At 46.2% G+C, this 128418-nt stretch overlaps 2 protein-coding genes across 2 annotated transcripts; both read right to left on the bottom strand.

Annotated features, from left to right (window-relative positions):
• Positions 1-41713: 41713 nt before the first annotated feature.
• LOC137540935 (piggyBac transposable element-derived protein 4-like) lies at positions 41714-43495 on the bottom strand. Its single transcript, XM_068262112.1, has one exon. The coding sequence runs from the start codon at positions 43493-43495 to the stop codon at positions 41714-41716; it is 1782 nt and encodes a 593-aa protein (XP_068118213.1).
• A 29654-nt stretch (positions 43496-73149) lies between these two features.
• NHERF1 (NHERF family PDZ scaffold protein 1) lies at positions 73150-125577 on the bottom strand. The gene is made up of 7 exons (XM_068262396.1): positions 125255-125577; positions 117526-117561; positions 82009-82170; positions 81697-81850; positions 74623-74663; positions 74412-74516; positions 73150-73747 (listed from the first exon to the last, which is right to left on the bottom strand). The coding sequence occupies exons 1-7, from the start codon at positions 125531-125533 to the stop codon at positions 73574-73576; spliced, it is 951 nt and encodes a 316-aa protein (XP_068118497.1). The 5' UTR covers positions 125534-125577; the 3' UTR covers positions 73150-73573.
• Positions 125578-128418: the final 2841 nt, after the last annotated feature.

The following is a 128418-nucleotide window of genomic DNA, read 5'->3' as shown; positions in this document are numbered from 1 at the left end:
GAATCGAAGTCAGGGGCAGGCCGAGCCGTACACAGAGATCAGATGGCAGTAGTACAGAAGGGTTAGGCAGATACGTAGTCAAGAGGCAGGCAAAGGTCGGTACACAATACAATATACAATATTACAATAATACAATACTAACTGACTAGAGTACATATATATCGCGCTGATGCGCAATATATGAAATGTATCTCTCAAACTCTCACTAGCTAAGGGCCAAGAACCGGCGAACTGCTTAGTATCACGGCCAACGAGCAAGTGAATACTCTGGCCTTAAGTACCCAGGAGGCAGAGCAAAAGCCCAGCCCCCAGAATTGACTGCAGCTCCTGCAAAAAGCTGACATCACAGCTGACACCCCCCATCAGACACGCCTCCTCAGCCTATAGAGGCAGCTCTGAGCTGCGCGCGTCCTGCCAGAAACGTGTATGTATATATATAAGTTCCACTGCACTCTCCTTAATATCCTAAAATAGAAAGAAACACAATCCACATAGCGTGATCCAGTTTCCACAGAGCACTCCTAGTCACAATCACCACTGTGAACAATGTATCCTCTAGTGTGTATCCTCCACCAACATAAAAGGGGCTCACCGGATGTCAGCCACCTCGCTTTTCAGGTGGGTCTCAAACTCAGCACTGTGTATCACCAGGGCCTTCAGTGACTCACAACCTCCAATTCAGTAGAACAACGCATTTATTCTCCATAAAAAACTTTAAAAACAAAAATAATAAAATCCTCATTGCGCAGCAAGTCAGTACAATCAGTATCCACAACTGCGCTTCTCGCGCTGATTGCCTACTTACAGACTAAAAGAAGAAAGAAGCATATCTGGGCGGTATTGCTTAGGTCCGTTGCGCGCCTGTATGCGGCTTCCCGGCGGCGTCCCGCTGTACAAGGGTCCCCGTTAATACTAGGCTCCCACCCGAGCTACTCCAGCGCTCCCGCCGTGGACTTCCGTGCGTGATGACGTCACGCGCACTGGCTCCGCCCTACGCGTTTCGTCCTCCAATCAGACTCATCAGGGGCTAGCGTTGCCAGTGCGCAGCCCGAATTTGTATTTCCCTGTGGATCCACCCCCTTTTGCCATGTGACCCAACGTCACTGGCTTCCCCGTGGTGTCTTGATCACTCTCATTATTGCATCATTGTATCAGTGTATCATTGCAGCAAGACAGAACAAATGGATTTAGCTAGTGCACAATTTGAATTTCAATTTTCGCCACTAGATGGCAGCACGGGTAGGAGTTAGCACTGATTTGAATAGGGTTAAATGAATATTTTAATTTTAATTTGAATAAGGCTATATTTTAAATAGGGGATTTTTTAGGTAGAAGGAAGATGTATAGGAAGGGATAGTTCTGAATGAGACCAATTTATGCTACGCTGTTATGTAAAAGCTATCTTGGCGTGTTTAATAATGAGAGTGATCAAGACACCACGAGGAAGCCAGTGACGTTGGGTCACATGGCAAAAGGGGGTGGATCCACAGGGAAATACAAATTCGGGCTGCGCACTGGCAACGCTAGCCCCTGATGAGTCTGATTGGAGGACGAAACACGTAGGGCGGAGCCAGTGCGCGTGACGTCATCACGCACGGAAGTCCACGGCGGGAGCGCTGGAGTAGCTCGGGTGGGAGCCTAGTATTAACGGGGACCCTTGTACAGCGGGACGCCGCCGGGAAGCTGCATACAGGCGCGCAACGGACCTCAGCAATACCGCCCAGATATGCTTCTTTCTTCTTTTAGTCTGTAAGTAGGCAATCAGCGCGAGAAGCGCAGTTGTGGATACTGATTGTACTGACTTGCTGCGCAATGAGGATTTTATTATTTTTGTTTTTAAAGTTTTTTATGGAGAATAAATGCATTGTTCTACTGAATTGGAGGTTGTGAGTCACTGAAGGCCCTGGTGATACACAGTGCTGAGTTTGAGACCCACCTGAAAAGCGAGGTGGCTGACATCCGGTGAGCCCCTTTTATGTTGGTGGAGGATACACACTAGAGGATACATTGTTCACAGTGGTGATTGTGACTAGGAGTGCTCTTTGGAAACTGGATCACGCTATGGATTGTGTTTCTTTCTATTTTAGGATATTAAGGAGAGCGCAGTGGAACTTATATATATACATTCATCACACTGAGGATACCCCCACAGCGAACTCCTGTTCAGTGCTTGAACCATACAGACATTGGTATTTATGTGCCCTTCTGAATGAGAGCGGCGCAGCCAGTCATATTACATAGGTCCTGCCAGAAACAATACGCCGACCCACATCTACAGGGGAGCCGAGGATGCCATCATGCTGATTCACATCTACAGGGGAGCCGGGGGTTCGATAGACCAAAGAGGAAGAGGAAGCTTCCTCCAGCTGCTCCACACTATCAGAACAGCCTCCAGAGACCACACCAGATACGTTTGTTACAGAGAGGTAGTCTTTTGTAGTCTTTTCATTTCATTGATATTGCATTGTGTTGATGCTGAGGCTTGTAGTTCCTCAGCCACCAGAGATGATAATGATTTAGTATTTATATAGCGCTTACATTTTCCGCATCGCTGCACAGAGTATATTGTCTTGTCTCTTAACTGTCCCTCAGAGGGGCTCACAATTTAGTCCCTACCATAGTCATATGTCTTTATATGTATCACGTAGTGTATGTATCGTAATCCAGGGCCAATTTAGGGGGAAGCCAATTAACTTATTATTATTTATATAGCTCCAACATCTTCTGCAGCGCTGTACAGAGTATATTGTCTTGTCCCTAACTGTCCCTCAGAGGGGCTCACAATCTAATCCCTACCATAGTCATATGTCTAGTGTGGTGTATGTATTGTGGTCTAGGGCCAATTTTGGGGAAAGCCAATTAACCTATCTGTATGTTTTGGGGATTGGGAGGAAACCGGAGTTCCCGGAGGAAACCCACACAGACACAGGGAGAACATACAATCTCCTTGCAGATGTTGACCTTGCCGGAATTCAAACCAGGGATCCAGCGCTGCAAGGCAAGAGTGATCTACTGCTTGTAGCAGAGCAATAGAGCTGAGTCACCTGTGAGTCACTGGGTGGCAGCGGTGTCCCTGCATGCAGCACACTAGCAGGTGTCAGCTACTGACAGTCACGATAGCACAGTGACGTCAGGAGCCGGAATCACGCGTCTTGGATGTATTAAATGATCAATTTTAATCTTGTGTTGAGCTAAGGCGAGCCTCTTATGGAGCACCGCACAACCGTTCCAGCTGCTTTGCTGAGTCTCTAGGTAAGAAGAGAAAAAAAGATTTTTTTTCTACCTGTGTATGTGAAAGTGAATGGAAATAAACAGATTTTTGTTACAAAATGACCACAAACATAGATCTGTGCTGCACAAGTATTTTACTGATTTATTCATTATATAGCTCCAACGTCTTCCACGGCGCTGTACAGAGTACAAAATGGACAGTCCAGCAATACAAGTACAGCAAATTCCCTAGTATCTGCTGCAAGCGGGGATTGCCCGATATGTGTGTCTGCCGGTTGCTTGAGCACCCCAGTATAGGTAGCCAAGGTGTCACCCAATATAGGTAGCCAGCCCAGTATAGGTAGCAAAGGGTGTCCCCTCCTGAATAGGGCGTTGGTGTCAAAGGGGGTATGTTGCTTCCTGCTGCCTCCCCAACACTCACAGGGCCAGATTTAGCAACACATTACCCACAGTTTTTTCTTTCTAAACTGTTCTAACCAGCAGGAGGAACAGTTCTGCATGAGATTAAGAACATTCCTAAATGCTACTTAACCTCCCTGGCGGTTAATTTTTTTTTTCCTGATTGAAAAAATCCTTTTTTTTAAAAAAAAAAAATTTTGTTTCATGTAAAGCTACCAGAGTGGTAGCTACATGAAACACCACTAGAGGGCGCATGTGGCCCTCTAGTCCGATCGTCGCCGGCATCTATAGCAAACAGGGGAATGCGTATATAACGCGTTCCCCTGTTTGGCTTCTCCTGTCGCCATGGCGACGATCGGGATGACGTCATGGACGTCAGCCGACGTCCTGACGTCAGGCACACCCAATCCAGCTAATAGCGCTGCCCGGAACTCATTGATCCGGGCAGCGCAGGGCTCTGGCGGGGGGGGCCCTCTTCAGCTGCTGCGTGCGGCCGATCGCCGCAGAGCGGCGGCGATCAAGCTGTGCGCGCGGCTAGCAAAGTGCTGGCTGCGCGCACAGCAATTTACAGCTTGAAAATCGCCCCACCAGGGGCTGAGATCTCCCCCTGCGCGGCATAGCCCGAGCTCAGCTTGGGCTTACCGCCAGGGAGGTTAATAGCGGCAGTCTAGCATGAATTTCTAGAGCTGCACTACAGTTAAGAAAAGTGCAAATCAATTCCTAAACTGCTGCAGATTAAGAAGTGCTTCATAGCAGTTCTCCAGATAGTGCAGCAGTGTAGGCTAGATGTGATTTGTGAAGGGCTCCTCCCCCCTCACAGAGGCCTAGTGCACACCAAAAACCGCTAGCAGATCCGCAAAATGCTAGCAGATTTTGAAACGCTTTTTCTTATTTTTCTGCAGCGTTTCAGCTAGCGTTTTGCGGTTTTGTGTAGCGGTTTTGGTATAGTAGATTTCATGTATTGTTACAGTAAAGCTGTTACTGAACAGCTACTGTAACAAAAAACGCCTGGCAAACCGCTCCGAAGTGCCGTTTTTCAGAGCGGTTTGCTGTTTTCCTATACTTAACATTGAGGCAGAAACGCATCCGCAATCCAAAATCTGCAGCAGCCCGGGAGTATGCGTTTCTGCAAAACGCCTCCCGCTCTGGTGTGCACCAGCCCATTGAAATACATTACCCTAGCGGATCCGCACCCGCAAGCAGATCGCAAACAGCAGCGGAAACGCTCCGGTGTGCACTAGGCCTCAGAGCTTGCTGACAGCAGATGTGTTCCTTACCTCAGTAACAGTAATTTCCCTCACACACTGCACTGTCTGAGAAACCTTCCTAACTCCTATTCCTAAGAGTTTAAGAAGGAATCTGCACTATTTAGTGATTTCTTAGGCTGTCTGAGACCGTTCTGCATGGATTTTTAAAAACCTAATATTTTGTCTCAGACACTCTTAATAAATGTCCCCCACAGACTTGCAGATCAGCGGCAATATGAAGAGAGGAGAGCAGTGCACAGTTACCATGTGGCACACTCATACCTCATAGTTACATAGCTACATAGTTATTTGGGTTGAAAAAAGACATACGTCCATTGAGTTCAACCAGAGAACAAAGTACAACACCAGCCTGCTCCCTCACACATTCCTGTTGATCCAACTTTTTGAGATGAGAAAGAGGGACACTTAAGTTAAACCCCTGATCACGCCCACATCACACCCCTAGTCACGCTAACTGTAAAGATTTCATAAGAAAAATATGTGGTTTTATAATTTAAGCCACATGGTCCTTTCTATCCTGGTTCATTTTCCTTCGTATTAACATTTGAAAATTAGTAATATATCAATTTAAAGGAGGGGGATAAAGTTTACAGTCAAACATTATTTAGTAGAGAAATATATATATTTACATAGAAAGAAGGACAAAATCCTGAAAGAGGGACAAATAAGGAGGAAAGGGGGGCAGAGGGTCAGGGCTCCCAAAGAGGAACTGTCCCTCCAAATGAGGGACAGTTGGGAGCTATGCACACTTCATGCAGGAAAAAGGGCCAGGACGAGGCAGAGACGAGATAGGCTCCAGCCTCAGGGCGCAGTGTAGGAGGGGGCGCACAACTCACTCAGCTATAATTCCCATATTGTGTTTAAAGCAAAGAGAAATAAGTAAAGGAGATACATGGCAGTGACTGCAAGCCAGATAACTAGAGATTAAGGTGTTACGGGCCCTGGGGCACCTCTTAGTCTAATAGCAATCTGTGTGTGACAGCTGGGGTGGGAGGGATGGAGGGGCGCACTTTGGTGTCTCAGTCTTGGCTGCTGGAGGACCTTGTCTCGGCTTTGGCAGGAAATTAGCAATTACCTCACTTCTTCATCTGCAGTGTACTCTGTAGTCAGTGCATTGCTCCCCCCTCTGTTCACATTGCCGCTGATATGAGGTCTGTGTGTGAGTGATGGGGAGGCAGCGGAGGCCATACACGTTACAGACAGGGCAGACTGGCAGCATGGGAGGTGGCTTGGTTCGTCTGGGCAAAGAAGCACCCCTTGACAGGTGCCCCCCAGGTTAGGTAGTGACAGGGACCCCCAGTTTAGGTAGTGACAGGAGCCCCCCAGGTTAGGTAGTGACAGGGACCCCCAGTTTAGGTAGTGACAGGGACCACCCAGGTTAGGAAGTGACAGGGACCCCAGGTTAGGAAGTGACAGGAGCCCCCCAGGTTAGGAAGTGACAGGAGCCCCCCAGGTTAGATAGTGACAGGGACTCCTAGTTAGGTAGTGACAGGCGCCCCCCCAGGTTAGGAAGTGACAGGTGCCCCCCAGGTTAGGTAGTGACAGGGACCCCAGGTTAGGAAGTGACAGGTACCCCCAGTTAGGTAGTGACAGAGACCCCAAGTCTAGTTAGGTAGTGACAGGGACCCCCAGGTTATTGATTTACAAAGCGCTAACATATTCCGTGGCGCTGTACAAAGTAAGAAACAAACATGGGGTACATAATAATACAGACAATGGTATACACCAATATACAAGATACATAATTAGTGACAAAATTCAAAAAACGATACAAAATACAGAATACAAAATATAGAATTGGTAATGACAGTGATAAAAGTAACATGATGAGTAAAATGTATAATGGTTAGGAAGTGACAGGGACCCCCAGGTTAGGATGTGACAGGGACCCCCAGGTTAGGAAGTGACAGGGACCCCCAGTTAGGTAGTGACAGGGACCCCCAGGTTAGGTAGTGACAGTTGCCCCCCAGGTTAGGGAAGTGACAGGGACAGGTAGGGACAGGGACTCCCAGTTAGGTAGTGACAGGGACCCCAAGTCCAGTTAGGTAGTGACACTGGGACCCCCAGGTTAGGAAGTGACAGGGACCCCCAGTTAGGTAGTGGCAGGTGCCCCCCAGGTTAGGTAGTGATAGGCGCCCCCCAGGTTAGGTAGTGACAGGTGCCCCCCAGGTTAGGTAGTGACAGGTGCCCCCCAGGTTAGGTAGAGACAAGCGCCCCCCAGGTTAGGTAGTGACAGGGACCCCAAGTCCAGTTAGGCAGTGATAGGCACCCCCCAGGTTAGGAAGTGACAGGGACCCCCAGTTTAGGTAGTGCCAGGGACCCCTAGTTTAGGTAGTGACCCGGTATCGGAGCTGCGGAAAGACTGAGGACGGCGGCGTGGGAGCTATCCGTGTTTATGGGGCTTGAGGAAGCCCCAGGTATGTATAAAACGTTTTATTTACAACAGCACATTTACACTTTAAGTAATGTGGGGGGTCATTTAAAAATCCAGCACTAGCACTGGTTGTAAAATGCCCTAGGTACGCCATTACATTCTTGTCTCCACTGGATGCAGTCCTGGCACAAAATGAAAACTATCAGTGCTGATAACTCTCTATTTTATTTACAACAGCTCTGGTTTCCTTTAAAAGGGTTCTGTGGAGGGTAAAAAAAAAAAAAAAAAACTTACCATTACCTGGGGCTTCTATTGGCCCCCTGTGGCTGTCATGTCCAGCGCCGCCCTCCTACGATTCTCTGTTCCCCGCCACGGGTCCCAGTCTTATTATTTGTCTAACCAGAGAGCGGCTGCGCGGCCGTGGCTGAGCACGTGCTCACTCCCGCTCGCGTCTCGGGGAGATTACTGTGCAGGCGCAGTAGGAGAAAGCCTCGTACTGCGCCTGTGCAGTAAGCTCCCAGGAGACGCAAGCGGGAGGGAGCATTATTCATCTAGTTAGACGAATAATTAGACCGGGACCGGCGGCAGGGAACGGAGAATATTAGGAGGATGGCGCGGTACATGACAGCTGCAGAGGACTGATAGAAGCCCCAGGTAAGTATCAGTTCTTTTATTTTTATAGCCTTTACAGAACCCCTTTAATATTAAGACAAGACACGCATCCCCCTTACATTACTTTACAATGCGCAGGACTCATGTGGCGGCCATGTACAACTAATGCGGGCGGCGAAATTATAAGTCAGGAGGCCATCAGCACTGCCCAACTCGGATCATGGGCAGCTGCACAGGAGGACTCTGGTGTGCCACTCCCTGCCATGGTGATACCAAGAGTGCCCCGCTCCTGCCGCCACACCTTTAGTTCGTCACTGAATGTAATTCATATTTTACATGTTTTATTCAATTTCAGGATAAAGTTTCCTCAACAGAGTCGTAGGTGTCAATAAAGCTGCGGCTGAATTTTTACATCTTCCCCTTGCCATAAAAGTGCTTTCATAGCTGTCTAGAGATGTTTGCCCTTGATTTGTATTGTGCTTATTCCTGTCATCTAGACAGGAAGCTACAGGAGTCTTCTTCAATAAGGACAAAAAAGGGACACCAAGAAAAAAAACCCTTTCCCAATCCGTCCAAAACAAAAGGAAAGTTTCTGTTTCATTTGTAATTTCACATCAGCTGAGCATTCATATTAAAGCCCAGACCCAGAATTAGCTTCACTTTTGCATTGTAAAGAAGGGAGTGGAACCTCTTTTCAGTTTTTATTGTGGCCCGAGTCCCCTCAATAGGAGGATTTCCCTAACTACCTGTTCAGACAGGAAGTAGGTAATTCTCTCAGGGACAGAGACAGCAACATTTAACTTTTTTTTTTTCCTTCAGTAGACCTGTAAGGAAAAAAATCTCCCCTATTGAAAAAGTGCCCTAGGGGGTACCTACCTCGGGATGGGTAAGCCTCTGAATCTTAACCTCCTGGGCGTAATGCTGCAGGGCACTGATCAGGCCCTGGTGGACTGATTTGAATAATTTTTTTTGAAACACGGAGCTAGCACTTTGCTAGCTGCGTGTTTCTCCGATCACCGCCGCTCGCCGCCGATGCGCCGCTACCCGCCGTGTAACAGCCCCCCCCCCCCCCGAGACCCCATGCACAGCCTGGCCAATCAGCGCTGAGGGGTGGATCGGGACTCCCTGAGGGGGGAATCATGTAGCTAGCGCTAGGCTAGCTACATGATAAAAAAAAAATTAGGTTAAAAAAAACACCCGTGGCCGTGCGGTCGCGGGGATTCAGAACGCCAGGGAGGTTAATGAGGCTTCCCTCGTCCTCCTTAGCACCCTTGATCCAATGCTGGGACCCCCCAAAACAGGGTCACGCAGGCACAGTAGCAGCTTCCCGATCAGAAATAGCAAAGCCCGATCGGGTCCGCTTTACTGCGCAGCAGACCTGATTGGGCTCAGCTATTTCCGCCAGAGCCTTAGGAAAGCCGCTACTGCACCTGCGTGCACTGACTTGTCAGCTTACTTTTTGGAGGTCCCATCACTGGATCGGGGGTGCTAAGGTGGAACGCTTCTGGACAGGGGCGTAACTAGAAATCAATCACGGGGCCCCCCTGCGAAACTTTGGATGGGCCCCCCTCCTGCCTTTTTTCCATGCCCAGACCTTTCAAGTATCACTACAGGACACAGCACTTGGAGAGGGGTAGAAAGGCTGGGGGTAGAAAACAGGCTGTACACAAGAGCCTGCTGGACAATGAATAGGGACTGTCTACAAATATTTGTCTGCAAAACTTTGTATGATTCCTTATCAGTGGCTGAGCAGATGCAGTCATTAGAACAACTGTGCAAAGAGCAGAACATGTTTTCTCTCCTTGCCATTAGTTGTCAGTCTCACAGAACAGGGGGCCCTGTGGCTTCTGGATGCAGGGTCTATTGTTACCCCCTGCTTCTGGATCCTAATGAGGCTTCTCCCTCCTGATTTTTTCCACTGCAGGTACTCTTTAAGATTGACAAAATGTTTATGTTTCTTTACCCCATATTTCCTATCCCCCAACCAGCAGGCTTCATATTAAAGCTATGGTGATCCAGAGAGAGGAAGTGAGGAAAATTGTCCCAGGTGGAGACACAGACAGCAATAGAAACCCCAAAGGAGTCTCAACCCCATTGCAGATTATTCAAGATTAAAATATTTTTCTACTGAAGTTGGTCAATCTATAAAATGATCAAAAAAATAATTATTATTGATTTATAAGCACCAGCATTTCCGGTTGTGTTGTACGGAGGAAAAACCAACATAAAGACACAGACAATGGTGTACATAAAATTAAAGACTTTGGTAAACAATATAGAAATGGTAGAGAATATATACCATAATAAGTGATCCTGACAGTTGTATAGTAATTAACAAAAATGTACAAAAACTTATGAGACACACACACACAAAAAAAAAAAAAAAATCGAGAACACTGCCCTTGCAAGCTTACAATCTAATGGAATAAGGAAGAAACAAGAGGTAGAGTTAAATATAGAATTCCAGAGAATGGGTGCAGCTCTTTAGGTTTGCAGCCATGCATGAGAGTGTAGCGGACACAAAGCAAGCAGAGGTGTAAACTACAGGGAAGTAAGGGCCATGGGCAGTGTGGGGGCAGGGAAGTTTCTAGGCTAAATTACACCCAGGGCGAGGGTGCAAAAATTGCGCCCCCTTCCCCCCCCACCCCAGTGGACTAGCGAACCCTTTTACTCTTTAGGGACAGTCACACAGCCACAGGTCACAAGTAGATCTGGCTACCTATTAGTGACCAGCCGCTCATCCAGGAGGAAGCAGGGACCAGGAAAACACACAAAGAGAGCCTGGAAAGCCGACTCCTCCATGGGCGCCGGTACTGACAGCCTGCAGTACCGCTACAGGACATCAGGTGTCATCGTGATGACTTGATGTCGGACGCAGGCAGCCCAGGAGAAATCAAGGTAGGTGACTGCGCTGGTAATCTTCTTTCTTCGTCCATTTGGCTGCACCGCTCATCACAAGCTCCCTAGCAGTCATGTCCTTTTGTCTGCACCCCCCTTCTACTTGCCAGTCTGCGGCCAGGACGGTCGAACTGCCCAAGAAACGGCCCTGTGAGGAGGTGTAGCTTAGTAATTGGGGGTGCTGAAGTGTTACCTTTTTTTGTGCAAAATGACACGTCTACAGCTAAGAATTCACATCACCAGAAGCATCTGAGAACAGGGCAGATGTGGCCACACGTGCTGGGGTTGATTCTTGGCAGATGAGCCTCATGACCTTGAGGGTCAACACAGGGAAAGGTGATGTGAATATAGCCATGAAAAATCAAATTCTTGCTGGAAGGCCCCATGGTAGTTATAGGCAGCAGGGGCAAACCCAGGATTTTCAGGGGGGGGGGTTTCCTGAAAGGTCTCCCTCAGTCACGCACAATACAGTATAATAATATGGTAGGACATCATGCTGGGTACACATAATGCAATTACCCGTCCAACTAACATGATCTGACAATTATTTCCTAAATGTCCAATTTGCTCCCAATCGACAACGGGATTGATCAGGAGCAGTTTGGATACAGATAATAATGAGGACAGCCGACATTGGTAATAAAGGGGAAAGTGAAGCATTCACACAGCAGGGGAACAGGGCTTTGCTTATACCTGACTCTGTTAAGTTTCCCAGAGCTGCTCCATGCTCTATACACACACTGCTGCTCCATGCTCTGTAAACATGCTGCTGCTCCATGCTCTGTAAACATGCTGCTGCTCCATGCTCTGTAAACATGCTGCTGCTCCATGCTCTGTAAACATGCTGCTGCTCCATGCTCTGTAAACATGCTGCTGCTCCATGCTCTGTAAACATGCTGCTGCTCCATGCTCTGTAAACACGCTGCTGCTCCATGCTCTGTAAACATGCTGCTGCTCCATGCTCTGTACACACACTGCTGCTCCATGCTCTGTACACACGCTGCTGCTCCATGCTCTGTGCACACACTGATGCTTCATGCTCTGTGCACACGCTGCTGCTTCATGCTCTGTGCACATGCTGCTGCTCCATGCTCTGTACCCACGCTGCTGCTCCATGCTCTGTACACACGCTGCTGCTCCATGCTCTGTACACACTCTGCTGCTCCACTGCACCAGCACTGGTCTGAGGGGGGGGATTCTGGGCAGCTGTAATCCCCCCCCCCTGCGTTTGCCTATGGGCAGGACAGCATCTTCTGTAATATGTCCTACTGCCTGCTGGTCGCGCTACAAATGAAGGATTAACAGGGAAATGTAGGCTTTGGAAATTACAGAGTAGACTGTAAGGCCTTGTTCACATTATAAATAGCCAGCGCTATTGCAAGCCCTGGCGATTTGTGGGGTGATTTTGAAAGTACTTTTATAAGCGCTTTCAGAGGGATTTGGGTTTAGAAAAGCGCTTTTCTAAGCGCTTTTGCTGGAGCGATTGTTTTTTCACATCCTGACTTCAGTCAGGAAGTGAACTCTTTAACCTGGAAATGAATAAATACAATGTATTTATTTATTCAAGCGCTTTGCGATTTCCCTATACCTTCCATTAAACCAAAATGATCAGAAAATGGTACATGTAGCGCGTTTATGATTTTAATAAAATCGATACGCTCACATATGCACACTAGTCTGTCATAAGATATCATTGCACACGCGCTTTTAGGCTCCCTGCACACTGCGAATCCGATTCGCGATTCCGATACTGATTTGCGATTCTGATTTTTCCTGAATTCTATCAACAGAAAAGATGCAGCATGCAGTAACGATTAAAAATCGGACATTCTAATCGCATGTAAAAAAACGATTAAAAATCGGAATCGCATGAAGTGTGCAGGGGGCCTTAGAGCAATTTCTAAAATCACCAGCGCTTAAAAAAACGAATCGCTCATAGTGTGAACAAGCCCTAAAGGTGCCTATACATCTAGAGATTTTGTGGTCTGTTCAATAATTTTATCAAATGAAATGAAAATTGGTGCTGCAACATTGCCGCTCGATTGATGATTCCATTGATTTTAAAATTGGTTTGGACATGCATTGATCGGACATGCTGGAAAATCTTGGTTAGATGTGGTTGATCAGTTGCGCGGTGGTAACAGCATGGGATATCGCAACGAGGTGTCCCTACAAGTGTAAAATATCCCCCTGATACCCGTGTGCAGTGTAATTTGAGGGGGCGATGTGACAGTAGTAATTTATGTAAAAAGTTTGCTTCAGGTAACCTTTGACAATGACATCACACAAAGTATGGCCAGCATCGGACTTCAGGGGCTGATTCAGACCATCAGCATCCACCTATTACTGAAAGTGGACCGGAACTCTTGCACAGGACAGAAGGAAACCATAGAGAAATGCATCATGTGTGTATTTAGAGAGTTTAGCTTGTCTCCCTCATCTGTTACTAATCACAAGTGTAACTTAATCTCTCAGCTGTGTTCTAAACACAGAATGTTAACCCTATGTTTGCTTCCATGAAGCAGGAAGTAGACACACTGCAGACTTATTACAGGATTTGAATAAGCTGTAACAAAAATGTTTTTCTTGAAATGTTATTATGCTGTTGCTTATCTTTTAGAGCAGAGAGGAAGTTCTGAGTTCAGGCTGGGAATCCTACCCTCTAGATATGTGACCAGCGGAGGCGTACTAAGGGAAGTTGTAGCACTCCACCCTGGACACAGAGGGTAAAATTCCAGCGATTAAGGAGTGCTGTTATCTCCAGATGACTCAATGTTTGATCGTAGGACGTCAGCTGTGTGTGCGGCCAATCAGTCGCTTGGTAACTGCCGGTGGATTTGGAGCTTTGCAGCTTTGTATACTAACAGGTGGATATAAGAGCGCTGAAAACAAAAGCCCAGCTGCACCGGCTGGCAGAAAGCGAGCGCTGCCCTGGCTGAAACCAAGGCAGGGAGGCATGGCGGTAGCTGGCACCGCGCTGCTCATAATTCCTGAGTCACCATTGTTTGCTGACAGGTCAAGTATTTGCTCTTAGCAGCAACAGTTACCCGTGTGAGCTAATCCTGTAGAAAAGGCCCAGTTTAACCCCTCCCAGAGCTGGAGAAAAAGAGATTTAATTACATTGCTTAACAGTGACGACGGTAGCGAGAAGCAACACACGCAGGGGCGTAGCAATAGGGGTTGCAGAGGTAGCGACCGCATCGGGGCCCTTGGGCCAGAGGGGCCCCGAAGGACCCTGTCTCAACTACAGAATTAGCTCTCTATTGATCCTGTGCTCATAATTATTACTTTTATAGATACTTTGAATAGTGGTAATCATTAACAGCCTGTTCCCCATCCCCTTTTTGCACCTCTGACACTGTAGTTGCCTTTGGCAGGTTTTGGTGCGTCGTATCAATTGTTATGTATAGAGTGCTTGGGGGGGCCCCATTGTAAAACGTGCATCAGGGCCCACAGCTCCTTAGCTACGCCACTGAACACACGCTGTTGCAGCTAAACCCTAGTCGTGTAACAAAAGTACAACAAAATACCTATGAAGGATAAGGGGCACACTTCTTTTAAGTTTGTGTGAATTTTGCATTTATTACCTATCCAATGTATTTCAATAGCATTGCAAGGCTACAGTTTTTTATACTTTTTTCCCCCCTGTATTATGTACAGTTCTGCATTATGTCCAGTGGTGTAGCAATAGGAGGTGCAGAGGTAGTGACCACATCGGGGCCCTTGGGCTAGAGAGGCCCCATGGGACCCACTCTCAACCACAGTATTAGCTCTCTATTGGTCCTGTGCTGATAATATTCACTTCTATAGATGCTTTGAATAGTAGTAATCATTAACAAACTGTTCCCCATCCCCTTCTTGCACCTCTGACACTGTGGTTGTCCTCTATTGGTTTTGATGAACCGTATCAATTGTTATGTATAGCATGCTTGGGGGCAGTGGTGCTCATCCAATATTCGGGTATCTGAACTACCCAGATAATCCAAACTTTTGATTGGACTCCAGATAGTTCTGGAAATCCGAATAGCACTATCCGAGGTAATTCGGATTTCTACTTGAAATCCGAAATCTTGGTAGGATATTTCAGTCTGGTATCCGAGCAGAAGGTTTTTAGTGCAAAATTCAGGAGAGAGGGAGAGGGAGAGAGAGAGAGAGAGAGAGAGATTTTGTGAGCATTTTAAAGGCCACTTATTATTAATTTGTATTATTATTATTGATTTATAAAGCGCCAACATATTCCGTGGCGCTGTACAAAGTAAGAAACAAACATGGGTTACATAATAATACAGACAAAGGTGTACACCAAAATACAAGTTACATAATTAGTGACAAAATACAAAAAATGATACAGCATACAAAATACAGAAGTGGTAATGACAGTGATAAAAGTAACATGATGAATAAAATGTATAATGATTTCCAAGACACAAAAGGGGAAGAGAGCCCTGCCCTTGCGAGCTTACAATCTGAAGGGAATGGGGGGAAACAAGAGGAGGGGTAGTACACGATAAAGTATATAAAGGCAGAGTTTTTTAGGATACCTAGTAGGAGTGCAATTTGGTCTTAGGACAAAGGGAAGTGGCCTAGGGTAGCGAATATGCTTGTCGGAACAAATGAGTTTTTAGAGAGCGTTTAGAAGTAACAAAGGTTGGCGAGTGACGGATGTGTTGTGGGAGGGGATTCCAGAGGAGGGGTGAAGCGCATGCAAAATCTTGTAAGCGTGAATGTGAGGAGGTGATTCTAGAGGAGGACAACAGAAGATCATGTACAGATCTGAGATTGTGGTTGGGTTGAATCCAGAAACTAGTGAGGATATGTACCGGGGAGAGAGATTGTGGAGAGCTTTGTAGGTTAGGGTTAGGAGTTTGAACTGGATCCTCTGGTTAATTGGCAGCCAGTGAAGAGCTTGACAGAGAGGGTCAGCCACTTTTGGTTTTCTATCCGGATATCTGAATCCGATAGGATATTGGGTTCGGATATCCGATTCTACTCGGATACCTAAAAGTTTGGATTCGGATGCGGATATCTGGGTATTCGGATCCAAATCAATTCGGATTTTAAAAAGGGGTATCAGAGCATCCCTGCTTGGGGGCCCCCAATGCAAAACTTGCACCGGGGCCCATAGCTCCTTAGCTACGCCACTGATCATGCCTGAAGAAGAAAGGGGGTAATTGCCCCAGGGCCCTGACCACTCCGAGGCCCCCCCCCACCCTCGGACTCCCCAGGTGGCCTCCCTCACTGCTCCACGTGGCCCTACATGTATTCGCATGTTATCTATTTTTCTAATAAAAAATTGATTTAACGGATTCTGAACTTTATTCCCATCCTTTAAATTTATATATTTCTCATTTTCAAATGTTAAAATGAAGAAAAAATAATGATGATAGAGAGGACCACTGTGGTCTGAATGATAAAACAACAGTTTTTGCTTCTGAATTCTTTGTGATATGCATGAAGAGGGGCGTGAGGTTTGAGGTGTGGGGGGTAGGTTGGTAGGGGATGCCAGTATACTACAGGGGTACAGGGGGTGAGCACACATCTGGCTACTACACAGGGGCGGATGGCATATCTAACTAAACTGGGGGAGGGGAGCACATCAGGCTACCATACTGAAGGGAAGGAGGGGGGAGCACATCTGGCTATTAAACGGGGGGGGGGGGGAATCAGAAGCACATCTGACTACTGTACTGGGGAGAGGAAGGTTTCAGGTGCAAGGCCGAAAACCGAAATGGCCCACGCCGATAATGAATGGACTCTATCGGGGGGGGGGGGGGGGGGGGGGGTGTCTGGTTACTTATGCCTCATTGTAGCTATAACCAGTCCTGCTCTCATGTCAGGTGATTTCTGGAAAAGGGGGGGGGGGGGGGGGAGCATCAAGAGAATATAATTAATGCGCCTGGCATGCGGCTTTCAGTCCTGGTGCAGCACCAAGCGGTTTTTTAAGCGTTTCGCAAAACCGCTTCCGTCTGTGAAAACGCTTGGCTAATGTATCTCTATGGGATGGTGCACAACCAGCATTTTAAAGGTTTTTAGCAAACCGCAAACGTGGCTCCTGCAGCATTTTTTGCTGTTTGCAGAGGCGTTTCTCCTGCAGCATGTTTGCGATTTGCAGAAGCGTTTCTGCCTCTATGCAGGGCCGGGACAAGGTCTATCACCAACAGAGGCTGAGCTGCCCATGTGCGCCCCCCCCTTCATCGGCCACATCTCAGATCTCAGTTATTGTTCCTCTTTACCGGCTGGTGTATATAGTGAGCTGCTCCACAGGACTGCCTACAGTAATCATCACAGTACTGGAGATCACTTGAAGTCTGTTTTTGCTATGAGTTTGAGGTATCCAGGTATAGGTGCCCCCTGTATAGAGAGCCAGGTACAGGTATAGGGGCCCCCAGTATCATTCCAGGTATAGATTTCCCCAATATAGGAAGCCAGGTATAAGTGCCCCCAGATTTCATTCAGATACTTTATATTCTCCTACATCTTCAAAACATACTGGTACCAAAACATACAAGTCAACTGGTCTCACCCAAACAATCCTATAGTGAAAATATTAGTATATGACTATGGCAGGGATTAGATTGTGAGCTCCTCTGAGGACAGTCAGAGACATGACTATGTACTCTGTACAGTGCTGCAGGAGATGTCAGTGCTATATAAATACATAATAATAATATGGTAGGACATTAGACTATGACTATGGGAGGATTAGAGTGTGAGCTCCTCTGAGAACAGTCAGTGACATGACTATGTACTCTGTAATGTGCTGCAGGAGTTGTCAGTGCTATATAAATACATAATAATAATATGGTAGGACATTAGACTATAACTATGGTAGGATTAGATTGTGAGCTCCTCTGAGGACAGTCAGTGACATGACTATGTACTCTGTACAGTGCTACAGAAGATGTCAGTGCTATATAAATACATAATAATAATATGGTAGGACATTAGACTATAACTATGGTAGGATTAGATTGTGAGCTCCTCTGAGGACAGTCAGTGACATGAATATGTACTCTGTAAAGTGCTGCAGAAGATGTCAGTGCTATATAAATACATAATAATAATATGGTAGGACATTAGACTATAACTATGGTAGGATTAGATTGTGAGCTCCTCTGAGGACAGTCAGTGACATGACTATGTACTCTGTACAGTGCTACAGAAGATGTCAGTGCTATATAAATACATAATAATAATATGGTAGGACATTAGACTATAACTATGGTAGGATTAGATTGTGAGCTCCTCTGAGGACAGTCAGTGACATGAATATGTACTCTGTAAAGTGCTGCAGAAGATGTCAGTGCTATATAAATACATAATAATAATATGGTAGGACATTAGACTATAACTATGGTAGGATTAGATTGTGAGCTCCTCTGAGGACAGTCAGTGACATGACTATGTACTCTGTAATGTGCTGCAGAAGATGGCAGTGCTATATAGATACATAATAATAATATGGTAGGACATTAGACTATGACAGGGATTAGATTGTGAGCTCCTCTGAGGACAGTCAGTGACATGACTATGTACTCTGTAATGTGCTGCAGAAGATGGCAGTGCTATATATATACATAATAATAATATGGTAGAAGATTAGATTATGACTTTGGCAGAGAATAGAAAGTGAGCTCATCAGAGGGCAGTCAGTGACATGACTATGTACTCTGTAATGTGCTGCAGAAGATGGCAGTGCTATATAGATACATAATAATAATATGGTAGGACATTAGACTATGACTATAGTAAGATTAGAGTGTGAGCTCCTCTGAGGACAGTAAGTGACATGACTATGTACTCTGTAATGTGCTGCAGGAGATGCCAGTGCTATATAGATACATAATAATAATATGGTAGGACATTAGACTATGACAGGGATTAGATTGTGAGCTCCTCTGAGGACAGTCAGTGACATGACTATGTACTCTGTAATGTGCTGCAGAAGATGGCAGTGCTATATAGATACATAATAATAATATGGTAGAAGATTAGATTATGACTTTGGCAGAGAATAGAAAGTGAGCTCCTCTGAGGACAGTCAGTGACATGACTATGTACTCTGTAATGTGCTGCAGAAGATGGCAGTGCTATATAGATACATAATAATAATATGGTAGAAGATTAGATTATGACTTTGGCAGAGAATAGAAAGTGAGCTCATCAGAGGGCAGTCAGTGACATGACTATGTACTCTGTAAAGTGGTGCGAGTGATGGATGCGACAAAAAACCTGGTGCTGTTCCCCCAAATGTATAAATGTGCCCCAATGTGTGCATTTATACATTACCTGTCCTGTGTTGTTTATACCACACGGTGCCCATCCGTCTTCAGCTTCTTCCTGTTCCATTTGTGGCTCACATGCCACCAGCATATAGTGTGTGACGGATGTGTGTTGTCACGTGTGCTAAATGCCAGCGGCAAGTGAAGCGCAAATGGAGGAGCTGAAGACGTATGGGCACAGCACGGTGGGCAACACAGGACAGGTTATGTATAAATACACACTGGGGGCACTCCCCTCCCTTAGCTGTGTCTTGCAGGACAGTGGGAAAAAAAACTTTTTTTTCCTTAACTGTCTGAGGATTGGAATGTCTTTGAAAGCGCCCTATCTTGACCTGATGACCTGCCGCTCAGAGGCTCCCGCCTCTCCGGCCTCTGTGTTGTCCCGGCCCTGCCTCTATGTAAAGTATAGGAAAAGCTCAAACTGCTCTGGAAAACGCTAGATCAGAACGGTTTCCAGGCAGTTTTGTTACAGAAGCTGTTCAGTAACAGCTTTACTGTAACAATATATGAAATCTGCTACACAAAAACGCTCCAGAAAACGCTAGGCATGTTTAGAAAATCTCTCTAAACAGGCCTAGAATCGCTCTGAAATCTGCTTCAAAAACACCTCTAGCGTTTTTCGGATCTGCTAGAGGTTTTTGGTGTGCACTGGGCCTCAGTCCATAAAAGATTCAGTCATCTGTACTGGAGAAAACAATTATGCTGTTCAAAGTGCACCCTTTACAACCCCAATTGTGACATGTTTTTATAAGCAGACTTGGCATACAGAGAAGCATTGATTTACTAAGACGGGAGGGCCTGAGTCATCCAGCAATCCTGAAATCCAATGTTTGTTGGGTTTTTTAAAAACACTTTCAGTTGCTCCTCAGAGGGAGTAGATACAGGTGTCCACAGGGTCGGACCTCGACACTAAGGGCCCACCAGGAAAGCTTTAGCCTGCACAACCCCCCACCTCAGATCCCCTCTCCTTCTCTCCCCCCCCCCATTTTCGGCTCACATACGCATGTACTCTCGAAATTTTGCAATATATGTATATACATAATTTGGTAGGGCATTCGATTATGGTAGGGAATAGATTGTGAGCACTTCTGAGGACAGTCCCCAACAGGGAGATGTCCATTGTCCACATGGATGGTGGTGGGATTTTTCCTTTTTCTTTTTTTTTCTTCTTTTCTTTCTCTTTTTGTGCCCACTGTTCTTGTCCACCCTCTTAAAGTAACTAAAACTGAGACTGGGGGCTGGGGAGGGACCCCTGCTTTAGAAAATGGAAGCTTAATACCGCAAAAGGTATTACAACACATCAAAGGGAGCAGGGGCATAACTAGAAATCACTGGGCCCCCCTGCAAAACTTTGGATGTGGCCCCTTCCCACCAAGGGGGCTGGGCGCTGTACACAAGAGCCTGATGCACACTAAATAGGGACTGTCTACAAATCTTTGTCTGCAAAACTTTGTATGATTCCTTATCAGTCGCTGACCAGATGCAGTCATTAGAACAGTTGTGCAGAGAGCAGAAAGCTTCTCTCATTGCCCATGGTTCTCAGTCTCTCAGAATTAGAGTTGGGCCGAACCTCCGATTTTAGGTTCGCGAACCGGGTTCGCGAACTTCCGCGAAAGGTTCGGTTCACGTTAAAGTTCGCGAACCGCAATAGACTTCAATGGGAATGCGAACTTTGAAAAAAAATAATAATTATGCTGGCCACAAAAGTGATGGAAAAGATGTTTCAAGGGGTCTAACACCTGGAGGGGGGCATGGCGGAGTGGGATACACGCCAAAAGTCCCCAGGAAAAATCTGGATTTGACGCAAAGCAGCGTTTTAAGGGCAGAAATCACATTGAATGCTAAATGACAGGCCTAAAGTGCTTTAAAACATCTTGCATGTGTATACATCAATCAGGTAGTGTAATTAAGGTACTGCTTCACACTGACACAACAAACTCACCGTGTAACGCACCGCAAACAGCTGTTTGTGTAGTGACGGCCGTGCTGGACTGGTGCGCACCATGGCGAGAGTGCATGTTTTGGTGGCTTTACAGCCCATATGATCGCCTGGCTGATGTAGCTGAATGACAGAACAGTGACTGTCCAGCTGATCAAATTTGGTCTGACCACAATGAAGCAACGACCTTATTATCTTTTGTGTGCCCCCCGAGACATTCATCTATGCGCCGGTCATTGCTTCATTGTGATACGCAAGCCCCTTCACCACGGCAAGGTAATGATCACGAAGGGGAATGGGCGCATGTACATGCCTTTTCTTTTGTTGTTGCAGCTGCCCGCAGTGCAGCCAGAAAAATTAGGCAGTCATGTACACGCACCAGAAAAATTATTACAGCGGCCGCTGCTAGCAGCGGCCTAAAAAATTCAGCAATCCGCCTGGAGTCCCGGACCCTGTTGGTGGTGGTGGAGAAGGTAGTCAAGCGGCCTGCAGGCAGACATGCTGTGTGGAGGGACTGGGAGCGACTTAGTTTTCTTGGGGCAGCCAGTCACACGGCGTGCAAGCAGAGATGCTGTGTGTGCGGGGACTGACTTAGTCTTGGGGCGGGCAGCAGCCCTCCGGGATCCATGCCAAATTCATTTTGATAAAGGTGAGGTACTTAACACTTTTGTGACTTAGGCGACTTCTCTTCTCTGTGACAATGCCTCCAGCTGCGCTGCAGGTCCTTTCTGACAGGATGCTTGCGGCAGGGCAGGAGAGAAGTTGGATGGCAAATTGGGACAGCTCTGGCCACAGGTCAAGCCTGCGCACCCAGTAGTTCAAGGGTTCCTCATCGCTGTTCACAGCAGTGTCTACATCCACACTTAAGGCCAGGTAGTCGGCTACCTGCCGTTCCAGGCGTTGGTGGAGGGCGGATCCGGAAGGGCTACGGCGAGGCGTTGGACTAAAGAACGTCCGCATGTCCGACATCACCATGAGATCGCTGGAGCGTCCTGTCTTTGACTGCGTGGACACGGGAGGAGGATTAGTGGCAGTGGTACCTTGCTGGCGTTGTGCTGTCACATCACCCTTAAAGGCATTGTAAAGCATAGTTGACAGCTGGTTCTGCATGTGCTGCATCCTTTCCACCTTCCGGTGAGTTGGTAACAGGTCCGCCACTTTATGCCTGTACCGAGGGTCTAGTAGTGTGGCCACCCAGTACAGCTCATTCCCCTTGAGGTTTTTTATACGGGGGTCCCTCAACAGGCAGGACAGCATAAAAGACGACATCTGCACAAAGTCGGATCCAGTACCCTCCATCTCCTCTTGCTCTTCCTCAGTGACGTCAGGTAAGTCAACCTCCTCCCCCCAGCCGCGAACAATACCACGGGAAGGTTGAGCAGCACAAGCCCCCTGCGACGCCTGCTGCGGTTGTTCTCCTGCCGCTGTCCCCTCCTCCTCCTCCTCCCCCAAAGAAACACCTTGCTCATCATCCTCTGAGTCTGACTCGTCTTCTGCACACGACTTCTCTTCTTCCTCCTCCTCCCCCCTCTGTGCTGCCGCAGGTGTTGAGGAAACAGCTGGGTCTGATGAAAATTGGTCCCATGCCTGTTCCTGCCGTAACGGTTCCTGGTCACGCTCATTCACAGCTTCATCCGCCACTCTACGCACAGCACGCTCCAAGAAGTAAGCGTAGGGAATTAAGTCGCTGATGGTGCCCTCACTGCGGCTCACCAGGTTGGTCACCTCCTCAAACGGCCGCATGAGCCTGCATGCATTTTTCATCAGTGTCCAGTTGTCGGGCCAGAACATCCCCTGTTTCATTCTACTGTAGTTGTAGAGGTAGTGGGTCACGGCTTTCTTCTGTTCTAGCAGGCGGGAGAACATGAGCAGGGTCGAGTTCCAGCGAGTCGGGCTATCGCAAATGAGGCGTCTCACCGGCATGTTGTTTTTGCGCTGAATTTCCGCAAAGCGTGCCATGGCTGTGTAAGACCGCCTCAAATGCCCACAGAACTTCCTGGCCTGCTTCAGGACATCCGCTAAGCCAGGGTACTTTGCCACAAATCTTTGAACCACTAGATTCATGACATGTGCCATGCAGGGTATGTGTGTCAGCTTCCCCATATGCAAAGCGGAAAGCAGATTGCTGCCGTTGTCGCACACCACGTTGCCTATCTCCAGGTGATGCGGGGTCAGCCACTCATCCACCTGTTTCTTAAGAGCAGCCAGGAGAGCTGCTCCAGTGTGACTCTCCGCTTTGAGACAAGACATGTCTAAGATGGCGTGACACCGTCTTACCTGGCATGCAGCATAGGCCCTGCGGAGCTGGGGCTGTGTAGCTGGAGAGGAGAACTGCCACTCAGCCAAGGAGGAGGAGGACAGCGAAGAGCATGTAGCAGGAGGAGAGGAGGTGGCAGGAGGCCTGCCTGCAAGCCGTGGAGGTGTCACAATTTGGTCCGCTGCGCCCTGCTTGCCATCGTTCACCACCAGGTTGACCCAATGGGCTGTGTACGTAATGTAGCGGCCCTGCCCGTGCTTGGCAGACCAGGCATCCGTGGTCAGGTGTACCCTTGACCCAACGCTCTTCGCAAGAGATGACACCACTTGCCTCTCAACTTCACGGTGCAGTTGGGGTATGGCCTTTCTCGAAAAATAAGTGCGGCCTGGCATCTTCCACTGCGGTGTTCCGATGGCCACAAATTTACGGAAGGCCTCAGAGTCCACCAGCCGGTATGGTAACAGCTGCCGAGCTAACAGTTCCGCCACGCCAGCTGTCAGACGCCGGGCAAGGGGGTGACTGGCCGAAATTGGCTTCTTCCGCTCAAACATTTCCTTCACGGACACCTGACTGCTGCTGTGGGCAGAGGAGCAGGAAGCGCTCAAGGGCAGAGGCGGAGTGGAGGAGGGTGCCTGTGAAGGTGGAAGGGAGAAAGCGGCAGAAGCAGATAATGCACCTGATGGAGGAGGAAGAGGAGAAGGAGGGTGGCTTTGCTTTTGTGTGCTGCTGCTGCTTTTGCTCAGGTGGCCATCCCATTGCTGTTTGTGCCTTTTCTCCAGGTGCCTTCGTAAGGCACTTGTCCCTACGTGAGTGTTGTCCTTTCCACGGCTCAATTTTTGTTGGCAGAGCGAACAGATGGCTTTGGTCCGATCTGAGGCACACACATTAAAGAATTTCCACACCGCTGAGCCACCCTGGGATGTGGGCACTATGGGGACCTCAGCAGCTGATGCTGAAGGGCAAGTTGGCTGGCTGTACATAGGTGGCGATACATGGTGCCGGACTCTGCCACCAGCTGTTTCTGACGAAGAGCTGCCCCAGCTTCTTTCAGCAACTTCTCTCCTCCTACTAGTCTCTGACCCCCCCTCTGAACTGTCCCCCTCTTCATCTCCTCTATTGGGAACATACAGAGGATCCCTATCATCGTCATCATCGTAATCATCCTGCCCAGCTTCGCTTGACTCAGAAAAATCCAAACATGCACCATCAGTAGGTCCTTCATCCTCCTTACACGTTACATCCATAGTGTTGCCGCGTAACGCAGACATATGAGCTGGTGAAAATTCATCTGGCTGTAACAACAATGGCTGTGCATCAGTGATTTCACCACTAAATAATTCTTGCGAAGTGTCAAATGCAGCGGAAGTGGTGCTAGTAGTAGCGCTGGTGGCTGAGCAAGATGAGGTGTTCTGTGTCGCTAAATACTCAACCACGTCCTGACAATCTTGGGAGGTGATGGGACATGCCTTCTTCCGAGCACTGTACTGTGGGCCAGGTCCACATGAAATTACATTTACACGACCTCGCGCAGACCTGCCTTCCTCTGGCTCTGGCACTACCTCTTTTTCTACCTGTTTTGTCCATATCGGGTATGCACGGAGTGGTATATCACACTGCGTGCACTCACGTAGGTAGGTGGGTTCACTTAACTGCACAGGTATGCGCACTGATGCGGTGGGTTCACTGAACAGAACAGGTATGCAGTGGCAGGTTCAATGAACAGTACAGGTATACAGTGGCGGGTTCACTGAACACAACAGGTATGCAGTGGCGGGTTCACTGAACAGGTATACAGTGGCGGGTTCACTGAACAGAACAGGTATACAGTGGCGGGTTCACTGAACAGTACAGGTATACAGTGGCGGGTTCACTGAACAGGTATGCAGTGGCGGGTTCACTGAACAGTACAGGTATACAGTGGCAGGTTCACTGAACAGAACAGGTATGCAGTGGCGGGTTCACTGAACAGTACAGGTATACAGTGGCGGGTTCACTGAACAGGTATGCAGTGGCGGGTTCACTGAACAGTACAGGTATACAGTGGCGGGTTCACTGAACACAACAGGTATGCAGTGGCGGGTTCACTGAACAGGTATGCAGTGGCGGGTTCACTAAACAGGTATACAGTGGCGGGTCCACTGAACAGAACAGGTATGCAGTGGCGGGTTCACTGAACACAACAGGTATGCAGTGGTGGGTTCACTGAACAGGTATGCAGTGGTGGGTTCACAGAACAGGTATGCAGTGGCGGGTTCACTGAACAGTACAGGTATACAGTGGCGGGTTCACTGAACAAGTATGCAGTGGCGGGTTCACTGAACAGTACAGGTATACAGTGGCGGGTTCACTGAACAGGTATGCAGTGGCGGGTTCACTGAACAGGTATGCAGTGGTGGGTTCACAGAACAGGTATGCAGTGGTGGGTTCACAGAACAGGTATGCAGTGGTGGGTTCACAGCACAGGTATGCAGTGGTGGGTTCACAGAACAGGTATGCAGTGGTGGGTTCACTGAACAGGTATGCAGTGGTGGGTTCACTGAACAGGTATGCAGTGGTGGGTTCACTGAACAGGTATGCAGGGGTGGGTTCACAGCACAGGTATGCAGTGGTGGGTTCACGGAACAGGTATGCAGTGGTGGGTTCACAGCACAGGTATGCAGTGGTGGGTTCACAGCACAGGTATGCAGTGGTGGGTTCACAGCACAGGTATGCAGTGGTGGGTTCACAGCACAGGTATGCAGTGGTGGGTTCACAGCACAGGTATGCAGTGGTGGGTTCACAGCACAGGTATGCAGTGGTGGGTTCACAGAACAGGTATGCAGCCAGACAGGAACAAGTTAAGCCTAACTAATCTTTCCCTGAGAGACAGTCTGCAGCAGCTCGCCCTACTCTCACTAACGCAGGCAGCACACGAGTGACCGTAATGGCCGCCGCTGCCTGCCTTATATAAGGGGGGGAGTGGCTCCAGGGGCTAGTGTAGCCTAATTGGCTACACTGGGCCTGCTGACTGTGATGTAGAGGGTCAAAGTTGACCCTCAAGGTGCATTATGGGGCGAACCGAACTTCCGCAAAGGTTCGCCAGTGGGACGCGAACGCGAACCACCGAAGTTCGCGTGGAACCGTTCGCCGGCGAACCGTTCGGCCCATCTCTACTCAGAATGGGGCCCCCTGTGGTTTCTGGGCCCCCTGCAGCTGCATCCCTTGCAGGGTCTATTGTTACACCCCCTGAAGGGGAGATATCCAATGGAGTTTTTCCTTTTTGAGGGAGAGGGTGAACGGGCCAGGGGAGGTAGAGGGAGGGGAGCGTGGACCAGGACTCCAAGAGGGGAATGTTGCAAGGGGGAAGAAGAAATGTATGAGGGTGATTGTGAGGGGGGCGGGGGGGTGGAAGAGGGAGATTGGAGGGTAAGTCCAGAATTTGGAAGCTATAATATAGGCATAATATAGATAAAGAGTATGGATCTTAACCACTTCACCCCCCCAGTGCTAAATTTCTCCGACCCTCTGCGCACCGCTTCACCCCCAGGGACGGAGAAAGGCGCACTTGGTTTTGTACAGCAGAAGGAAATGGCAGCGCTTCCAAACAGACGCTGCACCTGAACATGCTTCACTTTTTTATATGTTTCACTGCTAGATTAGTGGTTAGTTTCTCTCCTATGGGGCACGTCACCGCCGTTGGAGAGTCTATTAGGGATAATTTGTGCACAACTTATGCTGAAGCTAACGCCCCCCTTTACTGTACCTGTTTTGAATGCAAGGTGTGTAACCTGCCCGTTATTTGAGCTCTGCATACCTGTGCAGGTAGTCAATTCAGGTGCAGCGTCTGTTTGGAAGCGCTGCCATTTCCTTCTGCTGTACAAAACTTAAGTATACTTCAGGCTAGCTGCCTCCAGGGGTGTCAGCTTGCATTCAAATTTTAGAATTTAGATTAGTGTTAGCACATAATTTGCATCTGATTTGTATTCAAGGTGTGTATTTAGCCCCAAGGGGCTGGGCATATCTCTGGAGCTTTCACTTCACTTGCAGCCTGTGAGCGCTGCCCATTGCTTGCTGTCTTCCGCACTTGTTTGTTTACTGGCTGGGAGTGGGCGGGGAACTCGCGCGCACACTCCAGCCAGCCCGCACAGCAGGTGACTAATTGGACGTTAGGAACAAGCGTTCCTAAATCCAATTAGCCTCGCCGATTGCGAGTAGAATGAAGACAGCTTCAAACAGAAGCCGTCTTCATTCAAAACAATGTAAGGTAAACAAACGCGCACGCACACACCCCGGCTCTGCAGTACAATGATTGGTTATGGGGACTCTCCAGTCCCCAATAACCAATCATAGTACATCAATATTGGAATGGAAGCAGCGCTGAAAGGTAAAAATCGCGCTGGTGTTTCAGGGGTAAAACCCCTCAGTTGTGAAATGGTTATTTAAAGTCCTGTTGCTAAACATCAGGGGGCTCAACACACCAGAAAAAAAGATCAGCTATTTTGAGAATTGAGACTATGCCATAGAGAAGGGGCTGGAATTGTATGCCTGCAGGAAATGCATTTTAAAGACCCTAGGGCCCTAAGAATGTTTGATAAGTACTATAAAACAGTATATAAGAGTGGCCTGCAGGCATTCAAAATCAAGGGAACGGCAATTTTACTGGCGAAAGATATTCCATTTGTATTGGGGGAGGCGTATGCGGATCCACAGGGTCGGTTCAATCTAATAAAAGGACAATTATATAACAGAGCGATAACAGTGGGGTCGTATTATGCGCCAAACGCGGGCCAGGCAAAAACAGAGCAATTTTTTAAAAAAGTTGAAGCGTTCACAGAGGGAAGCGTTATTATTGGTTCAGATTTAAATATAGCTCTGGACCCGCAGATAGACACCTCTGCCGGTAAATCGGCCATAACTAGTGGCATACAGAGGAAAAGTAAAGGACTGTTGCATGGATAGCAACTGGTCGATGTTTGGCGGGTATGCAATCCCACTGTTTGAGACTATACTTTTATTCTCAGTTGCACAATAGATATTATAGAATAGAATGGCCTCAATTCACTAAGATCATGCTGGAGATAATAAGGCAAGAGAAAACTTACCTCCACACAGTGAGAGAGTTATCTCTTCATTCCTTATGTTACCTCCTCTGTAGTTAATTTACCTCCTCTGTAGTTAATTTACCTCCTCTGTAGTTATTTTCACACGCAGCTAATTAATAGCCTGTCTTTAACTCTGGAGTTATTTTAAGGATTGGAGAGTTAACTTAAAGACAGAAGAGTTAACTTTAGGTTTGCCTGAGGTAAAATGTTTCCTGAATACTACATGCCTCATCACCATGGTGATAGCTCTAGAAACGTTATTAAAGACAGGAGATAAGCTTAGTGAATTGAGGCTATTATGTCTTTGTTTCACATGATTTGCTCTCTATTGCAAGGTCTCCAAACATTGGCCTTATGACATTGTCGGACCACGCACAGATATCGGTAGAATTGAAATGGGGGGGGGGGGGGGGAGTTAAGGGACCTATGGTGAGGCGTTTAAATGATGCATTACTAAGGAATGAAGAAGTGGTTCAAAGGGTACGAGGAGAGTTGGAAAGTTATTTCCTTCTTAACTCCAGGAGCGAGTCCTCAGATATGACAGCCTGGGAGGCCCATAAATGTTTTATAAGGGGGATTCTGATACAGGAGGGAGCCAGGAGAACTAGAGAGAGATAGAGATAAAGAATGTATTGGATAATATATCAAAATTAGAACAACAACATAAAAAAGATAAAGAGGAGAAGATTCTGGAGGAATTGACTAAAGAAAGGGAACATCTGAAAAACCTCCTTTTGAAAGACCTCTTGCGCGATGGAGGTATGTGTTCAGCCTCCTGCCCGCTGCTACTAACGATTGCAGGAGGGGGTGGGCTGAGAGGTGAGCTCAAGAGTTTTCTCCCCGTATGTTGGAGTCTTTTATATCAGTACTGCACAAGGAGGGAAAAGACCCCACACAATGTCAGAGTTATAGGCCAATTGCCTTGTTAAATGTGGATGTTAAATTATATGCAAAGGTACTGGCTAATAGACTACCCCCCATGATTAATAAACTTATACATCCAGATCAGGTGGGGTTTGGTAGGGGCCGGGAAGCTAGGGATAATACTATACGAACCATTAACCTGGCTCAATGGATGACTGCCCACTCCAACCCTGTCATGTTTTTATCTACAGACGCCGGCCGAGAAGGCTTTTGACAGGGTGGAGTGGGCCTTCATCGAGGGGGTGCTGAAGTACTACATAGGCATAAAGGAGAATATAGGAAATAAGATCATGGCATTATACTCGGGACCGAATGTGAGGGTAAGGGCAAATGGTGTTTTATCTGATACGTTCTGTATAAAGAACGGGAAGCGACAGGGTTGCCCCATGTCCCCAATTATTTTGCATTGTCACTTGAACCCTTCTTGTGTAGGGTATGGCGGGACTCCAACATAGGGGGCAATGAAGTAAGGGGAAAAGTGCATAAAGTGGCGGCATACGCCGATGATATGTTGTTTTATCTTGTGGAGCCACATATATCTCTCCCAAACTTGATGCGGGAATTCTATAGCTTCAGCTCGGTATCGAATTTAAAAATCAATTTCGATAAAAGCAAGGCAATAGTGTAACGATCGGTGTAACACAGAGAGGGTCTGATTACCGGTGAACTGCAGTATCACTGAGAATACAGAATATACCCGATTATTGGTGATCTGCAGTATCACCGATAATCAGATATATCTACTAACCTCTGGACACCTGAGATAACAAATGCGTGATTGGGTGTAACAGTAACACAATGGACTGTACCTAAGGAGTAGGTACAGAGGCAGTAAGGAATACTGCACAGAAGAATGCTCCTTCCGTAAGCCTAGACTCTCCCGGGGGAGGAGCTAAGCAGAATGAGGGAAGGACAGAGTGTGAGTGACACCAATGAGCGGGTGTCACTAACAGATCTGGGAACTGCCTCTAACAGTAAGGCTAGTTCTCGAGGTCAGCCAAGCCAGGTCGTCAACACACAGACAGATAAAGTACAGAATCAGAAAGCAGATACGGAATCCAATAACAGGCAGGGTCAGGCAACGGAGAATCAGAATAACGAGGTACAGAATCAGGAGGCAGGTACAGAGTCCAGGAACAAGCAGAGATTGGCAACAGGAAATCAGAAATAGCAAGGTACAAGATCAGAGTTCAGAGGAATAGTCAGGCAGGCAGAAGGTCATAACAAATAATACAATTCAATATTCCTAATGCTAAGGTGTGAACTCCTTGATGTCAACACCTTTGGAAACTATGCTAGAACACAGAAACAGACAAGGCCTGAGTGCTACCACTTAGTGATCGCAACGACAGACAACCAGAGAATGACCAGCACCCAGTATATATACTATAGCGCTCTCCAGCGCCACCCTAAGTGCTGGACCAATGAAAAGTGGTGGAGATGTCAGCTGACCAGCTTGGTCAGCTGACCTTCTTCTGGCTGTCATATAAACTCTGCCTCTCAGCGCGCGCGCGTCATTCTGAACCTGTGTGGACTATCAGTCCCAGCCACACCAGTCAAGTTTTGCAATGTTTCTGCTGGCCTGCACGCGGGGTGAGACGCACCGCTATCAGCACATGTGGTGACCTCCCCGCGCCTGGTCAGACCGTCAGTAGCAGGCCTGTGCGCGCAAACCCCTGCGTCAGACGCGGCGGTTTTACCGCGTTCCGCTATGCCAGCCGCGGAAACAGCCGCCTCATCCTGCGTCCATGCGGCGGCTTTTCCGTGTTTCTTCACAAATAGCTTGGGGAATGGATAATGGTCAGAAGAGCCTGCTGAAGGAAAATCTCTCATTTAAATGGCCGGACAGAGCGCTGAAGTACCTGGGGGTAAAGATGATGTTCAATATAAAGGAAATGGTATTGTACAATTATTATCTGATGTTGGAGCAGGTAAAAAAGGACCTAGAGTCCTGGGTGTCAGGAACCGGCCCGCGGCACGCCTGCGTATACGGTTCCCGACTGCGGGTTTGCAGGGCCGGCCCGCTCATGAGGCGGGGTGAAACTTTTGCCTCAGGCGGCAAAATTCCAGGGGCGGCACCCGCCCGTCCGTGGGTGCGGGGAGCCGGCCGCCGAGCTGGAGGGGTAGCTGGCAGGACGGGGGTATTGGGCCTAGCGGCGGGGAGGGGGGTCGGACCCCCCCCTCCCTCGCCTGGGTCCCCCGTGCTCCGCTCCCCTCCAGCCTTAAATACAAGCAGCCGATATGTGTAAGAGGAATACTGCAGATCACCAATAATCGGGTATATTCTGTATTCTCAGTGATATTCTCAGTGATACTGCAGTTCACCGGTAATCAGACCCTCTCTGTGTTACACCGATCGTTACACTATTGCCTTGCTTTTATCGAAATTGATTTTTAAATTCGATACCGAGCTGAAGCTATAGAATTCCCGCATCAAGTTTGGGAGAGATATATGTGGCTCCACAAGATAAAACAACATATCATCGGCGTATGCCGCCACTTTATGCACTTTTCCCCTTACTTCATTGCCCCGTATGTTGGAGTCCCGCCATACCCTACACAAGAAGGGTTCAAGTGACAATGCACTTGAACCCGCTAGGCCCAATACCCCCGTCGTGCCAGCTACCCCTCCAGCTCGGCGGCCCCCCAGAGCGCGCCCCCCACCGGGGGAAATTTTTTTTTTGTCTCAGGCGGCAAATAGTCTAGGGCCGGCCCTGCGGGTTTGACCTGATCAAGCGGGGAACAGCCTTATTTACGCTAAAACAAGGCTGGGACCCCTCAAACACTTCCCACTGCCACCACTAGCCGTTGCTAGACACGTTCACTCAGCTGTCGAGTGCTCCACACGCACTCCGCGTTTTCGTATTTGGGTCAGCTTTGCACTTAGGCCGAATACGAGAAAGCCACGCACACACACACACAGTTGCAATCTTACGCTGTAATGAAGCAAAACCACTAACGGTCGTTCCGAACGATACTGTTAGACTTCCCACTCGGCTGTCGAGCGCAGAAGTGCCTCATACACACAATGCAATTACAATTTCATACGGTAGTGTTGCTCAAGCGTACAATTAGGCATGAACTTATACACGGTTACACTTCAGTCTCTTCTAGGCTATGAGTGTTAGTTTAGCACAGCAGAAGTCAAGCTTATTAAATAACGATTTAATATTCCATAAAAACGTGGAACAATGCAGAACTTAATATATACAAAAGATTACAAAAAGACAAAGTAAAAGTGTTACAAGATAAAAGTTACAAAAATAAGAGGTTACAAAGATACACACATGGATATTTGCGTAAAAATAAAAATGGGGATTAAAAACGTTACCAACTTGAAGGTCTCAACGTTGTCGGCAGGAGCATGCCGCTTGTTCGACCAGAAGTCGAGATCATCTCTAGCTATGCGCTATCTCCAAGAGAGGATTCTTACTAGGTATCTGCCTCTGCTTTTTATACTCTGAGCTACGCCTGGAGGCTGCAACTTCCTTGGGGAGGGGAGGAACTAGGTTTTAATTAAATCTCAGACATATTCCATTTCCAGGTAAAAGTCTATACATCAAAGATTGTGAAGTGAGGCTTTCAACTCCAGGTGAAAACTTGATTATGGCTTTTTCCTGTCTCCGTTTTTTTTAAAGTCTGCAGAGATTCCAACCCCCTTCCAATAGATGTAATTTACAGGGTATCGTTTGCACCTCCACTAATAATTTAATTTCCAGTAGCCTGTCATGTACATTTCCAACATTCCTGTGTTAGTCTCCAGACTCTGGTCCTCTTGCTTTGTGTATTGAGACAATGGGCTGTCTCCTGGGTTCAAAAAGCCAGGCAGATAATCCCATTAGCACTCTCAGAGGAACTGCATACAGAAACTCAAAAGCACCTCATATGGTCAAGACAATCACCCATTTCCTTGCCCCAAGCAACTCAAGGTAACAGCTCCCTTCTGGCAGACCTACACGGAACACAGGCAGAAAAATGAAAGAATATGTTCCTTTATTCCTAACATCATCAGCACCCCAATATATCACCACACTGGGATCAACCAAAATTCTCATGGTTCGGTAGACTCGCCATAATTAAAATGAATATTCTTCCATGGCTACTGTATTTGTTCCAGGCCCTACCTATACCGGTACCATATTTTTTCTGGCATGTTGTATTAGTAGGTTTATAAGTAGGGGCCAAAAGACGAGAATAAAACACAGATTGTAATCAGCGGACAGGGAGAGGGGAAGTTTGGCGGTACCAAATTTCAAGTATCACTATGAAGCTGCGATACTGATTAAAATACTAGATTGGCATAGGCATGCATAAGAAAAGAGATGGGTATCCTTAGAGGAAGATATGGCGAGTTGCCCCTTGACAAAATTGTTATGGACCTCGGAAAAAAGCAAAAAGAAGGTAAAGGGGTAGAAGTGATAAAATATACGGTAGGGACCTTTGAAAAGTGCAGGAAAAGAGGAGATATCTCCCTGGCCAACGCCCCTCATGCCAATAAACAGAAATTTCCCTCCGGGTAAACATCCAAGTAGTTATCCTAACTGGAGGGGAGGGAGGGAGGGAACTAATAGCCCAAGATTTGGTGGTAGATGGAGAATGGGTCCCCTTGCAGGAGTTGGAGGGAAAGGGTGAGAGAGGAACATTATATAATTTATAAGTTATATTCAATTTAAATCCTTTCTGAAAAGCTGTGGTACTAAAGAGGCCCTAAGCAGAAAAAATACCCCATTTGAAGAGATGTGTAGGGGGAAGAGCCAACAGAGAGGGATTGTAACGATTGGTGTAGCAACACAGACGTCTGATTATGTGTGATCTGCAGAATCACCGATAATACAGACGCTATACCTGATTATGTGGTGATCTGCAGAATCACCAATAATGCAAATATAGCTAGCAGAATAGCAAGGTGTATAGTGCGTGGTGCAACGGTAACTGAATAGTTTAACTAGACCTCACCAGAGGAGCTGGTGGGTACTATTAGTACATAGTAATAGAATAGTAGACTAGATCTCACCAGAGGAGCTGGTGAGTACTAGCAAAGAGCACCTCACCAGTGACAGGGTTCACTGGTGAGTAGAATGGTCAGACAGGCTAGGATCAGTAACAGGCGGGCAGGTACAGTACAAAATCGACAGGCAAGAGAGTAGTGAGATATCAGGCAGAGTTCAGCAACAGAGTCAGATGGGCAGAAGTACAGAATCGATAAGCAAGAGCAGCGTCAGAGGATAGCCAGTCATACACAGAATATCAAATATACAATAATACAATAATCCTAGTCTTGTGTGAAATCCCTGGTTTCCTCCCGGATCAAAGCACACCGGATACTATCTAAGGTCTGAGCGCTAACACATCAGTATTCGCAACAGCAGACAGATTGCGAGTGAAACTATGCAAAAAATGTGTCAGCACACCGGTTCTGAATAAGTTCACGCTCTTTTATTGAGCCATGCGTTACCAAAATGTATAAGCCGACAATTGTTTCGGGGGCCACACAGGGTCCCCCTTCCTCAAGGCGTATAGTTACTATACTATACTATACTATAGTAACTATACGCCTTGAGGAAGGGGGACCCTGTGTGGCCCCCGAAACAATTGTCGGCTTATACCTTTTGGTAACGCATGGCTCAATAAAAGAGCGTGAACTTATTCAGAACCGGTGTGCTGACACATTTTTTGCATAGTTTCACTTGAGACATAGCCTATGTCTCAGTGTCAAGCACCCGACTATATTTTTGACGGTGTGCCCTCCACAACTCTTTTTCTCTTGCAAGATTGCGAGTGAAGACTGAAGGCTTTTGAAGCAGAGGAGACCCCATGGCCGCGCCCACCACCAATCAGCCAATCCTGAGCGCCGTGAGTCTCCTCTGATGTCAGCCGACCAGCCGGTCAGCTGACGCGCCTCCTCCCTGCATAAAGGTTCTGTCTCCGCGCGCGCCCGCGCGATACAGCAACCCTATGAGCAATGGACAACCCCGTCCTCGGCGTACTAGACGCCAGAGGAACGGGCGAAGTCCCAGAGCAGGGAAGCGAGGCGGCTGCGGAGACACCCTGTGTGCCCGCAGCTGCTGCTTCTGTGGATGTTACAGGGATCCTCTCAAAGGTATATGCTTTACTGAATGAGAGAGAAGACCCTGCTGCCTCAATCCAGGCCGGTTGGGAAAGGGACCTGGGAAGAGCATTTACAGTGGAACAGTGAAAGAAAATAACCAAGTTGGCAAGTAAGTTACCTATATCCACAAGGGAGCAGGAAGCAGGATATAAGATATTTGCGAGGTGGTATTTTTCGCCTGAGAGGCTGAGCAGGATGTTCCTCCCAGGTGCTTCAGCGCTGTGCTGGAGGTGTGGAGAGGGAAAGGGAGATATTTTGCATATTTTCTGGGGTGTACAGAATTACAGGTATTTTGGGAGGCTGTTTAAAAATATATTTTTCAAATAACAGGGAAGGAACCCCCGGAGGACCCTGCTTTTTTCCTACTGCATTGCAATGAGTGGCCATTGAAGAAATATGAGAGGTCTCTGATGAGATTTCTGGTTAATGCAGCCGGGGCCCTCATAGCAAAACACTGGAGATCGACTCAGAGCCCAACGGTGTGGGAGTGGTTTGTTGTAATAGAGGGGGTTTGGAAGATGGAGGAACTAACTAGTTTTATACATGGAGATATAGAGGGACATGAGGAGAGATGGAAGCAATGGTATGAATTTAAAACCTTAGACGAATATGGGAAAATGAGGAGGAAGTCGGAATAGATGGGAGCTCCCTGAAGCAGCAAGTGACAGGAGATACTGTATATAGCAAAGGAGAGTAAAAACAAAGATGAAATGGGCTGACCCAAGGGGGGGGAGGGGGGAGGGAATGGAAGTTGGATGAAGGGCGTTGAGAGGTGTGTGTAGGGGGGAGTATGGAAATCTTGGATGAGGGAAAGTTCACGAAATAGATATAAAGAGATTACACATGGTATAAGGTGTAATAGTAGAGAACAGTACACTGAAGAAGTATTATAGGGACAGGAGGGAGTATTTATACTGTATAATATAGTTGCAGCATTGTGTATAGTAAAAAGTTAGTGGTTGTTTTTCTTATATTATATATTGAATATGTATAATGTTTGTATATTGGAAAAAGTAAAGATAATAAAAAAAATGTATATACTAAACCTAATCACTAAATAAATAACACCACCAAACATGCAAAACATAAACTGATGACGTTTTCGCTGCACTGGTCCCTGCTGAAGAGAATTAGCGACTTCCTGGACAGGAAATGAAGGTGATTTTCTCAGATGAAGATAACACAGCCATGCGCATACATGAATGAAAAATGTCATCTGACTTCATACACTTCTAGATCACATACAAAGCATAAAAACTCTAAACAAGAACCAAAAAAAGAAACAAGCAAAATACAAGTTCAATCTTCCACTCTAATAAGTTCATTCTGCTGTCTCAGCAATACGCAACAAGTAACAAAGGGCTCCCATTGAACCTACTGCCAGCCGCAGCTGAAAACACTAGGATGGTTAGGGGATTCTTTCACACAGTCATGGTGACAGTTCAGCATCCCTCTGGGATGTCATTCAGAGGACGCATTGCTCACAAAGTGGTCTGAGGAATAACCATCTAGCTAGGGGTGACTGAGAACTACTAGGAAAGTATAGAGTGATAAAAGAGGCTAAAAAGTGTAATAAACGTAGAAGAGGCAGCTGCGGTGAACAGCTATACCACCGCAGCTGCCTTCATCTCCCTGCCTAGCGATCTATCCATGCCTCGGGCGTCTAGCACGCCGAGGACGGGTTTGTCAGCAGCACATAGGGCAGCACAAAGGACCTTTATGCGGGGAGGAGGCGCGTCAGCTGACCGGCCGGTCGGCTGACGTCAGAGGAGACGTCCACCTCTCCTCATTGGCTGATCAGAGGGGGGCTTGCCGGAGGAGTCTCCTCCGCTTCTTAAGCCTCGCTGTGTCACTTGCAACTTGTCTGCTGTTGCGTATACTTCGTGTTAGCGCTCAGACCATAGTTAGATCCGGGGTGCTTTGATCCGGGAGGAAACCGGCGATTTCATACAGAGATAGGATTGTTAATAGCTATAATTTTAACTGATATACGGTTTATTATCTGTGTATGACTCTTGCTCGTTCTGACCACTCCTCTGTTCTGTGATTCTGTACTTCTGCCCATCTGATCTCGCTGCCGACTCTGCCTGTTTATACCTTCCTGCCTTTGCCTTCTGATTTGGTACTGTATCTGTCTGTCTGTTGCCAACTCGGTTAGTCTGACCTCTCTACTCTCACCAGAGGGCCCTTGTCTCTGGTGAGGGGCTCTGTACTGTTAGTGCCCACCAGCTCCCCTGGTGAGGTATAGCTAAACCTATCAGTACTACTGTTGCACCAAGCACTATACTTGCTATCACATTAGCTGTCTGGTATACTTGTATTATTGGTGATTCTGCAGATCACCATATAATCAGGTATATATCTGTATTATAGGTGATACTGCAGATCACCTGATAATCAGAACTCTGTTACTTGCTGACACTTATCGTTACAAAAAGCCCTTTATTAACCTTTTCAGGACCAGCACATAAAACCCCCTTAAGGACCAGAGCATTTTTCATAGTTTTGAGATGCTTTTGTTTGAGTTTAAATATCTTACTCAGTTTTTAGTCTATCCAAACAAATGAGATATTGTTTTTATCAGGACAAATAGGGCTTTTTTTCTATACCACTTAATTATGTGAATATTGGAGTTTTATTGTTTTTTAATGAGAAAATTGCACAAAAAATGTGTTAAAAAAATGTACTTGTCTGAAATGTTCAACCAAAGATGTGTAAATATCTTGCATTAAAACATAAAATCTTTTTAAAATCTATTATTTCATGTGTTTCCTATGCATATATGGAAAAAAAAATGCAAAATATTTACATATTAGGTACATTGTAGGGATTGTGAAAAACTGTGTAATTTAGCTTTTCAGTGAACAAAAGTGACAATGCTAGTGTACATCACTTTCTTGAAGCTCTAATCTACTGAAATAGTAAAATTCCCGCCAAAATGACTTCATTCAGTAAACTAAACCCCCTGAGGTATCATTCAATGGGTGCATTGATCATTTTGGCTGCATACAGGGGCGTAACTAGAAATCACTGGGCCCCCCTGCGAATATTTGGATGGGGCCCCCCCCATAGGTGCCAAATAATCGTAATGGGGCAGCGTTTCACTGTAAATTAATTGTAAAGTGGGCAGCATTTTACCAGACAATCGTAATGTGGGCCAGAAAATCGTAATGTGGGCAGAGTTCACCAGAAAATCGTAATGTGGGCCTTTAGAAAATCATAATGTGGGCAGAGTTCACCAGAAAATCGTAATGTGGGCACCAGTCACCAGAAAATAGTAACGTGAGCAGCAGTCACCAGAAAATTGTAACGTGGGCAGCATTTACCAGACAATCGTAATGTGGGCAGCGTTCACCAGAATATCGTAATGTGGGACAGAAAATCGTAATGTGGGCAGAGTTCACCAGAAAATTGTAACATGGACAGCATTCACCAGACAATCGTAACTTGGGCAGTGTTCACCAGAAAATCGTAATGTGGGCCAGAAAATCGTAATGTGGGCAGCGTTCACCAGAAAATCGTAACGTGGACAGCATTCACCAGACAATCGTAACGTGGGCAGTGTTCACCAGAAAATCGTAATGTGGGCCAGAAAATCGCAATGTGGGCAGCAGTCACCAGAAAATCGCCATCTGGGCAGCAGTCACCAGAAAATTGCAATGTGGGCATCAGTCACCAGAAAATCCTAATGTGGGCAGCAGTCACCAGAATATCGTAATGTGGGCAGCAGTCACCAGAAAATCCTAATGTGGGCAGCAGTCAGTCACCAGAATGTCGTAATGTGGGCAGCAGACACCAGAAAATCCTAATGTGGGCAGCAGTCACCAGAAAATCGCAATGTGGGCAGCAGTCACCAGAAAATCGCAATGTGGGCAGCAGTCACCAGAAAATCGCAATGTGGGCAGCAGTCACCAGAAAATCCTAATGTGGGCAGCATACACCAGAAAATCGTAATGTGGGCAGCAGACACCAGAAAATCGCAATGTGGGCAGCAGACACCTGAAAATCGCAATGTGGGCAGCAGACACCTGAAAATCGTAATGTGGGCAGCAGACACATGAAAATCGTAATGAGGGCAGCAGACACCTGAAAATCGTAATGAGGGCAGCAGACACCTGAAAATCGTAATGTGGGCAGCAGACACCTGAAAATCGTAATGTGGGCAGCAGACACCTGAAAATCGTAATGTGGGCAGCAGACACCAGAAAATCATAATGAGGGCAGCAGACACCAGAAAATCGTAATGAGGGCAGCAGACACCAGAAAATCGTAATGAGGGCAGCAGACACCAGAAAATCGTAATGTGGGCAGCAGACACCTGAAAATCACAATGTGGGCAGCAGACACCTGAAAATCGTAATGAGGGCAGCAGACACCTGAAAATCGTAATGAGGGCAGCAGACACCTGAAAATCGTAATGTGGGCAGCAGACACCTGAAAATCGTAATGTGGGCAGCAGACACCAGAAAATCGTAATGAGGGCAGCAGACACCAGAAAATCGTAATGAGGGCAGCAGACACCAGAAAATCGTAATGTGGGCAGCAGACACCTGAAAATCGTAATGAGGGCAGCAGACACCTGAAAATCGTAATGAGGGCAGCAGACACCTGAAAATCGTAATGAGGGCAGCAGACACCTGAAAATCGTAATGTGGGCAGCAGACACCTGAAAATCGTAATGTGGGCAGCAGACACCTGAAAATCGTAATGTGGGCAGCAGTCACCAGAAAATCCTAATGTGGGCAGCAGACACCAGAAAATCGTAATGTGGGCAGCAGACACCTGAAAATCACAATGTGGGCAGCAGACACCTGAAAATCGTAATGAGGGCAGCAGACACCTGAAAATCGTAATGAGGGCAGCAGACACCTGAAAATCGTAATGTGGGCAGCAGACACCTGAAAATCGTAATGAGGGCAGCAGACACCAGAAAATCGTAATGAGGGCAGCAGACACCTGAAAATCGTAATGTGGGCAGCAGACACCTGAAAATCGTAATGAGGGCAGCAGTAATGTGGGGCTGTGGTGGGCAGCGAGCGGCGGGCAGATACATACCTGCTTCCGTGCGTTCCATTGGAGACTTCTCCCTCTAGCGGCTGACGTCACTTCCGGAAGTGACGTCAGCCGCTAGAGGGAGAAGTCTCCGATGGAACGCACGGAAGCAGGTATGTATCTGCCCGCCGCTCGCTGCCCACCACAGCCCCACAGACACTTACGAGCTGGAGGGGAGCACAGAGGGGAGAGCCCCGAGGTGAGGGAGAGGGGGGAACTACCCCTCTCCCCGCCGACTGTGGGCAAGGCTTTCCCCTCATGCTGCCACCCCTCCAGCACCCACAAAACGGCCCCAAGCGGGCCCCAGGGGGGGGCCGGGCCCCCCCGCGGGCGCAGGGGCTGCAGGGCCTATTCCTACGCCCCTGGCTGCATAGATTATTGGTGAAATTTGATGGAATGTATGACAACAAAATGAAAAATGCTTTTTTTTTATTGAGATATGTCAGTTCTTCAGCTTTTTCACGGACATACTTTGGAGTGTAGTAGAAATTCACCCCAGAAATGATTCAGCAACTCCTTCCGAATAAAACGATATCAGATATGTGGGGCTACATTGTTTTTATAGTTAAAAGCAGTATCCAGAATACGTTGTCTATAATTGAGCTTTCAGAGAGCATAAATCACATGCTTGTATTTTCCAGCATAAGCCGCTTACAATAAAGTCTGAGGTAAAAAGTCTGTCAAATTCCCGCCAAAATGACTTCATTCAGTAAACTAAACCCCCTGAGGTATCATTCGATGGGTGCATTGATCATTTTGGCTGCATAGATTATTGGTGAAACTTGATGGAATGAAATGCATTTTTTATTTTGTTGTCACACATTTCACCAATAATCTATGCAGCCAAAATTATCAATGCACCCATCGAATGATACCTCAGGGGGTTTAGTTTACTGAATGAAGTCATTTTGGCGGGAATTTGACAGACTTTTTACCTCAGACTTTATTGTAAGCGGCTTATGCTGGAAAATACAAGCATGTGATTTATGCTCTCTGAAAGCTCAATTATAGACAACATTTTCTGGATACTGCTTTTAACTATAAAACAATGTAGCCCCACATATCTGATATCGTTTTATTCGGAAGGAGTTACTGAATCATTTTTGGGGTGAATTTCTACTACATTCCAAAGTATGTCCGTGAAAAAGCAGAAGAACTGACCATTCTAAATAAAAAAAATGCATTTTGCAAACGCTGGGATTTTGGGGGTTGAAAAAATTAAAATGTTGAGGAATGGTACACCTCTGCTGATTTTGTGAAATTTAGTGGAATTTTAGGGGAAACTATTTAAAATCTTGTGGAGGAATGGTACTTCCGGAAACAATCTTTCATACACAGTCCAGGTTTTTCAGGACAATCTGTACAGTGATATCGACTGAGTACTCTCCTTTTCTGCTTAGAGCAAACCCTGCATCTTTTCTGTGGATATTCTTTGCAGGCAGTTGGTGGAATTTTTACTGGGTAATGTTTCCCAGAAAGTCTGGCAACTGCATCACATCTTGTACTTGGGCCTTCATCTGATGGTTCCAGCAGTTCGATAACTATGGTCTCGAGGAAAGACTTATAGGTACCACTGTTTGTGGACTTTTTGTGGAGTATCCAAGAATTAACGATGCCCACTTGAATTAAATAAATTGCAACCTTTTTATACCAGTACTTTGACTTGCGCAAGGCCAGGTGTGACTGTACAAGACGGTCGTTGAAGTCCACACCTCCCATGTACTGGTTGTACTCGTGGATACATAATGGCTTCTGTACACCATCTCTCCTGGTCAGTGCGTTTGCTGCTGGATGTATTGTAGAAAGCATGTACACATCCCTTTTGTCCTTATACTTCGCCGCCAGCATTTCATTGCTGCGAAGATATTGTGACTCTCCTCTTTCAAGGCGCTTGTTGACTAGCGTCTGTGGGAAGCCTTTACGGTTCGATCTCATTGTACCACAAGCGGGGGTTTTCTGGCTGAACAGATGTTTAAAAAGGGGTATACTCGTGTAGAAGTTGTCCAGGTAGAGATTATAGCCATTATTTAGCAATGGGGTAATTAAGTCCCACACCACTTTCCCATTTGTGCCGATGTAATCTGGACAACCAGGGGGCTCTAATTGGCTGTCCTTCCCCTCATAAATCCTGAATGACCAGGTATAGCCACTGGTGCTTTCACAAAGCTTGTACATTTTGACACCATACCTCGTGCGTTTAGAGGGTATGTACTGCTTTATGGCCAGACGTCCGGTGAAATGTATGAGGGATTCATCGATGGAAATATCTTTTTCAGGCGTGTATAGCTCTGGAAATTTTTGGGAAAAATAATTGATAAGGGGACGGATTTTATAAAGCCGATCAAAATTTGGGCTGGTACTGGATGCACACTGAGCGTTATCATTAAAATGCAGGAAACGCAATATTGTCAGAAAACGTGTTCTGGACATAGTGCTGGAGAAAATGCCCATGTGATGGATGGATACCTTGCTCCAGTAGTCTTTATAATGATGTTTTATGGTGATGCCCATATTCAGGAAAAGCCCTAAAAATTTTCTAAATTCGGGGATTGTAGTGGGCTTCCAGTGACCGGGCTTTGCATAACTGGACCCTGGGTGAGCAGCGATGTGCTGCTGAGCATACAGATTTGTTTGCTCCACAATCATCCCCAAGAGCTCATCCGATATTATCAGCTGAAAGAAATCCATTGGGGAGAAATTTGTGGTGTCTATGGATATTCCTGCCTGGGCGGTAAATGGTGGTTGCTCGACTGCTTCCAAATTGGCGGGTGACCACACAGGACTCGCCATGTCCTCTGGTATGAATGAGTGGCGGCGCCGGCGTTTTGCAGGGGGTACTCTGCTCTCTCCGCTGTTTGTCTGGGTGGCTATCACGACAGTCTCTCTCTGCCTCCCGCTGCTGTTTGGTTGGGGAGAGGACTGATCCTCAATTTCTGAATCAGCGGATATGGTGTCGCTGTCAACGACTGGCTCAAACTCCGAGTCAGAGTTGTCCACCTCCTCGCTGCTTTCACCAGACAGGCACATAAGTTCATACGCCTGCTGAAGAGAGTACGTCCTCTCCGTCATTTCTGCCTTTTTTACGAAATGGCAGTATATACACAAACTGTATATGGGTACGGCCCCTATATGCAGTCACTTTCCACAGAAATATATATACAGTGCTGTATATACTACACTATATATACACTCCTCTCTACACTACACTATATATACAGTATATATACACTCCTCTCTACACTACACTATATATACAGTATATATATATACACTCCTCTCTACACTACACTATATATACAGTATATATACACTCCTCTCTACACTACACTATATATACAGTATATATACACTCCTCTCTACACTACACTATATATACAGTATATATACACTCCTCTCTGCACTACACTATATATACAGTATATATATATATACACTCCTCTCTACACTACACTATATATACACACTATATATACACTCCTCTCTACACTACACTATATACACTCCTCTCTACACCCACTCCTATATACTGTACTACCCCTACACTATCTATCTATATATATATTTATATATATATATATATATATATATATATATATATATATATATATATATATATATATATATATATATATATATATATATATATATCTACACTCCTTTCTACACTGATCTACACTGATAGAATACAGACCCTAGACTACACTAACACTCTGGGTGGTTGGGAAGGGATCAGAGGGGATCAAAGGGGTAAATATAGTTAAAATAGTTTTTTTTTTACATTAAAACTGTCTGTGAGACACAGACACAGCAGCTGCAGCTCTCTCTATCAGAGATCGCTGACAGTCTGACAGGGAGGGCGGGCGAGAAAGCAACTTTGTTGCTTTCTGCCCAGTGATCACTGTGATTGGCTCACAGTGATCACATGGTATGGAGCCAATGAAACTGGCTCCTTACGCATAAATTAACTTCCCGGCTGTCTATTGACAGCCGAATTACGGGCGGCCAGGAGACCCGATCAGCGGGAGGAAGCGGGGAACCGGCGGCGTAGATCCAACGCCGGATCAGAGTAGATGCGCAGCAGGAGCGGCGTAGAAACGTATTCCCGTGGTCCCCAAAAGGTTAAAAAGCAATGCTAACAATAAATTTTCCTTCATAAAACAGAAGGTATTTGCATTAACCACTTGATGACCCACCCTTTACCCCCCCCCTTTAAGGACCAGCGTGGTTTTTAGTGATCTGTGCTGGGTGGGCTCTACAGCCCCCAGCACAGATCAGGGTGCAGGCAGAGAGATCAGATTGCCCCCCTTTTTTTCCCCCTATGGGGATGATGTGCAGGGGGGGGTCTGATCTCTTCTGCCTGCGTGTGGCTGGCGGGGGGGCACCTCAAAGCCCCCCTCCGCGGCGAAATTCCCCCCTCCCTCTCCTACCTGCTCCCCCCCCCCCCGGTGATCGAGGCTGCACAGGACGCTATCCGTCCTGTGCAGCCAGTGACAGGACGTCCCCTGTCACATGGCGGCGATCCCCGGCCGCTGATTGGCCGGGGATCGCCGATCTGCCTTACGGCGCTGCTGCGCAGCAGCGCAGTACAAATGTAAACAAAGCGTATTATTTCCGCTTGTGTTTACATTTAGCCTGCGAGCCGCCATCGGCGGCCCGCAGGCTATTCACGGAGCCCCCCGCCGTGATTTGACAGGAAGCAGCCGCTCGCGCGAGCGGCTGCTTCCTGATTAATCAGCCTGCACTGCGTCGCTGGTCCTGCAGCTGCCACTTTGCCGACGCACGGTATAAGCGTGCGGTCGGCAAGTGGTTAAGTGAGCAATTGTGGTTTCCCATGATGCATCACTCACGAATATGCAGATCATCTCTTTATCCCCCTGAAGCCAGGCACACATCCAGAACCGCTGGTGTATAGCTTATACATTTTACAGAGCCACATCCGTCATAGGGCTCTGTCCAGTACTAAGGAATAATGAGATAGCTAATAGTGACCCAGAATCACTAGAAAAATAAAGTGGCCTGAATCAGACAGATATTTGGAAATGCTATTCCTGACCTCTTTTAAAGAGAACCCGAGGTGGGTCAGATGAGGAGCAGATGGGACACAGAAGCATGTTCTCTGTCTGATGACATGCCTCTGTGTCCCCACAGCGCCGATCTCTGCCCACCCACCGCCACGCTACAGCCCTCCCGAGATTAGCAACAATATTTGTTGCCATCTCGCAGGTAAACATTTGGGAGAGGGATTCCCTGTTTAAAACGCCTGCCAAGGGCGTGCCTGCAGGGTTTCCTGAGCTGCCATTGGGCAGGTCTCTCTCCCTGGCCACACCCCCTGCTGCTCCCCGCCTCCCTGCATGCTATGAGAGACACACAGTCTCTCAGTGCAGCAGTGTGACCCAGAGTTCACGGAAACTGAAAGTGGGCCATTGCGGCCCACAGGATCGGAGGGGAGCTGCAATTTTTTCAGCTAACTGATCAGCTCAGCCACATGGATTAGGTAGCCTAACTTTTTTTTCTTTTTTTTTTGAGCCCACCTTGGACTCTTTTTAAAGAAAAAATTGTGAAGTGTATTTCCATTTTACCAAACAAAACACAATCCTTATAAGATCATTCCTTTACAGGTAGTCCCTGGTTAAAGAATGAGATAGGGACTGTAGGTTAGTTCTTAACCTGAATCTGTTCTCAGTCAGAACACTGTGCCATCTCTGTCCCCTGTGCCTCCTCTGTGCCCCCCTGTGTCACCTCTGCCCTCTGTAACTGCTTATACAAGTTTAAAAGCCATTTTTTCTTTGAATGTTTTAAAATCGATTTTCTCAAAAACGAAAAAAGTCCAATATGGCAAAAAAAAATTTGACTTGTTCCCATGGAAACACTGAATCCATGCCGTTCGTATCGGCGATTCGGCGGGTCGTTCATAAGTCGGTCGTTCCTAAGTCGGGACTACCTGTACATATTTTAAGTGGGACCTGAATTGACCTGTGACATAGGAGAGTATTCACTAAAAGAGCCAATGACAATGACACACAACAAGACATTTCCTTACAAAAATAAAAATGGAATAAAAAAGAAATAGAACTTTACCCTTGCATAATTCTTGGTGCGGAAGAATGCAATGCTGATTTAGATCAGGGTAACCCTTACCGTGTAGCAATATCCAGAGAGTTGCACTTACTGGATCTCAGAGTTGACCATTTAGAGCTCGGGATGTAGCTCTAGACTCAATTATTTAATTTCCACTTTGGTATGAAATTATTTTTTTGTTGGCAACAGCATACCTAGCAACTTTTTGAGATGCGAAAGAGGGACACTTTAAGACACGCCCCTACAACACCTTTAACCACTTTACCCCCGCGCGTACGTATTTCTCCGCCCCTTTTTCCATCCTTTAAAAACCAGGGACGGAGAAACACGTACTTTCCGCGTTCCCGACGCTGCCCGCGCTCCCGCTCGTAAACACGCCGCCCGCCGCTAGTAAAACCGCCGCCGCCCGCTCGCCCAGAGATCAATGAACGGGAAAATCCATTCCCGTTCGTTGATCTAAGCCCCGCAATGATCAGCTGCTCTCCTATGGGCAGCGCGATCATTGTGAGAAAAAACTCACGTGTCCATGCTCATTATACTTCCTCCAAGCTTCCGGAAGGAAGCTTGGAGGTCGCATTAAAACAAAAAGTTACTGTGGCCATCTTGTGGCCAAATAGTAAACTACACCCTACACATTTTTCACATACAAATAAATGACTTTTACACATAAAATTAACTCATTACCTCCCACACTCCCCATTTTTTTTTTTTTTTGTAATTAAAAAAAAAAAAAAAAATTTACAATTAAAAAAAATACATAAATAGTTACCTTAGGGACTGAACTTTTTAAATATTTATGTCAAGAGGGTATAACAGTTACTTTATAAACTATGGGCTTGTAATTAGGGATGGACGCAAAACTGAAAAAAATGCACCTTTATTTCCAAATAAAATATTGGCGCCAAACATTGTGATAGGGACATAATTTAAATGGTTTTATAACCGGGACAAAAGGGCAAATACGTTTCATGGGTTTTAATTACAGTAGCATGCATTATTTAAAAACTATAATGGCCGAAAACTGAAAAATAATTATTTTTTTCCCCACATTTTTCCTATTTTCCCATTAAAACACATTTAGAAAAAAATAATTCTTGGCATAATGTCCCACCTAAAGAAAGCCTAATTGGTGGCGAAAAAAACAAGATATAGTTCATTTCATTGCGATAAGTAATAATAAAGTTATAGACGAATGAATGGAAGGAGCGCTGAAAGGTGAAAATTGCTCTGGTGCTCAGGGGGTAAAACCCCTCAGTGGTGAAGTGGTTAATTATGCCTCCACCATACCACCAGCCATGCACACCACTAAAAATTCAGAAAGTACAACATGTAATTTTATAATTGAAACCACACTTGTCCTTACTATCATCACTGGTTTGTCTTCATATTGACATGTGAAATTAGGAAATATATCAATTGAAAGGATAGGAATAAAGTTTGGAGCCAATTAAACACATTTTTCAGTAGAATACATACAGTGGGATGCGAAAGTTTGGGCAACCTTGTTAATCGTCATGATTTTCCTGTATAAATCGTTGGTTGTTACAATAAAAAGTCAGTTAAATATATTATATAGGAAACACACACAGTGATATTTGAGAAGTGAAACGAAGTTTATTGCATTTACAGAATGTGCGCAATAATGTTTTAAATAAAATTAGGCAGGTGTCATTTTTTTGATTCCAAAACCTTTAGAACTAATTATTGGAACTCAGATTGGCTTGGTAAGCTCAGTGACCCCTGACCTACATACACAGGCGAATCCAATTATGAGAAAGAGTATTTAAGGGGGTCATTTGTAAGTTTCACTCATCTTTTAATTTTCTCTGAAGAGTAGCAACATGGGTGTCTCAAAACAACTCTTAAATTACATGTAGACAAATATTGTTCACCATCATGGTTTAGGGGAAGGATACAGAAAGCTGTCTCAGAGATTTCAGCTGTCTGTTTCCACAGTTAGGAACATATTGAGGAAATGGAAGACCACAGGCTCAGTTAAGTTAAGGCTCGAAGTGGCAGACCAAGAAAAATCTCGGATAAACAGAAGAGACGGTGAGAACAGTCAGAGTGAACCCACAGACCAGCACCAAAGACCTACAACATCATCTTGCTGCAGATGGCGTTACTGTGCATTGTTCAACCATTTGGCGCACTTTACACAAGGAGATACTGCATGCGAGAGTGATGCAGAGGGAGCCCTTTCTCCACCCACAGCACAAACAGAGCCGCTTGAGTTATACATTTGGACAAGCCAGCTATTATTTGGGCATAACAAGGGGCGTTATGCATGGAGGAAAAACAACACAGCATTCCAAAAAAAACACCTGCTACACCTACAGTAAAATATGGTGGTGGTTCCATCATGCTGTGGGGCTGTGTGGCCAGTGCAGGGACTGGGAATCTTGTCAAAGTTGATGGATGCATGGATTCCACTCAGTATCAGCAGAATCTGGAGACCAATGTCCAGGAATTAGTGACAAAGCTGAAGCTGCGCCGGGGCTGGATCTTTCAACAAGACAATGACCCTAAACACTGCTCAAAATCCACTAAGGCATTCATGCAAAAGGAACAAGTACAACGTTCTAGAATGGCCATCTCAGTCCCCAGACCTGAATATAATTGAAAATCTGTGGTGTGAGTTAAAGAGAGCTGTTCATACTTGGAAGCCATCAAACCTGAATGAGGTTTGGAAACCACTACAAAACGCTAACGCTAAACGGGAAAAATGCTGCATGTCCTGCGTTTTGCAATTTGGTAATCGCAATCGCTCCAGTGAAATTTGGCCCATCGATTAAAATCAGCTGAGTGTTTAGGGAAATCGCTAGCGGTTTGAATCGCTCCCTAAACGCTCAGAAAATCGATCTAGTGGGTTTGAGCCCTAAACTAGAGATCAGCAATGCTTGGTGTACAGAGGTGCCAGAGTAGAATAAAAACGTTTAAAAAACGTCTAAAAGAGGGGGATGTTCAGGTGGACTTACCACCCTCAAAAATATAAAACTCAATTGAGTCACAATATATCAATACAACATTTTTTTATTTAACTTCACTTAGTGCAACGCGTTTTGCAGGTGTGGTCCCGCTTCATCAGGCAAACAGGATCATAACTCAATGGGTCTAAATGCAGAAGTGAGCGTCTCTGACGATGGATACACCTATTATCTGACTGTATGAAAACACACTGAGGCCCAGTGCACACCACGCGTTTTTGGTAGCGTTTTCAAGACCGCTGCTGCTTGTGAAAATGCTTGGCTAATGTATCTCAATGGGATGGGGCACACCAGCGGTTTGAGGTGTTTAGCAAACCGCAAATGTGGCTCCTGCAGCATTTTTGCGGTTTGCAGATGCATTTCTGCCTCAAAGTAAAGTATAGGAAAGTGGAAAACTGCTCTGAAAAACGCTAGATCAGAGTGGTTTTCCAGGCGTTTTTGTTACAGAAGCTGTTCAGTAACAGCTTTACTGTAACAATTTATGAAATCTGCTACACAAAAACGCTCCAAAAAACGCTAGGCATGTTTAGAAAACCTCTCTCCGGCCCCATTCACACTTGAGTTTTTCTGCGATTTCGGCAAAACGCTCAAACGCTAGCGCTAGTGCAATGAAACCCTATGGGCCCATTCTTACTTGGGCGACTTGCGCTAATCGCCGCAAATCGCCCCAAAAACGCTAAACGTGTAGTCTGCATCATTTTCAGACGATTTCCCGGTGATCACGTTTCAGTGCCATAGAAGCGCTAAATGCGATCGCTAAAAAATCATGAATGGTGATTTTTTTTTGCATTCTACGCAAAACAATCGCTATAGCAAAACGCTAGCAAAAGCGCCAGCGTTTTGCGATCAGCAAGTGTGAATGGGCCCTAAACATGCCTAGAATCGCTCTGAAAAGCTGCTTCAAAAACCTCTAACGGTTTGCGGATCTGTTAGAGGTTTTTGGTGTGCACTGGGCCTCACAGCTGGTACCAGAAATACACAAACCCAGACTCCGAGGGGTGAATGCCTATGAGTGCTTATAGGTATGACAGCCCTCCAGTTGCTGGGAAATAAAGAATGTGGCCCTGGCTGAAATATATTGGACAGCCCTGTTGTCTTTGTCTTTTCCCTTTCATGCAATAAACTTGATTAATGGCTCTATTAATGTGCTGAAAGTTTAGCGGGAGTGATTGATGCCGCCCTATAGTATAGAGTTCACACAGGTTCTCTTTGCACTTTGACCAAATCAATCTGGACGGCTATAAAAAAAAGAGTTTATATTAATTTATTGGTCTGTAATATTAATCATTTACAGCATAAAGGGGATGGATTGATTTTGGCATATTTGTATATGAAACTTTTCTACAAATAAAGTGTATGAATTGAAGGACTGATTAGTCATATGAGAGGGCTTGCTTAACATACTGGCCTATTTTTGGCAAGGGAACCAATACACGTAAAGAGAAACCGTGACTAAGAATTGAACTTCATCAGTAGCGGATACCCCCTTTTACATGATAAATCTATTCCTTTTCACAAACTGATCATCAGGGGCACTGTAGGGCTGATAATGTAGTGCAGGGGTGCTCAATAGGCCGATCGTGATCTACCGGTAGATCGCGACCGCCTATTTGGTAGATCGCGGCCTCTTGCCCGCGTCTTGTTAAATATAGCCACGTGTGCGACGCTGCGGCTCTTAATAATCTGCTTCCCAGCGATGGGAGAGGTGCGGTTACAAAGAGGCGCGGCTGGAGGGGGAGAGGAGCCTATCAAACAGCGCTGATGGGAGAGGCGTGGCTGGAGGGGGAGAGGAGCCAATTGTGAGCATCTCCTCTCCCTCCTCTGTGATGGTCAAGCATTGTGGCCACGCCTCCCCCAGGTCCCGCGGGCTTTTAGGTCACGGGACCATCAACCACTGCGTGGCGCATCCATCTTGGAGTTTGGACAGGAGAGCGGAGGCATTGCTGCGCTGCCGAGGTGGGCAATTATATAATGGTGCTGGTCGGTCGGTTCGGGTCGGGTTGCGCCGCGCTTCAGGTCGGGGCTCATTACTGTGGGGCTGCAGGGGGAAGGGGATTTAGTTTCAAACGGCTTTGGAGATGCGGATGCATGGGGGGGGGCTTTGGAGATGCGGATGCATGGCGGGGGGCGGGGGGCTTTGGAGATGCGGATGCATGGGGGGTTAACTGAGCTTAATGTGGGCAGTGGGCACCCCTAGTTGAGGGAAGGATTTCTGCCAAATATGCTGGGGAGGGGAGGGGGTTAATGTCACTGTGTAGGGAATGATTGTGCCACATGCTGCCAAATATGCTGGGGAGGATGGGGTTAATGTCACTGTGGGGGAATGATTGTGCCACACGCTGCCAAATATGCTGAGTAGGGGGTTAATGTCACTGTGGGGGGAATGATTGTGGCACACGCTGCCGGACTATGCATCCCTGGCAGATTCCATCCAGTGCAAGTCATCAGATTAGGTAAGGACCAGCAATGTTCATATAATAGTAGTATTAATATTATTATAATAATTAATATATCAGTCATGGTGCAATTCTGATAGCCAAGTCCAAGATATTTACCAACATTTCCCATGCTAATTTGAGCATTTATAATGTTGTTATATGACTATACAAGACTTGTATAGTAATATACCAGCATTAATAATGCTAAGTTCAGTATTTGAAATGTTGGTAGATCTCCTGGCCTCGGCAAATTTTAAAGTAGCTCGCGAGCCGAAAAAGTGTGGGCACCCCTGATGTAGTGAGACCCCTCCCACAGGAAACTGTGAGGACCATTTTCATGGCAGTTTCCTGTCTGTGAACCTCGTTGCATTGTGGGAAATAGCTGTTTACAGCTGTTTCCAACTGCCGAAAAAGCAAGCAGCAGCTACTTCCACCGACATCACCTGCCAGCAGTTAAAATGTCACCATGTCATAAATGTCAGAATGTAAATCAGGGAGAGGAAAGATTTTACAATGTGCAAACTCTGACTAAATAATTCATACACAATTATTGTAAAAATGAAGCATTTTTTTTTTTATTACATTATTTTCCCCGGAGTTCCTCTTTAAACTTTACCTTCTTTTTGTACGGTACCTGTGTTGCACCTGTTCACTGCTCTTTATGTTCTGGGTGTCTCATGTAACCCCAAACAGATGTTCATCTTTTTCAGCTAATTTACAATTGCTCTCCAGCCCATACTGAACTCTGCTGCTCGTTTCATCCACCTCTCCTTCCGCTTCTCTGACGCTGTCCCCTCTGCCAAACCCTCCAGATTTCTAGAAAGGCCACAAAGGCCCATGTCTACGGCCACCGCTGCCCAATGCGGAAGATGGAAGGTTGCAATTGTGGTACAACACATAGAAAAGGAGAGTTCCATCCCAAGCAATCTATTGTACATGAAAGAGAAGGGCTGATGTTCATGGATGTTCCACCCATGTCACTAAGCACTATCCATTGGCAAAGGCTAAGCACAATGTTCCCCTCACCCAGTCTTCTTGTGTGCTGCACCATAGTGCCTCCTCTCCTCCCCATAGTAACATAAAGCATCGCTCGGCTGTAGCCCAGTGACGCATCTGTATAAGCTTCTGGCCTGAAGGACTCATTGGCAAGGTTGACAGTTGTGGTGTGTATGCACCTTAACAGCTGCTTCTCCTCCTCTCCAACCAGCAGTCATTGTAGGGGATGAGTGACATGAGCACTACACTACATCAGTGCTCATCATGAAAGGCCAAGCCAGCATAGCAACTCACCTGTTCCAGCAGGTGCACTGCTCCATTAGTCCATGTGCGCTCGTATTCATCCTCACCTGGCCGCATTGTATTGTCTCAGTGACCTAGCACATGTCATTTAGTAATAACATGTCGTGTCACTGAGAAAAGGTGCCCCTGTGAGGTTGAAGACGAAAGCGCCCAGACTAATGGATGGAGTAGTGCGTCCGCCGCGACAGGCGAGTTGCCATGCTGCTAAAAACCTATAAAGTTGGGGGTATGTCCTGGTGGGACCCACCTAGAAGGCCCAGCAGGGTGAATTTGATGCTGGGGAGGGGAGGCAGCGGTGTTGGGGGGCTGCCAGGTTTCATTTGCCACAGGGGCCCCATTTTAGCTAGAAACGGCCCTGACAGGAGCTGTTGGGAATCCAGACATAAGCCCTAGAGTGATGCCATCGCTGTAACTTCGGGAGTCTTTTAAGTTTGGGACTAGGGCCCACCCTGGTGTTGAGGGGGAGAGGAGAAAACATTCTTTTTCAAACCTGTGCTTAGCCTTACGCGTTTCAGATCTGCACATTGCTGGGTTATAAGCGGTGTTTACACTAGCTTGACGTTCTTTATCTTAAATACATATCATCCTTCTACTCACACCAGCTATACTCCAAGATTCAGCTGACAGCTGGAATGCGGAGCAGCGGCTGCAGAAACAGGAAAGTATAGGCAGTGCTGGGCTGACTGAGATGATTTCCTTCTGTATTTCCTATCTACAGCTGTGATAGTCTGTTTACATTCACTGCTTCTGGGTGTGGTGATGGGAGACAGGTCATTAAAAGTTAAGAGGATTCAGTAGGCAGAGTTGGGATTCTCTACTACAATGTTTCCAAAACGACATCGTCATGGCCCGCCAACAGCCATGAGGCACGTTGTGTGTTTGAATGCAGGTAAAATAACTACAATGAGATTCCACTTAAAAAACAAAATATAGATATAGGTGTAGGCAGGGGCATAACTACAAAGCATGGGGCTCCCCAGATAAATATTGATGGGGCCCCCCCTCTGCTCATACCCTTTCCCTTGCCTACTGTCATAGCAGGGCGGGGGGGGGGGGGTGATCTTGCAGGGGTCATAAAACTAGTGTGGACATCATTATCCTCACACCCAGAACAAGTGTAGTCACAAAACTACATACTTGATCCACAGGATGGATCCCTGTATCGGAGGACGTGAAATAGAAGTTGGGGCCCCCTTACAGCTCTGGGCTCCCCTATGGTTATGTTTAGTGCTAATGTTCGAACTCAGGATCCTGTATTTGGAAATCCAAATTATGCCAAATGCAGCGCCCGAGCTAATGGACAAGGTCAAGGGGAGGTCACTCAAGGGGTCAAGGGGAGGTTCATGACACACACTCCATGCGAAGATCTCTCCTTCCGGCTTAGAACCGTGACCTGACCATGTCCACTGGCTTGGGTGCTGAAGTGGGGTGTTCGGCATCATTCGGGTTCCCAAATGCAGGGTCCCACCTGCAAACTCCAACACTAATCACAAGCACCCCAGTTCTCCTTAGGCATATGTTCAAGGGACTCTACTCCTTCCATTCTAAGCACATCAGATTGGTACAGGACGCACTCTAAAGGGGCCTACACATGCACATTTATTGACCCGGTGACAGCTTGGGTGCTGTACAACCATGCCGCTGGCCTATAGGCTAGCGACACGTTCTGCTTCTATGGACAAAGAAGGAGGGACAACAGCATGGGGCACAACGGAGTGGGAAAAGTAAAAACAACGGGCTCGACCTGCGCACAGCTGATATGATCCTGCACTCCAGATCTGTCGGCAACACATCAGGGCCTTCATAAACATGCTAGGTTCAAGGCAGGGTCAGCCCCGTCTGGCTGCTTTGCTGGAAAACCCTCTAGCATGTTTAAGAGGCCTAATACTGGGCCCAGGGTGGGTTGGTCTCGACATGTACCATGTATGGCCTGAAGTTTGTTTCATAGGGCCCACAATATCCTTATGCAATTTGATAGCTGTACTGCCACCACTAATCTTAAGCCTGGTACACGCCTCCAATTCTTATTGGCCAATTTTACCCCTTCCTTGTAGTATGAGAGCTGACCAATACAATTAGTTCATAGTATTCAAAATCTTTGGCCTTCATAATATAAGGAGGTGGTAAAATTGGCCACTCATTACCCAATAAAAATTGGATGTGTGTACCAGGCTTTAAACAAAATTGCTTAAAGGACAACTGAAGTGAGAATACGGAGGCTGCTGTATTTATTTAAACAATACCAGTTGCCTGGCAGCCCTGCTGATCTATTTGGCTGCAGTAATGTCTGAATAACACCAAAAACAAGCATGCAGCTAATCTTGTCAGATCTGATGATGTCTGAAACACCTGATCTGCTGCATGCTTGTTCAGGGTCTATGGCTAAAAGTATTACAGGCAGAGATTCAGCAGGACAGCCAGGCAACTGGTATTACTTAAAAAGGAAACAAAAATACTACAGCTTCCATATCCCTCTGGCTTCAGTTGTCCTTTAGGGCCCGTTCACACCTGAGCGATTTGAGGGTGATTCCCACTAATCGCTAAAGCGCTTTAAAAAGCACTAGTGCTCTATTACCCTATGGCAGTCTTCTCACTGCGGCGATTGGCACCGATCGCGGGTGTTTTGCAATTAGCGCCAATTGCAAAACGTGTTCCCTGCAGCATTTTGCCGCGATTCTAGAGCGATTGCGGTACAGTGCTTAATAAAGTGCTGACCGCAATCGCTCTGAATCGCTGAAGTGTCCAGTGATTTTACTGCACTAATCATGGCAAAATAAAGCAAAACTTTTTGCTCTTTTTAGATGCGAACGGGGCCTTAAGCATGCAAATCATCTGCTCAGTCAGAAACAAAATATCATGCAATTCAAAGCCAAGAACTGCTGATTAGATAAACAGTAGTTGCAATCAGAACTTTAGGCCTTGCAGCACCAGCAAAACAGTGGTTGATGATGGACATCCCTGATGCATAAAACACTGTGGACATGTTCATGATAAATCAGGCCCCCAATGATTAAGGGCTGGTGCACACCGAGCGGCTTTTTGGGCGTTTTCAGATCCGCTTGCGGCTGCGGATCTGCTTGGTCAATGTATCTCAATGGGGTGGTGCACACCAGAGCGGCAGGCGTTTTGCAGAAACGAAAAATGCCTGGGTGAGGCATTTTTTGGATTTCGGATGCGTTTCTGCCTCAATGTTAAGTATAGGAAAAACGCAAACCGCTCTGAAAAACGCCTGTTCAGAGCGGTTTTGCAGGCGTTTTTGTTACAGAAGCTGTTCAGTAACAGCTTTACTGTAACAATATATGAAATCTACTATACTGAAAACCGCAGCAGCAATCCGCAAAACGCTAGCAAAATGCCATAGAAAAATAAAAAAAAGCGTTTCAAAATCTGCTAGCGTTTTGCGGATCTGCTTGCGGTTTTTGGTGTGCACCAGCCCTTAGATAGGAGATAGATTTGACTTCAGACTCATCCGTTCCCACCAATTATGTGTTATTAGTATCCTTACACAGGAAGCCAAATCACATTGCTGAGACAAGGATGACTCACCTGCACACGTGTGAAGTTACCTTCAAGCAGGGATCAGTAGAAGACTTTCTTAAAGGATAATTGTAGTTATTCATAGCCTGCAACCATCGGTGCAGCAACCACCGTAATAGCCATAACGGCTCTGAGGTTTGTCAGTCAGATTCAGTTCTATGATCCCAGGCTCCTGAACAGCAGCTAATGGCTTCCACTTCCCAGGTAACCCAGTGAGATGGTTGTAAGGCCTCCTTTCCATGAACTGTTGAGCTGTGTGCTCAGCAAGCAGTTACCAGGCAGTAGTAAGCAGTTATCATGCAGCAGTAAGCAGTTATCATGCAGCAAGAAGCAGTTACCAGGCAGCAGTGAGCAGTTGAGAGAGTCTGAGAGACATTTCACTGCCTATCAACAGTTCTTGGAAAGGAGACCTTAGGTGAACTTTCCCCTCAGTCTATAGAGGTATGCACTGCTGGTAGTTCTTGTCATGGAGTTGTGTTCCTCCAGCAGGTGAAGTTTTGAAGTGTTTCCTGAGATGAACTGGTGGCTATCACTGAGCTAACAATGCTCATTATAGAAGGTGATGGAACTCCTGTAACCATCACCTGAGGACTGAAGCTGAGAAACACTTGCCCAGAAAGTCAGTACGGTGGTATCTTTCATATGACCATATATTGTGCCAATATATGTGTTGTTCTCAGTCTGTGTGATCCCAACGGCTAGGTGGACAGTCATAAGCCCCAGAGACTAATATGGGGATAACTTGAAGGTAGAAGGCAGTAAAGAAAAAAAAAAAAAAAAAAAAAGAAAGTTGTTGGATTTTAAGTCTAGGCTGGGTTTACAGGTTGGATTGTCTATGTTCTCCAGCACATAACTACAGGAAGGGTAATTTAAGGTTAAGATTTGACACTTGGGTCACCTCATATCATAGTGAGTGGTCTGTGTGTTGGTCGTTTTGTGATTGCAGTCACACACAGCATCCACCATAATTTAAATCAATCCAGGGCATTCTCATTTTATTAAAAAAAATAATCTGCAACTGGGAATTGCATGAGACTGCATTCACAAAATGACCAATTTACCTTTCTTTGAGTAGCTGCCCCTATGTTCCATATAGTGCAGGTCAGAGTTACAATATCTTACTAGGGACAGTCAGTGAGATGCACATTTTGTATGCAAATATATGCAGCTTAAACATGGACCAAGCAAATCCAGCTGCAGTAAAATTCAATTGTCCCACTTTCAAGCTACATAAATTTGCATGGCATATTTGCATAATCTTGCATCAACTCTAAATTATTTGCATTTAATTGACCATAGGGCAAGTATGGTAAAGGGCTGTTTTCCACAGACTGCTGAACTGTGTGCTCAACAAGCAATTGCCAGGCTGCAGTGAGCAGTTAGGCAGCAGCAAGCAGTTGTGAGACTTTGAGAGGCATTTCACTGCCTATCAACAGTCCATGGAAAAGAGCCCTTAGGCCAGTGTTCCTTAAACCTGTCCTCAAGGTTCACCAACAGTACACGTTTTGTGGAAATCCACAGAGGTAGTTAATCAGCTCTGCTAAGACACTATTTACCCCACCTGTGCATGTAAGTGGTTTTCTGCAAAACATGCACTGTGTGTGGGTCTTGAGAAGAAGGTTGGGGAACTCTGGTTTAGGCAACCCAGCAGTCAAGTCCATAGGGAGCCATTCTCCAATCACAGCACTCTCTACAACTTGAAGCATCAGAATTGGTCAAATAGTGTGGGCATATTATTACTACAACCTTTCTGAAACCTAGCAGTTCGTGAGGGTACTGTCCACCCAGTCACAGAATTTCTCTATGGACTTTTCCATTAGGTCACCTAAACCATACTAGCTCCTTACAAATAATCCAGTGAACATTTGATGATTCTGTATTAACTCTTTTATTCTTTGCATCTCATCATCCATTCCTACTGAAGATCATCCATGGACATCCACAACATGGACCTTTGTTTGGCATTGAGGGCAGGTTTTGGTACCACAGAAGAAATCATCTGGAAAAACCAGGGCTGTGGAGTCGGTACAAAAATCTTCTGACTCCAACTCTGACTTCTCAGTTTATGAAACCTTCCAACTCCAGGTACCCAAAATGGCTCCGACTCCCCGACTCCTTAGTCTAATACTTATCAGGGCTGTGGATTTGGTACAAAATTCATCCGACCCCTCAGTGTATGAAACCACCGACTCCGACTCCGGGTACCCAAAATTGCTCAGACTCCAACTCCACAGCCCTGGGAGAAACATCATCAGAAGACAAGGCATCGGGCTCCTGACAGAAGCCCACTTACATTGCCATCTCCTGCGAGATCTCAAAATAACAGTACAGTCAGCTTTAGAATAAACTTGGAAGTTTATTCCTACAGGAGTGCTGGTCAGATCATTCAACAAAGTACATGCATAGATGCACGCGGTTCCATCCACTTCTCTGGTGGACATCAACTTTTAGGCTTAGTAACCACTGGTGGGCAGAATCTATTTGGAACAACTATTTGAGGAGGTTGTAACATCTCATGGGTGTGGTTTCCACCTCACTGGAGCTTTCCTTTTAATATCCAGCCATAAGATGCCCCTCAAGCTGGACTAGTGTAACAAAAAACGGAAGAGACTGCTGCGGTGAACAGCGATACCACCGCAGCTGCCTTCATCTCCCTGCCTAGCAGTCTATCCGGTCCTCAGGCGTCTAGCACACCGAGGACGGGTTTGTCAGCAGCACATAGGGTTGCATTGTCGCGTGCGCGCGCACAGACGAGACCTTTATGCGGGGAGGAGGCGCGTCAGCTGACCGGCCAGTCGGTTGACGTCAGAGGAGACGCTTGCCACTCCTCATTGGTTGATGAGAGGGGGCGTGCCGGAGGGGTCTCCTCTGCTTCTTAAGCTTTCCTAAATCACTCGCAACTTGTCTGCTGTTGCGAATACTTCGTGTTAGCGCTCAGACCTTAGATAGATCCGGTGTGCTTTGATCCGGGAGGAAACCGGGGATTTCACAGTGATAGGATTGTTTGATAGCTATAATCATAATTGAATATTGTATTATCTGTGTATGACTCTTGCTCGTTCTGACTTCTTACTCTCAGTGATTCTGTACTTCTGCCCATCTGATCTTGTTGCCGACTCTGCCTGTTAAAACCTTCTTGCCTTTGCCTTCTGACCTTGTACCGTATCTGCCAGTCTGTTGCCAACTCGTTTAGTCTGACCACTCTACTCTCACCAGAGGGCCCTAGTCTCTGGTGAGGGGTTTTGTACTGTTAGTGCCCACCAGCTCCTCTGGTGTGGCATAGCTAACCCTATCAGTACTACTGTTGCACCAAGCACTATACTTTGCTATCACATTGCTGTTGGTATACTTGTATTATTGGTGATTCTGCAGATCATCATATAATCAGGTATATATCTGCATTATGGGTGATACTGCAGTTCACCTAATAATCAGAATTCTGTTACTTGCTGACACCAATCGTTACAACTAGAACATGCTGATGAACTAATCCTAACACTGGTATAGCGCTTTTCTCCTGTTGGACTCAAAGTGCTCAAGAGCTGCAGATACGAAGGACGTGCTCAAGAGGCCACCTTGCAGTGTTAGGAAGTCTTGCTCAAGGACTTCTTACTGAATAGGTACTGACCCCAGGATTCAAACCCTGGTGTCCCATGTCAAAAGCAGAGCCCTTAAAACAGTACACTTTGGTGTCCACGATAAAGAACTTATGCTCAGTACCTGACAGAAGGAAGTTTAACGTGGCCTTTTGAACCTTCCGTTACAGTATCTGGGATGAAAATGATTTACGAGAAATCCTGTATCCTGATAATGCAACAATGCAGATGATACATAAATTATCACAAGTGTGATCTGTTTATCTGATAGCTGTATAGCTTTGTTTGGTTGGGTTTGTGTTTCACCTTTGGTCACCTCATTACTGAGGCTAGAAGCAAAACATACACGCAAATGCCAAAGGTTGCCTTTAATTCCTCACTAGGAAGTTAGACTTTAAGAGACAAATCACAAAGGGCCTATAATCTTGCGGAACGAATTATTTCAGCCGTGTAATCAGTTTTTCTCGGTGTTGCTGGCACATGGACATTCTTGTCTTTTTCTTTGGAAGTTTGTACTTTGATCTCAAAGTTTTCCAAAACAACATCCCAGCGCTGCAATATCCACACCCCTCCCTCATACGCGAGGACAAATTCCTAGGCCCCATACACCAGGCAATTCAAACGGGTGTTTGCTCATTCCAATCCATTTCCTCCAAAGATTGATGGGTCAGGAACACATCAGTAGGGATGGTGAATTATTCCATAGTTGCATGCAGCTGGGAACGGGGCCAAATGCACTTGCTGCGGTTTGACTGGCCCAGTCCCAAGCTTCATACAACTTGCATCTCATTGTCCAGCTTTACTGAGAAATTGTAGATTCTACAACCGACTTCAACCATTGACATTCATGAATAGGACAAAGAAGAGAAGTGAATGGAAGGGTGATCATTAGGAACATTGCAGCAAGCCTGCCTCTTCCTGTATTAGAATGTTACTTTAGCTGAATATCAAATTTTTTAAAAGACAACTGTAATGAGAAGATATGTAGGCTGCTATATTTATTTTTAAAGGAGTCATCAGGCAAACTATAGTAAAATGAGTGGTACTTACCGGGGGCTTCCTCCAGCTCCAAGCTCCCAGGATGTGCGTCGCCGCAGCCGTTCACCACAGGTCCGTCCCAGTCCCCGGCGATGACGTCAGAGCGACCTCCAGGTCGCTCTGTACTGCGCCGTCAATCAACACCACGTGGGCCGAAGCGGACTGTGCAGGCGCAGTAGTTCTGCGCTTGCGTAGTCCACTCCGGCCCACGTGGCGGTGATCGACAGCGCCGCTCACGCAGGTGCAGTACAGAGCGACCTGGAGGTCGCTCTGACATCATCACCGGGGACCGGGTCGGAGCTGCGGCGAGGGACATCCTGGGAGCTTGGAGCTGGAGGAAGCCCCCGGTAAGTACCACTCATTTTACTATAGTTTGCCTTATGACTCCTTTAAAAATAAATATAGCAGCCTCTCTATCTTCTTTAATACCAATTGCCTGGCTGTCCTGCTGATCCTCTGCCTCTAATACTTTTAGCCACAGAACTTGAACAAGCATTCAGAAGATCAGGTGTTTCTGACATTGTCAGATCTGACAAGATTAACTGCATGCTTATTTCTGGTGTTATTCAGACACTACTGCACCCAAATAGACCAGCAGGGCTGCCAGGCAACTGGTATGGTTTACAAGGAAATAAATGTCAGCCTCCATATTGTTCTCACTTTAAGGAGTGATTATGGGGATGGGAGTGAAACAGACAACACACAGAGGTATGTGGATCTGGCATGAACATACCTCTGTGCTTACCTTAGGTAGCTTTGCTTTAACCTCTTCCCGGCCGTGTCATGCCGATGGGCGCGGCGGCAGACCCAGGACCGCCTAACGCCGATTGGCGTAAAGTCCTGGGGCCAGCTAATGCAGGAGATCACACGCAGGCTGCGCGTGCATCTCCTGCTTGGGGGGCGGAGCTATGCCCCCGCCTTCAGTCTCCGAGCGAGGCTGTGAGACGGCGTGATCGCCGTCTATTTACGGGTACAGCTCTGCGATCGGCAGCAGCGCTGTACTGGGGACAGCTGCAGAAGCCTGAGGACAGCAGCCTGGGAGCGATCTGAGCGTATGGGGCTGGAGGAAGCCCCAGGTATGTATAAATCTTTTTATTTAAACGAGCTCCGAGTCCCCTTAAGTCCAGGGCCAATTCAAGGTACAATGTGGGCACTTAACTCCCTAATCCTCACAGCCAATACACACCCAGAGCCCAGGGAGCCTGCCAAAAACTTTTCAGAGCCCCTGGGGAGCAAAATAAAGTTGGGGGGGGGGGGGCAGCCCAGGTTGCCTATGCCCTGCTTGGGTTATGCATATCTCCCAACTTTTTGAGATAAGAAAAAGGGACACTTAAGTCACGCCCCTGCCACACCCCTGGCCACCCCCTCACCATGCCTCTAGTCACGCATACCATAAAGATTTTATAAGAAACATTTGTTTTATAATTCAAACAACACTGGTCCTGTCAATCCTGGTTCATTTTCCTTCATAGTAACATTTTAAAATTAGTAATATATCAATTTAAAGGTTGGGAATAAGGTTTAGAGCCAAACACATTTTTAGTATAGAAATATATATAGATTTACATAGAAATAGGGACAAAGTCCTGAAAGAGGGACAAATGAGGAGGAAAGAGGGACAGGGCTCCCAAAAAGGGACTGTCCCTCCGAAAAAGGGACAGTTGGGAGCTATGGGTTATGTGTACTTAAACAGTGTAGTCATATAACAGCAAATGATTGGTCAACTTTGCTCTGCTAGATCAGATTTCAGGATATTGCTACTGCTGCTAGCATTGCATGGTATGATGTACTACAATGGTAGGCAGCCAGCCACCTAATCCCAATTGGGCCTTCCCTTTGCTGCTGGACAAGAATTCATTACCGTGCCCCATCACCCTTTTACTCGCCAAACAATCCCAAAATAAAATTGTAAGGCTGCCCATGAATTGCTTGATTTTGCAAGCTGATCAGCCTTCCAATCCAATAATTTTTATATGGAATAAAGAGGAGAAATCAAAGCCACAAAATGGCCACCCGATCTTTCAATTTCCAGCTGAAAGGATTAATCGGGAATGCTGGAAAATGTATCCCAAGAGTTGGCTCAGATGGTCCAATGGAGCGCTGGCCATAGATCTCTTTGATCAGAGAGCTTTAAAGAGAACCTGTACTGAGTAAAAATATTTAAAATAAACACATGAGGTAACTTCAAGTGAACATTACAGAGTTACCTTGCCATCAGTTCCTCTCAGAAGCTCACCATTTTCTTCTGACAATAATCCCATCCAGTTCTGACAATATTTTGTCAGATCTGAAATATATCAGTTGCTGTCAGTAAAATATCAGTTGCTGCCAGTTATAGCTGAGAGGAAACCGGATGTACCAGGTAATGTTCATGTTTCCCTATGGCTCAAGTGGGCGATGTTAGTTTAACTGTGTGCTGACCAGAAAGCTGTTATGGGGTAATGGCTATTTTCAAAATGGAGGACGGAAAATTCCCTTGATCATAGTGAACAAATAGGACGCGGGACAGGAGAAAGACACTGAGGAGTAGACTACATGGAAGGTAAGTATGACTTGTGTATGCTTATTTTGACTTTTATTTTCAGTACAGGTTTTCTTTAATGGTAGCTCAATAATGTATGGGTACCTTAAGGGCTCTTTTCCACGGACCGTTGAACTGTGTGCTCAGCAAGCAGTTACCAGGCAGCCTGGCCAACCTATACTGGGGACAACTGTACCTAGCTACCAATACTGGTGGCACCTATACTGAGGGTGATTTTTGGAGAGCTCACTACAGCTATAACGTGTGGTGCAAATTGTTGGGTGCTGTGCGATCATTCCAAATGTGGGGGGGGCTGCATCCTCACAAGTCTGCCTCAGGCAGTGTGCAGCTTATAAAATTAATCAACAGAATTCCATTGTGGTGGAAATGGACTGGTCCACTTCCAAGCTGCATACATTTGCATTCATAACATGCACAATCCCATGCAGCTCGGTTATCTAAGGTGCCCATTCATGATCCAATCTCGATTGGATACTTTGGATAGTCATATTACATAGAAGTAAGATTTTACAAAGTGTAATCACTTTGCACTAAAATTGTACAATGAAGATGGTCTCATTAGTGGGCACCTTTAAACAGGTGGAACAAGAAGGCAGCAGGCAGAATCAGAGCAGCATCATAACCATGTAACAGTTTTTTTTCTTTTTACTAAGTAAATATCAGCTCTCGTGGTTCTAAAATGACACCTGAAGTGAAGAATATGAAGGCAACCATATTTATTTCCTTTTAAGGCAGGGAACATGCTTAGAAGAATTGCATGCGTTTTCCACTAGGTTAGCCTTTGGGCAGGGTCCTCATGTATGACCTGATTACGCACCTCCATTACCCATCTTATGGATCTGCGCGAACTTGACTTGACTAATCTCCATGCTCCCATCCAGTGAGTAAGCATTACCTTGTCCTCAATCTGTGCTGCGTGATCTGGTTTGCATGTATTCCTGTATTGTCTTATTGCTGTATGTCACCCTTAAATATTGTCTGTAACCTAAACTAATGTACACCACTGCATAATATGTTGGCGCTTTAGAAATACAATAAGGCCTGGAACCCACGGAAACCAGCAAACGCAACTGCTAGCGTTTTGTCTGAGCAGTTTGCAAGCGGATTCATGTGCGTTTTCGGGCGCATTTTGCAACATTGTATTTTTTTTGCTCAGCGGTTGCGTAGCGTTTTGCGTTTTTATCCTGATTGGTCCTGTGAAGTATTTTTCATTTTGTTACAGTGTGCTGAACCGCAAAACGCTAGCAAAATCGCTCAGTTTAGGTTTTGCTGAGCGTTTCAATACTTTACATTGAAGCGCTAACGCTCCCAAAATGCTGCACATCCTGCGTTTGCGTTTTTCTAGGAAACGCAAACGCTCCTGTGGAAGTTGCCCCATTCATTAACATTAGCCCAGCGTTTTGGCAAAGTGCTAGCGTATCGCAGCACTGCCAAAAGCGCTCCTGTGGGTTTCAGCCCTAACGTGGTATGGGGAAACTGCATGCAATTCTAGTAAGTGTGATCACTTCCCTCAAACACTACCAATTGCCTGGCTATCCTGCTGATCTTTCTGGCTTCAGTAGTCTGGATTAGAGTCAATATTAATTTATAGATTATTTAGTCAGTGATACCCATTGTAAAATCTTTCCTCTCTCATTTACATTGACATTTATCACTGGTGGCAACATGTTTAGTTCTGCCAGGTGATCTGTGTGGAATGTTGGTTACAAAAATTTTTATGCACAAAGATATGGTTTGGCAGTTGGAAAAAGCAGTTATTTCCCCACAATGCAACGAGATTCATAAATCGGAAACTGAGGACCTTAGCTTCACAGTGGGCACGATTCACAAAGCTTTTTCACAATCTATATGTTGTATTTTTAAGCTTCCAAAATATAAGAAAAATATTGAAAGATTATCAGAAACAACTTTGAGTGAGCATTTTTCTTTGAGTGCTGAAACATTTTAATTAGGTAATAAGTCATACAGATATCCATGATAATCGAATTGAAAACAGGTGAAGATTTCTCCTGGGAAAGGGGTTATCAGCTACAGATTGGAATGAAGTTCAATCCTTGGTTAAAGGACACCCGAAGTGACATGTGACATGTTGAGATAGACATGGGTATGTACAGTGCCAAGCACACATAACTATGCTGTCTTCCTTTGTTCTCTGCCTGAAAGAGTTAAATATCAGGTATGCAAGTGGCTCACTCAATCCTGACTCCTGGCAGAAAATGGCTTCTGAGAGCAAGAAAGGTAAAAACGGGGAATTTCTTAGTGAGGGACACACTGTAGTCACTTCCTGTCTGAGTTAGGACTGAGTGAGCCACTTACATACTGATTTTTAACTCTTTCAGGCAGAGAAAGAACACAGCATAGTTATTTGTGCGCTAGGTACTGTACATACACTATCTCATCATGTCACTTTGGGCATCCTTTAAAGTTGCTCTTTTAAAGTGTACCCATAGCCAGCGAGGGTGCAGGGGCATTGCATGGCTTTCCCACTCTTCTGATTACCATCCTTCCCTGCGCTGGGACACTACTATATTTGACATTGTTCGCTGTCATGTTCCTCTCTGTATAAGTGTGGCCACACTGTAGAGCAGGGGTCTCAAACTCAATTTACCTGGGGGGCCGCAGGAGGCAAAGTCAGGATGAGGCTGGGCCGCATAAGGAATTTCACAATCGCGGCGCATCGCCACCTCTGCCCACCCCTCTCACTCTTCCTTCACAGAGGGGCGGGGAGAGGCGGCGATCCGTGCGGCGATTGACGTCAGGAGGGGCAGAGCTGAAAGCTCTGCCCCTTCCAGGAAATGCCAGCGGATTGCCCCCCGGGCGATTTGGGGGCTCTGCAGCCCTTGTTTAGCGGCAGGTATGCAGCGGATTACTTGGGAGCACTGAAGCGAACTATAAGGAAGCTTTTGTCGGCGAGGGCCACAAAATATTGTATCGAGGGCCGCGAGTTTGAGACCCCTGCTGTAGAGGCATTAAGTATAACCCATGCCTATGCAGTAGCACTGAGCTGATTGTGCATGGCCATTTCCTTTCAGGCTGCACAGGCACAGACCCTACTGGCACCTGAACAGTGCAACCACTTACAGAGGAGAGCATGGCCACAAAAATTGAGGATCTCAACTGGCAGTAGAGGGGTTGAGGACATCAGGGAAGCCTCTGGGCTGCTCAAGAACAGCCTTGTTCAACCTTTTTTACCCTGGAGGAACCCTGCAAATACTTTTTGGATCTCAAGGGACCCCTGCAAGTAATTTGTGAATATCAAGGAACCCTTGTATTTATTTTGCAGGTGGCATGGTCTTGAAAAGTAGGTGTGGCTGTGTATGTCACTACCCCCTATTACAATGCCCTTCATTATAATGTCTCCTTATTCTAGTGCTTTTGATTAAGGCCATTATTCTGACCCCAAGTGCTTTTTTACAGTACTCCCCATCCTACTTCCACCAACGATTGGGAAAAATGCAGGGCTGTGGCGTTGGGAGTCAGAGCAATTTTGGGTATCTGGAGTTCGAGTCGGACTCCTCAGTTTATGAAACAGACTCCGATAATTTTTGTACCAAATCTACAACCCTGGTAAGAATTAGAGGTACTTTTCCCGTTTGCCAGGCGCAACCGGCAGCAGAGTTACATCTTTCCCTACTATCCATGGTGGCCTGGAGGGGGAATAGTAATAACGCCACCTAGTGGTTGCGACCAGCTAACGGAATGGTACCGAATTGGACTAAGGAGTCAGAGTCGAGGAGTCGGCCATTTTGGGTACCTGGAGTTGGAGGTTACATAAACTGAGAAGTCTGAGGTTGGAGTCAGATTTTTGTACCGACTCCACAGCCCTGGAAAAATGCCAGGGAACCCTGGTTGAGAGCCTGCTCCAGAAGCTTCCCTATACTGTGGTAAGCATCTACTTTCTTAGGCTCTCTGTTCAAGCTTGCTTTGATAGGTCTGTAATGCTGGGCATACACGGGTCGATCCAGCGGCCGATTAGCCGCCGGATCGACCCCCGCCGCGTCCCCGTGCGGATCGATTACCGCTCGTCCCTGCCAGCAGTCCTCATCAGCCGCTTGACTCCCTGCCATTGTCCGCCAGCGGGAATCGAGCATGTGCGGGTTGAGCGGCATGATCGGGCCAGCTGATTATTATTAGCTGGCCGGATCAGCTGGTCGATACACGGTACAGAAACGTACAGTGTATCCCCAAGCATAAGCAAGGTTTTGATAACAATCTGGATAAATAGACAATGGACAGGAACATGCAACACCTGATCAGTATGTAAACAGAATGCTAACAGTTGCCATACACAGTATCTGGGCATATCCACCCTCTGTACAAACAAGTGATGTAATGGCAGATACTGGATGCTGTGATGAGGGCCACCCAATATCACAGAATAGCAGCGATGAATAGACTTCTGAAAGTGTTATTCCTGCCCAGTCTGCTGCACAACATGCTCAGTCATTCACGTTACCACAGTGTATGCTCTGAGGGGAGCCTCCTGCTTCTTAGCGCTTGCCATGCAGTTTGACATGGCCAACATCCCCACTCCCAATTAAATGTTAAACTCCACTTAGCATAGAGAAAGGCCATTAAAATGGCTCCCTGTCAAATTCAGTCTGTAGCTCCTATAGCTTTGGAAACTAACATGAAATGGAATACTGTTGCCATGGTTTCCAAAATTTTCAAACAGGTCCACAATGCTGTCATAGGTTCGTAAGTTTGCAGCAAAGCAGGAGTGAAACTGTTCACCCCTTGTAACTGGCTTTACAGAGGTGCAATAAAGAGCAGAGATTCTGCACAGCCAATGGAGAATCTGGCTCTGATCACTCCTATCCTAGTAACAGCTGAGCCACACAAGTCAGCTTTCCCAGTTACTCACTGAATCATAGGGAGGGGACAGCTGGGAAAATTACACAAGTCAGTTTAAAATAGCATGCGTCTTTCAAAGCTGAATTAAAGGAGGTTTCTTCTTATGGAAAGTGAATATATGCTTTAAGATTGTTAGGCTATGCATACCTCAGTATGGTAAGTCACGAAAAAAAACTACTGTAAGCCCAAAGGATAAGACGTTGTTCATGTGGCCAGGCTAAGAGCTAATAACCCATTAGAAAATAGTTTTCATTCTATTCTGAAAAATACAAATTGCAGTACAAGTGTCCTTAGTGCTTAACCCATGTTGATTGTCAGATGGTTAAAGTGGACCCAAATTAAAAATACAAGATTTCAGAAAAAAAAAATTCCATTTTCTAAATAATAGCCTTTTTTCAGCTGCACGATGACAAATAAAATATTTTACATTTATTGGAGGAACCCCTCCTTTCCTTTCATATTGCTGGGACAGAGTCTGGCAAACTGGTGGAGTAGATGGTGTCCGGCAAAGGAGGAATTGCTAATGGATGCCACCTGTATAACCCTAGTTCTGAAAAGAGAAGGGTGAAGAGCAGGCACTGAAATGCTCATAGGCTTGAAGGAGTGTTTATCTTTGTATGTGTCAGAGTGGTGCAACTAAATAAACTAAAAATATATAAGTTTGGTTTGGGTCCACTTTAAGCACAGACATGACTGCACAATCACCACCCGCATAAAGTGGTTAGTGGAGGGTTTACAAGAAACCCCACAAGACAAAAAAAAAAAAAAAAAAAAAAAAAAAGGCAAGTCAAGGCCACCAACTGCTGCAGGTGACATGGCGAGGCACTACTGTGTTTCCCCCCATTATAAGACCTACCTCGAAAATAAGGCCGTGCTGGGACACTGTGTGGTGATGTGTTTGGTCTCTTACTGCACCTCCCTTATGGCTCTGTCCCCCTCCGTTAGTTTAACTAACGTGTCTGGTGTCAGCGGGGCATATTCAAGCTGTGAGGGCGCCCTTTGACCCCGACACTAGTCATGTGTGCCTGGAACACATCAGCCAGCCGCACATGACAAGAGCAGAGCGCCAGCGCAGAGCTGGCAACCTGTATGGCTTAGTGTCAGTGTGAGGGTGAGGCAGGGAACACACTTGACTGTTTTCATGTGCTCATTAACTCATGTTAATCAATGTGCTAGTGCACACTTACTGTGTTCGCGCGCAGAAAACAAACTGACATTCTGCATCCTGATTCTTCACATTTTGGCAGTTTTCTGTGTCAATTACATCAGCTGCTGTGAAAAAACGCACGCGTTTTCCTGCATGGAAACACACTTCGTGTGCAGAAAAACACGCGCGGAAAACTGAAAGTCAAGTGTGTTCCCTGCCTCAAAGGGCACCCTCACAGCTTGATTAATATGCCACCGCTGACACCGGACAAGTAACTTAGAACGGAGGGGGGGGGGGGGGGGGGGGGTTTGCAGCCACAAGGGAGGTGCAGTAAGACCACACACCTCCCCATACACAAAGTGTCTACACTCTTTGGCGACCAGTAAGGTAGTAATTAGGCTTAATTCAGTTTAATAAGTACTGTGATTGAGGCCTTCTGCTAAGCTTCATGTCGGTCATAGAAACGTGCTGATCTTTTCACCTGCCTGTCACAGGCCTGTGATCGGAGACTGAGCATGAATTTCTCCTGGAAAAGCATTTCAAATCTCCACTTCACAATGTTATACACTGGCTGCATCTGCATTCTCATTACAATATGGCTTTGTATACAATAGGGATTTGCCTAATAGAAAATAAGGCCTAGCACATATTTCTCCCTGCAAATATAAGACAGTGTCTTTATTCGGGGAAAGACTGTTATACTGTACTGTGACTATTTAGGTACACAGTTTTTTTTTTTTTTTTTTTTTAACTCCAGCCAAATACATTTTCTGTTGGAGTATAGAAAGTCTAGACCAGGCCCAGTAAAGTGACCCAAAGTATGCACCTGCTGGTGAGCAAAAAGGTTTGACAATACGTTAAAATATGCCCACCGAGAGAGCTGGGATTAGCAAGTAACTGCTTCTGGCAGCGGATCCATTTAATCAGGCATGTTAAAAGGGCACCTAAGGTGAGAGTAATCGGACATTTCCTTGTAAACATTGCACATTGCCTGGCTATCCTGTTGATTATCTGCCTGTAATACTCTTAGCCATAGACCCTGAACAAGCATACAGCAGATCAGGTATTGCTGACTGAAGTCACATGCTTGTTTCGGGTGTGTGATTCAGAGACTACCAATGCCAGGTCACTGTTCTGGTTTTAAAGAGAACCTAAAGCAAGATATTCCGAGGCCACCATGTTTGTTTCCTTTTATGGTTTCGCAATATGCTAACCCCAGCCTCTCCTTCCTGGGTGAAGCCAGTTAGCTAGGGACATTTTCACACCAACAGCTGCTGGTTTAAAAAAAGGTGGCCACACACCATACAATTAAAAGATCAAATTTTTCGCCAATTTGATAATTACAATCAATTGTCCTGAAAAACTGAGGTTCTCTTTGTATTCGGATTTCCCGATTTTTGCAGATTGGACAAGTTGGAAATGTATGGTGTGATGGATTGTCAATTACTTGATGTACAGTTCCAATCAATTTTTTCTGAGCTTTCATTTTATTAAAGATTGGGGAAAAATTGAATTGGGGTACATTGGTCAGATTTTTGAATTGTTACAGTCAGAAAAATTGCCATTCTTGAATTGAAAAGATATTTAAAAAAAAATAAAAAAAAATGGTATGGTGTGTGTCCACCTAAAGGGCTCATTTTCACAGGCAGTTGAACTGTGTGCTCAGAAAGCAGTTGCTAGGCAGTAGTGAACAGTTAAGATTTTGAGAGGCATTTCACTGCCTATCAACTGTCAGTGGAAAAAGGAGGGCGCTAGTCTACTTTAGGGGACCCACCGCAAATCCCCATAGACACTTTCAGCTGGGCTGCAAAACGGAACAAATGGCTTCCGTTTGCTTGTTGAAACCCCCACAAGCCTTATACCCATGGATAGGTAAGCATGCCCTGTAACGAATTGGGAGGTTTTCGTTAACAGAAAGTTTAAATTGGCCGTGTAGGAGCCACCGAACGGCCTAAATCTCGGTTCCGTCGGCCATCTTAATTCTGCTGTGCAGGTCTCTTTCTTCCTCCTCATTGGAGGGTTTGTTAGCTGGCACGCCCCCACCTAACAATCCCTCCAATGAGGAGGAAGAAACGACCTGCAGAGCAGAACCAAGATGGCCGACGGACCCGAAATTGCGGTCATTCCATGGCTCCTACACAGTCAGTTCAAACTTTTTTTTTTACCGAAACCCGCAAAATTCGTTAGAGGACATGCGTAGCTACCCGGGGATATAAGGCTTGTGGGGGTTTCAACAAGCAAACGGAAGCCATTTGTTCCGTTTTGCAGCCCAGCTGAAAGTGTGGGGATTTGCGGTGGGTCCCCTAAAGTAGACTAGCGCCAAAAGGAGGCCTAACTCCCTTCCCAGGTCAGTAGAAAATTGCATGTTGCAGGTTTGCTCCTTGTAGGGATGGCCAATGAGGTGTAAATAATTCAGAATTCATGCAGGATTATGCAGATTTTGCATGCTATTGTATGCAGCTTGGATCCAGATCAATTGAAACCCACCAAGGTGGTCTATTTTCAAGCTGCATATCCCTGCACCAACTTAGAATTATTTTGACTAGAACTAACCTTTCAATTCTACAATCAGTTTTTAACCACTTATTTCCAGGTTACCAGTGTCAAGTTAGAAAAATTTGTAGCTTGGACAATATTGCCTTAATTTCTGGCCAACAGGAAGAGCATATAAGATGTGCCAACTGTTCTTAAACAATTTAAAGTGGATCCGAGATGAACTTTTACACATTACATAATGGTGTTCCTTTCCTATTGTTTATAGGGCATTCCTCAAGCCAAATAATTTTTGTTTTTGTTTTAATACTCTAATTCCCTATAAACTAAACAAGCCACGCCCACAGGTTTTCAGAGAGCCAAGGTATTTTCAGACAGTAGCAAAGGCTCATGGGTGCTCAGTCTGGGCAGGAGGCGGGGGAGGTATTACTAGCCAGAGATTTCAGAGGCAGAGGGGAGAAGGGGGGGAAGTTTTTTCACAGGCTGAGCGCTCAAGATGCAAATAAGCTTGCCTGTTTGTAATATTTACAAACATGGCTGCTGTCGTATCACAGGAAGAAATAATCATATTCTATTGAAGCTGTTTGCAGCTAGATTTGCTGTGTAAACTATCTAAACTTTAGATAAGATAGACAAGTTACTTGTTATAGTTTTTCATCTCGGATCCGCTTTAAACATAAGTTAGATTCCAAATTCACACAAACGCAGAAAATCTTTCTTAAAAGTAGAGATATCTGTATTAAGCTAAATAGCAAAATATCTGGTTACACATTTCACAAAAACATTAGAAAAATTTAAACAATCTGAAAATTGCAAATTCAGCAGGACCTTTCAAGTCTCTGAAATGGAACTTTAAGCAGCAGTTTGTGTGCGACGTACTCCAACAAAAGCATCTTGCTCCAAATCATTAAATGCCCAAAAACGGGAGAGGAGCTTTGTTGCTAGATGATCCCATATGGATGCCAACACTATGCTGAACTCCAGACAGCAGAGGACGGATTCACAGGCCAACAATAAATATCTTATCCAGCTGGTTGGCAGTCACCAAACATAGATCTGGTGACATGGAAGGTATGAATTTTTGTAAGTGACTGATGATTAAGGTTGCAGGATTCGAGGGTACAGCAATGGGGTCTTTTCACAGGCTGCCGAAAACTTCTTTCCTTTTGTTCCAGTCCATGGTGGGAGCCTTTTTCTGAGATCGCTTTTGGTGGGCTCGCTCCTTTGCTGCAGCCAGTGACAGATTTAGATCAAGGGTCTCAGGAGTTGGGGCAGGCTCTGAAGGTGGTTCTGGAGGAGTCTCATGATTTTCCTAGAAACAAAAAAAAACAAAAAAAAAAAAAAAAAAAAAAAATAGAAAGTATTTTCAGTAAGCATTTCACAATAAGACTCACTGCTGTGAAGTGATGGGGTAAAGAAAAATTCTAGCATGCAGATTTCTCACTGGCCCTTGACAGAGGAAGGTGTTGTGATACACCCACCACAGTACCATAGGCCTAGTTTGTCAGAACGGCTGAAACTGGTAGTTTTAGCTGACCAAATCTCCAAAGCTCAAAAGTTCATACAAATGCTTCTGGCCCCATTTTCAACCTATACTAAGATTGTGGCACCTGGCACAACATATCTAGACTCTGGTAATATTTCATGGGTGCAGGCTTCAAGATTACTGGAAGAGAGACCTCAGACTTAGATCCTCACCCAGTTGGCTCCTCTAGTTCTGCGACCACAGCCATTTGTTATGCCCCCCCCCTAATGAAAATCTATAAATTCACCCAAACCATTGAATATTTTGGATTACAATTATCCCACATACAGTAAATAGATCTTCAATCTAAAGGAAGTATTTTATACTTCTGCAGGTCTACACTGGGACAAGGCCACCAGCTAGAATTTTATGGAGCCATGGGTACCTGGCTCCTGGGAATCATCCAGCCCTGTATGAAGTTATGCAAGGATAAGTGAACTTGCAAAAGTACCTTTATGTTCTCCTGACTGGGCGCACGTTCTAGTAGTGCAGGCTCTGGGCTGGATACAGGGGAGTCATGAACATCCTCTCTCTCAGAGTGATCCGACTTTTCATCCTGTTAGGAATAAAGTAATCTGTAACTTGAGGTGCTGTCAAGCATTGATATTGAAATTGAACAAACAGTCAGGAAAAATAAAAAAATAAAATAAAAAAAAAATTACCTTTTCCAAACCTCCATTGACCACTTTTTCAGGCAGAGGACCTGGAGACAAAAAGATAAATGTTAAGATCTTGAAAGTAAGCAAATATCCATCACATATGCTGTTAATTGTAAAGAAAATAAACACTGAAAGCAACTGCCACATGCCACCACAGTTTAAAGGTCTACCCCCCCCCCCCCCCCCCAAAAAAAAGGAAATCCCCACAAAAAACCTCTAGTTGAACCTTTTCAACCAAAATAACTATGCAACTATATGAGTAGACAAATACTTGCTCCACTTACATATGTATTGCACTGTCCACAGTTTCATTTTAGTGATTTTTCTATAGTGAAAGCACTCCCACCCAGCTCAGCAGTAGAAAGTGCATTGTCTCAGCATGAGAGATAGTAGCTAGAAAGGAACAGAGGTGTGGGAGGGGAAACATGAGGGAAAGCGGCTTCAGCCAATCAGGCTGCATTAGTTAAGTCTGAGAGGAAAGTAAAGAAGCAAAAAGACAACCCAGCATGCCCTGCAACGTCCTTTGTGCAGCAGAAAGGAACCTGAAGTGAGAGGGATATGGAGGCCGCCATATTTCCTTTTAAGACCAGTTGCCTGGCAGGTCTGCTGATCTTTGGCTGCAGTACTATGTGAATCACACCACAAACAAGCCTGGGGCTAATCCAGTCAGAACATGTGATCTGCATGCTTCTTCAGGGTCTATGGCTAATGCTTGGTACACACCATACAATTTCCCATCAGATAGACTGGTCAAAGCAATCATTTCCCACAGGTCCCAGTGTTCTCCCCAGATTTTTTTTTTCCCAGCCGGGTGGCATGAAAAAGTAGCCGGATGGGGTATGACTGGGGATGCAGTGCCGGCACAACTTTGCTAACAGTATATAAGGAGGTGAGCCGATGACAGCCGGGTGCTCACCAAAACTAGCCAGGTGGAACACTTGGCTAAAAGAGCCTGGGGAGAACACTGGGTCCAATCTGATTTACAATAGGTTTGCTGATCGATTTTGTGAAGTGATCAGAAATTATTATCAGAAGTCAGATCGGATCTGTCAGAAACAGTCTATGCAACCCGATCTGATGGGAAATTGCAGGGTGTGTACCAGGCCTAGAGCCCCATCTACACCATACGATTCTTTGTTAGATTTAATCCGACGTGTCAGATTCATGATTTGATTCAATTTCAGATTCAAAACAATGGCAAATTGAATTGACTTATGAATCGGACATGATTGAATCAAATCAAATAGAATCGGACAAAGAATCGTATGGTGTAGATGGTGCTTAAAGCCCCATCTACACGATACGATTCTTTGTACGATTCAATTACAATTCTATCTATGATCCGATTAAATCCGACATGTCCGATCAGGATTCGATTCAATTCTATTTGCCATTGCAAAACAATGGCAAATCGAATCCCAACCGGACATATTGGATTTAATCGGATCGTAAATAGAATCGTAATTGAATCGTACAAAGAATCGTATCGTGTAGATGGGGCTTAAGGCCTGGTAAACTCCTTCAATTTTGATCACTGACAGATTGCGCCACCTCTATGTAGTATGCTTGTTTACCTACACAATCTGATCCTAGTATTATCAGTTGACCCACCTACAGGGAGGTGGTAAAATTGATCAGTGGGTTGGCCAATCACAATTGAAAGTGTGTACCTACCAGGCTTAAGTATTCTAATCAGTGGATCAGCAGGACAGCCAGGCAATGCACACTGTATAAATATAGCAACCTCTTAATTGCTTTTTGTTCCACAACCAAAGAGAAATACTTTCAGCCACCGATCCTCTAATTATCCGTATCACTGGAATGAGTCTGCAGATCAAGAGTTCTGCCTTTTGACATGCATCTGTAAGAACTTCATTGGCCAAAGCTCCGTGTACAGAACGTCAGCACATAAAGGTGGTGGGGAGGAGGGCGCCTTACAGGGAAGGATTTAGCAAAGATTAGCAGGATTATTATGCTGGTCCCCATAGCAACCCAGACAGAAGAGAGGCAACAGAAAAACTACAGTTAGCAGCCTGCAGACTGACCCATCTGATACATGTCCTAGTGTCTGACGTAATGTTGAAGGGACCAGAGAGGAACCTGCATTAAAAATACAAAAAGCTTTTATACATACCTGGGGCTTCTTCCAGCCCCATAAGCCTGGATCGCTCCCACGCCGCCATCTTCCGCTTCCTCTATCGCCGGTACCGGGTCTAGTCACTTCCGGCGGACGCGGCAAATTGTCTGCATCACAGGGGCTCCCTCCATACCCGTACGCATGAGGCTGCGCAGTATGCAGCCTCCCACGTACTTATATGGAGTGAGCCCCCTGTGATGCGGACAATTGGCCGCGTCTGCCGGCCGACTGGCGGCAATGACGGGACCCGGTAGCGGTGGATCCAGGCGGCGGAGGACGGCGGCGTGAGAGCGATCCGTGCGTATGGGGCTGGAGGAAGCCCCATGTATGTATAACAGCTTTCCCCCAACGTCTCTGGTTCCCTTTAAAGAGACACTGAAGCTAATTTCACACCAGGACGTTGCGTTAGAGGGGGCGTTAAGGTCGCATAACGTCCCCCCAACTCAACGCCTGGTGGTGCTGGATCTGGACGTCAGAGTGAGCCGCGTTGTGCAGCTCACTCTGGCGTCAGTGATGCCATGATGCGCACTCTTGTGCGCATGCAGCATCACGTGGTCCCGCCGGCCAATCGCCGCACAGAGCGGCTGCTCCAGGAAGTAAACACTGCACGTCATAACGTGCAGTGCATATTAATTAGCCATGTGCCTGGGCGCTCTCCGCTCCTCCCCAACATTACTGAGCATGTGCAAGCAGTCTAACGCGGCTCAGCCGCGTCCAAAGTACTGCATGCAGTACGTTGTCTTGTGACGCAGCGTTACAATGTAACGCAACGTCCGCACTGTGAACAGCCCCATTGATTTTTCATTACTGTGCGGTGGGCTGCGTTACAGGCTGCTCTAACGTGCGCCTGTAACGTCCCACTGTGAAACCAGCCTGAAGCGCAAAAAAAAAAAAAAAAAAAAAAAAGTTATGATATAATGAATTGGTTGTGTAGTACAGATAATTACGTGAACATTAGTAGCAAAGAAAATTCAGTTGTATAGTGTTTTTATAACTTTACATCATTCTCTAATATTTGCAGTTTACACACTACTCCACATTCTAAATGATTTTACAGAGCAGACCAGTGAACTATTGACCTGTCCCCTGCAGAAGAAAAAAAAAAAAAACACAAAAAATACAATGACTAAAAGGTGCGTATACACATGCGACTATAGTCGTTTGAAACGATCGTTCCCCGATCGTTTAAAAAAAAAAAAAAAAGCAGCCAACGACTATTAAGTCTAACGACGGACGAGCTAGATCGTTAAAAATGAACAATCTAGCTAGGCGGATTTTTTCCAACGACGATCGTTGCAAAAGTAGTACATCGTTGGAAACGGTCGTTCGTACTAGGCTTGACATGCGCATTTCACTATTTCTCCATGGAACTTTTCATTTTTATGCGCAAGCGCAATAGTTGCTTTTACGTGATGTAACGTTCATTCTAACGACCTGATCGTTACACACCTTTTAAAACTAACTTTACTTAGGTCGTTCTTTCATCAATTAAAAGTTCGTTCGTCGTTGACAACGAACGATCGTTGTCGCATGTGTGTACGTAGCATGACAGTTGAGATAAGCTTCAGAAGATCGAGCTCTCTGCCACTTTGAAAGTGGTGGAGCTCAATGGCTCTTTTGCATAGATGACTGGAGTTTAACTTCCTGTACTGGAAACATTATGACTTAAGTCTCTGCTTCTAATGTTTTATGTCTTAGCTGTACTACACATACAAATTCTATAATTTTTTCGCTTCCGTGTCTCTTTAAACCCTCTGAAAAACTCATCTCTATACCGGTTCAAGATTTAGACATCTGCAAATCTGTTCCAGGTAAGCAACAAAGAATAAAAGCCAGAGGAGGAGTATGGCAATTAGGGAACTAAGCCAGATTAGAAATGGCAGAACAGTGTGCTCAGGTGTCAGGTTCACTAAAAAATGTACAATTTGTTTTAAAGCAAGCCTGAACTGAAAATACTTATAAGATGAACAATTGCGTCTGTAGTTTTAAACAGAATTTTCTTTTTTCTTGGAATCCCAGTCTTAACACCCCCCTCCCCCCCCCCCCCCCCCTTTTCAATGACAAGTTTAGCCTCAGCTTAAAAAAAAAAAAAAAAAAAAAAAAAAAAAACGACACCCTTTAACTTTTTACATCACCTGACTTTGAGAATGGTTGTAAAATCTCTAACTGATGCATATGAAATGGACCTGAACACAGAACTTCCTCTGCTCTAAAAGATCAGCAACAGCATAATAGTTAAAACTTTATATAAATCCTGCAATAAATCTGCAGTGCACCTACTTCCTGCTTTCATGGTAGCAGACAAAGGGTTACCATCCTGTGTTTACAAATAAACTGCTCTGCCGAGGCAGCCAGCTAGCTGACACAGCTGTGAGAATTAGAACTTGTGACTATAGTCAGATGAGGGGGAATTAGACAGGCTTAACTCTAAATACATACAGGGTGCATCTCTTTGGGTGTTCCTTCTGTCCTGTGCACAAGTTCAGGTCCACTTTAATCAACTCGAGCTTAGAGTAAGTTCAGCTGTTAAACAAAATGACCTGGTAGAATTTGCTTTGGGAAAACAACCTTTCCCTTTGATCACTTCAGTTGGGCGATTGGTGTCATGTAAGTGGAACACACATTACTGAGGAGGTGTGCTGCCAAGTCATGGTGGTGCAGATAGGGGTCTGGTCAAGGGGCTAGAAATCGCAAAGTGGTGCGACTGCTATGTGATTTTCCTGTGCTCATATACGCTGAAATCACACAGAACATAGCAGGACTATTGTATTCAGGGGGAAGAAAAAATGGTGCCACAAAACCACCACACTAATGGAAAATGGTCACCATTGTTTTACTGTACTTAGCATTTGGTGATCCGCTTACCAGTGTTGGATGGCAAAACACTGATGGAAAAGGGCCCCAACTGAAGTACAAATTTGAGTAGTAACCTTTTCAATAACTATATTTTTGCCATTTTGTTAAATGCAGTGTTTAATGCTTTAGAACATACATGAAAAGGTTTTGTTTCTCAAATATTGCCAAAAACCAAAACTCCACACTGAAGGTTAAAGTTTAGGACCTCCGATGTATATTTGTTACACCCAGCCAAACACTGTTATTTAGTATTTATATAGTGCTGTCATCTTCCGCTGGAATGTACAGACTACATTGGCCCTTAACGGTCCCTCAGAGGGGCTCACAATCTAATCACTACCATAGTCATGTGCATGCATCGGCCAGTTTTAGGGGAAGCCAATTAACTTATCTGGAGGTTTTTGGGATATGAGAGGAAACCTGAGTGCCCGGAGGAAACCTCCACAGACCCAGGGAGAACATACAAACTCCTTGCAAATGTTGACCTTGCTGGGACAAACTGGGTAACCCAGTGCTGCGATGTGAGTGCTAACCACTACACCAATGTGCTGCGCAGACTTTCAATGTGCCCAGAAACAGATCCCCTCTGATCAGATCTCCGACGAAAACATCGTAAATCTTCCGACTCAGCCTCCTCAGTTTATGAAATCACGACTCCGGATAACCAAAATGGCTCAGACACCGACTCCTTAGTCTAATACTTAACAGGGATGTGGATTTTGTACAAAAAAAATAAAAAATAAAATAAATTTAAAAAAAAGCCGACCGACTCCTCAGTTTATGAAATAAACGACTCCGAACTCAGAGTGCCCAAAATTGCCTCGACTCCACAGCCCTGGTAACACTGCACATTTTTAGATTTCAGCCTGAAAGGCTGAGGGCAGTCAGAGCACCTTGGCATCTAAGCAAAACTATTTGTTATAGCCGGCACAAGTTGAATATGTTTATATAGGCAACCTTTGTTTAATCTAAACAAAAGATTTGCACGTTGAGAGACAGTTACAGGTAAAGGTTACTAAACACAGCAAGACCTGCCTAAGAGTGATCTAGGTCAGTGTTTCAATATTGTATTGGTATGTAACCCTTATAAAACCCCGGTACTCACCAAGTACCCACTAGCATAGTAAACATTACCGCAGTACCTCTGACAAATATATATTTAATCGTAGTACAGGATAATTGGTTCTAAACAACAACCAAGCATTTACTATTGCTTTTAATTAGCTAAAATGCTAATTTTGTGTTCATATAGGATTTATAATTTTCAAAAATGCTGAATTTGTTATTCTTGGTTATGTATATCAAGCCCATGTACCCCCCGGGGTACGCGTACCACATGTTGAGAGCTTAGGATTTAGGGTCAAAAACTATAAGCTTAAGGAATTTCTTTGTCTGGTGAGCAGGGCTGTGGAGTCGGAGTCTAGGCAATTTTGGACACCCGGAGTCGGTGGTTTCATAAACTGAGGAGGAGTCGGAAGATTTTTGTACTGACTCCACAGCCCTGCTGGTGAGAGGGGGCCACATGTAGCCCCAGGGATTTAATCTGAAGCATAACCACGCTGAGGGCTCAAACCCACTAGCAGCCTTTTCTAAGCGCTAGTGATTTGTAGAGCTCCTACTAATGCTATGGGGGATTTTTATAAAATCACATCGCTCAAGAGGAATCACAACCATAGCGTTACATTAGCAAGAGTTTTTCAAATCACAAAGTGCTCAGAAAAGCTCTCCTAGTGGGTTCCAGGTCTCAGAATGATTGACCTCTTTCATTGTAGGGCCAGGATCATAGCAGCAACAAAATAGGGGGCTACGATATTTGCAAAATGGGCTAGGAATCTTCACTTTTGTTAAGTGTCCTTTCTAAGGCGCCCCCCCCCCCCCCCCTCCCTTGAGTCAAATCATTTCATTCGTAATCAAGATCAGAATTCAGAAAGTGCTCGGAGCAGCAACATGTAACACTTGCAAAACAAACACCCACCGGATTTACGGGAATCCAGAACATGCCAAATCCCTATAATCTCATTAAGCAGATTGTGGACGGGGGAAGGGAACAGTCCGCCAAGATCTCGCAATCCAATTTCACTCACCTGACAGATGTTCTGGTCCTGGGGTCACATGACAATCCTGGAAGTGATGCTCGGTCTCTGGATCCACCACGAGCAATGTAGTCTCGTCACCACCGGCCTTGATGGCGTTCACGACGTCGCTGTGCTGTTTGCCCAACATGCTTTCACCATTTACCTGCGGGACACAAGCAGTGTGCTATAGTGAGGAGTTCTGAGAGAATGCTGCCAATCTCTATCATGCCACTGCCCTGCATATCACCACAATGGGCGTTGCTTGTTGGTTTAGGCGACTACTCATTGCTTGGTAACCTTATCCCGAGTAGATGCCTGTACCTGGATGATGCGGTCCTGTGGCAGCAGTCCAGCCCGCTCAGCAGGTGAATCAGGATCCACCGCCCGGATGTATTGCCCCGGGTGGCTCTTGTCGCTGTGCAGGTTAAATCCATAGCCGTTGGCCCCTTTCTTTAAGGTGCAGAGCCTGGGGCGGAATTCTTTCTGTAGAGGAATAATAAGAGACAAAATTCACAGGACATCAGTATCTGATTAAACAGTACCAAAATCTTGTAAACTATATTAAAAAAAAAAAAAAAAAAAAAAAAAAAAAAAAAAAAAAAAAAAAAAAAGCCAAACACTAATCACAGTAAGCATACTAAAAAGCAAAGCAAGATCAGTGAGACTGTTCCCACTTGTTCTGGACCACATGCAGCCAGCGGGAGCCGATGGTCCAGCTGTAGCCTGGGGCAGATTTGCTCTCCATTCGCTATATGGCGGAACGCATCTGCCTGCCCGGGATTATCGCAGAATACACAGAAGTGCGGTGCGCTTACTGCATTGGATCCGAAGCAGCGTTACAAGTGTGAATGGGCCCCATTTATAAAATAGGAGCTGTTCACTATGGAGCGGAGAAAGTTCCTCTACTTAAGCAGGAACAGGACTTGAGGCAGGATTACAGCGCCCCCCCAAAAAAGTTAAGTACCTGCAGCAAATTTGGATACACAGAGGACGCCATCTGCGCAGTTCCACCGGGTCCCCGCTGCTCAATAGCCCCTCGGGCTGGCTCCTGACCCCACAGCCTGGATCGGGCTCTCATGCGCAGTCCGCATACACGCTAGTGCGGCTGCACAGCTCTAGGGCCTCTAGGGTAGTGGGGGTGGGGATGCCCTACAGCTGCGCAGCCACACTAGCGTCTATGCTGACTGCGCAGCCGCGCCCAGCTCCGGCAGCCATTTCACAGGCAGCATGAGAGCCCAGCCTGGGCTGTGGGGTCAGGAGCCAGCCCGGGAGGGGGGGGGGGGGGCATTGAGCAGCGGGGACCCGGCGGAACTACACGGAGGGCGCGCATGGCGTCCTCGGTGTATTCAAATTTGCTGCAGGTACTTAACTTTTTATCTCGCCTCGTAAGTCCTTTAAGGTGGACGGACACCATTTTTACGTCAATTGAATAAAAGCTTTTGATTTCAGAAAATCTGATTTTTTTTTTAAAAGAGCAAAAAATCGATTGCATTTCCCATTTTTATTCGATAAGTCGATCTGGAATGGTGGATAATTGGTAAATTGTCAATATACCCAAGCAATTTTCTCACACACACCATTCAGAGTTTAATTTTTATCATAATTGATGAAAAACTGAACGTGTAACATTTCAAAAATCCGTCCAATTTACCAATTAGCCAGAAAAAAATTGATTGCTATTCTTGAACAGATAATTGAATGGTGTGCGGCCAACTTAAAGTGTACCAGAGCATTAAATGTAAAGAATCAATACTTACCCACGGCTTCCTCCAGCCCTATAAACAGGTGAGAGTCCCTCACCGTCCTCCGGCAATCAGCCCTGGTAACTGGCTCAGTAGGGTCCAGTCTGGGTCTTCTGCACATGCGGACTGCCGCGGCTGAAGCAATTAACGGGGCTGATTGCGGCTAAATGGCAGACCGCGGGAGGACGGCGAGGGACTCAAGTGTTTATGGGGCTAGAGGAAGCCCAGGGCAAGTATCGATTCTTTAGATTTAATGATCGCTGGTTTACTTTAAGCATACTAAAAGATTCTAATTAACAGTGATTTTAGCAAATGTTCATGTTTTAACCTAATCTCTTCATCGATCCACAACATTAAAGTTTCAAAACATTCCAGCGTTCGTAACGAGTTGAGATCGTTATAGCAAGTTTTTTTCCATTGATACGATCGCCCAATTTATTAACCTCCCTGGCGATTACAGATCTAGGTTCTAAAAGCCGTGCAATTTTTTCATAAGCTTTTAAACCCTAACAAGGAGAAAAAAAAAAAATACCTCAGAGAGGTCTGCAGCAGCTCCTGCATGAAACTCAGGCACCGGATTACCACCCTGTTCTGTGGCTTTCCGTCCTGAGCCTGACTCGGGATTACCGCCAAGGAGGTTAAGGAAGTGGTCAGGCTCAAACTGGGCCCAGCAGCTTGTATTCATACATTATCGGAATAAGCCAATTGAAAATACAATTTTTCACACAAAAAAATTGTATGGTTGAAGGGCCCCTCAGTGTTTTAAGCCATTATTCAAATTAACCAAAACTTAATAGAAAGTAGAAAACTACTATATAAAATACATATGTATTGTACTGTCCACACTGATTTCAGTGATTATTATATAGTAAATAGAGAATTCTGTTTCTGGCATTTGCCATCTTGTTTCCTGCTGACTGAAGCCAATCCTGATGCAATTTTCTCCCCCCCCTTTCCAAGACTCTGCACAGTCATAGCTAGCTTGCTTTGTAAACCTGTGAGCAAAGCAAGATCATATTTCAGGAGCTTCACACTGAACTGCCCTCAGCCAATCAGTGAGAAGCATGGATGTGGTAGGGGTGATGTCAAGCATCCTTGTCAGTAATGTACTAAATAGAGCCAGTCTGAGATAATATTTGATTACATCAAAAACATTTCTGATTAGAGTGGAGTGCTTGCAGTGCAAGGTGAGGTGCCAGACGGCATCAATAAACAAAGCAGTGGGTAAACTGAATTAGATCTGCAGCTGAAAATACTTCAAGGAGATTAGCATTAAGTACAAAGTAAAATCCTGTGCAATATAAAAAGTTTAGTCTAACATGAGGGGAGAACCCCCTCTCCCAAAAAAAAAAAAAAAAAAAAAAACACACCTCACCTACATTTACATCCCCACAATGGTCCATTTATACCTCCCGCTGGCCATTTATAATAGAAAAAAATTCAACTGTGCTTAACATTAAGATGAAACGTGGCACTAGCGATTTTGCCTCTAAATCTGCATTGAAGTTTATGAACAGACCACAGTTTACACCAGCTCCAAAAATTGATCAAAGTGTAAAAATGACAGCACCTCATCCAGCATGTTAGGAAACCATGGTCAAAGCAGTTCTACTAACCCTAGAGTCTTTACAAGAAATCATCCGACTCCAGGTACCCAGAATTTCTCAGACTGACTCCATAGCCCTGCCTGGACATTGAGGACCCTGCAGTTGACTATTGGCATTGTACACAGACAGGCACACAGAGAAACTTCCCATTTACATGCTTCACACTAGTCACTAGTCGAGAATCCCCTCCAAGATTCTAGAGTCAATGGCCCAAAGTACAGCTGAGAATATGTAAACCATGAAGGCAACTGTACATTACCCAGCTTATGCAGGAGACCATAACATGCAGACCTCAAATGCAGTGATATTTCCCTGCATTAAGGGGAGCACAGTTGTGGGTAACAATGATGCTCAAATCACCAACATCTGAAGATGGAGCACAGCAGTCATAAGCACTTACAAATAGGAGGCTACTTACACACCAAGACGTTGCGTTTTAGGGGACGTTATGGTCGCATAACGTGCCCCTAACGCAACGCATGGTGGTGCGGGAGAGGACGGTAGAGTGAGCCGCGTTAGGCGGCTCTATCCGCATAAGGTCTCCCAGGGTGGCGCTGATTGGCCGGCGGGACCATGTGATGCGGAGCGAGACACTCCGCATCACGTGGTCCCGCCGGCCAATCAGCGGCCTGCAGTGCATATTAAGTAGCCATGTGCGCGGCTACTTTGGCGGCATCTCCCCGCCTCCTCTCCGCCCCCCCACTGAGCATGTGCAAACAGTCTAACGCGGCTAAAGCCGCTAGAACGCGCAGCATGCTGCACTTTCACTACAACGTGCAGCGTTACATGTAACGCAACGCGGGCAGTGTGAACAGCCCACTTGTTACATTGCTGTGCGTTGGGGGAGCGTTACAGGCTGCACTAACGTGAGCCTGTAACGTCCCTGTGTGTAAGCAGCCTAAAACCAAGAAAAAAAAAATAAGGAAGGTGACCCAAGGCAAAGTCCCATTGGGTAAGCAGAGTATTTTCGTGTTGGATCCCCATACTTCTGGCATAGTCTTACTACCCCAATAGTAAAAAAAAAATCAAAAAACAAGTCGATAGGAAGAAGCGGGCGTGCCACACCATCTAGTTATTGCCCTCCCGTTCCATCCTCCAGGAAGCAGCATCATCACAAGGTGCAATCCTTCCTGTCAATAAGCATGACTTTTGGCTAATTTTCAGGTGAGACTTGGAAAACCTGTGTCATTGGGTTGCGCAGGAGCAGTAGGGGTTTTTCAACACCTCAAATCAGACCTAGTGATTAAACTGCACAGAATCAACTGGAAGGGAATCAGATCCAATATACTTCAGCAGCCTATTAAAAATTATTGAACCGGCCAAGAATGGAACAGAAAAAAAAGGCGTGCAAGTATGGACAGTCTAAAGCCACACTTGAAGCCAACATTGCCCAGCAGGTATCAGGCAATATACAATATGTCCATCAGGAGGCTTTGCTGACCAGGCACTACATATGTTGCTAGCCTATAGGCTAGCAACACATTGTCACTATGGACGACAGCTGATGTACAGAACACTGGAGAGCAAGGGAAACCATGTTGGACGATATCCTTCAGCATGCTGGATCTCTCGCTGATGTATTGCGGTACTGTACAGATTCTCAGCAGAGGCGGTCCTTAGCTGCAGTCTTGGCTTAGTTTGTGTTTGGACCTTGAGGGCCAGTTCCCTCTGGGGCACTTTATTGGAGATTTTCAGCACTGCTGATCACAGGCAACAATGTGCGCTGTGGCAATCTCACCCTATGAGCATTCAGTATGCATTGTTGCAGTTTGTATAAAATACCAAACAAGCTGCATGCAGTATTTGGGGAGCTATCCCCAGGGCTGTTTTTAGGCAAAGGCATTCCAGGCCATTACCTGGAGTGCCATAGATCCTGGAGGGGCGCCGTGAGCCTGAAATAAGCCCCGCCCTACAGTTCCATCACCTGCTTCAGCTGCGTATGTGCAGCAGGAAGTTTGGTGTCCCAAAAAGCAATATCCAGAAAGTGTAAATTGCAGAAAGCCGCCACCATTTCTCTGTTTTGCCACCGCTCCCCCAACACCTCTCCATCCCTCTGTCCCCCTGGACCTTCTTCTGACCCTCTGTGCCTCCAATCTCCCTGTGCCACCTCTCCACCAGAGTCCAGTGCTGTCTGCTCCCTGCTCAGCATAGTACCTGGCATCCCCTACTGCATGTAGTGTGATGACATGAGTAGAGTGAGGTGCCAGCACTAGAGGGGCAGGAATCCCTTGCGTGTAATCACTACATGCAGTAGGGGATGCCGGGCACTATGCTGAGCAGACAGCACTGGACTCCGGTGAAGAGCACAGCTTCTGCTGCCCTACACTCTGCATTTACACACTAAGCTGGTGCAGAAAGGGGCTGTGCAAGGAAAGGTGTCAGGATCGACAGGTTGTTTATCTCAGAGACTCTGTATTAAGCATCCATACCTTATAAGCCACATAGTTCATATTCTTTAGTGAGTTCTTCTTGGGGGGGTGGGGAGGCACAGTGTGGGGTTAATAGCACAGGGCTTCTTACCTGGAGTGAAGAAGGCTAGAAATGGACCTACCCAATGAGTTTCTTGTTCCCTAAACGAAATCACAAAGTGCAATCATATTGCAACAGAGTTTTGAGATTGTAAGTGTGAACCAGCTGTGTCATCAGTGAAGCTCACATGCCAGAGTCATTACAGTCTAGGGACAGATCACCTTCCATGCAGGCATTGTGTCGTACAGCTTTCATGTAACGCTATAACTTTCCCCGTCAGGCAGACACACCCTCCCTCTCCCTGCAGCTGGAAGCAGTCCATGCACAGAGGACACGGCGACAGCCATTTCCTGCCATCAGCCCTACATGCCCAGGCACGCCACAAATACTCTGGTTCCAGCGCTTGGGATGCCAGACAACGGGCACAGTCACTGGGAGTGAATAGAAGAAAGAACAGAGAACCGGATTAATGAGATACAGCAGAGTAATGAAAAGGTGTCACCTGCGGCAGAGAATGGCCACAAGTTCACAGGATTCCTATACGAGCTGCCAAGCAAGAGTTACTGCCACTAATTAAGTCACGCTGGAGCTCAGCTGACTTCCCTGCAGACATCTAATAAAGTGCTTTCCTAATGTGAGAACTCCAGCATTACAGTATTCTTCCTTTTAACACCTATTAAAGCTAATGGGGGGGAAAAAAAAAAAAAAAAACACCCCAAAGGGAAGGCTGTGGGTCTAATAAAGCCTTCCCTGTCCTCAGTCCCCTCACTCCAGCAAGGTGTCCCCAATTTCAATCCCCCACCTGGGGGTCTTGGAGGGCTTCAGGAGCCCAAGTTCTCCCTAATGCTGGGAATACACGGAGCGATCCAGCGGGTCGATTAGCCGCCGGATCGACTCCCACCGCATCCCCGCGGGCGCTTCCTTATCTTCCGCTCGATTCCCCAGTATTGTCCGTCCGCAGGTATTGAGTGGTGAATACATTCGTGCGGTCATCGGACCTGTCGGATATTATCAATTGAGCCATCAGCGGCTCGAATGATAAGGAATTATCGCTTCGTCTATTTCCAGCATAAGATGGCTGGGCTTTTAGCTGCACAGGGTGGAGTCGCCCACCTTCAAGAGCACTTGGGCTCCCAAAGCTTCCTGTGGCAGCACAGAGCAGTATTCGATCCAGCAAGGAAGACAGCACTGGAACACGGGGACCAGGAGAGGAACGGAAAGGCTCTATAGGGCCCTCAACACCTTAAAGAGAACCTGTACTGAGTAAAAATATTTAAAATAAACACATGAGGTAACTTCAAATGAACATTGCATAGTTACCTTGCCATCAGTTCCTCTCAGAAGCTCACCATTTTCTTCTGACAATAATCCCTTCCAGTTCTGACAACATTTTGTCAGATCTGAAATATATCAGTTGCTGTCAGTAAAATATCAGTTGCTGTCAGTTATAGCTGAGAGGAAAACTGATGTACCAGGTAATGTCCATGTTTCCCTATGGCTCAAGTGGGCGATGTTACAGTTTAACTGTGTGCTGACCAGAAAGCGGTTATGGGTAATGACCATTTTCAAAATGGAGGACGGAAAATTCCCTTGATCACAGTGAACAAATAGGATGCAGGACAGGAGAAAGACACTGAGGAGTAGACTACATGAAAGTATGACTTATGTAGGCTTATTTTGACTTAATTTTCAGTTCAGGTTTTCTTTAAGTTGTCTAGTTATCTGGCTTTCAGTCACTGCCATGTATCCCCTTTTCTTATTTCTGCTTCAAACACAATAGGGGGAATGATAGCTGAGTGAGCTGTGCGCCCCCTCCAACACTGCGCCCAGAGGCTGGAGCCTCTCTTGCCTCTGCCCGGCCCTGAGTGCAATACATACAGTATGTTATGCAAGTATTTATCTACTTGTGTTTTTTGTTTGTGTTTTTTTCCTTCGATAGTATGGCTGACAGCTTCTCTTTAAACAATTTTCTTTATCCTCTATATTATCAGTGCTGTTTAACTTCATGGGTAGGGGTCTAACACTGGATTTCTCGACTGGAGGGGTAGAGCATCAATGTTCTGGCTTCAAGGGCAAACCAAAGGTGGGTCTGCCAGAGAAGGGAGCCTGACAAAAATAGTTCAGGCAAGTGAGTGCAGCCCGGGGGTCACATCCAGCCCGCGGGCTGCTAGTTGGATGGCCCTGCTCTATATTCTCCACGTTTCCTCTATAAGGGCTCTTCCACACTAGAGAACTTTTTCCGCGTAGTCTAATGTAAAAGAGGCCTAATGGATAGCGTGCTTTATAATAAATTACCTACACAATCTTTATAGTATTCAAAATGTGGCGCCCCTCATACTACATGGAGTTGGTAAAATTGGCCATAGTTTGGAGGCGTGTACCCACCCCTAGTGTCGTGTCCATTTTGCTCAGCAATTTTACCTTTGGGGAAGTTATAACAGGATGTCCATGAAACAAGTCCAAAGCCACGGCATGTGGTGTCCTATTCCTATGCCGATTGAACAGACGCTCAACGTTTGTGTGAAAGACTACATCGAGCCCATGTGTTTTTCTAGCGTTCTTTCTACAGGAAAGATTGCCAATCGGCATCATTAAAATGCAAATTTATTCTTGCATTCAGATTTCTTGTAAGTTATATGCAGCTTGAAACTGGACCATTCAGAATAACTTCCTGTAAATTTGTATCGGTCCAAACTGAAGCTGCACTACATATCTCCAAAATTTCAATGCAAGGAGAATTTGCATGTTCTGGATCATCGCAAATTGTGAAATACTGGCATTCAAGGTCTGCATTTTCAGCTCAGTTGTAACGCGTGAAAACCACCTTTTCCTGGGTTATATCAAATCACTGAAAATGGCCATTAATGGTTAGTGAGTCAACGGTTATCTTATCAGACAAGCGAAAGGATACCTAAACTGAGGCACTAGGCAGAAACACCAGTGTTGGGTAAAAACGCAGCATTAATGCGTATAATGTCAATGGCCTGCATTAAAAACGCATGTGTTTGCGTTTTGCAATATGGGTTTTAAAACACTGGTTTTGTTGCATATTTTTTCTAAAAGCATCTAACTCACATAAATGAAAGTCAATGGTGACAGGTATTCAGTTCATGCTTTTTGCAAAAAAAATAAATAAAAAATAAAAACCACACCCCACAAGTCTGATTATGCATTTCCTCTTCGTGTTGACTTCCTAGTGATTGGCAAATATAAATTGTATATGCGTCTGGCATGTTTTTTTTTTTATGCAAGCTGCAATTGCACATAAGAGAAAATGCATGTGCGGGGAAAAAAAATGCAAAACGCTAACAGAAAACGCACAAAAAACCCATATGCAGCAAAACGCTACCTTTCCCGCACAGCCTAGTGTGTTCCTACCCTGAGGGGGCTATGTAGGCTGCCCTTTCTTTTTTAAAGAACCAAAGTTGCCTGGCAGGCCTGCTGATCTTTCTGCAATCAGCAGCATCTGAATCACACCTGAAACAAGCATAAAGCTAACTCAGTCAGACTTCATTCAGAGACCTCTCATCTGCATGCTTGTTCAGGGTCTATGGCTAAGGGCCCATTTCCACTAGCCGCTGTGAGTCTTGTAAAAAACGCGCGGTGGCACTTCCCTGCTGTGCAAGTACGCAGCAGAATCCAGGTAGCCGTGCCATGCACGCTATGGGACTCGCTGGCACTCACATGTAAAAAAAAAATGCCGAAATGTTGGCCAAATCGCTATGGCAAGCGATTCGGATGGTGGCAGCATTATCCCTGCACGATTTGCCAGCGGGGAAACTGAGGATTCGGCCCGATCTCCACACTAGTGGAAACTGCATGGAAAGATCAGCACGACAGCCAGGCAATATGCATTGTTTAAAGGAAAATATGCCAGCCTCCATAGTCTTCAGGTTTGTTTATTTCACTGTGTTCTTGAATTCGTTAAGCCCCACACTCAACAGCAGTCTTTTATGCTCTCACAACTTTTGTTGTGAAACACCTACAACAAAAAAATCTCTGTAAATTGTTCAAGACTGATCAGAAGTAAATTCAACAGTTGGATTGACTTATCAGTCTTAGCTGCATGAACAATAGCAAGAGGTTTTTTTTTAGGTTTTTCACAATAAAAGTTGTGAAAGCATAAAAGACCACTGTTTGTGTATGGGGCTCAGAGACCAAAACTTTTTTTACGTGGAAATTGAATTAGTGCTGAACTGGAGCTTTGCACAGAGCTAGTCAGCTTTGGACAACTGTTTCAATAACCTGCAGAACAGAATTAGCCCTCAGCAAAGTTTTGGTTCCACCTCATTAAAGGGATACTGTAGGGCGGTTGGGGGAAAATGAGTTGAAGTTACCCGGGGCTTCTAATGGTCCCCTGCAGACATACTGTACCTGCGCAGCCACTCACCAATGCTCCGGCCCCACCTCTGGTTCACTTCTGGAATTTCAGACTTTAAAGTCTGAAAACCACTGCGCTTGCGTTGCCATGTCCTCGCTCCCGCTGGTGTCACCAGGAGTGTACTGCGCAGGCACAGACCATACTGGGCCTGGGCAGGACGCTCCTGGTGACATCAGGGGAATCGAGGACATGGCAACGCAGGCGCAGTGGTTTTCAGATTTTAAAGTGAACTGGAGGCGGGGCCGGAGCATCGGTGAGTGGCTGCGCAGGCACAGGATGTCTGTGGAGGACCGTTAGAAGCCCCGGGTAAGTTCTACTCATTTTTCTGACCCCCCTACAGTATTCCTTTAAATGCATGAAATAATTCCAAGTTTATGCAGGATAATGCATAGAGGATAGCCCTGTCACCACACACGACCTTTCCCAAGTGTGAATCTCTGCAACCTCTACATGGTGCTGGCATTTTCCCCATATTTGAGTGGGTTTTCTCTGGTCACTCTGGTTTTAGCCTACATACCCAAAATACTGGTAAATTAATTTGTTCCAGGCAAATTAGGTTGACTATAAAGACTATTTGACCGGAAACTCAGCAACTAATCGACAAGTCAAACCCTGCGCCAGAGCTGTCATATAGGTTTCCTCACTTTGCAATGTTTGGCTTACTCTAGACCACCAGGGAGGCTATATTGCAGGTGAAGCCCTACATCACAAGGGTAGATAATATTGGAGTTCATGCAAATATATGCAGCTTGAAAATGGACCAATCAATTTAAACCTGAGTTTAAAATGATGGTTTCCTTTTCAAACTGCATATATTTGCATACAAATTTGCATAAACGTGGAAAACCGGCACATCAATTATTCCTACTAGACACCAGGGAACTGTATAGGGGAGGGAGATCACTAGGCACCAGGAAACTTTAAGGTGACCAATTGACACGAATGTTGACCCACAACTTTCTCCCTGTATTCAATTTTTGTATTTGAGTTTGACATCCCTGGCCTAATCCCATCAGTCAGTAACAAGATTATGGGCTCTGAAGTGCTGCAGAAGGTTAGACTCTAACCTCTTTAGAGCCTTCAGCCTCATCGACACGCGTAGATGAGGCTCCGATCCGGCGGCTCGATTAGCCGCCGGATCGCCTCTTCCGCGTCCCCGCTCGCGCCAGATTCGATACCCGCTCGTCCCCGCGCTGCTCATCTTCCGCTAGATTCCCTGCCATTGTCCCCTCGCGGGGAACGAGCAGGGAATCGGCAGTAGCAAGATCCGGATCTTATCAAGCCGCATTAGCGGCTCGATTGATAAGGAACATCGGAGCCTCATCTACGCGTGTAGATGAGGCTTTATAAATGCATAAAAGTGTGCAAAAACATTCTGCCAACATCTCCTCTGCTGAGGAGGACCTGCAAGATCTAGCATTCTCTCTTTTGATCTCTGTTCCGGGATTCTGCACCTAGGTGATTAATGTTCTGCAATCAAACAAGCTGGCCATTAACGGAACACCTCAGTTTTGGTTCAAAGTACAAACAGCTCAGGTCTACTATGCAGTAAAGGTCCCTCCCGACTCCAAGCACTATAAATGCAAAATAACTGCATGCAGAGAGTACTGACATTTGTTACGGCAGTGCATCACGGAACATTTGTGTCAGTACTATGTAATGCATGTCAAAGTGGTGTATATGTTACAGGCAGAACCCGAAGTCTGGCCACTTCGGGTTTAGGCCGGTCAAAATGCGAAGTGGGCGGCTGATTCGGCCAATATACAAAACAGGCATGAATTGCGACTTTGGCCAGCCAGAACGCATTGCGACTTACCGTGGCCGGCCAAGTCCTACTCGCCACTGCCAGCTGCTCTCCTCTCCCCACTGCCAGGAAGCCCTGCTCACCCCTCCTCCCCCGCTGCCGCTACTTAGACCTCTGATCAGGGCGACCGGACCGGGGAGGCAGAGAGAGGCATAGCAGCTCACACGCGACCCACAGGACGCAAACACTTCAATGCAGAAGTGACGTCATTGATCACTTCCGCATATGAAGTGTATGGGTCCGGGCGGGTAGCGTGCGCACTGCTTTGCCTCTCTCAGACCTCCAATCAGGGCAACGAAGGGGGAGGCAGAGTACTGCAGGCCACCTCCAGCAAAACCCCCCAGCCTAAAAAGGCACCCCACAAAGCTGGGGATTTGTGCGTTTTTGGACTTTGGCTGACTGACTTTGGCCATTTTGCAAACTAGCCGGCCAATGTCAGAAATTCCCAGCATTTTGGACTTTGGCCGACGTCAAATTGGCTGGCCAATTCCCACTTTGGTTGATTTCTGGTTTTGGCCATAACAAGGTCCCCAGCCCAACCCAAATGCCAAGCTCTCCCCTCTGCAGTATGTACAAGTGTCTGGAGGTAAGATTGCCAAGCTACATAGAATGCGTAACTGTCCCTACAAACTACAGCCAATTTTGGAAGCAAGCCTAAAAAGGTGCCAATTTTTTTTACTAAATGCAATCTTTCGATCAGATTTGAATGATCGAAACTAATCTGAAGGTAAACGATTGATCACATTTACAGAACGATTCTTTCAAATTCAATCATGAAATCAACTTTTGGATCGATTTTATCCTACTAAGCAATCAACCCCAGAATAGTTTCTCAACGATTGCCTTCATAAATGGCGCAATTTGAATGATCAAATTGTTTAGAAAATTCATCGATCGCATTTGGTGAAATAAATAATTGATTACGGTTAATGGCCACCTTTACCAGCATGTTTCTGGAATTTATGAATAAACCCATACAAACGGGGAGAACATTCAAACCTTACACTGGTAATGTTCTAATCGGATCTGAACCAGTGGCCAGCACTGCAAAGCAAAAGCACCACAGTGATATGTATGGCTGATGTGGTGGCCAACTTGTACAGTACAGCTCACACCTTTCAATAGAAAATAAGAATCAGATTCTATAAATAGAAAATCTGCTTATTTGCCAACAAAAGATACTAAAGGTTTCCATACATCAGGTGACTTGGCAGCCGATCGACCATCCAATTCGATTATTATCTAATTGGATGAAAAATCGGTGTCGCCAAGTGCATGACCGGCAGTGCAACCAATTTCGGGATGAAAATAAGTCACATTCTCAACTGCGAATGCTGCAAGATGTTGCTCGATCAGGTGTGCGGTGGTAACGGCGTGCATTTTCCTGATGAAACAAGACACTTCCCCCCCCCCCCCCCCCCCAATGTAAATGTCCCCTATGCCTAGTGAAAATGTATACATTACCTCTCCGCGGCCTCTGCTTCCCCCCTGCTGGCTTCAGTCTCTGCATACACGCACGCCCCACACAGTTTCCTAGTAAGGGTGCGCGTGTGACGTCACACTAGCACCCTTACTAGGAAACCCATGTGGGGTGAGTATGCAGAGACTGAATCCTGGAAGGCAGCGGGGACAAGCGGAGGCCACAGAGAGGTAATGTATACATTTAAGGGCATGGGGACAGAGGCACAGCGGCAGATGCGGCGCACAAGGCCGATCTGAGAGATTTCATGCTGAAATTGATCGGGAATTGACCTGCGGTGTATGGGCAGCTGGCAGATCATATGCTAAGTCTACACGTAGCGATTTGGCTTATCAATCGAGCCGCTGACAGGTCTGATCTCGCCACCGCCGATTCCCTGCTCGTTCCCCGCGAGGGGACAATGGCAGGGAATCGAGCGTAAGATAAGCGGTGCCAGCGGGGACGAGGGCGGATCGAATTCGACGAACGCGCATGCTAGCGGGGACGCGGCAGGCACGCGCGGGGATGCAGAAGAGGCGATCCGGCGGCTAATCGAGCCGCCGGATCGCTCCGTGTAGACGGAGCATTAGACTGGTCGAATCTTCATCACTAGATGTATGGGCACCTTTACACAAACTTGGGTAGGCTGTGCTGAGAAACAACTTGTTCCTCTAGTCGAAACCAGTGGTTAGTAAGCTAGTACATACAATCATGAGACTCATGCAATAGCACCTGTGTTTTGGTCTTTACAAAAACAAAGACCATGGAAAGTTTTATAAACAGTAAGGGCTGGTGCACACCGAGCGGCTTTTTGGGCGTTTTCAGATCCGCTTGCGGCTGCGGATCTGCTTGGTCAATGTATCTCAATGGGGTGGTGCACACCAGAGCGGGGGGCGTTTTGCAGAAACGAAAAATGCCTGGGTGAGGCATTTTTTGGATTGCGGGTGCGTTTCTGCCTCAATGTTAAGTATAGGAAAAACGCAAACCGCTCTGAAAAACGGCACTTCAGAGCGGTTTTGCAGGCGTTTTTGTTACAGAAGCTGTTCAGTAACAGCTTTACTGTAACAATATATGAAATCTACTATACTGAAAACCGCAGCAGCAATCCGCAAAACGCTAGCAAAACGCCTCATAAAAATAAAAAAAAGCGTTTAAAAATCTGCTAGCATTTTGCGGATCTGCTAGCGGGTTTTGGTGTGCACCAGCCCTAAATCTGGAGCTAACAAGAGAGACAAGTCACAGGAAATATATAAATTGGCTTCCATTGATTTGCACAAAGGAGCTCTTCTCTATGTTGTGTAGTTCAGGTGGAACAGTTTCACAAAAGCCATAACATTCTGCTAACAATTCTCATTCTACTATACTAGCCCTTTAAAAATCCTCTACTATACTAGCCCTTTAAAAATCCTCCAGAGTGTTTTAGTAACAAACCTTCACTGTGGTTAGGCAAAATTAGTGGCATCCTGGTGCACAAGCACCCCGAGCCTTGACCAAGTCAAGACCAGACTAGGACCTTGAATCTATGGGAAGATTAAATCTATCCTTGAGAATTTCATACCCTTCAAAAGATCTGAGAAGTCTTGTACTCAAATTACCTTAGGGCAGAGAGTACCAGTACCTACTGCAACTTCAGTCAGTCAACCTAAAGGTGCATACACACAGACTGACAAGCTACCAGTCAGACCTGCCTGCGGGGTGGACGTTCTGACGACAATTTCTGCATGTGTACAGTCTGTCGGACAGCTGATAATCAGTGAGGAGACCTTGGGCAAAACTCACTAACACTGCTACTGCTTATAGAGCACACCCTAGTGCAGGGGTCAGGAACCTTTGTCTGAGAGAGCCATAAACCCCACGTATTTTAAAATTTAATTCCATGAGAATCATACAATAGGTTTCAAACTGGGAGAGTGTGCATGTGCAGCAGAGGGCTCACGTCCCTGTTGCCACGGTGAGGTGTATACAGTTGATCCACCAAGCAGCGGAAGTGTCACACAAGTCTTAGCTTCTCTTGGGTTTCAGCAACATCTGCAATTTCCCCCGAGAGCCAGACAGGAGAAATACAGACTAACAAACTTGTACAATTCGCTAGCTGACTTGGGGGTTGATTCATTTTGTAGGACAAGATCCCCGCACTTTGACCCGATAGGCTTGCAGGGATCTCGTCCTACAAAGTCACTGGACCAGACAGGGTCCAGAATGAGACAATTGGAGCAGCCATTCGTTTTGGGGTAGCGTGAGTAAGTTAGTAGTGCATGCTACAGCAGTAGCGTGCCTACTTTGAAAATTTTACTTGCGCTGCCTCACTAAGCTGTGCTACTTGAGCAGTGTAGCTTATGCTGGGGATACACGGTACGTTTCTGTACCGTGTATCGACCAGCTGATAATATTCAGCTGGCCCGGTCAAGCCACTCGACCCTCGCCCGCTCAATCCCCGCCGGCGGACAATGGCAGGGAATCGAGTGCTGATAAGGAAGCGCCGGTGGGGACAAGCGGTAATCGATCCGGGCGGATGAGTGGGGACGCGGCTGGGGTCGATCCAGCGGCTAATCGGCCGCTGGATCGACCCGTGTATTCCCAGCATTAGCGAATCTATCTACAGATTTGTATGACCCAGATGCAGCCATCAAAAGAGCCACATCTGGCTCCCGAGCCATATGTTCCCTACCTCTGCTCTAGTGGCTGCAGCACTGGTGCTTTTGAGTCCACCAGGTGAAAAAGCGTAAAATAAATGTTCTGTGTCTTCTGTGTCCTAGACATTGGGCAAATTTGGGAACCCTGCAAAGACCAAAACCACTGGATCAGAAGTACTGTATATTCAGTCTCTTTCATAGGCAGAAGAGATCCTTCACTTCAACAGAAGGGAGAGTCTTTCCTCTAATCTACCTATTCCCCTAGCCAAACTTTGCAACACCTACTCTTTCTGAAAGCTTATATCACAGTAGCCTGGACTGAATAGGTACTCTGACTCAGTGTCTCGCAATCCTTATCAGGTTAATATTTCAGTGTGTGAATGGTCACCCTGACAAGGCAATGTGTGCATTTTATGACTTAACTCGCTTAACAGAATTATTCAGAATTTCTTATTTTTTGTATCTGTATCACAAGTCACTACTTGTTGAAAGTTAAATAAAAAGGATAAAGGAAAAATTCCTTCTGAACAAAAAACTAGCATTAGAGGCAGCCTGATTTCTGTACAAGGCCAGAATATACACAACTCATTGCTTTCTCCCCTAGCAAAAATCTGCAATGAAAGCATGGGCTGGTCAGAGCTCAAAGGTCAATTACAGCCCCAGTCTATAGTATCCAGCAGAAATAAACTGAAGGTGTTGAGCCTGGTATACACCATGCAAATTCCCTCCTTAGATTCTAATTTAGTGAATGATCAGATAGCTATTCAGATCTGACAGATATTGGAGAAAGGCAGCATACACACGATTTCTCAACTTTAGATTTTTCGGATTCGACATAAATTCAATAACTGTTTAAAAAGGATACACGTGGAACAATGCAAACCTTTTGAGGGATAATTTACAACTTGTCTGAGGCGAGCTTGCACAGTGTGTACTTCCTTACAGAGTTCAATGCAGCCATCAATCAATCGCTCCCCCACCTGCACAGAAACCGCCCAACGAGATCCACACTTTTGAGCCATGGTAGGCTAGATTACTTAATCCTGAGACTCCTCACGACCTTCCCATTCCTGTTTGCCCCACGAGGGGCAACGAGCAATTCTGGACTGTACATGTGTAGTGAAAGAAAAGTATTCATGCAGGAGCGCTTTCTTTTGCTGCGTACATGTGGTTGGAAACTTGAGCATGCGTAATTCTGAAAGGCTAGAACACAGTTACTGCCTCCAGACTATGAGAGTAAACCAGTCCAATATGAAGAGGACTGGTAATGATGAATGTGAATGATCATAAAGACAAGCAGGAGAATTAGGTAATAAATCTCCCCCACCACGCCCACCTTAAGGGGTACCTTAAAGTGTGTGCCTAGCATTAGGACTGTAGGCATGCAATTAAGGGCATAGCCATAGCAGCTGGAGCTTTGGAGCAGAGGGGCTCAGGTGGTACTAGATGTATTCACCATTAACTTTGTGTGCCACCACCCTTCGATTTCGTTTAAGTGTCCATGGACTATATGCAGTGTAGATCACGAGACTATGCAGGGCAGGGGCATGCGGCATTGCTTAAGGGAATATTCGAGGGGGGGTGAGTTCTACTTACCCAGGGCATCCTCCAGCCACTGGCAGCCAATGTGTCCCTCACCACAGCTCTGGTGTCCCCTCCGATGCATCTCGTGCCTGCTTGCAATTGCGCTCACATGGTCTGGAGCGTTCTGCATAAAATGCTCTAGACCACGTGAGCGTGATCATGAGTAGCGCACTTCTGCACAAGATTCCAACCTGGCAAGGTTGGTATCTGCAACAGAGGTGGGGGCGCTTCACCAGACCGGCAGAGAGGGGCACATTGGCTTGAGTAAGCCCCAGGTAAGTATAATATTTTCTTCAGATCTTCCAAAAAAAAAAAAAAAAAAAGCATACATCTTATGGCCCCTTGAAAGTTTTGCTATGGGGCCCCATGATCCCTAGCTACACCACTGCTTGCAATCAAGCAGATACGGCCAACACCACAACAGTAAATATTCAGCACAAAGCCACAGTTTCTTCTTAGGTCAGAGTATTAGCACTTGTGAAATTAGGAAGTGCTCAGCAATGCACACCCACATTTTCCAACACAGTATGCGGTCACTCAGTAATAGTCACTTTCCAGCATGCAACAAGAAACGTGCGAATGTGCCTAGAATAGCCAAATGAAGCGTAGAGGATGCAGGAAGAGGCCCATGTATGAGGCAAGGACACCCACAATCTGTAGCTGTGTCTACAGCCAGCTCTACTCCATGACAGGAAACTGTTCAGACAATATTCAGTATATCTATAACAATAGTACTGAGCATGCTCATTGTGTAGTGTCTCATGGCAGGACTGGTGGGTTTTCCCAGCATGCAACAGACTTCTTGCTTATTAATGGTAATTCAGTGAGGAATAGGATGCCATCATTACCTTATATACTCGCATATAAGCCTAAATGTTCGGCATAAAAACGAACATGCTGAAAAGTTACCCCCTCGGCTTATATGAGAGCCAGTGACGCAGAACGGATGGTGGCGTGGGTTTAGTTACTGGCAGAGGAGTCTAAGGATTGTGCACTAGTGATCCTGCTCTTTGCAGCTGCCTCTCTGCTGTGTCCATAGCGCCCCCCCCCCATCATCACCTGCCACATGGTGTGCAGAGTGCGCTGCTCAGGATTACCTGTGTCCCCTGGCTTGTGGAGCGGAGCGTGCCAGCAACATGTCAGCGGTGCAATGATCGGGCATTCTTTACAATGTGGCAAGTACTGTGTCTCATATCTATGATGTCATCTAGTGGCTTCTAAAGACACAGCCGTATCAGCCCTCGGTGCACATCTGGCTATGCGGAGAGGGATGACTCGTATTGGGATGGGGCTTTTACGCAAGTCACTTCCTTATTTCTGAGGGAAAAGTGGGCTTATATGCGTGTCTGAATATATTACCAGACAGCCAAGAGCTAATGCAGTCTTCAGAGGACTAAGCCATAATACTACCCTTGCATGCCTACCCCCCCCCCTCCCCATGTGGTATGTGCAGAGAAATGTTCACACACCACCCCCCAGCATCTTCGGGTTCTATCTGTTCAATGTCTATGATGACCTCTAGTGGCATCTGCCATTATGTTAGCTACTGCTGGGCATCATACAAACAAGATTGCGCAATAGGGAAACTAAAGATTAAGACCGGCGGTAGGAACCGATGAGTGAACACTGCTGTGCACTGCTCAGGTAACTACTTACGCTCCAGCATGGTGGGACACATCTGCACATACTGCTCCAGAGGGGGAGCACAATAACCCATTGAGCATAGTGCAAGTTCACAATGATACCCCTACTACTGAGTAGCTACAGGTGCCACCAACTGAAGGGAGATCTGGTCAGTGGAATATCAAGACTCGGGGGTGTGTAGCCTCATTTACACTCCACTTGGGACTCTGCATGGGGAAGGAGGAAGGCACTGGGGAGGGAAGTGAGCTGCCTTTCCTTTAGACACCTGTAGGCACATGCCTACAGTGCCTTATAGTAAATACGTCTGACTGCCACCATTTGGCTGCATTTAAATTGCACTCGAATGGCAGGCGGAATGCTGAACTGCTCAACAAGCAGTTCAGATTTCCAGCTCGATTCCTGGCAGATGCGATCACAGATTGAATCTGCTGGAAATAGATTGCACAGCATGTGTCAGCGATTGCAATTTCAATTTTTGCATAATCTCGAAGTTATCGATTGAATGGAAAAAATATCAGCCGCAACGGGAAAGCGGTGACAGCAGATTGACAGCCCATAACATTACACTGCGTCCAACAGTGCAATGCTGCAGTTCAGTTCATGCTGAAATCTGGAAAATCTGTGCGGTGGAAAGATTCGATCACTCTGATTAGAGGGATAGATCTATTTGCCCCATTGGGTGCCAATGAATAGGAGTGTATATCCAGTTTAGACCTTGCAATCTAGGATGACTTTAGGAATTTTGAGCTGTAAAAACACAACCCTTAAAGAGAAACAGCTACTAATTGGGATAAAGTTCAATTATTGGTCAGATACCCCCTTTTACATGAGAAATCTATTCCTTTTTACAAACAGACCATCAGGGGGTGCTGTATGACTGATATTGCGGTGAAACCCCTCCCACAAAGAAACTCTGGACCGTGGTACTCCTTGCAGTTTCCAGTCTGAACCTTGTTGCATTGTGGGAAATAGCTGTTTACAGCGGTTTCCAACTGCCAAAAAAAACATGCAGCAGCTACATCACCTGCCAACAGTAAAAATGTCACCATGTAATAAATGTCAGAATGTAAATCAGGGATAAATGGGCAAACACTGACTAAATCATTTATACATAATTGTAAAGATGAAGCACTTTATTACATTATTTTCACTGGAGTTCCTCTTTAAGGACCCTCACACAGTCAGTTTTACTATGTCACAACAGACAATATCGCATCACAATGCAATCATATTCCTATGGGGCTTTCATACTAAAACTGAAGTCACCTTAAGATGCATTGAGGAACCTCACAGCAACGTCACCCGAACAAGCGTTGCCCAACCCATCGTCCCACCCGCAGGCACATGTAACGGCACATGATTGGTGTGAACGAGAAGTCAAACAATCGCAGCGCCTTGTGCAGGAGTTCTTTGGGATGTTAAAGAACCGCTGTGACAATCGTAATCACAGAGCGTCGCAAAACGTTAGTTTCTGATTTTGAGCCGTGGGTACGTGGGCAAGGAAACAATCACTTATTGTGCAAGTAATAGCAACTAGAAATCATGCAAAAGTGGTGTTTTAGCATGAACAGTGCAGTGAGGCAGGTTCTGCAGTAATGCACAGCATTCTAGGAGTTTACCAGATAAGGTTTACAGTGGCAGTGAGGCATACCACATACCTCACTGTATGGCATTATACTGCATGCCTCACTGTAAGGTTGCACCACTACACAATGCGACTTTTTGGCCATGTTGTGTTGATTACGCTGCACTGTCTGAAAGGGCAGGTAGAAAATGCTGCCCTCTGATATACTTACCCAGGGCCTCCAGCCCCTTGCAGCCGACATGTCCCACGCTGCAGCTCCACTTGCAGCCGCCGGTACAGGGTCCCCGCTGATGCAGAGGCAAACTTCTAGTGTGCCTGCTCTGCTGTCAATCAAGTCCAGTGTACTGCGCAGGCACAGTACAATGTAGGCTTGATTGACAGCTGCGCTCACGCAGGCGCAGTTAAGGACAAACTATGTCGGCCTCTGCACCGGCAGGGACCCTAGGTCGGTGGCTGCGAGCGGAGAGCGCGGGACAGGTTTGCTGCAAAGAGCTGGAGGAAGCCCCAGGCAAGTATATCAGAGGGCAGCATTTTCTGCCTGATGACCCCTTTAATGCCAGGCATACATGTCATTTTAAACTTTCATTCCTGCCTAGACTTTAGATTACCTTAGCCGGCCCACAATTACTACATTAAGCAAACAAATATACCTTTCAATTTTATAGCACAGTAAACAGTCAGAGGCAGTTGTAACGTGGCTGGGTGTTCTGTGCAGCACAGGTTGGGAAAGTCTGCTTAATAGAAGCACAATAGGAAGGGAGGGGGTAAAGTTCATTAGCTATCTGGCAGTCAGACAAGAGGAAGTGCCAGAGCCTAGTGACAGGCTGAGCAGAGGGTGGGGAGCATAAGCAGCAGTAACCATACAAAGGACTGGACCTCATTAACACCGCATGCCTAATACACCACGTCAGCTAGTTTAATAAGAATGTAGAAGTGTGAGGTTCAGTAACCTGCAGCACAGTTATTCCTGACCTGGTTACAGTAAACTGACAGCATATGTTGCTATGGGTTACAGCACTCTGCACAATCTCAGGAAGTCTGAGCTACCAAGTCTCAGCTTTATATACAGAGGACAATAATGTCTGTAGTGATTGGGACTTGATCTCAGGTGACCATTTAGGCCAGAGCTCTGCACAGACGCGTCAGTAGCCTAGAGACCCAAGCTGCGCTAGTCCCTGGCAGCAAGGCGGCGGTTGCCTGGGTGACAGAAACCAGAGTGACTTGCAGTGGTAGATGCACAGCAGGTCCAGTGTTAACAAGGCAACAGACATGTGATGGGCACAGCTTGTCCACTGTTATGCATAGGTCAGTAAATGAGGCCTTATTGGATGCTGCCTACCAGAAGCCAGACAAGTACTTTCACTATAATTAGTTATGGTCCACTGTACATATGGTCAGTGAGATTCAAATTCTGAGTTGATCCAGGTTTATGTAAGTTTGGTATGCAAATTTATCCAGCTTCAAAATGGACCAATCAAATTCTCCAAATGTTTGATCCTTCATGCTACATAAATTAGCATAATCAGAATCAATCTATTTTCGCCAAGTAAGTTTGCACCTACAAGGAATTTGTCTTGGCAGTTGCTTAACAAAACAAACAAAAACAATACAAGGACAGACATCAACTCAGAAATGGTAAAATCTCTGACCATCACTAATGCTAGGTACAAATACACAGCGCACGCATGTGCAGAAGAGCAGACAAGGGGCCGAAGAGGGGACATCAGGGACGTTTCTGTGCACTTTTCACAGTGCATTGGCATAGGGCAATGCGCTGTGAAAAGCGCACAGAAATGTCCCTGATGTGAATGAGGCCCAAGACTGGACAAAAAGCAATCCTCTGTGAAGTGTGGTGTCTCGCTGTGCAAGTAAACCTGAGATGTCCAAATAAAGACAGCAAGGTATTGATTTTCCCATGTAATTAAATGTAGCTGGTTCACATCTGTGCGCTGCACTGAGCAGCGTTAAAAAAACAAAACAAAAAAAAACAAACAAAAAACAGTAACGTTGCATGCATTTCTGCGCATTTAGTTGTAAAGCGCACATCAATGCAAGTGAATGGGTGCGCTTTTTTTAGCACATAGAAGCGCATGCATTTTTACCCGAAATTGGAAATATATATTAACATATAAAAACAAAGCTTTGACAACTGCTACAATAAGCAAAATGAGCTTTAGAGTGCAGCGCTACAATAAGCAAAATGAGCTTTAGAGTGCAGCGCACAGAAACGCGCACGCGTTTTTACCACACGTTTCCACACATTTCTCAGCGCAGCAGATTTTAATGAGGCCTTACCACTATGTAATGTGAGGGACTACCTAAAATATCCATTCAAAGCAAATTCACTCAGTTTGCCCAAAAAAAATTAAAAATAAATAAAGGGGCATCATCAGTGGCCACCTCTCACGGTACAGCCTTATACAGCGTATTGAATACGGTACCTACCCCATCAGCAGTGGCTAGTCTAATTTTGATAATGTAAATACATCAAGTCCATGAGAAGTACAAGACCAGCAATGTACCCTGAGCGGTATGTAGGTTTTGCTAGCCTGAGCCTGCCCCACTAAAACTAATAGGTTCTCTACCTGTATAAGATCATAGCTAGCGCATGTGGCCACCCCCCCAATCCATCCGCTTACACTTTACCCAGCCAGGATCCAGCCACCTCTGCCTTCTCCCCGGACAACTCCAGTCTTCTCTATGGGGAGGATTGCACATGTTATGCGCAGTACCGATCCTCCCCATTGAGCAAACCAGAGCTGGGGGGGGTGGAATCTGAGGCAATCAGGGGTTGCCGGCCACATGTACTACCTAGCCTAGGATAACCTAGAGAGCTGCGGTGGGGGTCTGAGACACAGGCATGTCATGAGGCAGGGAAAATGCCTGTGTACTGACTCCCCAGCACCACCTCGGGTTCTACAGGTGAATCATGCAGATGAACTCCCTTGCTTGAAAAAGGCAACCATGCAGGTCGTTACAGGTTTCCCCTCGTCTTCTGCCTCTGACACTTTAACACCTGGGGTGGATTTTACTTTTCTAAGGTTCTTTCACACTAAATCATTCCATGTCAGTTGTGACTTAAAGTAACTCAATACACAACTGATGTGAACTAAGCCATAAGGAAACATGGGCATATTTTATTCACCTGGGCTGCATATCTGTTGCCATCATTTATAACTGAAAACACAACTGATGTGCAGCCCAGGTAAATGGAAATGTCCATGTTTCCTTATAGCTCAGTTCACACGTGTTTTTTTACTGAAAGCTTTTTTTCACAAAGCACTGCTATGGGCTTTTCAGTGCACATTATGAAAAGGACTAATAGCTTGTTTCCCAGGCCACAAAATGCCTATTACTGCTCGCTGAAGTATAAATATGTACTGCCAGTCTCCCCACTTCATGGTGTTGTACATGCCATTTCTCTAACATCCATAGTCATCAACTTATCCCTTTAATTACTGGCATATTAATTATACAGGGAGTGCAGAATTAGGCAAGTTGTATTTTTGAGGAATAATTTTATTATTGAACAACCACCGTGTTCTCAATGAACCCAAAAAACTCAATATCAAAGCTGAATATTTTTGAAAGTAGTTTTTAGTTTTAGCTATTTTAGGGCATATCTGTGTGTGCAGGTGAATATTACTGTACATAATTAGGCAACTTAAAAAACAAAAATATACCCATTTCAATTATTTTTACCAGTGAAACCAATATAACATCTCAACATTCACAAATATACATTTCTGACATTCAAAAACAAAACAAAAACAAATCAGTGACCAATATAGCCACCTTTCTTTGCAAGGACACATTTAAAAGCCTGCCAGCCATGGATTCTGTCAGTGTTTTGATCTGTTCACCATCAACATTGCGTGCAGCAGCAACCACAGCCTCCCAGACACTGTTCAGAGAAAGTATACTGTTTTCCCTCCTTGTAAATCTCACATTTTATGATGGACCACAGGTTCTCAATGGGGTTCAGATCAGGTGAACAAGGAGGCCATGTCATCAATTTTTCTTCTTTTATACCCTCTTGCCAGCCATGCTGTGGAGTACTTGGACGCGTGTGGTGGAGCATTGTCCTGCATGAAAATCATGTTTTTCTTGAAGGATGCAGACTTCTTCCTGTACCACTGCTTGAAGAAGGTGTCTTCCAGAAACTGGCAGAAGGACTGGGAATTGAGCTCGACTCCATCCTCAACCCGAAAAAGCCCCACAAGCTCATCTTTGATGACACCAGCCCAAACCAGTACTCCCACCTCCACCTTGCTGGCGTCTGAGTCGGACTGGAGCTCACTGCCCTTTACCAATCCAGCCACAGGCCCATCAAGACTCACTAATTTCATCAGTCCATAAAACCTTAGAAAAATCAGTCTTGAGATATTTCTTGGCCCAGTCTTGACGTTTCAGCTTGTGTGTGTTCAGTGGTGGTCGTCTTTCAGCCTTTCTTACCTTAGCCATGCCTCTGAGTATTGCACACCTTGTGCTTTTGGGCACTCCAGTGATGTTGCAGCTCTGAAATATGGCCAAACTGGTGGCAAATGGCATCTTGGCAGCTGCACGCTTCACTTTTCTCAGATCATGGGCAGTTATTTTGCGCCTTGGTTTTTTTCACACGCTTCTTGCGACCCTGTTGACTATTTTGAATGAAACGCTTGATTGTTCGATGATCACGCTTCAGAAGCATTGCAATTTTAAGAGTGCTGCATCCCTCTGCAAGATATCTCACTATTTTTGACTTTTCTGTCAAGTCCTTCTTTTGACCCATTTTGCCAAAGGAAAGGAAGTTGCCTAATAATAATGCACACCTGATATAGGGTGTTGAGGTCATTAGACCACACCTCATTACAGAGATGCACATCACCTAATATGCTTAATTGGTAGTAGGCTTTCGAGCCTATACAGCTTTGAGTAAGACAACATGCATAAAGAGGATGATGTGGTCAAAATACTCACTTGCCTAATAATTCTGCACTCCATGTACAGTTTTATACAGTTGTGGCTAGTTAAGATGCAGTTTAAAGGACAACTGAAGTGGGTCGGAGAAGATGGTCCCGGCAACCAGTGGTGGGCTCCAGAGATCAGAGAAGATGGTCCCGGCAACCAGTGGTGGGCTCAAGAGATCAGAGAAGATTTTCACGGCTACCCAGTGGTGGGCTCAAGAGAACTGAACAAGCCTAGAGGATCCTGTTTGTTTCCCAGTTTCAGCATATTGTAACATACCCAATCAACCTTTGGATCAATTGAATTTTGATAGTTATTTGAGCAGTTAAAGGACAACTGAATCAGGAGAGATAGGAGGCTGACAGTTATTTCCTTTTTAAAGGGGCACTAAAGCGAAAAACTAAAATTTAAAATATGTGCAAACATACACAAATAAGAAACATTTTTTTCCAGAGTAAAATGAGCCATAAATGAATTTTCTCCTATGTTGCTGTCACTTACAGTACAAGACAAACATTTATATTGCGCTTTTCTCCTGGCGGACTCAAAGCGCCAAAGCTGCAGCCACTAGGACGCGCTCTATAGGCAGTAGCAGTGTAGGGAGACTTGCCTAAGGTCTCCTACTGAATAGGTGTGGGCTTACTGAACAGGCAGAGTGGAGATTCGAACCCAGGTCTCCTGTGTCAGAGGCAGAGCCCTTAACCATTACACCATCCAGCCACAGCTAGTTAGAAATCTGACAGAAGTGACAGGTTTTGGACTAGTCCATCTCTTTATAGGGGATTCTCAGGGATATATTTATTTTCAAAAGCACTTAGTGAATGGCAGTTGCTCTGTGCAACTGCCCCAAAAAAAAAAAAAAAAAAAAAAAAAAAAAAATCTGAGTAGGGAAGCTGGCTAGCATCCTTTTTAGGAAATATCTTTATAAAGAATAAAAGCCCTGCTGAGAATCCCCTGTAAAGAGACGTACTAGTCCAAAACCTGTCACTTCTGTCAGTGACAGCAACATAGGAGAAAATTTATGGCTCATTTTACTCTGGGAAAAAAAGGTTCTTATTTGTATATGTTTGTACATATTTTAAATTTTACATTTTTTCCACTATAGTGCCCCTTTAAACAAAACCAGATGCCTGGCAGCCCTGCTTCTCTATTTGGCTGCAGTAGGGTCTGAATCACCAGAAAACATGCAGCTAATCTTGTCAGATTTGACAATGTCAGAATCACCCGATCTGCTGATTGCTTGTTCAGGGTCTATGGCTGAAAGTATTAGAGGCAGAGGATCAGCAGGACAGGCAGGTAACTGGTATTGCTTAAAAGGAAATATTTCAGCCTCCATATCCCTCTATAGTTATCCTTGGTCATGCCCTTTACGGCTGGTTTACCAGTTGAACCTTATCCATTACCTCAAATCTGTACACAAAAATGCTAAGCTTCGAAACATCAAAATTTGCAGCAAATGTACTATGCCAAAACAGCACATATAAAGAGACAAACGCATCACAGCAAAAAGTATGATAAAGTTTGACACCTGATTAGCTGGCAAGGTGTACATGGCGACTTCTCTGAAGGTCAGTGGAGACTTGCACAGGTTGGTTCCCGGAACTGAATGCTAGAATTATAAGCCTGCCTTTCCCATGTAATCCATAAAGCAGGAACAGAAGGACTCCTACCACTCACGTGTCTCAGATAAAATGGTAAAGTCACAGCCAGGGCTCCTTATAATCTGATATATACACAAATGAGGAATGACTCATAACCAATCAGCAATGACTGAGTCACCTGATCAATAGCCATCAAAAGACTAATCAGTTACTTATATATTGACCTGTATTGATGGGTGTTAAAGCCCCATGCAGCAGTTCAGGTAAGCTGTGTGTAGGAGGGCTGACTGTATTTACAAAAGGGTGCAATAAACTATAAATACAGTTAGTGTGTTTAAAGGGGCCGATACACCTAACGATTCTCCCGCCGATATACGGCCGATTCGATCAGTGATCGAATCGGCTGTGAAATCGCTGCGCACACCGCTGACAGATCAACTTCCGTCCGAAATCGATTGTTCCCGTCGATTCGTCCGTGCGGAAGAGTCTCGATCGCCAGCGGGTCGGGAGTGCGTCGATAGCGGCGTTCGAATGCCCGACGACCGACGCAATAAAGCAGGTATACATTACCTGTTCCAGCCGGCGCGAGTCCCCGCTGTCTTCTCCACTCTGGTCTGGTCTCCGGCATGCTTCACTTCTTCCTGCCCGGCAGGAAGTTTAAACAGTAGAGGGCGCTCTACTGTTTAAACTTCCTGCTGGGCAGGAAGAAGTGAAGCATGCCGGAGACCAGACCAGAGTGGAGAAGACAGCAGAGACCTGGGGACTCGCACAGGCGGAGCAGGTAATGTATGCGGAGGGGAGCGGCGGCAGCAGCAGCACCACCAAAGATTGTGAACGGTTTCAGGCTGAAATCTGTTCACAATCTGTAGTAAAGGTGGCCTTCCGATCCCTCTCGATTCGATCAGAGAGGTATCTGTTGGTCGAATCTGATCGCAAATCGACCAGTGTATGGCCACCTTTAGAGGCCATATTTCGGGCTCTGATTTAAAAGTATTTGCACTGATAATTCAGGGTAGGAACACGCTAGGCAGAAACGTTAGCGTTGCAAAAACGTCGATAATGCAAGTCAATGGGCCACATGAAAAAATGCATATGTTTGCATTCTGCAATGTGAGTTTTTAAAAACACTGGTCTTACAGCATATTTTCCAAAGCGCATCTAAAAACGCACATAATGAAAGTCAATGGTGACGCAGAGGTATTGCTTTTTTAAAAACAGTTTGATGACGTATTTCCACTTCCTGTTGACTTCCTACCTAGTGTTCCTACCCTCAAGCTTTGTATTTAAAGGAAACCTAATGGGACAAAAGAAGTTGCACTTACCTGGGGCTTCTGCCAGCCCCCTGCAGCCGCAGAATGATCCTCTGGTCCCCCACTTCAGCTAAGTTTCAGTATCGATGACTTGCAAGTCTATGGCCACACGTGTCCTTGGTTGTGCTCCTGTCACCAGAGTGTCCTGAGCAGTAAGAGAACCTTGTACTGCAGCTGGCCGAAGCCCCAGGTAAGTAAACAAAAAAAAAAAAAAAAAAAAAAAAAAAAAAAAGTGTATTTATTTTTTACCTGGGGCTTTGGCCAGCCCACACCGTCACAGAATGATCCTCTAGTCCCCCACCGCAGCTAAGTTTCAAGACTTGCAAGCCTATGGCCACTGTGCCTGTGCAGCCCTGGCCACGCGCATTTATGTCTGCAGTACAAGGTTCTCTTACTGCTCAGGACACTCTGGTGGCAGGAGCACAACCAAGGACACATGTGGCCATAGACTTGCAAGTAGGCGATACTGAAACTTGGCTGAAGTGGGGGACCAGAGGATCATTCTGCAGCTGCAGGGGGCTTGCAGAAGCCCCAGGTAAGTGCAACTTCTTTTGTCCCATTAGGTTTCCTTTAAATACAAAGCTTGAGGGTAGGACGACGAGGGACGCCTCCATGCTTATGGGGCTGGAGGAAGCCCCGGGTAAGTAAAAAAAAAAAAATCTGTAACAAAAACCTCCCCTGGGGGGGTACTCACCTTGAGTGTGGGAAGCCTCCGGATCCTATTAAAGTGGCATGTCAAGTGATCACAAGTCAGGGACTACCTGTACTGCTTGCTTGGCAGTTAGAAACAGCTGTTCATTCCCACAACACAATGAGGTTACGGATACTGTGGGAGGCATTTCACCACAATATCAGCCAGATGTCCCTAATCTATTTGAGAAAAAGGTAAAAAAGACCTCATGGGAGATATTGCCAGGTATTGGCTACGGATTAGGATGAGGATAAGCAAGACAGCCAGACCATGAAGGATACACTTATAAATAGGTCAGCCTCTACATGTCTCTCTCCTCGTGTTCCCTTTAAATATTACAGCTGGTGCCCTAAAAATTACACACTTATTCTAAATTGTGTCACCCAAAACTGTTCTGTGTGGAAGTTTAGGAGGCAGTATTCAGGGACTCCCAGCTCTGGGCGGCGCTCGCCGCAGAGGCAAAATTGTCGTGCGTGTACTCTGTGGGGCCATGCCAGCCACGGCTCTCGTGGGACGGCCACGCCCATAAAGAGGTGGGTACCGGAAAGGATGACTTTTATCATTTAATGTGGTGGGTAGGTGGAAGTTTTATTGATATTAGTTTGGTTTGCGATACTGGTGATGCGGTTATGTATATACATATTTGTGGTTTATTATAATAAAAATATTGAATCAAACTGATGCAAACCCAAGACTCATGTGATGGCTTCAATGATGTCACATATCAGCTGATGGGGGGGGGGGGGGAGGAGAAGAGGGCAGTATTCAGGGCTGTGGAGATTACAAAAATAATCCAACTCAGTTTATAAATCTGACCCCAGGTAACCAAAATTGCTCCAACTCCCAATGTTCTCCCCAGGCTCTTTTAGTCGGGTGCTCCGCCCGGCTAGTTTTGGTGAGCACCCGGCTGTCATTGACTCCCCTCCTATGCTGTAAGCAGAGTTGCTCACAGAAGCACCGACCCTGCATTCTTTCATCTTGCCCCACCCGGCTACTTATTCATGCCACCCGGCTGGAAAAAAAATTCTGGGGAGAACACTGGACTCCACAGTCCTGAGTGCTGTACGGACCTGCTGCTAAACAGGCTAATAATTCCAGATGGTAAGCAAAGTTGTACAGAGCATGGCACTGGACCAATATGAACTGTCTAGTACATTCGATTGGCCTAGTTCACATCAGGGACAGCACGGTATTGATTTTTCCATGTAACTAAATGTAGCTGGTTCACATCTATGCGCTGCGCAGCGTTACAGAAACGTAGTGTTGCATGCATTTCTGTGCGCTGAGCTGTAAAGCGCACATCAATGCAAGTGAATGGGTGCGCTTTTTAGCGCATAGAAGCGCATGTGTTTTTTACCCCTAATTGGAGGGGGGAAAAAAAAAAAAATACATTTACATACAAAAACAAAGTATTGACAACTGCTGCTGCTACAGTAAGCAAAACGTACTTTAAAGAACGCACAGAATTGCGCACTAAAGCGGGCACAAGCGCATGAGTTTTCTCTACACGTTTTAACATGTTTTTCAGCGCAGCAGATGTGAACGAGGCCTAGTCTACATGCAAGCCATAATTGATATTTAGCTGAGCATCTATTGATTGGTCTACAAAATGCTGTTCATCAGGGCCGAATTTTTACGCTTTACTGCCCAAGGCCACTGTCCCCGTCAGTATAGGTAGCCAGATTAAGCTGCCCTCCAGTACAGATGGCTAGATGACCCTTCCTCCTTCCTTCCAGTATAAATAGTATAGTACAGGTAGCCCAATTACCTTTCCCCTTTAGTATAAGCAGCCAGATGTACTCCCCCCCCCCCCCCCCCCCCCCCCCCCAACACACTGCCAGTATGGGTTGCCAGATAGCCCCACCCTCCCTACAGTTTAGCTTGATGAATCCCCTTCCCTTAGTATAGGTAGCCCCCCCCCCCCCCCCTTCCGTCTAAGAATCCAGATGACCATCACTCCTGATGATCCCCAACCTCCAGTATAGGTAGCCAGGTGATCCTCCTCCCCAGTACAGCATGCCACCCACCCAACCTTAAAGGAGTTGTCAGGCATATATTAATAAAATAAACGCTACTTACCGGGGGCTTCCTCCAGCCCCAAGCTCCCAGGACCTCCCTCACCGCAGCTCTGCCCGCAGCCGTTTGCGAGAGCTCCGACCCGGTCCCCGGAGCTGACGTCAGAGCGACCTGAGGTCGCTCTGTACTGCGTGATCGGCACTGTCAATCACCGCCACGTGGGCCCGAGCGGACTGCTGCCTGCGCAGTCCGCTCCGGCCAACGTGGCGGTGATTGACAGCGCCGACCGCGCAGTACAGGTCGCTCTGACGTCAGCGCCGGGGACCGGGTCGGAGCTCCGGCAAACGGCTGCGGGCAGAGCTGCGGCGAGGGAGGTCCTGGGAGCTTGGGGCTGGAGGAAGCCCCCGGTAAGTAGCTTTTTTTTTATTAATATGTGCCTGACCAATCCTTTAATCCTGTGGTGCCCTAGGCCATGGCTTAAATCCGGCCCTATTAATTCCAATAACCACAGGGTTAAAAAGTTGCTCCTCAGCACAGCAAATAAGGCAATAAGCGGAATTACGTTACCAATACAATAATGTCAGTTTCTCCAAAACAAGGGGTCACAGAACCAGAACTTCCATAGTGTTAAACTAAAATCTGTTCAATTGCTAAAATCTCAAATTATGCGTATCAAATACGCTACCCAGGAAGCAGGACAAGCGAAAGTATACTGAAGGCATGCAGCAGGATCTGACCGCGGCGGATGCTGTCACAATCAGATATGCATACCAAATATAAAGGAACAAATCGCTTCTCTGATTGTGACAGCATCCGCTGCGGTCAGATCCTGCTGCATGCCTTCAGTATACTTTCGCTTGTCCTGCTTCCTGGGTAGCGTATTTGGTATGCATTTTATTGAGATTTTAGTGATTGAAAAGATTTTACAGTTTCACACTAAGTTCCTGGTTCTGTCTTAACTACTTTAGGACCATGGTGATTGAAATCTACACCCTGTTTTGATGGGCTCCTGGCTGGCAGGGCATAGATTTCAATCACTGCCACAGCGTGCATCCGCCACTTCCGTCGCTCCCTGACTCTCAAACCTCACGTCTCGCTGCAGCCCACTGGCTCTGCCTGTCTATGACAGCAGAGCCATGTGAGCCAGTCAGGAGCAGATTTCATTGGCTCCTGGCAGTGTCCATCAATGCAAGCCGCTCCCATTGATAGGGTCAGGAGCCAGTGAAAGTCTCCTAACCGGCTCACAACTGCCGTCAGACGGCAGAGTGTCAGGAGGATCCCGGCATGCGGCAGTGACTGCGGTTGCAGTGGGTATGCGTGGCGATTCATCGGGATTCCGTCGGTATTGTACCAGCGGTCTCTGGTACTTAAGGGGGCAGGGACCGCTGGTACTTAAGTTGTTAAAGGCTTAGTTTTAAGGTACCTGCGCCTAGATCATAGGAGGGCTGAGACTCCATTAATAATTAGTGCACAAATGGAATACCGAAACGCATGTGCACAGGGCATTAACATGCCTCTTTTAACCCTTCTATGGATAGGCGTTAAGTGGTTTAGACCAGCGGTTTTCAACTAGTGTGCCGCGGCATGTTGCCTGGTGTGCCGTCCTCTTCCCCCCCCCCCTCCCGCACGTCCCCGCGGCCGCCACTGCTATTACTTTAGCAGCGGCCGCTCTCCCCTCTCCATCGCATGTGTTTATTTAAGGCAAGCAGCGTATCTCCCGGCTGCTCTGTGTGACGCGCAGGAATCAGGGCTTGGTAACCATAGTAACGGCGATACATATCGTCGCTACAGGAAGCCGCTGCCCTGCTTCCTGCACGTCACACAGAGCAGCCGGGAGATACGCTGCTTGCCTTGAATAAACACATGCGCTGGAGAGTGGCAGCTGTTAAGGTAATAGCAGCGGGGACGGGCGGGGGGCACCACCTACCCATACTGGGGCACTATACTAGCTATACTGGGGCACTATACTGGCTATACTGGGGGCACTATACTGGGGGCACTATACTGGCTATACTGGGGCCACTATACTGGCTATACTGGGGCCACTACACTGGCTATACTGGGGCCACTACACTGAGGCAACTATACTGGCTATACTGAGGCAACTATGCTAGCTATGCAGCCGCCCCCCCCCCCCCCCAATAGCCTGCTGCGCACGGAACTGTCCACTAGGTCGCGCAAACACCCGCCCCAGCCGTTCCCCGGAGAAAAATTTGGTCAGAAAGTGTTCCCCGGGCCGGAAAAGGTTGGGAAACACTGGTTTAGACAATAGGAAAGAAGGGAAAGGCATCACTGGGTATGGCTTCTGCCATCATTCATACATTGGACCAGTTCAGACAGATGTCAAACATTTACTTTACAGGGAACCTAAAGCGAGAAGTATAGGGAGGCTGCCATATTAGTTTCCCATTGAAAAAATACCAGTTGCCTGGCAACCCGGACAATCTGGTTGCAGGAGTGTGAACACCAGAAACAAGTATGCAGCTAATCTTGAGAGTAGTCCATTTTTTTAGATTTAGGTTGGATCGTGGATTGGGTTTTAAGCCAATTTTATGATCCCTGGTGTTTTTTGTAATTTCATATCCATATATGAATAAGCTACAGTGTTCCTTGTGTATGCAACATGCAATGCATATTTGTACCTCTGATCCGGTTTCAATAAACTGCTTTAATAAAAAAGGTCAATACAGGTAGACAGACTTACGAACAGCAGGAAAACGTGAAATTTTAATCTGTAGGAACAAGTGAAAATAGGTCATCAAAAACCTTGAGAAAAGGGGACAGGCACAGGAGACAGAAGGCAGTGTTTGGAGTTCTGGACAGACTCAGGTGAAGTACAATCCTACAGTCCCCATTTTTGTTAAAGGAGGATGTCAGCCATAAAATCAAACTCCATTTACCCAATGCTCTTTATTTACTCGACATGCAGTTTGCATTGCAAGCATTCCAATAGAATTATAAATGTGTCTGCTGTAATGAATCTTATCTCAGTCAGCCTGGCTCTATTCTTGTACATTGCCAGGGAGGGGAAATCTTGTTATCTCCCCTCCCACATTCCTGCTCCTCACTGATTGGCTGAGGGCAGTTCAGTGTGACATGAGGCTGAGAAGTGAAATGCCCCTCACCCCTCTGAAGAAGCTGCTGAAATGCGCTCTATGCTGTGTTTACAAAGCAAGCTAGATATTACTGCAGTTTCTAGAGAGCTCAGTGGGGAAGAGGGCTGGCAATGTATGCACCATTTCAGACAGAAAGTGGAGGGGGGAGGTGTGGGAGGAAATTACATCAGGGTTAGCTTCAGTATGAGGCAGTGAAGATGGAAAATGCCTGGAACAGTTCTATTTACCATATAAAATTCACTGAAATTAAAACGTTCCAGTACATTACAAGTAGAAAAAAGTATCTACCAGTACTTTTTTCCTGGTATGGTATGGCTTTCCCACTGCTTTAACCAGGGACTACTTGCAGTTCATATATTTTAGCACTGAGACAAGGGACAGGCTCACTGAGCTGAGAAAGGTTTTATACATAAATCTGAGGATATCAAAGTCATTTTAAGAGTAGGAGGATAGATACAATTATCACTTGTTTAAAGTGGATCAAAGATTAACCTATTTGTAAGGAACACAATTATGCAATGTACAAAAGTTCAAGGGCATTCCTCAAGCCAAATACGTGTTAATACTCTAATTCCCTATAAACTAAACAAGCCTCACCCACATCTCTTTGTGCCTTGGCACTGTAGCAAGGGCTTATGGGAGCTCGGTCTGGGCAGGAGGAGGAGGTTCCTAGCTAGAGATTTCAGAGGCAGAGGGGAGGGGGGAGTGAATTTTTCACAGGCTGAGGGGTGGAGATGCAGTTACAGATTACCTGTGTAATGACAAACAGAACATGGCTGCTCTCACTGTATCCCAGGAATAAATCATAAACTGTTGAAGCTGTATGCAGCCAAATTTGCTGTGTAAACTATCTAAACCTTAGATAAGATATACAGACAAGTTACTTGTTATAGTTCGTTTTTCATCTCGGATCCGCTTTAATAAAAAAAGTTAATTTGAGCTTTTAAACAGAAACTGGATATAAAAACAAAAAAGTTACAAAAACCACAGTAGGATAGACCATCTCAGTTTATTTTCACCTTCGGGTTCACTTTGAGGATACACTGCAGCCCTCTGCCAGCTTAGGAAGTGAACCCTTCACCCATGAATCGAGGTTCCCTGTGACTATGAAGTATTTGCAGCAGCTGCAGCTCTCTCGCGTTACACAGCCAGACACAGGGCCTCTATGTGCTTCCAGCGGTGTATAAAATGCTGCTCTGGATCAGAGCTCCGCACTGACAGATCAAACACAAAGGACGCAGGCACTTACCTTCTCGCTGACAGACGCTGGCGACTCTTTAGCAACCTGTAAGAAGAGGATAAAAAAGGCTAAATACTTTATCTCATGCCAATAGAGCCAATGTAAACTAGCCTGTGAACCTTTCAGAGCACTAAATCGTAAATAAATGTTTGCTGGATCTCACAACATACAAGCTTTGCTGCAGAGGTCAGATAACGATCACCTGCTCTGAGGTCACATGATCTTACCCAAAACCCTCACACAGGAAGCTTGGCTTGTACGTTAGAAAACCATAACGGTTGTAAGGCACTTCAAGGTATGCAGCTAGCATACACGGTGGGGCTTGTTCAGCAAGCTAGATGCAAAGTGTCTCATTTGTGCGTAGGATGCTGACCTTTAATAAAGGACTGTTGTGCATCTTGCGTAGCTAATCTAAAAAGTAAGTAATCTAGAACTCCTTGCAACAGCCTGGTGTCGACGGGATGCCAAGTTCTACTGAACTAAATTAAAAGACAACTGTAGGGAGAGGTATACGGAGGCTGCTATATATTTATTTTCTTTTAAAGCGAACCCGAGGTTCTGACAATGTAATCCATATACAGAGGCTGGGTCTGCCTATACTGCCCAGCCTCTTGCTATTTCAATCCCCCCTAAGCCCCCCCCCCCCCCCCCCTGCACTCTGCTATCCCCCATAAATCACAGCCGCACCGCTGACACGCAGTGTGTCACAGCAGGCTGTGTTTATCTCTGTACTGTCAAGTCTGCCGCTCCCCCCGCCTCCTGCATAGCTCCAGTCCCCGCCCGTATCCCTTCCCTCCCCGCTGATTGGAGGGAAGGGACGCGGGCGGGACCGGAGCTATGCAGGAGGCGGGGGGGGGGGTTGCATGCAGAGTGACAGTACAGATGTGTAAACAGCCCGGACAGCGTGGCTGTGAGTTATGGGGGGACTGGGTAGCGCAGGGGGGAAAGCAAACGAGGCTGACCCCGCCTCTGTACGTGGATTGCATTGTCAGAACCCCGCCTCGGGTTCTATTTAAACCAGAGGTCTCCAAGTTTTTCGGTCAAGGGCTGGGTCAACATACTTCAGACATTGCATCGAGATACTGAATCTAGATATGGATTCCCCCAATCATGCTTCTTGGAGAACTCCCAGCAGCAGCCATTCAGCCATGCAGCGCTCAAAGAACATCCTTATGCACCAGACAGTGAAGCGTACCCAGGTGACAACCTGCAGTTAAGTTGACAGCAGTGTCACCTGATGCAGAATTTGATTGGGAGCCAGCGAATTACTACTACAGTATGTGGATGGGTGATGCCAGCACTGTCATTCTGTATGTGAGCAGCCAATAGTTACAGGTACAGTGGGCCGCATCTATAAGTTACACATTTTGTGTTTGGAGGGCCAGTGAAAAAGCCTTGGCGGGCCGCATTCTGCCCGTGGGCCTTAGTTTGTGGACCACCGTTTTTAAACAATACCAGTTGCCTGGCTATCTTGCTGATCCTCTGCCTCTCATACATTTAGCCATAGACCCTAGACAAGCTTGCAGCAGATCAGGTGTTTAACATGGTCAGAGCTGTCAAGATTATCTGCATGCTTGTTTCTGGTGTGATTCAGACACTAGAGCCATATAGATTAGCAGGACTGCCAGGCAACTAGTATTGTTTAAAAGGAAATAAATATGGCAGCATCCAAATACCTCTCATTACAGTTGTAGTTAACTAAATACAGGTAGTTTGACTTCTGAACGACCCACCAATCCAAATGGCCACAGTTATTCTGTGAGAACAAATTAAAAAAAAAAAAAAAGAAAAAAAAAAAAAAAAGTTTAAAAACCTTGCAGTTGGAGAAAAAAAGTGATTTAAAAAAAAGAAAAAATGGGGGGGGGGGGGGGGGGGGGGGGGGATGATAAAATTACATTTTGATGTGATACACTGAGGGTGCAGGGGGACGGAGGTGGGAAGGGGCTGCAGAGGTGGCACAGAAGGCAGGCGAGTGAGACACTGATAGCACAGGTGTGACAGCAGACGTGACAGATGGGGAACAATGAAGGCACAGGGTACAGAGGGCACAAAGCTGAGAGGGGGACACAAGGGCACATAGAGGAGGTACAGGGGACAGAGGCGGCCCAGTGTTTTGTCTTATGGACAGAACCTGAAGTGAGAGGGTCTATGGTTAAAAGTATTAGAGGGAGAGGATCGGGGCGAGAAACTGCTAGTTTTAAAAAAAGAAAAAAAATTCTCCTAATGCTTGTAGGTATAATCACAATGGAACGATGTGCAACAGAAACAGAACAAGAGTGATAAGGTGATGAGGTCTGAGTGATACTTTGGTCTCTGAGGAAACTGACTACCCAGGCAGGGCTGTGGAATCTGAGTAATTTTGGGTACCCGGAGTCGGTGATTTTATGAACTGAGGAGTCGGATGATTTTTGTACAAAATCCACAGCCCTGGTAAGTATCGTTTCTCTGCTCAATTCCGCATTGAACACAATGCAAAAAGATCAGAAAAACAAATGGAAAATAAGAATCGTCAGCGGAATCGAGCAGGAGAATCAAGCGGCAAAATAGAGCCATGTATGCCCAGCATTAGGCTGGTAGCTCACCTCAACTTTACTGTAATGTCAGCGAGGCATGTGCCACTGTACTCTAACCACAGATTCCTTTGCAATCTAGGGGGTAAACCATTAGCATTTTCCTCTGACAGCAAGTTTTACTGCTGTGCACCACTCAACATTTCCTCAAAAACAGGACCAAAACTGATAGCATACAACACCATGAGAATGCCAAATACTTGCCAAACTGCCCCATACTAAAAAAACTTTCCAGCTTAATCAACATTTTGCTGGTGAAATCTGACAAAGAGGGTGTCCCCACACCATCCCCGATGAGGTTGGGAGTCTTTGGGGCTTCACGGCAATCTGTATTCGCATTCCTGTGTACTTCTGAATACAGACTAACACGTGCAGTACGGATCTGCTGGTCTTCTGAAGTATTTTAGAACGCAAGTACTTCTGAAGGCTATTCGACCGAGCTGGTCAAAGAACTTCACCAGGGCTCAACGCTAGAACTACAGGATAGAGGACCAGGAAGGCTCTATACAGTGTTCCCCAACCCTGTCCTCAAGGTCCACCAACAGTGCCCATTTTGTGGAAATCCACAGTGGTAGTTAATCAGCTCTGCTGAGACGCCAATTACCACAACTGTGCATGCTTGTGGTTTTCAGCAAAACATGTACTGTTGGTGGGCCTTGAGGACAGGGTTGGGGAACTCCGCTCTATAGGATCTAGAGACTTCCCTCTTCATAGGCAACCATTCCCCTCCCCCTTTCACATTTACTTTAAAGGAAATCTGAGACCAAATAAGTCTCAGGTTTTATACTTACCTGGGGCTTCCTTCAGCCCACTTGAGGCCGCTTGGTACCCTGCCTCCTCACCAGGCCACTTCTCTCCCATGCTGGATGACAGTACTCTAGCAGAGTTGCGCATTTCCCGAATGGATGTCGGCAAGTATTCTACACAATAACTGAGCAGGGCTGTGGAGTCGGTATAAAAATCATCCAACTCCTCAGATTATGAAACCACAGATTTCAACTCGACTCCAGGTACCAAAATTGCTCTGACTGCACAGCCCTGCTACTGAGATCTGGTTACTGGTGAGTAATTACTGCACGGGCATAGAACACACCCGGCCAAGGGACCACGCACATCCTGGCCACAGATGCGAGACTCGGCCAGAGCACTGGACCATCCAGCATGGGTCAAGAGTGGCCCAGGGAGATGGCAAGGGACAGAGTGGCCTCAATGGGGCTTGAGGAAGCCCCAAGCAAGTATAAAACCTGACTTATTTGGTCTCATGTACACCAACATCACAGAGTCCTGACAGCTTACTCAGGGCAACCCTTCTGATCATATTCTATCCATGTACAACTCCACTAGCAGAACCAGAAAACCACTGCTGAAGTGGCACTCCACTAGAGAAATTCTAGTTTTAGCAGAACTGAAAATTCACCTGTAGGGAGACAGCCTGCCCCTGGTAAGAACTTCACTGCCCCCTTTTTACTTTACAGGTATCTTCCTGCATGACTGAGGTGAAGGGGTGTATCCATTGTGCCTTCAGGAAGTCTGACTGATCCCGGTCAGTGTGCCTATGGGGAAAAATGGAGATAGCAGCCTGGCCAATCAGAGCTGCTTCCCTTTAAAGCCCATTTCCACAAAGATTTCCTGAATGCATGCATGTTGCCCATCGCAAGGATGTCGCTGGGTAGATGCAAGTGGCAGTTATAATTGCATTTCACGCCTATCCTATAATCAGGAAAGGACTGTTCTGCAGAGTTTCTAGTGCTCTGCATTTTGTGGAAAAAAAGGTCTCAAAGTGAATTAATTGCACATCAGGATCATTTTCACCATTAGGCTCAACACCATACAATCTTGGTTGTTCCATCTTACCACTGTCATGTAGTATAAGAGCTTATCCAATCAATCATTCAAGGTATTTTCAATCTGTTGGCCCTTATACTACATAGATTTGGTAAATCTGTACAACCAAGATTGTATGGCGTGTTGAGCTTTACAGCAGTGGATATGAAGGAGGAACTGTAGTTAACCACTTGATGACCCAACCTTTAACCCCCCTTAAGGGCCAGTGCTGATTTCGCTGATCTGTGCTGGGTGGGCTCTACAGCCCCCAGCACAGATCAAACACCAGGCAGAGCGACCAGATCGCCCCCCATTTTTCCCCCACTAGAGGGATGATGTGCTTGGGGGGGGGGGGTCTGATCGCTCCTGCCTGCGTGTGGCTGGTGGGGGGGGGCACCCCAAAGCCCCCTCCACCACAGGATTCCCCCGCTCCTCCCTTCCCCGGAGATCAGAGGCTGCACAGGAACGGATCTGTCCTGTGCAGCCTCTAACAGGCTCCTGCCTGTCATGTGACAGCGATCCCCGGCCGCTGATTGGCCGGGGATCGCTGATCTGGTACAACGCTACTACTGTTAGCAGCGTTGTACAAATGTAAACAAAGCGGATTATTTCTGCTTGTGTTTACATTTAGCCTGCGAGCCGCGATCGGCGGCCCGCAGGCTATTCACGGAGCCCCCCCGCCGTGAATTGACAAAGCATCACTGGTGGTGACATTTTTAGTTCTGCCAGGTGATCTGTACAAAATGTTCTTTACTGACAGCTCTATGCACAACTGCTTGCTTGGCAGTTGGCGTTAAAAAAAAAAAAAAAAAAAAAAAAGGCATTTCCAACAAGGTTCACAGACAGCAAACCGTCAGGACCATGGGCATGCAGACTGTGAGGTTTGACCCCAATATCAAACACACAGAACCCCCCCCCCCCCCCCCCCCCCCTCAGACAAGGTAAAGATTTCCTGTGGGCAAGGGGGTATCAGCTACTAATTGGGATGAAGTTCAGTCCATGGTTAAAGGTCTTTTTTAAGAAGGTGAGAAGACACCTGCAAAGTAAAGAGGCTCAGGGAACAAATGACGCAGGCCTTTCTGGGGAATTTTAGTTCCCAGTTTATGCCCAACACCAAAATCAAGTCCATTCAGATGCTCAGAGGGGTTTATGGGTAAGCGGGTGGCGATCAAGCTTTGATGCCATTCCCCAGACAAGCAAAATGATCAGATGTATGTCACACTCAGTACAAATTACAACAGAAATCTATGCACATTTTCCCAATTCCCGGGAGACTGGATTACTCTGATCAAATCTGCCAGGAATCCATTGCACAACATGTCCGACAGATTTTCTGCCAGATCGATTATTTCTATCAAGATCAGGGAGGGAGCAGAGGTAGAACCACCACTTGTAGCGCTGTAACACTCACATTCCATGCTGAAATGATAACTGCATCATGAAGTGACCACCGATCTTCAGGGCTGTGGAGTCAGTACAAAAATCTGGATACAACTCCGGCTCGCAAGTTTAGGCATCCAACGCCAGGCACCCAAAATTGCTCCGACTCAACTCTTACAACCCTTGCAGGGCTATGGAGCGAGTACAAAAGTCATCCGACTCCCAACTCAGTTGATACAACAAATTCCGGATACCCAAAAATTGCTCCGATTTCACAGCCCTGATTTGAACAGGTTTCCTCCCACATAACTTTACCATAGAAATATACATAGACAGGGATTTGACAGCAATGCTGAATGTTAGAGAAAATCTCAATGCTATTTATATGCATAATAATCAGCCTCTCCCAAGACAAGCCCAGACATCCTGTCATTTTTTAGATAAAAACTATTGTTCTTGGAACTATTAATAAAGCTATAGCCTTGTTATCTCCTGCCTGAAACAGACAAGTCAACCAGATGCCTACAAAGAATGCTGAAAATGTCTAGTCAATACATAAAAAAAAAAAAAATTCACCAATCCAAGTCCATTCCAATAACACCTTCAGGCAGATGGCTCTCTCGCCATCCTCCCAGGCCACCTTTGATGCAGATAGCCAATCACGTTATTCGTTACATCGCACATACGAGCATCCCACCACAATTCCATCAGGAGCATATTGCACAGGATGCTTCCAGCAATGGGGTACACATGCAGCCAGACTGTGCATGCAGCAACTCAAGCCAACTGACCGACAAGCAGAGGATTGAGGCGCTCCATGAGGACGAGGGCGCCAACAGCCTGAAAGAAGTCCCAGGTACATCTATTTTTATTTCCTCTTCATCTTAGTTACAAGTTGCCCATTGACAATAAAGTAGCCATACAAAGAGCAATTTTGCAATAAGCAATAGACTACAGTGTGGCTTATCAAGCCAATCAAGTAGTGACCCACACAAGCAAAAACCAGGCCATGATTTACCTCACAGAAGCCTATGGGCACAAATGTTCTGGCACCTTAGATGGCACCCTCCATGAACCTACAAACCCCCACCAAACCACACCACAAGAGTGCTATCTGGCCCAGCTCTCCCCTACTTCCCTTGGCCGGTGTAGATAGCTACAGGTGCCCCTACGTATTAGGAAGCCAGAGGTACCCCTAGTACAAAGTTGCTAGAGGTGCCCCCAAATATTAGGTAGCTAGAGGTACCCCTGACTGAAGGGAGATCTTACTCAGTGGAATGCTGAGAGTCATGTGACTAAACTCATTTAAACTCATCAAGAATCTGCACAGAGAAGGAGAGGGAGCTGCCTTCCCATCATTAGGCACATGCCTACAGTGCCTTACGGTAAATCCAGCCCTGAGCAATACCCTATGCAATTCACCTTCACTAATCTGAATGATGTCTCAATTCTTTGTGAAACTCAGACAGTGGCCAATTACTTTACAATCAGCCAATCTATTCCTTTCCACTTAATCAACAATCACCCAGATAGTTAATTGTGAATCCCATAAACCAGAACACACTTGATTTGATAAAAATCATCAAATGGGTAAGTCAGTGAGGCCAACAATTCACTAGATGAGGAGATTAGCCATCTTATAGAAACGATTGACCAAGCACGTAAACAAAACAAAACAAAAAAAAAAGTTTAACTCGGCCAAGGCTTTCAAATGAAACATATCAAAACACATCAATAAAATCCAATCATTGGCGAAAACTATGTGCATTTGAGAAAGTTGAGAAATACATTTGACCATCTATCAAATACTGAGACTGAAACCCCCTACTAATGGGTCCATCCATCACTTTGCAGGGACCTCTCAGGTCACAGCTCCTCCCACAAGAGACCCATCCTAGCAGGCTCCACCCACAATAAACAGATCAGTTTTGGGTGGACAGTTCCCTTGCAGTGAGGGGAGCTACCTGTGGAACATCCTGCGCCGCCTCCTCGGGTTTCTCCACCTCCAGGACAAGCTGCTCGGTGGCCGCCCGGATCTTGCTGACCACCTGCTGGTGCCCGAGCTCCCGCACATCCTCTCCGCACACCCGCAGCAGCCGGTCCCCTGCTCTGAGCCCGGACTTGTCCGCCGGGGAGCCGGGCTCCACCAGCTTCACGAACTGGCCCTGCCGGCTCTTCTCGCTGTGCAGGTGGAAGCCATAGCCTGCGGAACCCTTCTCCAGCACGCACACCCGCTCCGCCATCCCTCACCCGCAACTCGCTGACCCCAGCTCCGCAGCATAGCGCCCTCTCTTATACCCGCCGCGGAGAGACGGACATCCCCATCAGCCAATCACAGTGCAGCCGGACGGCGCTCGGCGCTGCATTATTGGGTGCGGAGCGCTGAGGGCGGCGGCCAATGCAAATAAGACCAGTCCCGAGCCGCACCCACCCCCCGTTCTGAGGAGTTCTGCTGTTCGAGCGGCTCACGTGATTGGCACAGAGGCACGTGACCGTCCGGAGAAAGTTTTTTGGCAACTTTCACGGTGGCGACGTTATCTTTATCACCATCGTGTTTTGTTAATGACGGGCACACTCCGCTAGATGAAAGTAAATGGAAAGTGAACGCATCTTGCAGATGGGTAGCATACTGATCATCAGTGGGGAATGTATATACAGTAGATGGCAGGAGAGGTTACTGTCTATAAGCCGTACTTGCAGCAGGATAGAAATACTGAAGGGGTGGGATTCATTTTTTTTTTTTAGTGAGTTTTATTGAAAATATAATAGGGTGTGCTAAAAGTATTCTGCCATGCTTATTGCAAGTAATCTTTGCATGCCACTTGCTGCAGCCACCATTTTTCTCTAACCCTAATCTCTCCTGGATCCCTTCCCCTGCAGCCCATGCAGAGACAAGTACAGAAGAGGAGTGGTGGTGATGGTGCTGCTTCCAGTGGCAAAGCTAAGCAGCTGTGGGCCCCAATGCAAGTTTTACAATGGAGCCCTGCAAGCACTCTATACATAACAATTGATACGGCACCAAAACCTGCCAATGGCAACTACAGTGTCTGAGGTGCAAGAAGGGGATTGGAAACAGCTTGTTAATGATTACCACTATTCAAAGTATCTATAGAAGTGATTATTATGAGCACAGGACCAATAAAGAGCTAATACTGTAGTTGAGGGAGGGCCCCTGTGGCCCAAGCACCCCGATGCGGTCGCAACCCCTATTGCTACGCCCCTGGCTGCTTCCATAGTGGCAAACTGAATAATGTGACCAGGGCTGCTGTATGGGCATCCGCACATAGGGGCAAAAAGGGTCAGCCCCCGTCCCCGCTGCCTATCATGTAACAGGCAGCGTGTCAGCAGCCAGTGTCAGACCTCCGATCAGCCAGCGACCAGTGAGAAGTGGTGAGTGGGGGTCCCTGTCACTACCTAAAACTGGGGGGCAACTGTTACTACCTAAACAGTGGAGTCCCTGTCACTAAACATGGGGGATCCCTGTCACTACCTAAACTGGGGGCACCTGTCACCACCTAAAGAGGGGGGGTCCCTGTAACTAAACATGGGAGGTTCCTTTCTTTACCTAAACTTGGGTGGTCCCTGTCACTATCTAAACTGGGGGATTACTTACCCTACCATGGTCCTAGTCTAATGATTCACCATTGCTAAGTTCATGTAAATTTGGCTCCAGCCATCCCCACATCCTGCTCCATGGCCACGCCTGTTTTTCTGCAACACCATGAAGTCCAAAGAACACACCAGACAGGCCAGGGATAAAGTTATTAGGCTTAGGCTACAAAAAGATTTCCAAAGCCTTGAACATCCCACAGAGCACTGTTCAAGCGATCATTCAGAAATGGAAGTAGTATGGCACAACTGTAAACCTACCAAGACAAGGCCGTGTACCTAAACTCACAGGCCGAACAAGGAGAGCGCTGATCAGAAATTCAGTCAATAGGCCCATGGTGACTCTGGATGAGCTGCAGCAATCTACAGCTCAGGTGGGGGAATCTGTCCATAGGACAACTATTAGTCATGCACTGCACAAAGTTGGCCTTTATGGAAGAGTGGCAAGAAGAAAGGCATTGTTAACAGAAAAGCATAAGAAGCCCCGTTTGCAGTTTGCCACAAGCCGTGTGGGGGACACAGCAAACATGTGGAAGAAGGTGATCTGGTCAGATAAGACCAAAGTGGAACTTTTTGGCCAAAATGCAAAACGTATTTGTGGCGGAAAACTAACACTGCACATCACTCTGAACGCACCATCCCCACTGTCAAATATGGTGGTGGCAGCATCATGCTCGGGGTGTGCTTCTCTTCAGCAGGGACAGGGACGCTAGTCAGAGTTGATGGGAAGATGGATGGAGCCAAATACAGGGCAATCTTGGAAGAAAACCTCTTGGAGTCTGCAAAAGACTTAAGACTGGGGCGGAGGTTCACCTTCCAGCAGGACAACAACCATAAACATAAAGCCAGGAATGGAATGGTTTAAAACAAAACATATCCATGTGTTAGAATGGCCCAGTCAAAGTCCAGATCTAAATCCAATTGAGAATCTGTGGCAAGATCTGAAAACTGATGTTCACAAACGCTGTCCATCTAATCTGACTGAGCTGGAGCTGTTTTGCAAAGAAGAATGGGCAAGGATTTCAGTCTCTAGATGTGCAAAGCTGGTAGAGACATACCCTAAAAGACTGGCAGCTGTCATTGCAGCAAAAGGTGGTTCTACAAAATATTCACTCAGGGGGCCGAAAAATTATGCACACACCTCACTTTGCAGTTATTGATTTGTAAAAAATGTTTGGAATCATGTATGATTTTCGTTCCACTTCTCACGTGTACACCACTTTGTATTGGTGTGAGAAAACGCGGAGAAGCCGCCGCGTGTACTGGCGGCAGGGCGGCTGATTCCGCGTCCAGCGCGGCGGTTTCCGCGCAGCAACGCATGTCTGCGTCGGCTGGGATCTCTAGTGCACCTGGATGGAGAGCTACGCACGCACGTGCCAGAAGTCAGGACCTTTATGCCAGCAGGAGATGTGTCAGCTGATCAGGATGATCAGCTGATTCCTGCTGGACTCCTGATTGGCTGAGTGGCTCGGGCGGGGCGGCAGAGTCCTGCAACTATATTTACAGCTTGCTTGTCAGT

Source organism: Hyperolius riggenbachi, chromosome 12, assembly GCF_040937935.1.
Source record: "Hyperolius riggenbachi isolate aHypRig1 chromosome 12, aHypRig1.pri, whole genome shotgun sequence".
In the NCBI taxonomy this organism is placed as follows: domain Eukaryota; kingdom Metazoa; phylum Chordata; class Amphibia; order Anura; family Hyperoliidae; genus Hyperolius; species Hyperolius riggenbachi.
The sequence above is the reverse complement of the archived record's forward strand: the minus strand, read 5'-3'. Positions and strand labels throughout refer to the sequence as shown.

What these genes read in the sequence shown, in the direction of transcription:
- LOC137540935 (XM_068262112.1), bottom strand. Translation starts at nt 43,495, where the DNA reads ATGACGGAGAGGACGTACTCTCTTCAGCAGGCGTATGAACTTATGTGC.
- NHERF1 (XM_068262396.1), bottom strand. Translation starts at nt 125,533, where the DNA reads ATGGCGGAGCGGGTGTGCGTGCTGGAGAAGGGTTCCGCAGGCTATGGC. An exon ending in CAGCGTCTGTCAGCGAGAAG is followed by an intron (nt 82,171 to 117,525) that starts GTAAGTGCCTGC and finishes ATTCCTCTACAG; the next exon opens with AAAGAATTCCGCCCCAGGCT. An exon ending in CCAGTCAGGAGAACATAAAG is followed by an intron (nt 73,748 to 74,411) that starts GTACTTTTGCAA and finishes TTTTGTTTCTAG; the next exon opens with GAAAATCATGAGACTCCTCC.